This window comes from Stegodyphus dumicola, chromosome X1 (genome assembly GCF_044657685.1).
Source record: "Stegodyphus dumicola isolate Sdum_Otavi_A_Nest chromosome X1, ASM4465768v1".
In the NCBI taxonomy this organism is placed as follows: domain Eukaryota; kingdom Metazoa; phylum Arthropoda; class Arachnida; order Araneae; family Eresidae; genus Stegodyphus; species Stegodyphus dumicola.
This window is the reverse complement of record NC_140780.1, coordinates 228,991,115-229,135,293: the sequence shown is the minus strand read 5'-3', so window position 1 is coordinate 229,135,293 and position 144,179 is coordinate 228,991,115. Positions and strand designations below refer to the sequence as shown.

General features: G+C 34.9%; 1 protein-coding gene across 1 annotated transcript; it reads left to right on the top strand.

Annotated features, from left to right (window-relative positions):
- Positions 1-37,848: 37,848 nt before the first annotated feature.
- LOC118199079 (putative glutamate receptor) lies at positions 37,849-118,669 on the top strand. Its single transcript, XM_085808254.1, has 9 exons — positions 37,849-37,866; positions 38,240-38,551; positions 41,640-41,746; positions 44,557-44,644; positions 53,859-54,017; positions 68,812-68,956; positions 78,937-79,169; positions 83,749-84,005; positions 118,354-118,669. Exons 1-9 carry the CDS (start codon positions 37,849-37,851, stop codon positions 118,613-118,615), a joined length of 1,581 nt encoding a protein of 526 aa, XP_085664380.1. The 3' UTR covers positions 118,616-118,669.
- The last annotated feature ends 25,510 nt before the right edge of the window (positions 118,670-144,179 follow it).

The window sequence follows — 144,179 nt, the reverse complement described above, 5'->3', positions numbered from 1 at the left end:
CTTAAACAGAAATAGGTTTGAATTTATCTGTACAGATAAACAGAAAAATATGTATTAAGAAAATAAATCAAATTAACTCTTTAAACGTTTCGAAGATATCTTAAGTTTTTATAACTTTGAACTGAATAAGTTTTTTAAGGTTTCCTTTCTGTTCATTCTACACTTAATCATTCCAGAAATAGATAATTAGGGTATTAACTTTTGTAGTTCTTAACTTGGCGAAACATTAGAATTGATTCAACTACCTTCGAGAGCTGACTGACATTCTTCTAATGTGTGGTACAGAATTAAAACGATGAAGCCATTATGTCTTGCATATTTTAGAAAATATTTTATGTTTCTCTGGATTTTAAAAAAACACCTTTTGGTATTGTCTTACAAGTGTTTTTTATAATCCAGAGAAACATAAAATATTTTCTGAAATATGCGAGACATAATGGCTTTTAAGGGTGACCAAAAGAAACCCCTCTTTACGTACACCCGAAAAAACATGCTTTGCAAAATGGGCATCTGATTTTGCAGAGGGCAAGTTAGAAACCTATGGAATGCCAGCTGGAAGCTGAACTAATTAGTTCAGTTTCAACTTCATAAACTTTATAATTTATTTTATAACTTTACAATTCATTTTCCAAATAATGTTCATAAAAACCTCTTTCATTTGCCCTCACATCGAGAGAGGGCATTCCGCAAATATTGCTTCAAATTTGGTGGCTTCTATTAGAATGTGTTAGTGTCACTTTTGCATAATGAATCTCGGCAGCGTCAAAAACCAACGAGCGCCAAACATATTGGCGAGTATGTTACTTACACGCACAGATCTTTAAAAGTACGTTGTACTTTGAGCTTTATTTTTTACAGCCATGTTACTTTTTTTTTTTTTTTTTTTTTGGGAATAGGCTCCTGATATTGTTGCCTAATAGGTAAGCCTGAAGGTATTTAAAACTTATAAATGAGTCTCTTGTAAGTTCTTTTGCAACACTTCACTTTAAATGTTTGTGATAACTGTCAATTTTGATGTGTGTTTTACTTCAACAAACTCTCTTACTTGTTAAATAAAATTTCATAGTTATTCTAGCTTATGATTCTTAAATAAAACTTAGCTAAATAGAGGATAGTGTGCTTAAACGTCATAGCTGTGTTAAATGCACAACATATCAGTTTCAAAGAACAATTTGCCTCCATTTTTGTCTAAATAACACGTTGAGGTTGAGGTTTATCTTCGTCATTAATGATAACGGAGAGGAATTCATACGGAAAATCTGAAACATGATATTCTCTTTTCTAAGCATTCAGAATGGGTTTCAGCATATAAAATATACAAATATGATAAAAAAACGTACATTCATGTTTAAAAACAATCTTCAGAAAGAATCCACTGAAAGGAAACAAGAAAACTCACAAACTCACTAAAAGAGGAAAATTTGCAGACTGAATGATCAGTGCAAAATTTGAAACAAAACATAAAGAAACGTCATGAATACAAACGGAAGTAAATTTTGACTCACATCACCCTATTTTGAGAAAAGAGGTGGATAAAACCTGAAATTAATTTATCATCACAATTTTAAGAGACATTAGGTTATTTCGAAGCAGGAGAGATGAAAAACGAGCAACGCCCTCACCGAGAATCGAATCACGGACCTCTGGAATACGCGCCCAGTGTGCTGACCACTACACTACGAAGGCATGCTAAGAAGGCAGGAGAAATACTTTATATACTCCCCCTTTTAAAGGGCGACTGGTGTTTTAGGAGACATAAACGCCAAATCCTGGGGTGTGGAGAATCTTCATCCACGACCCTTTTAGTTCGGATGCCACTGTAGAGACATTAGGTAGTTTTTGAAAGCAAGAGATGTGAAAAATGAGCAACGCCCTCGCCGGGAAGCGAACCACGGACCTCTGGAATACGCGCCCAGTGTGCTGACTACTACACTACGAAGGCATGCTAAGAAGGCGGGAGAAATACCTTATAAAGTGATAGCCAAATACTTTTTATCGCTGTATGAAGCAAGTTCTTTACGTTCCTAACCTCAGTCTAAATACTTATAAAGAAGTTATTTTGTAACGTTGTGAATCTGCATATGAATCTTAAGGTATTATTCATCTGAATCTATTTATGGTTTTAGTTTGTAAATGTAGGTTGTCGTAATAAATTTTACTTTGTAAAGTTTTAAATTCTAGTGATGCAACTTAAAATTTTTAATTAAGAGATTTAGCCAGATGTCAGCAGAGATAACATCTGAAAGTCTTATAGTAAGGAATAAATGCCTTATGATAAGAACATAAGTAACAGTAAATTGTTTTGTTGAAAGCCTATATAGGTCTTTTCTATTTAAGTCTCACTCCTTACTATAGTAAGGATAGAAAAAAATCAATCAGACACAATTATTATAAAAGTAAAGATGCTTAATAAAATTGAGTTAAATACATATGAATGCTTGGTATTGTTGTACGCGCTGTAACTACTTTAAATATTAATATCTGGCTAAAAATGTTATTATAGGCAAAAATAATAATACAAATCATTAATAAACATAAAACCTTATAGTCGCTCTCAACAGAGTTTGAATAATTCTAAAACAAAAGTCTTAATGACGTTGGTAGAGTGTTTTACGATCCTAAAACTCAGATTGATCCAAAACTTTCACAAAGTTTACAGTTCACAACAGTTACTTTCACAACTATTTACTTGACACCTACAATTTAAAATTGGACTTTTCGTTTAAAGAAATAAAAATTAGAAATCTTAAGAGAACTTTGTAAGAACTTTGAACAGAATGTCATATTTAAGGGAAAAAACATCATTAATACGACTAACATTATGTTTTTGTGTACTTAAATAAACTCCGAGTTTATATTTTCTTCCTAACTGTTTATTTCAAAGGTATCGGGTATATCCATGAACGATAAAACGCAAATAGTGCATAAAACTGACTTTTGAAAGATGGCAAAAGCTATTTGTCAGTTTAACATTCTCTGTCAGTAAAACCATCAAATTTTGTGTAGACAAAATAAAGCTGCATATATCACTTGATGGTCGAGGTATTATTTATTTTTCTTTCCAAAATGCGACCAATAATATCAAAATATCATTGATACTTGACGGATACTGACATTTTATTTGATTGGTATTCTTTTGTTAATTACTTAGGAGGAAACCTTAATTATATCTACATTTCAATCAAAAGGCAGAAAAATGGTAGTGACATAAAACATATACTTTTTGTATAGATTAGCCGTCCTCTCTTGGGTTTAGTTTTACTAACTCAAAGAACTGTTTATTGCTTAAGAATCCATTTCCTTTCATTTATTTATCAGAGCTAAAATACCCTCACATGCAATAAATGGTATTCGGTGAAAACATATTTAATAAACTTTATTTTTTCTGCTAGTTTTTTTAATAATAATCGGGAACAAATAAAAAGGAATTTTTATATATCAGTAGAACATTTATTTATTGAAAATATCTTTGAACTTTAGAAAATAAAAACCTCACTCAAGCAAATGCAACCCTTGAATTCTAGCAACTGGAACTCATGCTAAATTCCTACTATATAAAGAGTTAGTAAGTATTTTGAGCAATTTCACTTACACGCAAACCGAAAGCAAGTGAGTCTCTTCCAATGATAACCGCTAAAAGAAATCCAAGCTACTAAGAAATAGCCCTAATGGGCTGCATATAATTCAAAATCCATTTATCTATGCAATCTAGTAATTAATTTTATAACCCGTTACTTTCCAGGTTCATTTTAATTTTATAACCCTTTACTTTACATGTTAACTCCCTTTATTATTAAGGCTCGTTTCATTCCCTAACTAGAGGCAAACTTCCAGCGGGTGTGATATGATTTGCGCGTTCCAGTGCGTAAAGAAGAAAGAAGGAAGTACTTAAAGGAAGGTTTAGGCAAAGAACGTCTATTCTTTGGCTTAGGAGAGTGAAATTAGAGCGCGCTCTGCCTGCTTGATGGCTACTTTGCTAACTTTGATTCTCTAGCGATTATAATTCCGTGGTGTTGAGTTATTCTTTCCATTAGGTTTGTTTACGCTGACATCGGTCAGAGCCAGCTTGCGCGCTAGTCAAACTGTGAAGCCCTTAGGCTATACTTAATTAATTTTACGTTTATCTATTATTTTTGATTCAAGCCAAAAGTGTTAGGTTCTCTAAGCACCAGTTGGTGCCGCATGGTAAACTGTCTGCCAAAGATATTGGTCACAGTTTACAGAAGTGAAAGACATAAATCTCTATAAAACATTCAGTTAGCTTTTGAATCATCAGATGAGAATTTTAGCTGTAGAAAATAGAAGATGCGTGCACTATAGGTAAAGTAATTTTTGCAAAAGTGCCATGCTATTATTGTACAATTTTAAAGAATATTGTTTACATTTTTAGATTACAATTTGTGATGCAGCATTACTTCCTGCAAAAGTCCTCTTGCTATAAAAAATATAATCGTACTTATTGAATTTAATTCCATATGTTAAGGAGAAACAAACTGGGCATAGTGAAAATATGTCAAGCATAAGGTCTTTAAAAATTTTCAGCTTCCTTCCAGATATAATCAATTATTATGTCAACTCAAATGAGACATTATACATTCCCAAAATCTGAAATTCTTTATAAATAGTTGCCAAAGAATCAGAAATTACGTAAACCAGTCGTTCTGCACCTTTTATATTTAAAAAATAAAACTTTTTATGCTAGAGTATATTTGAACTAATATATAGGTTTATCAAGACATAACTTTTTGTAACGTATATCCTGTGTATAGTTCTTTACCAAGGGATTCAGATGTCCTTAAAGTCAACGTGAACGCAAGAGAATTGATGCAGAAAATGTTCTTCTTCTCTGAAGAAATTATGAAGACAAATTACAAAACCTTGCTTCCTGCGTAAATTTAATCCATTAACTTTCTATTTGCAAATAATCGAGCTTCCACTGTGTTATCATCACCTTTGGCAATCTATTTTATTACTCACTTTCATAAAAACGATGCGTTCTCAGCTTAACTTTAACTACATTTATGTAAATAAAATCCATTCCCTCACTACAGTCGTGCTACAACAGATTACTTCAAGCATGAAATTGAGTAATATATTCTAGTGTGTGTATTATCTTTAGTAAACTTATTGCAAACGCAATCAAGTATAAACAAATTCATTTGAAAAAGAGTCAGAATACTTTAAAATCAAAAAAATACATTTAACACATAAATATTATAAAGATACTTTTTTGTTTGATCTTCTTTGATAAAGGTTACAAATTTTATATCATAAAATTGAAGCAATGAGCGTTACATGCATAAAACGCAGTTTAATATTATCTTTAATATTGTCTTTTTTAGATATAACTATTAGCTGCATTTGAATAAAATTATTGATGCAAATAGTATACTTGGAAAGAGCAATGATTTAATTAAGGATAGCAATGCAGATGAACATAATTTTCTTGTTGGAGTGATCAAGCGTATTACCTCTTATAAACTGCAACCGCATAGTCGATTCAGGAAATTTAATCAGAAATTAAACAAAATTAGTCATTGATTTCCAGGACATTGGGGAAGAGCCTTCGTAAAGAGTAATTCTTGCCGCCCAACCGGTATAGTGGTTCGTGACTCTGACTGCCGTACCAAAGTACTCGGGTTCGAATCTCGGTGAAGCCATGGATGTTTATAAATGTATAGTGTCTGCGCGGCAAGGGGAACTCAAAATATGCGGGGATTCAAACTCCTCTCGAGAGGCTGGTGGTTGGGAAAGAGGGGTGGGAGACCCTGGGATCCATCTCCCTCGGGGTGCTCACCTTCAAAACTGTGTCTGTGCGGCAAGGGGGCACTTAAAATGCATGGCGAACCAAAAGACTTCTCGAGAGGTTGTTTGTTAAAAAAAGGCGGCAGGAATGTATCAGTACAGCCAACTGCGAAATTCTGGTGTTCCACTCACTTCTATCTATACCTGTCTTCTCTATTTATTCTCGTTTTGGTCTGAAGTTTTTACAAGACTAGAAACGTCACGGCACAAATAGAATAGGATTTAAAGGTCCAAACTAATCCGAAAAAGTTTAAGTGGTAATTAGAAAAGAACTGCTACCTGTTTCGACAGACCCGAGAATGTTTCCCGCCTTTATACAGTGAGCGACCATAGGTTCATTCTCTTAGTGAAATAAGTTTTTACAAAAATGAAACAATAATAATAGTCGTCATTAACAAGCGTTATCGCATATTATTGGGATATGTAGAAAGATAATAAAGCGGAAATCTGGTAATTGGCAGTAATTAAAGAAAAGAATATTAATTAATTAACGTAATTCACGAAATGTACAGCTTAATTTTAACAAAAAATAACAAAAGATTTCATGATTAAGCTCTTAAACAGAATCAGATTGCTTTTTAATTCTGTAAGAGGACAAGGTACACCTGAGTATCACAGTTCCATACCTTGATATATATATATATATATATATATATATGACATAATAAAAGCAAGGAAAAGACGGAGCACTGTTGATGCGTAGTTATCCTACATTGAAGAAGAAGTATTCTGATTGCGTCGTAAGCTAATGTGTTGGCTTTGTAAATAAAACGTGGCAGTCGAGGCGATTTTAATTCGATTTTTATTTCCAATTGACATTATGTGGCCACAGATCACTAGCCACCCTAATCTTGCCTGTTCAAGAACATTTACATTATTGATATTTTTGCAATAGGAAGCAGCGTAGCGAAATTGCGTCGAAGTACAGCACAGACAGAAGCTGAAGTGCGTAGTTGTGAAAGATGGGAGCACGCGAAGAGCAAAGTTTTGGTTTACAACGGTAGTTTCAGTTCCCAATTATTACGTCATCAGAGCTGTGCAGGCCATAGAATGATCTAGAAATGACGCAATCCAGAGAAGTTATTGCGATTTTTAGAATAGAGAGGGAGAATTAATGTTTTACCGTTAGTTTAAATTATAATTTTGATTCACATATTTTTATCTTACTGTGCAAGATAAAAAATATGTAAGCAAACTTTTAAATTTAATTTACTATAACCTTTTTAATTTTTTATTTCATTTGGAAACTTCATTGCTCTCTCCTAAAAATAGCCCTTTAAGTCTAAACTGCGTCATTCAAATTAATCATGCGATCTTACGTAACTCTTAATGCAGATACCTCTTGACCAATCACCAAATTGTAAACCAAAACTAAAAAACTGAAACTTTTGACTCCCTCCCTTCTTTCTATGAACTAATGTGTCACTTTTGCTTGTGCTTTCCTCTTGGCCAGACGCCTTTCCGCAATCATGTGTGTGCTTCTATATTCACTTCTATGGCAATAATATCAAAATTTTAAATGTTCTTTAATAGGCACGAGTAGAGTGCCAAATGAATTGTGGCCACAAAATCAGAATTTTAGTTAAAAAAAAGGGGGAATTTAATCCGGCTCGACTGCTTCTTCTTCAAAAATGGATGGACGCTCTAAACATCAAGTCTCTACGCAATTAGTATTGCTACGCATCTACGTCTCAGTGTTCTTATTTCAGGGCCTCCAAAAGTGTTCTGTCATTACATTCGTCGAACAGTTCTAATTATGAAAAATTCTACACCGGTTCGTTAACACTCTGGGCGGCCAGGATTTTCGCTAAGAAAGCACAAATTTCCCAAAACTACTATGAGAAGAAATTAATTTTTTGATTTTAATGTAAAAACTCTCCTGGTATTTCATACCTGGGTTTGTTTTCTTTTGATATATTGCCTTAATTTCGTTGACATATTTTAATATGCGCGTGTATATACGTTCTTACAGATATCACAATAATTATTCTAGGCCGTATATATACGGCCTTGCCGCTTAGAGGGTTGGTATGTTCACAGTGAATCATGGGAAAAGTCCTGTTTCATCGAAAATTTAATGCAAGTTTGTGCCGCATTCTCAATCAAATCTTTCATGTCTTTTCATCCAACCACAGTTTCATTACATGTATATATATATATATATACAGAGAGAGAGAAAGAACTATTTACAAAGTTAGAATCTCTAATTAAACAACGTGGAGGGATCAATAAACGTGCACTAATTAAAGTACCCAGATTATTCTAGCAACATGAAACTACTTGAATGTTATCGATATCTCTTTCTGTCGCTTCTTGTGCTTTTCAAATTCTTGGGCAGTTTGATGTGCAAACTATAAAAATGAATACAACGCAAAAATAAAATTGTTTTCATATTCTCCAAGCTAGAGTTTTGATGTGAATATGTGTAATCATTTCGAGCTACTAGCTTTTGTGACTTAAATAATGGTTATCGCGAATAACTGGCAATAAAAGCCTAGCGTGCAAAGAAATTCAAATCGGAAATTAGGCAAGTCTGCGTATGATTGATTCCATCAAGCACGATGCGAGTTATATTATTTTTTCGACATGCATTATGGTTGATTGTTCCTTATGCTTCAACATAGGCTTTTTTGTGCGTGATATGGATTACCTGTCTTGCGTGTATCATTACTGGGTAGATTATTTATGCGAAATTAAGGTATAATTATACTGACGTTTTACACTGGTTGTGTGTGATACAAGATGCTAAAAAGAAATACAGTAAAATTTCAGATATTTCTCATTTACCAGTTACCTAGTATTTCGAGTTAACACAGACGTTTGACTGGAGAAGTACATTTGTTTTTATTGTTTTGAACCGCAGGGATAATTTGATTAAGTTAAGGTTTGTCTCTTTTATACTTAAAATACCGTAAAAGAAAGTTTCTTGCAAGAGTTAGCGAATTAACTTCACCAGTCTCATAGGATTACGATATAACACTTTAATTATGGTTAAAATTAGAAGCTTTTTAATGAAAGAAGTTTTGAGTAAAAACATTTGCTTTCGAACTACGCTACTTTATGTTAGGTGAAATCAGTCTTGTAAAAATTTAGAGTTGTTTTGCCTTTTCAAGCAAATTTTAAAATGCATAGATAATAGTAAAAAAATAGGTGCAATAAATAACATATAACAAATATCAATATAAAATCTAAAACTGTTGGAATATACTACCAAAAGATTTCTTCCTATAATTTGTGTTTCTTTCATTCTAACAATAAAACTTATGCATGTTATATTACTCTCATGATACCAAAACTGGATATGAGAGCTTCATAACTGGTCTGCAGTTCTTGGCTGTAGAGATAACGTTATCCTGGGTTTGTTTACAAACAACATGTTATATTAATCTGCTAAAAATCATATAGAAAAATCTGATATTTTTGTAAAAAGAACAAATTTTTTCTGAAAGAACTAATAAAAAAAAGTATTTTCTTAATCATATGTTTACTGAGTCATCAAAAATATTCAGCCATACTTGAGAAGTAGAATAACCTGTTATAAAAATAGGTAGTCATTTTCAGAAATATTTTATCAAATCTTAGAATACGAAATGGGCGGGAAACATGTGTTTAGTGTGTAGAGACATTAGGTATTTTGGAAGCAGGAAAGATGAAAAATTAACAACGCCCTCGCCGGGAATCGAACCGCGGACCTCTGGAATACCGGCCCAGCGTGCAGACCACCACACCACGAAGGCAGGAGAAATACCTTACATGCTCCCCCTTTTAAAGGGCGACTAGGGTTTTTAGGGCACCCAATCACCAAATCCTGGGTGTGGAGAATCATCATCCGACAACCTTTTAGTTCGGGCGCCACTGTAAAGGCATTAGGTTAATTGAAAGCAGCAAGATGAAAAATATGCAACGCCTCTCAATCACGCGCTGAGCGTGCAGACCACTACACCACGAAGGCTAAGAAAGTGGGAGAAATACATTATATACTCCCCCTTTTAAAGGGAGAATGGGGTTTTTAGGGGACCCAGTCGCCAAATCCTGGGTGAGGATAATCATCATCCAGCACCCTTTTTAGTTCGGGCGCCACTTGTAGAGACATTAGGTTTGTTGAAGCAGGAGACATGAAAAATGAGCAGTGCCCTCGCCGGGACTCGAACCATGAACCTCTCGAATACGCCTCGAGTGTGCTGACTACGAAGGCATTCTAAGAAGGCGGGAGAAATACCTTATAAGTGAGCCTGAGAAAGAAGAAATAATCAATTGTTTCCATTGAGGAAAATACGTCCGTGAAATTCTGCTTTGGTAAAATAGCAAATTCTATAATGAACTATGTTATTGTGGAAAGATCAGGAATTATATTTGCTTATTTAGGTTTAAGTCAACCACAAGCTGATGTATAGAAAGAAATACGGAATTCTTCGTTGACAATGAAATAAAATTGTCTGGAATTAACTAAAATCATTTCAAAAAAAAAAAAAAAAAAAAAAAAGTGTGACATACTTCTGGACGTAACGTCAGTACAATGACAATGTTCGAAAACTGGTGCGAAATTAGGCGCTCATAGAACTGGCCTTTACAGTTAAAACCAAATTAGAGCAGCTAACATCATGCGTTTCTTAGCATGGTTTAAAGTATGTTATGTGGAGCGACAAATCCTGCGTACTGTCTGTGGTTGTGAAAATGTTGTCAGGTGACAGGTGACAGGTGACGGAGGACGAGGGCGCCTGATGTTTAACATAGGTAAACAGGCATATGCCCCGCGTCCTCCAATTTCTTTTTATTCACAAATATTTATATTTTCTATTTTTCTAATAAGTGAAACATTTAATTAGATTCTGATATTTTGCTTTCATAAGATGAAGTACGAAACCTTTGTTAAAATTTTCATAGCTCACTGTAGTTCAGTGACCGTATTTTAATGTGCCATTTTTTTGCGAGTCAATTCATCCGATTTGAAACTTGGAAATGAATTAACAAATTTATCTTTCCATTCAATTGGTCCTATTGACTTGAATACAGGTGACAGGTGACGGAGGACGAGGGCGCCTGATGTTTAACATAGGTAAACAGGCATATGCCCCGCGTCCTCCACTATCTAGTGGCAACAACTCCCTGGAGCCTCATCAGGCTGCCTCGGGAGTATATTTGAATCTTAATGAGAAAGTTACATGGCCATACAAGGGCGGTTGACATAGTCTACATTACAAGTGATGTGTATGACATTTGAAAGTTTTAGGATTACAGTGGTTGTTACAGGAAATCTAAAAAAAAAAAAAAAAGGGGTGGAGGTGGCATAAAAATGTAAGACATAATACACATAACAACACACTTAAAATACACAGAACATACTCACAGACTGCTAAGTAGAGTACTAATAATGCATTCATGTGATGCTGTTAGAACATATAATGCTGGGCAGATGTAATACTATGTGACATATAAAAACGTGTAATAAAACTGGTAAGATCACAGGATGCAGAGCAGAGATAAAGCTGCGATACTAGTGAAAACACATGGTGCATGCCAGATATAAAGCACGCGTGTAACATTGCCAGATATAAAGCACGCGCGTATACTAATTAAAACACATGATGCAGGGCAGTTTTAAGACAGATAATAACATAAGTTGCAAATAATTATTAGCAATGAACTTTTGGTTTACATATGAAACAGATGGTGGTATATGAGTAATAATACTTATGGGGAGACAATTCATAGTGCATGAACCTAGGCTAACACATGATAGGAGTACATGATGCAGAGCAAATATGTTAATAGTATATACACATTATACAGAGCAAATATAGAGCTAAATAAAAGACATGATTCAGGACAACTATAATACTGTTAAAAACACATGACTTTGGGCAGAGATGATGCTATTTAAAAGCACATGATGCAGGACAGAGATAATAGTAATGAGAAACACATGATGCAAGCATAAATATGATACACATGGTACAGGGCATATGTTATACTAATAGAAACTCATGATGCAAAGCAGATATAATACAAATAGGAGCATATGATACAAATAAATATTAGGGTACTTTATGCAGAGCAGGTATGATGCTGGTATATACACATGATGCAGAGCAAATCTAGAGCTAATTAAAAACGTGACATAGGGCAGATATGATACTAATAGAAATACATGAAAATACATTACGCAGTGCAGTTTATGTTCTAATGAACACGTATGATGCAAATCAGATATGAGAAAAAAAAAAGGGCCACATGCCGCTGAGCAGGTATAGTACGATTAAAATCATTTGATGCAGGACAGATATGATACTAATGAATATACATGATGCAGAACAGATAAATAGCTTATAGGCTCATATGGTACAGAGCATATGTTGTACTAATAGGAACGCATGATGTAAAGTAGATGTAATACAAATGAAAATATTTAATGCAGATAAATATTTGGGGTAAACAGTTGGTGTTTCATATAATGCATATGATAGTATATGTGTAAAAAAAAAAAAAAAAAAAAAAAAAAAAAAAAAAAAAAAACTTATGATTAGACAACTCATAGTGCACGAACTTAGGCTGTCATACGATTGAAACACATAATGCAGTGCAAATATGATATTAATGTATATACATGATGCAGAACAAATATAGAGCTAATTAAATGACATGGTGCTGAGTAGATGCAGTACAGGTGAAGAACGAGTAAATACACTTGGTACAAAGTAAATACGATGCCAATAAATATACATGGTGCAGAGCTGATATCATACTAATAGCAAAGCAGATATAATACGAATAAAACACATTGTGCAAATAAATATTAAGGTAGACAAAGATACATATGATAGTATATGAGTAATAAGTGCTAATAGAAACATATGATACGGAGAGCTGATATGATGCTTATAGGAAGGCATGCTACAGAGTCGTTATAATACTGACAAAAGCACATAATACTGTGCTTGTATAGAACTAATAAGGACACATGACAGCGTTAAAGTTCATTAAATATTTGCTATTGTGCAAGAGTTCTCAAACCAGTTTAAGTTCTGTTTAGGTATAAGATATAAGGTATGCGTGTGCAAATTGTAGTTTCCTGGATAAATGCAGTGGAAAACCTTATGTTGATTAAATGGGCTGGCAGATATCCTGACCTAGTGCCGCGATAAATTTTATAATTTTACATATTGCATTAATGCTTCCCTTGTGCTTTATTATCAGTCGGTGGTAGGCAGTTATGTTGCTCGTGGGCATGAAAAGATGCATGGTATTTGTCAGAGGGCACCTGAATAGGTAGTGGTCTGGCGTTCCGTCTTCTCCACAGGCACAGATGTCTGTATTTGATATCCCATGTCGATGAAAATAAGACGGGAACGGCCCGTGACCTGTTATGTAGTTTACCAAAGGAGCAATGGCGATAAGGCGGTCAGTTGATACCTTTGAAATACGCTCATAGGTGCGCCTCCCTGTTTCCGCATTAGTCCATTCTTCTTGCCATTGTCGTATTGCTTGTCCCTGCAAATGACGCTTTAGATAGGATGGTGGGGCAGGAATATTTATTTCTTGTGCTTCGAGATTGCTTGCAGCATCCTTAGCCAAACGGTCAGCTGCTTCATTTCCCTGGTTGCCATCGTGGGCTTTGACCCAGACCATGGTAATTTTAGTGTGACGATTATGCTGCAGGATGTCTTGCAAGTTAATGATGCTCGGCGATACATGGTGTTGATTTTCTATTGCATTTATTGCTGAAAGGCTGTCCGTGTATATGGTAGATGCCTGTATATTGTTGCTGAGTATATGCTGTACCGCTGCTGTGAGAGCAGTAACTTCCGCCTGAAAGACGCTGTTTTCCGGTTTCAGATGTCCTTTCCATGTGTATTCGGTGTTGGAACCATCATAGTGTATAAAGGCACTACCTACTCCATGTTCATGCTTCGAGCCATCCGTGTATATCTTCGTGAGGGTGTCTCGATGAAGGCAGTTGGATTTAACTGTGCGTATGTCTGTCCCTTTTATTGAGGGATGTGTACGCAATACGTCGCCCCGATGCTCATATTGGACTGGGCTATAGGTAGTGTTTCCAAATGTCGCATCTCGGCGCAAGTGGATCAGTTGGGCATATGCAGATTCCATTAAGGCTTTGATATGCAGTGGTATGATACCAGCTAGTACCTGTGCTGCATTTGTGGCTGTAGTTCGATATGCTTTGCATAGGTTTATCGCAAAAGGTCTTTGCAAGGCTGATAGTTGACGGATTTTCCTGGCTCCCATTGGGTTTGCCCAGATTGGGGCTGCATATAATGCGATTTTCTCTGCAACTGTGAGATATAACAGTTTCTGAAAATGGGGGCTCTGACCCCAATTCTTGCCCTGAAATTGGCGCGCTGTTCTCGCTATTCGAGATGTTTTAACACGAAGGTCTTGTATATGAGGAATAAAGGTTAGACCGGAGTCCCATGTTACTCCTAGATATTTAAGATTTTTAACGAACTTAATATTTCTCCCGTTTAATTTAATACAGGGCCGTCGTGTTGGATTTGTTCCTGGCCTTGGAATGATCAACGCTGTTGACTTTTCTGTTGATATTTGAAGCTTAAGTCGAGTGCAGTAGTCAGCAAAAAGTGTGCAGACTTCTGTGCCGTTTTTCTCCAGTTCGTTGCGTGTGCGTCCTCGCACCAGGAGTGCAGCATCATCTGCGTAGGCGACAACTCGCGTGTGTGCGGGCCAGTCTGCAGCGAGCACTTCGTTAAATGTGATGTTCCATAGGAGGGGCCCCGCGCAAGAGCCTTGCGGGCAACCTCTCACTTGGGCTTTGGATGAAACACCTGCATCGTGGGACATTATTAACGTACGATCTTGTAAGTAGTTTGTGATTGTTAGATAAAGGTTGGTCGGGCATTTTGCATTGCGTAAAGCTTGTTTGATTGCTGGCCACCACAGAGTATCAAATGCGCTGGCCAGGTCAATCGAAATGAAAGCCGTATGCATATTATCATTTCTATTCTTCTGGATGCAATCCTTGATTGTTGAAAGGGCTTGAACGGTGGAAGATCCTATGCGGAAACCGAATTGTCCGACACTTAGATATTTGGTCTTGTGCAGATGATGACGAAGTCGATTGACAATCAGCTTTTCATACACTTTGCCCAGTGCAGACAACAAGCAGATTGGCCTGTAAGACCGCGGTTCAGCTGGATTTTTGAATTTTTTCAAGAACAAGACTACCTGTCCTTTCTTAAATACGGTTGGGAAGAGCTTTGCCTGAAGTAATTTATTGAAACATTTAGTGAAGAAATCTGGATTGGCTTTATATGCAACTTTAATTATTGAATAGTCCAGGCCATCCGGTCCTGGGGCTTTTTTCAGGGGTAGGTAGCGAAATACATGAGCGATTTCTTTCGCTGAGAAAGCATAATCATCTGGCGTATCTGGGATAGTTGTATTGTTTCGCACTGCACGTTGTTCCAGTGTATCTTCATGCGGATTGTCCTTTGCAAAAATTTCGTCAAGAAGGGTGGCAGCTGTAAACCCCGCTGGGTTTGTTGAAAGACTAGCTGTTGGAATCTGTGCATGAATTTGTGCTGGTTTGAATACCTTCTGTGTTGCAATCTTATGTAAGATCCCGTAGGGATTCGTATTGTTGTTACAGAAGGTACGCCAGCTTGTCACTTTTGCAGCGAGAATATTCTTCTTATATTTAGCCCGCTCTTGCCGGTATGTAGTCAGAATCTGTGCTTTGGTCTCTCCGTCCACGTTGCCTCTTAGTCTGCGGCGCAAAGCTCTGCATTTTTGTCTTTGTTGCCTTAGTTCGCCGGTCCACCAAGAGATTCCTTGTAATTTCTTGGTTGTACGGAGGGGTAAAATTTGTTGACATATTTCATTAAGTTCCTCTAGAAGTCCTTGTGCAAGGGAATCAAGGTGTTCTGAGTTGTTGCAAGATTCTAGCTGCAATTCTTTTGCTTGCAGGAGACGAGTAAAGGCCTGTGTCAATTGTCTAACCTTGTTACCTGGCAGCCTATAGCGTTTAATTATAGAAATGGTGGTATCTGTTTGTATAGTAAATTCTACGTATTTATGATCTGAACAACTTTCAGAGTCTGAGACATGCCATGAATGTATGTTGTTAGCAATATCATAAGTTGAGATCGTTAAGTCTGGCCATCCTTGATTGTACGAATTATCGAATGTAGGTGGTGCATTCGTTGTATTGTGCAATTGTAAATTGTTTGCCGCAATATAATCTTCAAGCTCCTGCCCTTTTGGATTTGTGGTACTATACCCCCATATAATATGATGGGCATTAAAGTCGCCTCCTATGACTTGAGCTGTGTTTGGAAATTTTCTACTTGTTTCGCTTATGTGGGCGACAGTGCTGCCAATTGCATCTGTTGGTGGTGAATACACCGAAGTAAGGATAAATTGCATATTTTCAAAAATGATTAGAATGGCGACATAATCCCTATGCAGCTTGATGACTTGTGGTGTCCATGCGGGGTTGCAGCAGGCAATTGCTACTCTAGGAGCAAGATCTGCCGTCGGGGACTCCTTTTGGTATATTTTCCATGCAATAGTAAGCTAGCGACGTGACCTTCTCTACAGTATGGTTCCTGCATGATTACGAGGTCTATGTCGTTGGAAATAACTTGCGTGAGGACATGAGATGTTGCTGCCTCAGCCCTTTGATGATTGATTTGCAGGCATTTGATGATACTTGTGCTTAGTGTACCTATGTTCCTGCTTGATGGAGGTATAGTATGTGGAGAGAGAATCTGCATATGATTATTGTTATTATTAGATTGGATTACAGGCGTGTTGTTGTTAGCATTAGTAGCAGATAGACTATTCATAGATAGTGCTGCGTTTGATCCGTTCGACGTATCTCGTGTATGTTGGACAGGCAACATCATATGCTGGATGGTCGCAAGCTTTATTGTCTCGGTTGCGGTAGTTACTGTCTGCACAGTTGATGCATGTGGCTCGTCTGGCTTGACAGTCTTTGATTGCATGATTCCCCGAGCAGTATGCACAATAGATTTTATTTTGGCATCCCTGCTGGGTATGGCCAAATGCTTGACAGCGGTAGCACCTCTTAGTGTTGAAGTACTCTGAGATTCGTTGTGCCCGCCAGCCGATGAGTAGTTTTCTGGAGCGCATGAGTTGTTGGAAGGCATCGGGATTACATTCGACAATCCACTTGACTGTGTTACTCCTTTCTTTGAGCCTGTACAGGATTTTGGCATTATTCTTGTTAATATGGAGTTCTAAACTGATGACTCGTCCAAGTTCCTCCTGTGTAACGCTTAATGGGATATTGTGTATAGCAACCCTGGGAAGCCTTGTGCTTGGGATCTTGGTTTGCAAGAATTCTTTAGCCTTTTCAGTCTGCAGTTTTTCCGAGAGTGCGTGAATGTCCTCCTTTGTATGGCAATCCACTGCAAGTCCTTCCTGCGGGATGTATCTTAATGCTGCTACTTGAACTCCCAATGTGGGTAACGGAAATTCAGCAGTCAATTTTTTTAACACTTTCCTGGATGTTGTGGACGGGTCTTTAGGGTAGATCAGCAAGGTGTGTTTAGGCTTTTGCGCCGTTACACTTGCGTAGGACTTTCGATTGTCTGTTGCCTTTTGCGCTAGATTAGGTGCAGCTGTGATGTGTTGCTGTTGACTTGCTAGTTCACACGCGAAAATACTGGATGTGTTGACTGCTTTATCGACGGTATCCGGAGGTGGGATATACTCAGATACTCCCAAAGCCAGAATTCGGAAGGCTTCAACCGTGTCTATCAGTTGCTTTCGCAAGCCTAGGGGTAGAATATTTTTGCCACCTCGAAAGGAAGTTGCGATCTTTTAAATTTCGTCAGTGAGTTTATCAATCTTCTCAGTATAGCTTATGTCCGAGGTAATGAATGTTTGCAAAGCAAATTCTCTCGAGTAAGTGGAGGAATCTATGTCACTCATCGTATGGGAAAGGATCTAAGTTTTTCTGTACAGTACTGCGTTTGGTGCTGAATTTTTATATTTCTATCTGGAATACAGGAAAAAGTCAAATTTTCTTACCTTGGCAGCAGTATTTCATCTGTCCTTCATCTGTATAAAGGTATTCCATAGTAATCCAAAGGCACATAGACACTGAAACACAACACTGCACTGTAATAGGAAGTCAAACCACGCAATTTTGCAGCTTGAAAATTCTAAGTTAATAAATGTCGAAAAAATTATATCTTTGGAACCAGTGGGCCGATCACGACCAAAATTTGAAACTTCTGCTTCTGAAGATAGATGATGAAGATTGCCGTTTATTCCAGCATGATACAGCAATTAGGAAATTAATTAGCAGGCAGCTAATAAAGTGTCCACTTCATAAAAGGAAAGCCGTTGCGAATGTCCTTGACGAAAACGCGCTACCCCGAGGGGGGGATGGTGGCACCTAACGGTCGAAAATGCAGCGTGAGCGAAAAAAGCGCTAAATTAAATGAGTAATTTCTGCATAATTATTCAACCAATTATCCAATCTTGATAAAACTTACATCAAAATACTGCTGAGATGATCCTCTATCCGGCTGTGTAAAAATCCGGCTGCTACGACGTCCGTCGGTGTATCCACGGACTGCGAAGTTGAGGAACAAGGCGAAAATGGCTCCAAGTCGTGAATGATAGTGTTAAAAACTTTGAAGTTCCATAAAAAAACGACTAAATGTCGTAATGACACAATTTTTATATAAGTGTACTCCTGATGATGTTAGCTACACGTAGCAACTACTTTTACAGCGGTACGTTGAGAACTTCCGCTGATATTAGGCAAAACGGCGGAGCAACAAATACACGTCCTGACTAACCAACCGCCCTCAGGATATTTCTTTTTTGAAAATGTTGTCAGGTGAACGACATTGTACGGGACTGTATTTGTTTCTCAAGTCAAGTTTCAGGGAAGGACTATTATGAAATGCTCTTATTTCTCGTAGCTTGGCCTTGGCCATTCGATTTCTGTGAAGAGAAATATGAATACAGAGGTCTACTTTTTAATATTTTAGATAATTCAGAGCTATCAACGGGGTGGAAACACTTTGGTATGGATGCAGTCGCGATTCCTTCCCGTTTCAATATGATCCGTTTCCAAACAACGCACATATTGTTGAACACATGCTCTTAATACATGTTTTTCTGATACGGGTCTTGAAGAAATGTTCTAAAGGGTTCACAGCCCCAGCCTTAAACCATAAAGGTTCCTTCCGCAAAGGCATGTTACTTATCATGTCTGCGCTTGACCCCAAGCGTGCGGATACATTTGATCACATACCATATTTCTGTTTAAAAAATACATTTCGACTTTTTAATGGCAAGAACTCTAAATTAAGCTGTAGAAAATTGTTAGGCCTTTTCGGAACAAAGCATGAAAAATCACAGATTTTTCAATTGCTAGCTGTATGTGTGCACCACTTCTACCTTAAGTGCAAGTGCAGAACAATACGATAATTCATTACAAAGTTGCATGTTTAATTGAGCTAATTAACCGGATGTTACGTATGTATCCATAAAGGAAAAAATATTATTCAAGATAAATGAAAATTAAAATAAAAAATGCAATTTTAAATTCTTATCAAATAAGCTTTTACCTAAAACACATCAAATAATTAATGATACAAAAGGAAAAAATAATTTATCATACAGTTTAATGGTAGCACCAGATTAAATTATTATCTTTACAAAATTCTTCTACAGTTTTCATGCTACGGGTAATAAAAGCGTGATGACCTTGATTAATTTGCAAAGATAATTGCTCATACATTTGGCAACACAGCTTGTTTATTAGATTTCTTGACTTATTCATCGACGCTTTTCGTGATATAAAATTACAGGGGAATTTTGCAAAAAGAATTATTTAATCTCTTATTCCCATTAAATTATACGCTTAATTACTTTCTTTATTTAGTTTATTAATTATTTTATGACATTTAAATAGAAGCTTATTTTATTAAAAACTTGTTTTATTTTTGTTAATTTTTTTTTTCTTCTTTTCATCTTACACGTTATCAGTTAAATTATTCGACTGGAAAGTCGCTTTTCAACTAGGAATGATCATTTCGCTCAGCTTCAGTAATTCTGTTATTATCGGGTTTTACCGAAAGTTTCCCGCCACCGCAAATATCGTCTCCGCAAACAGTTCGCGTTAGCGAGTTTAATCATATTTTCTCAAACGATTCATGGCATTTGAAAGAAAAAAGACTTTCTTTAGAACACTGTTGTGAAATATGTAAAAATATATCGTTATCATTAAGTACAAGGTGTTTGAAAATGAACTATCACCCTACCAGATTAGAACCATCATTTATTTCCAGTTCTGTTGCAAAATGTCAGCTACAGAATGTCACCAAATTGTGTGTAGAGCTTTAAGTACTAATATTGTATCATATGACACTGTGAAAGTCAGGTACCGAAAGTTCAAAAACAAGGACTATGACATTCAATAAGCATAACGCTCTGGTCGGCCGAGGTCCGTCTGTGAGCACTTATGACTCAATCAGATAAGGCCAGACGTGCTCGGGTCGACACTAATTTGCTTAAATATCAACGCAAGGCCAAAGTTCTGGACCAGATCGTCACTTGTAATGAAATGTGGATCTACTTCAACAATACAGACCGTAACGGGGGTTGGTCTGCGCCCGGTAACACCGTTGGCAGCGTCGCGAAGCGCAGTTTGACTAACAAAAAGATCATACTTTATATCTGGTGGTTGCATTCGCCAGCTGGACTCTGTACGGACACGAAAGGGATCTTTTGCCACACCCACTCTATAACCATAGCATTGCTCCTTCGGACTTCTACCTTTCTTCACACCTGCAGCTACATCTTGATGGTGCTAATTTCCATCCTGCACAGGACGCTGGAAATGAGGTTGATCTGTTTTTGGACTCGCGGTCACCGCATTTCTGGGCCGAAGGCTTTGAAAAACTACCAAAACGTTGACAGAAAATGATAGATTTGGGTGGTGATTACAACCCGCGCTAAAGGTACTGCTTTCATGTTTTTTAGTCCAAAGGGGCTTTGTCCCTGAAGGACTATTGTTTTCGTTTTGCGATTTTGCGTTAAATCACTATAAACGGCGAATCACTTTTCAAACTGTTGCCACCAAATGTTAGAGTCCTTTATTATATTTGAAGAAATTAAACAATGAAAAATCTGCATAAATGTATGTATATTTCTCGCATTGTGATAAAAAAACGGTAAATATAGCCATCGAATTTTGAATGACGTAATCCTCTTACGAATATGGGCATGTGGAAGTCCAAATTTGAAATTTGGAATTTATTTTATTATCGATTTCATATTCTCTAAAACTAACGAATTTTTGAGTAACAAACTCAACGATTTAAAAGCGAGCAATGGCAACACTCTAAGGGGGGGGGGACCTTTTTATCTCCAGCGCGTTGAACTGTGTATAGGAAATTCTAAAGATATGCTCATTTAAAAATTATTTTGGACATTACTACTGAACTGAATTTATGGTTTAAGTGCAAAGATCATGATGTTTGATAAATAAAGGTAACACACAAAACGTTAAAAAAACGCCCCTTTGGACGTAATTTAAAATCTAAAAACTTTCAGTTTTTTTTTTTTTTTTAATTTTATTTTATTAAGAACGTTTTTTGGCAGAAAACTTTCCTTACAACCAGATATTTACAATCTTACGATAAAATGTACTATTTCAAAATTTATACAGGGTGTATTAGTAACAAACTTTCAGGAGAGATAGAGTACACCTAAACGATGGGAAATCAAATAGCAATGCTTGGTCAGAAACGATTTCCTAGCTCGGTAATGACGACACTAAAATCAAGAACGAAAGGACGCGAACGGGGTGAGAAAACGTTTTTATTGTTCGAAATACAGCAAAAACAAACAAAAAAAAAAGCATAAGGAAACAACGAGCGTCGTCAAAGAAGGTGTTCGAAATTACGACCCGGACCGTGAAGCAGGAACTGTGCGTCATGCATCCTCTATGCGATCTTCCATTCGTGATGCAGATCTTCTATGCGCCGGAGAAGTGAGGCTTGCATCACGATCCAGGGTCGTAATTTCGAACGCCTTCTTTAATGACGATCGTTGTTTGTTTTTGTTCTTATTTGTTAGTTTCTGCTGTAATAAACATAATAAAACACGTTTAGTCTCACTGTTTGTGTCCTTCGTTTTTTGTGTTTCATGCGTTACTACCGCGCCAGGAAAGCGTTTCCGACCAGGCATTGCTATGCGATTTCCCATCGTATAGGTGTACTCTATCTCTTATGAAAGTTTGTCACCGCTGTACTGATACACACTGTATTAAAAATTTATGAATTTTATCTGCAATTAAGTACGCATGACAATTCGAAGACTGGCCGTGCAAGCCAGTCAAAAAAATTCTATTATTGCATTTAAGATTAACAAAAGAAAATTAATAGTAAATGCAAAATCTAGCTGTAAAGAAATAGAGAAAGAACTAGAATTTTAAAAATGCCAGTAAACATCTGTAATCGCTTAATTCTGTTTTGCAAGTAATTCTGTCTAGCAAAGGTTTTTTTTTTTTTTAAATGAAGAAAATTGCTGAAATAATAACTTTTTAATATTATCTTTTAAAAAATGGCAAAAGGTTGCTTTATATAATCTGTAAAAATTTGAAACCTTAACAGTAGATAACGTTTTAGATACTGATATTTAAATTAATGGTCGGAAAAATCGAACGGTTTTCAAAACCTCAGCAAAAAAACAGAAATTGTGTAAAACGTTTTATATAAATTTTCATTTAAAAGGTTGTTTCCGTTCTATCCCATGGAGTAAATAGTAAAATTCTGAGCTTTTTAGCTTTCGTAATGGAAGATACGTGTAAAAAAACGTTTCTACATTATATTTAAAAAATTCTAAATAGAACTTTGAAAACATCGCTTCACAGCATTTTGTAATCATCTATAAACACTATGGGTACAAATTTTAAGCTCAATAGCTTGTAGAGACATTAGTGTTTTTTGGGGGGAGAAGCAGGCAAGATGAAAAATTATCCCACGCCTTCGCCGGGAATCGAACCACGGACCTCTGGAACACCGGCCCAGCGCGCAGAATCGCTACACCACGACGGCACGCTAGGAATGCGGGAGAAATACCTTATAAGCTTATTATGAACAAACTGAAAAATTGACGAAAAAATTTGACCATAGCTTCAAACACCATGAGTGAGTTAAACAAAAGCCTATAATGTCTCCGTTTAACATTGCTTATTAAATAGTAAGGTACCTTCTGTTTACTATTTTTTAAAGTAGCTTAATAATTTTGGGTTCACTTTTCAATTTTCAGAACTGATGTTTTCTGAATTGATGTTTACTTAAAAAGTATTAAAATTCAAGTTTAATTAAAAAGGTTTCTTGAAAACATTCATTATAAGAATTTTAGCCTTATTTCTGTCTGCCATAAGTTTTGTTTTCTCACGTTTCAGTTTTAAAGACCTTTCCTGTTCCTGGAAAAGCAAAATGTCTTGAAATACTGACTGCTAAAATTCAAACCAACAAAATCGGCATACTTATCCTCCAGGACATAGGTGAATATTTTTTCCATTATTCACTATTTTTAAAACGACTAATATATCGCCTTATTCCTTTCCTACTCAGTCGATCATGTAAAATAGTATTTTATGTTGATTCTTTTCAGAAGAATATTATTTAAAACAAATAATAATAATAATTACCTTATAATTGAGTATATGTTTTGTTTCTATTTTATCTATATTATTTTGCCTCACTCTGAACTCTTCATTATGAAATTTTCTTTACGTATTATGATTCTCATAGTTTAATACCCCATCCCTTTTAAACAGAAGAATATCACTATCTTCTAAATTCTGAAAAGTAAACAGAATCAAAGAAAATGTAGAGTGTGAAGTGGACATTATGCCGCGAAATTTTGAATCATGTCGTGAATTTGTCGTGAAATCTTAGGTGCACCATTATACGGTGATCAGCCCTGAGAATATATAAATATTAAATTATTATAAATCGGAAACTGTAGCTTAGATTACCTACTAAAATGCAATTATGTGAAATACTACTAAGAGACAAGCTTTACAAATCTGGTGACCTTAGAAAAGTTATAAAGTTTCATACGAAATTTGATTCAGATTTTTTTTTTTTTTTCGGTACGAACAGTTGTTTTATTCTTTGAATAACTGAAGTTTGAAGCAAATACAAGGTGCTGAAATTATGATTAATTTTTTTTTAATGTTCCAAAAGGACATTCCATGTAACAGTTAGGATTTAAGGAGAATGGTTGACGATATACTGCCTTTCGTGTCAGTTTCTTGTTAGTATTATTGAGTTAAATATTCAGCTTATCTAAAATCAAAACTTAAGGCTGAAGCTATGCGTAGAGCAATGTAATGCTTTTAAGCGAAAATATTGTCATTCAAAGTACACTATACTGATGCAAAATGAAATCTTAACATCAAAGAAGAAAACACTTCAGAGGAATAACATGTAGGCAAAGCGTTTGTCTAGGTAATACATTTATTTGTTTAATGATTCAAGGTCACAGGCTAAAGATGCGTGAGAAAAGTCATTTCAAATGTGAAACGGTGCTGCATTGATAACCACTGTAGTCACCACGATATTGAATTCTAGCATGCATTGTGTCGTACATTTGCCACATATCATTTGTGGGATGGAGTTACATACTTGCTGTACTTGGTCAGTCAAACCAGTAATAGTCCATGCTGGTTGTGGATGACGCTGGATTAGTCGTTCTATCATGTAACATACATACCGATAAAGATTAAATGATCTCACAAGCCAATGTAACATGTCGACACTCTGTAAACAACGTTGGGTGATAGCAGCGGTTTGGGAAAGAGCGTTATCCTGTTGAAAAGTACCTCCTGGAATATTACTCAAGAATGGCAGTACAACCGGTGCAACCACCAGTCTGGCTTTCAAATTTGCTATCAAAGGTGCGTGGGGGTAACAACGAGAGTGTTCCTGATGTCACAAAAAATTGTTACCCAGACAATAACTCCTGGTGTAAGTACAATGTGTAAATGCCAAGGACAACTTAGTCTCAAGCATTCATATGGCCTACATAAAATCAACATTCAGCCATCACTGGCACCAAGCCAGAAACGGCTCTCATCTTAGAATGTAACAGATCTCTACTGCACTCTCCAATGAGCTCTAGCTTGACACCCCCAAGTTACAAATGGAGGAGATTAGGAGTTAATGGTAGGATCGCTACAAGTCGCCTGGCTCTTAGTTTTCAATCAGGTAATTGATTTGTTAGAGTTCGTGAACAAGAGCACTAATGTCTGCTGAAGATCCAGTGCGATTAGTTACAGGCATGCGGCGAACACGGCAGTCTCCCCTTTGAGTGGTGGCACGTGTGCAGCCGGATTCGGCCTTCTTGAAAGAGTACTCTCGTGACCCCTGTTGCCAGCACGCATGCACTGTGGGAACGTGCCTGTTAAGTCTTTCTGCATTATCGCGAAAAGAAAGTGCATCTTCTCATAGCTATATCACAGGGCCTCGTTAAAACTCAGCAAGCTGCTGCTATTGCCTTCTTCGTCTCTTGACTCAAATCGGACTCACAATGTCCAGTCCGGAAGCGAAGCTTATAGAGTCTCACTCTCTCTGGTAGCGTAAAATGTAGACTCTACGTAGAAGACGAAGTAGTGAATACGCGCTATGTCTTTGAAGAATAAATACTGCAAAAGAAGGTTTTAAATAAACTTTTTATGTAAACTAAATTAAAACAAATGCACGCAATTGGTGCTCACAATTCACCACCACTTGTGGCTAACTATATTAACAGAAAATAAAAATGTAAAATGCACATTAAATTAAGATGGCTAACGACTGGCTCCTTAGCTTAACGCTAAATCTGCTGCACACAGCAAAGCCGACCCTAGAAATGTCACTACAAACTGAAAGGTGTCTAACACCGACTAGAGAGCTAAATCCAAACACGCAGCATAAACTCGTAACTAACTCCGCTACTAGTCTTCTCGAACTCTTAAATACGGAGCTTAAGCACGGCTTCTGAAACACGTTTAGATTAGCATACTACGTCATTAAAAATTTACATTCCGGCAGGAAACTGAAATCGGAAGGGAAAGGAAAGTAAAACTAAAAATAATCGGCTAGAATAAAATAAAGTCTTTGCAAGTTTACTTCGCGTATTTAAAGCAAACGTGATGTCCATCCTCGTAGTGACACTACAAGTGCCACACTTATTCCTTCTAGAGCGAAATTTCAGTAGCCGTCGTCTTTCAGATGTGCAAATATACTTCCTAATTTTCGTTTATTTAGTACTACTCCTTTTTGGTGTTGGGATTTCATTTTCCATTAGTGTATGCATATGTGTTAGATCAGATATTTAATTACATCAGGGTCTGAGTAAAAGAAAAAAATTATGTATTTTTTTAAATTGCAGATATAAAAGACTTCAGAATTATATCATTGCATTGCAATTAAAATATTAAATACTCCTCAAGAACCATTTTCACACATACTTAGGTAAACGTAATCAGATCGATTGATTAATTACGAGTCAAAGAATAATATGATTATTTAGGTTTTTGGAATGTTGCAATGCAAGCAAGGGCTGTCTGCCTAAGAGAAGGGAAGGGAAGTTTTCGTAGAGAGTTTTCTAAGCGAAACTAGCTCGTGTTTACTTCAGACGTTACGAAAACGAACCTTGAAACCACCCATTTGGCTAGGATTGAACCCAGGTCAAACATTCAGTACTCAGCGGTCTTGAGCACTGGACCAGCAATGAGATAAAACAATACGGTTTGTTGCAAACGTAATACTGATAATGGATGAGTGCACATAATTCTGGTGCTATAATTTTATTTAATGATTGTTTTTGTTATAATATGTAACATAATGAAGTAATAATTATGAACTTCTTTTGTTTTCACTCATGATGTTATATTTTACAGATTATTCTACAAATGACATTTTGATGTCTATTTTCGATAAAGGAATATCCTCCATTATTCTTGAAATTTCTGAAGAGACTTCAGATAGCATACTAAATATCACTGAAAAATGGAAATTATTAGGTGTCAAACACATTTTATTCATGCACTATGAAAATTCAAAGTTATTAGCTCTGTGGTCTAAGGTAAGAAATGTATTTTTGTTTAGTTTTAAGAAATAGAAACGAAATAGCAAAGAATTCTGTCCATTCAAATGCACTGTTATATATGTGTAACGATTAACAAATTTCACAGATAGTTGACAGAAACATCTTTATTTTTAGCATGTATTTTTCAGATATTAAACAAATACGCACTTAAACAAAAGAAAGTAGCTTACGTTACGTAAATTAGTGTCAATGGCTATTATTGCTTTGCAACTGCAACTTTCTGTGTGAGCGACGCATTTTAGAGTGTATCAGTACGAAAATTACCTGCAATGGTTCATCAGTTTTAGTATCGGTACTTTTAATAGATTTTGAGAAAATAAATAAGCTGCACATACGTGATTCTAGTATTTGTCGGCACAATGCTTGAGAAGAGTTATCTTGTTTGTTACCTGCTTAAGATATTGAAATGAAAACCGGAGATTTATGCCTGTTGTGTGTATAGGAAATATGAAAGTATAGGAAAAAAAAAGAATTACACTTTTTTGGTACAACCAGGGAAGTTGCTTTAAAGAACTGGAGATGCGAGTTCTTTTAGATTACTATTCTGTTTAAAATTCTCCTCATTTAGAGATTCTGTTGAAAGCAGACAAACAGTGGAAACATAGAACAAGCTTTAAAGGAAACAAAACCCGTGTTAATCATAACAATACTTATTTTTCCCCTGTAAAATGCGGCACATTTGAAACTAAAGTTTTGATAAAGAACAACCTTGGCAGAGAATTGTTAATTCTAAATTTTCTAACCGCAAGCCAGATTTCACAGGAAGTACAAAATTGTTAAATCTGAGTTCAAATTTTTCTCATGCACAAAATGTTCCATGTTACTCCTCTTCTCTTCTTCCAGATTCCTAGAATTCAATAGTTTTTAGTAAAGTTCAACATACTCTGTTTCATACACTCACTCTGTTTACATTGCACAATTAAAATTCAGCATACACCACATTCACTCTATTTAGCAATTTCATTCCGTGAGATGAAACATATCAGTTTTTGTGTTCAGCAGATTTCTACCACCTTACTTGACTAAAATATGTTAGTATTCAAGACAAGCAATACCTCAAAGACACCCTAAAACAACTACTGGTACCTTCTGCCATTAAATTTAAAATGCAGGGGATGCCGAGTGTACCAAATTCTAATAAGTGCTTCATTAAACTTTCAATACATATAATCATTCTACATACAATTACAAGTAATTTTCGTGTTACAGTTTCTACAAATTAACGTTTCCTTCTCTAAATTTTGAAGAAAATGCACAGTCTTGAACTCCCACTCACTGATGTCCAAATGTAATTTTAATAACTTTTAGTGCTAAGAATGTTATTCAGATTTAATAGAGAACTTTACACTTTGGATGCTGCTGAGTGGTTTCGGTATCTTTGATTATGACAAAGCACTCGAAGCCTATCTGCCTAACGGGAGGGATTCTTTCTAAGGGAAACTGGCTCATATACACGTTACACATTTGCTGCTGCGCGAGTTCCTTCCTGTTAGCTTACATGCTTTCATGTAGAAAATTGTCCCAGGTAGACCACTGGCTGATCTGTTGAATACGGATCCTTCGATGTGATCTCTCTCATTTGCTGCTTGTCTGGGAATAGTCATTTTGTGCCCACTGCTGATCTTATCTTCTCATGGTTTGTCGCTGGTGTGCCGCTTACTCTTTATCTTTGACGTGCTTTTCGGAAATTGCTGCGTTGTGTGTTGGAAGCTGGGATCCGGCTTCTTTTGTCCTCTTCTCCACTCCTTCGGACCTCTTTCTGGAATTCGTGATGTCAGGCGGCATGCTCTTATGCTTTTTTTTTTTTTTTTTTTTTTTTTTGATGTTATTACCTGCTTGGCTTTTCGATTCCCATCTTTATCTAAACTCTTTTTTTCGGTTCCTCCGTATACAGCTATTTGCTTGACTTGTCGTTTATCCTTAGCATTTTTTATTGTTCCCAATGAAGGGACACGATTTCTCACACTATTTTCAGACTTTCCTTAGATTTATGTTGTTCTCAAATGTTTAACACTTATAAGAACACATGATCGTTATAACGCAAAGTTACAAATGCGTTCACTTTGACCGTGTATGCATTTTCAAGGTTTTTTCCTCGATATCACTATTTAAAAAATATCGTAAGGCAATAAAAAATTGAAGAACATTTAAATTAACAAACAAGGATTATTAAATGTGACTGATAATAATGTATTACAATTTTGAAGCTTTTACAAAAGTAGAAAACTTGTTGTTATCAAACAATGACATGTTATATACTGGTGTAATGCAAAGTTCACAAACTCCCTCAGTTCCTTTGCTCAACCAATGTTGCCAAAATCAGAATGCAAAAATATCCATCCGTCAAATTGACCGATGCGTACTTATAGGTTTCAACCGGATTTCTTCAAGGCTAGTACCTGTGATCTCTCTTAACAATGGCATACCACTCCTCTCATAAAACTGCTTAATGAAATATACCTTTTCAACACTTTCGCACCATTTCCTGCCCAGAAGTAGACCACTCAAGCTCGTATACTTTCAGTTACGCATGCAGCCTTCAACTTCGATAAAAGCTTAATTCAGCACGGGTTGCATTGCTAACCCTCACACATTTCCAACTGTCAACACCATTTTCCTCCATTTTTAAAGACCCATACATTTTTTAAACACAGAAAGAGAACAGGCGAAGACTAAGCACACGAAACACAAGGAGATTAACACATGCTGATACATATACTGTTCCCGGTGCCACTGAACCAGTGAAGATTCCTACAGGTCATTCAAACATGTGACATGTTTCAGTGTAGAGGCCACCTAGAATTTACAATAAGTTAGTAGTATGCCTCATGCGCTAGTTGTTTAGATAAGAAGCATTTCCATAAGTCCTCGGATCGTCGTGGAGCATCTGTGGGTTGGATAAGACAACATAGGTAGCTCTGTCACTGCCAACGGTTCACCGGCACCTCCACCTTTCTTCCGAGCTTCCAAATTATCGCAAGCACAGAACTGAACCTTTAATAAAGTTTAGATGGTTAAACAGTAATATGATTCTTTAGAGTAACAAATTAAATGCAATAGATATGACAGCTTCCTGGGAGTGTATCATATGCATAAAATCTTTTTGGCAAACAGTGCTAGAATCATATCTACTGTAGGTTGTGTTAAAGGATTACACAGTGTATATTTCATTGAAATCTTCTAACTTTTATCTGCTTCTTAAGGGCATTTCCAGCATAACTTAAGGGCTAAAGGTAATATTCAAGCATAACTAATGATAATTACAATGACTAATGCATTGTATTCATGAGCTATTCATGCGGATATGATGAGGCTCACGGAATGTTTAAACAGATATTCTTATCTCTTGAGTTGATAGCAATATCAGCAGTATAAGGTTGCTGCGGAGTTATTGCATTAGCAAATATATACATATTATAAGAGTAAATATATATATATATATATGTGTGTGTGTGTGTGTGTGTGTGTGTGTGTGTATCGCTAGATCTCAACAAAGGTTTAGTTTTTTATAACATATTTATTCTTAGTTTTTGGTATTAATTCATAAAATAGACCAATAGCTACGTTTTTATCTATCATGATTTTGTGTGTTTTTCTTATCAAAGGCTTCATGGTTTCTTTGACAGATTTTAAACTACCATCTATCTTCAACATCATTTCTAATGTATATATTGAAAAAATATTTTGTAAGAGTATCTATAAATCCTCATACAAAGCCAAGTTTTCATGTATCAGCTATAACGTTTCTTCTAGTATCCTTTAAATTTTTATGTCTGCTCATTAATTTTTGCAATAATCACAGCGTTTTGTATTGCGTTTACAGCGTTTACAAAACTTTTCTGATATACCCTAAGTAGAACGGCAATGTCGTAACGACGTTACAAACTCGTCGCGGATGTCGTTGCAAAAACGTTGCAATATGTCGTCTTCAAGACGTCCAGATGTTCGCGAAACTCCACTGTTTTGCAAGCGTTGCAAAGACGTCTTTATTTCGTCTTTGCAGAGGAGATTTTTGTCGCATAGACGTCGTTATTGCGTCTTTCTTAAGTTATGTTTCGGTTGTGAAAGCATCGTATCACGACGTCTTAAAGGCGCCTAAATGCTCGCAGAATTCGACCTTTTTGCAACAGTTGTGAAAACGTCGTTATTATGTCCTTGCGTTACATATTGATTTATGCAGAAAATTAAGCTTAATAATGAATGTATTTTTTTTCTTTTTTAAAATTTTGTATTGCTTGTATTTTTCTAAAGTTTAAATATTTTTTCAATTCCTGAAAACCAGAAGATAATACAATTTTTCCTCTTTATAATAAATATGCATAATTAATAATAGCCTTAATTATTTTCAGTATTTTAACTATATTTTTTAAATAACTTAAATTCTAAGTTACGATTATTTAAGATTTCATTATTTTTTCCTTAATCCTTTAGTATGTAAGTGAGAGTAATTATGAAAGTGGTTATTATAAATATATAACAATAATAATAGATTTTAAGTAAATAAAACTCAAGCAGACATAAATAAAAGTAAAGCTATATACAGTGGTGGCCAAAACTGTGGACACTTTTGGAAATTTTTATGTTTTTGAACTTTGTATGCTTACAGAAAACGTTACGTTTAACAAAATTCAAACTTGTACATATCATTTTAAAGAGAATTTATTACTGAATTCAATACAAAACACAAAATTCAATTATTTGCAATATAAAAAAAGTTAAACGATAATAGTTATCGATATACATTAGATAGTGATGATTGCAGTGAGTTATCAGTACTTAGTAGGGTACCCTTTATTTTTGATTACAGCTTCACATCGACGGTTCATTGAGCTGACAAGAGTTTTAAGATCTTCTTTCGTTATTACATGATGCCAGGAAACAATTATAGCCCCAATTAGTTCCCTTTTATTTGATGGGCACCTCATTCGGCCAAGAGTTTTCAAACGGAGCCACAAATTTTCGATAGAATTGAGGTCAGGACTGTTTCCTGGCCATGACAGCAATTTAATGCTCTTTGTACGAAACCACCCTTTCGATATTTTGGCCGTGTGGCAAGGAGCAGAATCCTGCTGAAAAATAAACGAAGCATTGTTGGGAAAGAGATCTCTGATGGAAGGTAGAAGTTTTGGTTCTAGAATAGTGTCAATGTATTTTCTGGCATTCAGTGTCCCATCGATGACATGAAGGCGACCAATACCATCTGCTGACATGCATGACCAAATAATAACACTAACTGGGTTCTTCACAGTTGCTTGAATGAAGTCAGGATGTAGCTCTTCTATTCTACGTCTTACATATTTTCGCCCCATCACTACCGCATAACGATATCTTAGTTTCATCGCTCCATATAACTTGTGACCACTGATCATCTGTCCAATTAATGTGTTCCTTTGCCCACTGTAGTCTTTGTTTTCGTTGCTGAAAATTAAGATAAGGCTTTTTTTGTGGAATTCTACCTCTCAGTCGAACATCTGTTAATCTTCTCCTGATTGTTCTTGAACTGACAGAAACATCAGGATCATTCAGATCACTTCTGATGGCCGCTGATGACATTTTTCTATCTTGGAGACATAGTCTTTTTATTCTTCTGTCATGAATAGATGTAGTGCCCCTTTCTCGGCCTTTTCCTTCTTTGTTTTTTATTGAATTTGTCTCCTGATATCGTAAACAAAACTTTCGGACTCGAGATGTAGTCACTGAACCACCCACCTGGCTTGCAATTTCAGCTTGGAAAAGACCACTTTCTCGTAACACAATAATATTACATCTCTTTCTATGTGTCCAATCCACTCTTTTATTTGATGTCATTGCTTCTTGACTAAATATTAAAAATTTTTACAAAAATTCCTACTTGTAATTGCAGTGTATAAGAAACAGTTCCTCCTTCTACAGAACGAAGCAAAATAATGAATTGTTTCAAGTGTAAACATGATGTCAGCTTCTACTGGCAGTTATTAACATTTCATTGGTTCTCAGAACAAGAACAGTGATTGGCCAGGAAAACTAGACATTACAAACCACTTCATAACTGTGTTTTTTATTTATATTAAAGTACATATATCTTTCTTTGTATTGCAAATAATTGGATTTTGTGTTTTGTATTGAATTCAGTAATAAATTCTCTTTAAAATGATATATACAAGTTTGCATTTTGCGAAACGTAACATTTTCTATAAGCGTACAAAGTTCAAAAAAATTTCCAAATGTGTCCACAATTTTGGCCACCACTTTATGTAGGTAAAAAAGAGCGTTTCTGATTATAACAGCTTTATCACATTTTATTTCTGTTAAGTCTCAGAGACAGGTGACAGGTGACGGAGGACGGGGACGCCTGGCGTATAACATAGGTAAACAGGCATATGTCCCACGTCCTCCACTATCTCGAAGAAACAACTCGCTGGAGCCCCGTGAGGCTGCACCGGGAGTTTACATGGCCATACAGGTGCTAGATGTCGGGTAGTTTTTACATAGGACGTTGTTAATAACACAAAGTAACTTAAAAAACTCATATAAGCTGAAAAAACTTTCGGACTATCACTAAAACACTCATATAAGCTGAAACACATAGATATACAAAATTAAACGTAAAAGCATAAAAACACACTCGTAATTACGTAACATAAAGACATAAAAACACACACGAGAATACATATCATGGCACATAGAATACATATGGAAACACGTAGAGCACATAAATGCAAATATTACACACAGAAGAAACATATGAGACATAGTAAGGTGTGCGTAAAGCAGTAGCGCTGTGCGGAAATATGCTCAGTTCACATAATACATAATGTACATACTTTCATTAGGGGCTTCTGTTGCATGAATTACATATTTCGTTGCATACACTACATTCGTGCATTGTACGGATATTATATATTTCGATTTACGATAACACATCATTGCATTCGGTGCCCAGTGCTTTACACTGATAAACATGTCAGTAACATTATTTCTGCAAGTTGGTGGCTATTGAAAGCAGATGTTAACACGAGGCTCGAAATTGAATGTGGAATGTGTATGAAAATTAACCCTGTCGTGATAAATTAGAAAGCGTAAGGTAACATAATCAGTAATTTACCTGAACTCAAGTACAAATTTATTCGCATTTCATAGTAAAAAAATATAACCATTAACTTCTACATCTCCAACATGTGCAAATGAAAAACTGTATAAAGTAATTAATGAATGTGATCAAAAATATTTTATACAAAAATATACCTAAATCTAATAACCCAAAAAAAACTTCCCATATTCATATCTAAAATGAAATTATAACCTAACAAACAACATACATGACAGCACTATTTAAGAAAAAACATGAACTAGCTGTGTTTGAAAGTATAAATAGCAGAAGGAAAGTAACAGAATTAAAATTTCCAATTAATAAAAAATTATTTGCGTTTTTTAAATAGTAAACTATTAAAAGGGCAATAATTATGGATTGCAGTACTTACTAGTAATGCTGATGTTTCTTAACACCTTTTCTTTTGATCATATGTAAATGTATTTACTTATATTTAGTTTCTACATTTTAGAATAGTGGTAGATTACAATGATCATTTCATGCACTTTTATAATCAATAACTTTCCTTTTGATACTGTACAGAAATAATTTAAATACTATAGTATACGATAGTAAGCTAAGTACGTTAAAGTAAGCTCTTCGTTAAGTAGCACACGATGAAACTTTTTGTTTTATTATGAATTTCTTTGTTATCATATTCACATAAAATGTAAGCGAAGAAAATAGAATATACTTAAATTTAATAAAGAATAAAACCTAATTTCCAACATTCATTTATTGAGATAATCTAATAGACATACATAACAGCAATATTTAAAAAAACGCGAATTACACAGTATTTGGGAGAAAGCTACCAAACGAAAAGTAATAAAACTGCAATATGCAATCAATAAAAATATATTTAGTGTTTTTTAATATTACACAATTAAGTATGACATAGTTATAGATTACAATATTTCATAGTAATGCTAATGTTTCCTTAACACTATTGTTTCATTCATATGTCTGAGCACTAACCTGTCATCATGAACACAATAATCGATTAATATGAATGATATACGATATAGCACTTAGGACATTATAACCGAATCCGTGTATCCAAATATTGCACCTCTGGAACCACTGAAGATTGGAGAAACCACCATGTAATTTTAATCACCGGAAACACATAAAATACCAAAACAGAACACTATTTCACTGTATGGACGATTTTAGCGCGTTGCAAACAAATATTCACAAACAAAATAAGCAGACATTCAGCATTACCACAATGATTTCTCCTCAATTCAAAATAAACTGCCATCATAATATTCTTATACGTCGTTCTCTTTATGTATTGAAGCTATCCAGGATTTAATTCCGACGGTGAATTACAAAAGCGTGAAGAAAATATTCTTGAAAATAAGATGAAGTCTGAAATTATTTTGCAATTACTAACTTGTTCGAATTTGGCAGCTAGTCAAAGCGCGCAAGCCTCGAGCTCAGATGTTCGTTTATATAATCATCCAGTAAATAATATACATGGAATGTCAATCGGTCGAACAATTATTACGATGATATCTCAGCTTGCTAGTCTAAAATATCGTATGCTTACTGCCGAAATTTTTTATGCAATTAATCGTTTCCTTTGATCCAGTGAAGGATTTGATCCCGCATCATGGATTCGAAAGCTGAGCAAAGACCAGGCGTAAAGTTTTCTGTAAAAATAATAATTGTTTTTGCAGTGAGACATTTGAAATGTTGTATAAAGCATACAGGAAAATCAAGCATTAACGCGAAACAATGTTTCTCGTCAGTATGATCGTGCGGAGCGGTTGTTGAATTTATGGCTCGCTGTTCCTGGGCTTTTTGTATTTTAAAGTATAACGACATCTCTGGTTTGAATCAGAAGGATAAGTCAGATAATCGCGTTGGACCTTTGAGGACAGAACCTGAGGTCAAGTCATGATGTAATATCTGTCTCTTTTATTCTATATAAACTAGAACTAGATCCTACAATGAACCTGGCGAATTCTCGCACAGGCGTGAATGAATTACCAGCACAGAAGAAGGGTGAAAAGTAACCCTTTATTAAATCAAATTCAGAGCAGAAAGGCACGGACTTCGTGCTTTAAAATAACACCGACCAGTTACGATGCAACTTGAATGTAGAATAAAATCAATTCAAATCTAAAATATAATAGTACTGAATTAGCACGTTAAGTTACGTTTACGTCTAACAGATTGACTCAACAAAACTCTAACAGGCGTGACCGATAATCAGAAATGGCCGAGAGGCATAGTAGCGTAACAGCGAGATAGTAACGAAACGTGAGCTGGCTAGCGGAAACATGCTCTGAATAAACTCAGAGATTCACCCATTTAAATATTAACTTAACTTTAAATTTACATTTTGGCGAGAAAATGCGCAATGAAGTTGAGGAGTTCAGGAAAGGTACCAAACTTAAAATAAATTTTTTATGCAAAATAAAGGAGACCCTACAAGGAGAGTGAAATACGTCACAAAAGGGCTCTTCGGTGATGCATACAGGCAATTGAACTCTTTCGAATTTGCGAGCGTTGGCTGGCTCAGCGGAAGTCATAAACGATTACATGATAGACGCGAAGATGATTATCCTAGAAGTGATCGCCTTTAGAAATCTCGAAAGTATCAAAATATGGAGAAAGTTCTTTAATTTTTGCTGTAAAACTGTCACCGATCTTTTTGGATGATAGCTGATGTCTTAACTAAGAATTAGTTATTAATTAGCATCATTGCTCACAAAATTGTCATGTAAGATCTTGAAAGCAGAAAAGTTATTCTCAGTTAGTCTGCCACGGCTTGACTTAATGAACAGAAAGAAAGTCGAATTTCTGCGTATCATTCAAAATAACAGATATTAATACTGATTTTTTCAAACAATCTGAAATTGCATATGAAACGTGTTGATCCTGAGACAATATAGCTATCAAATGCATTTTATGGAGAAGGTTCACCATACATACAGACAATTTAGTTTCAGAAATTAAGAGACCATGCTGGTTACTGTTTTCTGTTAGAAAGGAATATTTCATACGAAATTCGTTCCCAGGGGACATATTTTATAACGAAGACCAATTTTTATAAAGACGTAAGAAACAGATTTCTAAAGGGAATTCATCGCTTTAGATTTCAAAAGGCTCAATGACTAGTTTCTGTTGCACGTTAAAGTGCTATGACACAATTCCATTCTCGTCAAGAAACTTCTGAGAAAGATTTGTGTCACAGTTTTCAGCCTTTCCCTTGTTCACCAGATTCGACCCTCACAGACTACTTTCTCATCTTTCTCTTTACTAAAGTGAAATATCACCTCCTCAAATGTAATTTTTTAAGACTCAGGGTAACCTTAACTTACTTAAACGACATTCCAAGAGATGAATTCAACGGAGAACTCGAGCAGCTATATGGAAATTCCAAGCGTTGTGTAGACTCAAAAGGATTGTATATTGAAAGCTAGGAAGTTCGAATGTTGTTTTCTTCAACTTTCGATTTTATACCCTGCTACTGTGTATTTTCATTTTCATGAGATATTCATCCTTAAAATATTCGATTTTCTGACTTACGTTATTGGAAGAATACACGATACACTAGATACAGAATACAAAATATACTTCAATATGTCTATCTACCTTTGTGCTAGCAGGAAGAATTTTCTGATCAGCAGCAGAATATATATTGACAGTTAGATTTGGAGGATCTTGGAAAAAGAAGCTATACCCAAAAGGGTCGTTCAGACTGGGGTTGGTATGAACTATCGGAAGTTCCATGTATCAACTATCCCCGCTATACGTGAAGTTCGGACTTCTTAACGGCAGAAAAACAGGTTTTTTTCAACATCGCAGAGCTATGTCGGCTGCGCCAGATGTCTCCGCTAACTCAGGTAAACCCTAGTGGGAACGGCCCTTTAATTACCGTCTATTTCAGGGGTCAATGGTATGTGGTTTTAGGCACTCAAAGCATAGGCATATTAATCTGGCATTCATTCATTATTCATCTCCATCATCGTTTTCACATATAAGTATTTAAAACATCTGCATTTTAAATATGATATGTAAGACGCTTAAAAATGTTCGTTATTTTTATTTCTTTAGTTTTATTTATTTATTGACCTTTTTTGAATAATTAAAACATATCCGTTTAATAAATCGAATGACATTTCAACAGATGCTGGTTTGACTTATATATTCTAGCTAACATATTTTTATACCAGTTTATTATGTTTTTTGACTTACTAATTAAGTTTGAAATTACAGATTCTGCAAACAATCTGTGATGACATATGGTGGCTATTTTTTGACGAAAATGATGTTCATTATCAGTTACTGGAGATGTGGGGGCTTGAAAGCAGCTGCACTGCAATGGGTTGGATATTATTAAACAAAAGTTGCGTTCTCCAGAGTTATTCAACAGATGATGCTACAAATGTAGACAACACAAATAATCAGGAAATGGCTTTAAATTCATCTGTCATACGACGACAGAATCACTCACTCAAAACATCAATAAATGACGAAAGAAGAAGAAAGAAGTCTAAACCGAAATTAGTGAGATTAGCACTTGATGAAGTAAGAAATTTTCACATTTTTGCATTGCAAGATTATGTAATTATTATTTTTTATAGCTAGAAAACTGTCTTTAAATACGTAACAGTAAAGTACATTTACCTTTAAAATACTTCTGTTCAAAATTCTTAATAATTCCTATCGTTACTTAAAGCAAACATATATTCGGCCTAACACGTTAATTACTCTAATTAAAACCATATTCAGCATAGTATATTGCAAATCAAGTTGCTATTAATGAAGTCTAAATGATGAATTTACTGTTACTGTTTATAAATTAATGTGTATAGTTCCATACTACATTTAGATGTCAACTCCTACAACCATAAATATAGTCGATTTATCGTACTGTCATAACTTCTGCAAAGAGTACCACAAACTCAAGTTAAAAATAAACCATTTTTTATTTTCATATCAACATGAGAGTTACGAAGTATTCATTATCAAATTTTTTAATCAAATTTCTGCAGCTTTTGGGAAATTCAGAGCAATGCTAAGTAAAATTAAAATATTAAATACAAGGTAAGATGCATCTTTTAAGCTTTGGCTCAGGAATCCGTACATGAAATAACAACTAGCAAAGTTAACACAATTAAGCAATTCAAATCAGCGGCAGGAGGTTCTCACAAAGTAATCGGGCAGCAATAGTTGCCAAAGGCTGTTTCTCAAGAATCAAGAACCTTGTGGTTATACACATTTACTGATTTGCATCCTCGTGGGATAAGCTGAGGAATGTCGAAGTACGAGCAAAATAATAAGATAACTAGTTAATGGATATCAAACTCGACAAATGTAACTAAAAACAATATTTAAATATGTTTATGAATTGCATGCAATCTGATTACTTTAAAAAGTACATTTTAATTCCTTTGAATAAGCGTTTATTGATTTATAAATTTCTTGACTAAACTTCCCACCAGTATAGTGGAATAGTATGTAAAGTTTACTTGTCTCCTTTACCCTATATTCACTTTTTAAGTCATCTTTTTTTCGCTTATACAGCTTTGTTTAATTAAGATATGTTTCATAAAAAATCTGTATTCTAAGCAAAATTATGATTTAATTCTAAAACGTACTTATTGCAAATGATAGCGCCTGTCTTTGACACTGTTCTGCATTTTTGACCGTATCTACGATTTTAATATTTTCATAGGAGAAAATATTCTTATGCTATCATTATATGCATAGCATAATACACTGCTGGCCATTTAAATGGCAATACCATAAAGGAAAGCAAGTACCAAAACGATATTTATTGTACGTAAACAGTGTGGCATGAAGACAAAATGATTAAATTTTCAAACAGTTTGAGGGTTAACGGGGGTGCGAAATTAGTAGAAACATATGCCACCCCTGCAGCAAAAACGGAACTTACCCGCTTAGGCATTGAGTCGAAATGGACTTCGATGACAGAAACGAGCAATTCATTCCATGCTGCTTCAAATCTATGCCTCACTTCATCAACCGTATTAGCTAGAAGAGGGGTGGCGAGCCACATTCTCAGCAGCCCATGACCAGATGTTTCCAGTGGGTGACAGATCTGGAGATCGTGTAGTCCAGGGAAGCAATCGAATATCCTGTGTATCGAGGAAGATCAGAACAGGGCGTGCAACATGTGATCTTGCATTATCTTGTTGGAAGATGGCGTTTAGCGGGCCTCGAAGTTAGGGCACCGGACATCAGATATCAGAAATGTACCGATCTGATTTTAAATTACCATCGATCCGAACTAGAGATGGGTGTGTCGTGTACGCATTGGCTTCCCAAACCATCACACCAAGTGAAAGGCCTCCCTACGGATATCAAATGCAAGCAGGCGACGTGCGCTCTCCTCGGAGTCTCCAAACACGTGTACGGCCATCAGAATATTGCACACAGAACCGGGACTCGTCTGAAAAACGACATTATGCAACTCTTGCATCCAGCTATGTCGTTCGGCGCACCAGATTCGCCGTCTCTCTCTATGCTGCATTGTCAAGTGAAGCCGAGGCAATGGTCGTCGTGCTGGTAGTCCACGCAGCTGCAAAAGTCGATGCACCATACGAGCGAATACTGGGTTTTCTGGAAACATGCCCATTTCATGACTAATTGTCCGTTATGTGGTTGTAAGGTTTGGTAGGGCTGACCTCACAATATGTCTGTCCCCTTGGGCGTTAGTCATGGGAGGGCGTTGGGATCCTGCATGCCGTTACGTATGACCCTCAACAACCTATTGATTCCATATTCGCATACCAGTGGTTGGATGTCGACCAGGGCGACGGGCGTTATCACAGAACGATAATCCACACTCTCAATAGGCGATGATCCTGCCTCTATCGTATCACGACACTTGCTTGTAAGCATTTCCTCTTAACATACGAGGCGTTACACGATATTCTGAGCAAACTCTGACCTTACAAAGAGCTTTTCGAATGAGAAATCCACTGCACAACTTTTGTTTTATGCAGTTCTTCAGATAGCGTTTCTCTCTCCTGCGTCGTCTAAATGCGCTGAAATTCTATTCATTTGCATATCCCAACCTCTTCTTCCTTTCATGTGATTTTGACGTTCATCGGATCCTTCCTTCCTGGTGTTGCAATTTTAAAGGTCAGCAGTGTATTTCTGATATATTACTGATAGCTGGTAAATTCACGAAAAATAAGAATATTATTATTTTTTTTAATTAATGAAAAAAAAAATCAATAAACTGATTCCTAATTTTTTTTTTAATTTTATTTTAAATAATTTTACTTCAGTTTTTGCTGAAATATTCTGCTTTAAAATGAATTATTTCTAGGATCAGATCTGTTGGATCAACTTGACTTTTCTCTAGTTTCATTGAATTTCTCCCCCCTTCTTTCTCTTCCTAAATTTTCCCAATTTCATCGAAATACATAGCTATAACTTTTAAATAATGTGCATTTTCTAATACTCAGAGCCGCAGCTTTTTAATTTAATCGTTCATGAACTAATTATAAACTAGCATGTTTTAAAAAAAATCTAACTAAGCATCATTTTGTGGTTGTCATATGAACAGTCTTTCAATCTGAAATTGAATTTTTCACCTAAAATTTAAAATAATTTAAAAAATTAATTTTTTTCCATCTCGTAGAGTCCACCTTACTTGACGCTGAATATGTCTACAGATGGGGAAATTGGATTGTTAAGTGGCCCAGAAGCTGAACTTCTTCGAACTCTTCAGCAAAAATTCGGTTTTGAGTGAGTATATCATCTTTCAATTTTTGATGAGCGGCTAAATCAATGATAAAAAAAAGAACACTTTGATATGTTAGTGTTGTTTGATTGACTTATTTAGAAACAGACTGTTTACTCATACGCAGTGGTAGGAAGGATTTTGCCTGTGTTTTCAAAAACTAGCTCCGAAGATAAAAGAGGCATTTGCTTTCTATTACGTAAATAAATATGGTAGCATTTATTTGCTTTCCACATTATGTAATTTACCCTTTTTATCAAACAATATACAATTTAAATCGTAACAGCTGCACGATGCATAGAATAGTAGGGTTTAAATGTAAGAAAAACTGACTGTTGATTCTATAGAAAACAGTTACCAGAGTTTTTAAGGTATTTTCTCCCTTCTTTCCATATGCTTTCTTGATGTAAATGGAAGCACACTCGAAGCGTATTTCGAAGCTCGAGTCCCGGCGAAGATATTGCACATTTTTCACGTCTCCAGCATAACAAATCCCGATTACTCTGCAGGTTAATAAGCTGAATACTGAGTAGTGATTCTCAAAAGTGTTTCGACAAAAATTTTAAATATTTCGTTTCGTCATACTGTAAGGTTTAAGGTTACCATTATTTTGAATTAACGAATTACTTATAATTTTAGCCTTCACTGTAACTTCTCCTTTTCGTTTCCTCGACAGAAATGTAAATGTGTTAGAGAGTATTTAAGCTGAGATTTGTTAATTGTAAGACAGAGTGTGTTTCTGCCTGTTGAGGCCCCGTTACTTAGAGTTGCCAGCTGTGATAACTATGAAATTATTCGGCTTTGCGTTATTTGCTGCCGCGATTTAAACTGATACTCCGGTTAGAGTTTTGAGCCAGAATCGGTTTAAATTTAATTGCATAGTCTTTTATTACTAGCCTACGTTTTAATTTAAATTTGACTCTTATTTTAGTTACGTCGCCACAAGTAGTGGTTGATCTTGTTAGCACGAAAAGTGCATTTATGTTCAACTTAAGTTTTGATAAAAAGGTTGTTTTAACTTTTTTCTCTGTGGTTACTTCAGACACAACAACAATTCGATATACGTCTATTAAGAGTTTGGATCTAGTTTAAAGCCCGTCAAACTCTACAATACAATTATATGTACTGATTCAAATTTAATAATTAATCTGTAATTATTAATTAATTGTTAATATTACAGACATTTATTTATTATTAGTCCATTACTGTGCTGTATTTTCTTCCAGGTCTCCTCTTTATAAAGTGGCTGAACACTGATAGTTCGACCCGGGTTCGAATCACGGCGAAAGGATTGGCTGCATGAGCATTTCCCAGGTTTTTCCAATGTGTGACATTGGTACGAGCAAGTTCCCTCTGAAAGTCTTCCTCGAAGGCATCCTTCCCTTTAGGCTGATACCCCTCGATTGCTAAATAAATCAAACCAATTCTTCGTTCTGTGTTCTTTTCCAAGAGCTAAAATGTGAATGTGAGTAACCATAAACTGATACTAAATGCCTATGAGTTGCGATGCTAAAACCTTTGGAAAATACTAGCATACCTTTAAAATCACAAGACTACATGCAATAAACTGGTCTGTTTAAAATCATAGATTTTATACATCAGTATAATGGAAGGTTGATACTATCAACTGATCTCCATGTTGAACTGAAAGGCTTACGGTCAATGCATATGGTAGTTTTCCTTGGCTTTCCTATCCAATGCCTGTCTTCCAAATTAGTATTTGTTTCAAACTTATTAATGCATCTTACAGCACAGTCATTTTAGTTCTCTGAATTCTGGCAACATATTTCAAACAAATCAAAATAAAATCTTCAGAAGAATAGCGTAGACTCGTGTTGAGCTCTGAACTATGAAATGTTTATGCTGGTCGTTATGTGTATGTTATAGCACTAAAAGTTTTTTTTTTCCAGGCGTCAGGGCTGGCCCCTTATTTAAAAGCCATTAGCCTTCCGCCACTACAAGGGCTGGAACTGGTGACCACTTCATTAAGGAAGCACTTAACAAGTGGCCACCGTTACCTCCTATGAAGGAACGGACAGTTACAACCATGCCTTCTCCGAGATTCGAACCCGGGTCCATCGCTATGGTAGTCAGGGCCACTAACCATACCGGCTGGGTGCCTGTTGTGAACTGAGTTTAAGATATCACTGCTTATTGGCCACTTGTGTTTCTCAAGGGTTATTCTTTTTGTCCTCACTTTTAAAGCGATGCGGATATTTTCAACCTGTTCACACAAAAATTAAAATTTCTTGTGATATTGTCTTTTGTGTAGATTAAATAATATACTATAGCTTATTTCCCAAATACAGAATTCCAAACATTTATTTATGAGGTATACAGTAAGTAACTCGAGTCTAATTTGAAGTTTTATTACAACAGCATTTTCTTTCATTAAATTTTTTGCGCTTTCGTAATGCATATGTTAAGTATATTTGCAAATATATAGGAGGTTAATAGCTACATTTTAAGCAAATATGTGTATAGAAAAGTATACATGGAAAAACAACCATTTACATATCATTAATTTCACAAATAAAATAAAACATCTGATTATATTTCATTTCTTTGCAGAAATCAGTTGAGTTTTTCCCACTTCAGCATAAATTTCAAAAATATGTCAAGTTTATCTCGGTATACTGTGAGTCATTTACATGTTTTCCAAATGAATTTTATGTGGGTAGGAGCGAAAAAATGTATACTATTTTGTTCTATGCCAAATTAGCAAACTACGCACATGAAAAAATATCATATAAAAATAACATAAAACAAATGCAAAAAATAAAATAGTAAAATTGCTTTTTTTTTTTTTTTAAAGGTACAAACTAATGAAATCTCCAGATGGCGAATGGGGTAGAATTAAGAATGGCTCCTGGACCGGACTTATTGGAATGGTTACCAGAAAAGTGAGTACATATCCTTCCTCAACGTAACAGGGCATTTTATTCATAAATACGCGATTCTGAGAGTTTAACTGTAAAATATGAGTAATACTTTAATGGGAAATTTATATTTTTAGAGAGAGCATTTGTAATGAAATGTATAAAAGATGGAAATCTTAGAATTGTTCGAAAGTAAAGACATATCGATTAGATACAGATTTATTTTCGAAAATCATGGGAAAGTTATGAAACATTAGCGACTCTTTTCTCTGATTTAAAGTACAATGACTCTTTGCAGATAATCGCGGACAAATGACAGTTTCGAGTTTCTTTATTTTGACAATCTTAATTTCAAGTATATAAGTCAACTTGGAGAGACAAAAAGAAAACGGCTATCTACTGCCAGATATATATAAATTGATTCTCAGTGTTTGAAAATTTACTCTTGTGAACATTTGATAGCATATATATCCGAGGATCTTAGAAATTGTTAGAAAAAATATGTTAAAATGTTAGTTATTTTAACGAATAGATTAAGTGATGCGTTTTAATTACCCTTTGTACTCTGTCTTACTTCAGATTATACAGTATCTGTTCTCGGCTTGCACTTTCTGACTAATAACTACCCCTAGTACCTGAACACAGCTTTTTATGATGGATCTTATATTTTATTTATTAAGCTTTTCTTTACTGATTGCTTTTCTCGTGTATCTAATCTATTTTTAATGAAATTCAGGCATATCTGAGGTTTGTTTCTGAGTGACTAGTAGGAACAACTTCGATTTTTGGAGTCGACAAATATGAAAAATCAACAGCACGTTCTACGGAGTTTCGAATCGCGGATTTTGGGCTTGCTAACGACTTACATTACAAAAGCGCACACGAGCGAATGGCATAACACTGGTCAACAGCAAAAAAGTAACGGAGATGAAAGCAACTAATACCTGTTAATTTTGATCTGCTGATTTTGATCAAATTAATTTATTAAATTATTTTATTAGTTCAAATTAAATCTTTTCAATTCTTTATTAGTTACAATCTTCATGTTTCGAAGATTTATGGACTAGCACTTACGCGTAAACTAATGAAATATCTGATTTATAAACGCATCCTCTTCATGTTTACCCTTGAAGGATGACGCACTAGACACACAGTGTTGCCTAGTACTTCTTTAGTTAGTTGTAAGACTGTGTTCAAGCGAGATGCCTCGTAAATGTGTTATGAATGAGGAGTGTTTTTGTTATATTTGTGTTGAGGTGACTTTTGCGTCGCAGAGATGAAACCTGACTCCCATGGTTAAAAAAGCTTAAATTTCTATTTTAGCTGCAACGTGAGAGATAAGACAAGTCCTGGGTATCGCACAGCTACTGTAATTCGTATGTTTCTGGTCTGCGAAACTGGTGAAACTGGTTAAATCACAAAAAATATCGACGTCCTTTGCAATCCCAATGATGTGGAGACAACCGTCAGATGATGTAAGTGACTGATGTTTCTGCAAGGTGCCTTCTGTATGTGGTACTGGGAAGGGGTGTATCGAAGAAAAAGGAAGTCCATTATAATGCATCCAAATATACTATCCCCATACTCCATAGTGAAGATTTTTCAATTCCTAAACCGCCGGAAACCTACACCTCTAACTCGGCATTGGAAAAGTATAGAAGTTTGTCGTGTTATAAACATGCCGTCAACATATTTGGATCCCGTTTACCCACCCAGTGTTTCACCTGCACAGTTTACCATGATAAGTCAAGCCGAATGAAACGATCTAGTGAAAGACCTAGATTTGCCAAAAAACTCAGGCGGGACTGTTAGAGTCACGATTAAAGCAGTGGGATCTTTTAGGGAAACGGTAGGATGATAACTCATTTTCATACTAGTCAGAAAGATTTGACGCCATTCTTCGACACTGACAGAAACTTAAATTTTTTCAAGGATGTAAATAGTTTATTCGGAGCTTTTGATATGAATCATAAACCGGAAGAATGGAGATTATTCACAGATGGTTCAATATTAAGCTTAAAAGCTGTATAAGGTCTTTATTTTGTTCTAACCAATTATTTTTAGTTTTCCTTTCCCTAGTTCCGAGTTTATATTGCAGGTGTGATATTAGATCTATAATCGGTGTTAGACACCTTTCAGTTTATACTGATATTTCTAGGCTCGACTTTGCTATGTGCAGCAGATTTAGCGTTTAGTTAAGCTAAGTAGCCAGTCGTTAGATATCTCAATTAGTTAGTGATTTGTTACATTCTTATTTTCTGTTAAATTTACGTTAGCCATAAGTGGAGGTGATTTGTGAGCACCAAGTGCGTGCATCTGTTTTAATTTAGTTTAAGTAAAAGGTTATTTAAAACCTTCTTCTGCAGTATTTAATCTTCAAGACATTGCGAGAATTCTCTACTTCGCCCTCTACGTAGAGTCTACAGTATATGCTACCAGAGAGAACCCAGAGACTCTATAGCTGTTCTGATAAATATTGGAAACATTTACCGTCGATTCATCTTGCCCCCGCCGCATATATTGTAGGTTATTTTGATACTGGAGACTTAAAAAATGAACAATACCCTCACCGGGACTCGAACCTAGACCTCTCGATTATGCTCCGAGTGTATGCTCCTTACACCACGAAGGCAAGCAGAAAGGAGTGAGGGAAAAAACCTTATACTATGAAGGAATGATATGATAATATGAAACAATCTCCTAAAGTGAATCAAATACGAACACTATAAATGGCAAGTGCTGTAGAGCTATTAATATTTTTTTGAGGCCGGAGAGGTGAAAAATCAGCAACTGCATTCGCCGGGCATTGAACTACGGACCTCTGGAATACCGGCCTAGCGTACAGAACCACTACATCACGAAGGCACGCTAGGAAGGCGGGAGAAATACCTTACATACTTCCCCTTTTAAAGGGCGATTGGGGTTTTTAAGGAACCCATCGCCAAATCCTGGGTGTGGAGAGTCATCATCCACCACCCTTTTAGTTCGGGCGCCACTGTAGAGACATTAGGTAATTTGAAAGTAGGCAAGATGAAAGATGAGCAACGCCTTCGCCGGGAATCGAACCACGAACATCTGGAATACCGGCCCAGCGTGCAGAACCACTACACAACGAAGGCATGCTTGAAAGGCGGGAGAAATACCTTATAGTGTGTTCAGATTTAAAAGTAGTTGCTCTTTTAACAGGGTTGCAGCAAGTATACGCGAAATTCGGCTGTTTTTTTGGGGGGGGGAATGGGATAGTTGAGCAAGGACAAATCATTTTAATAAAATGGCCTACTAGACAGTCCTTGGAACCAAGAAAAACGAACGTGCAACATGTGGCATTGATTAATTCAACAAAGATATTACTATCACTAATAAAATTAATCTGCAGTTAAACGGGCCCACATTTATTCTACATTGTGTTTCGAATCCCGAATACTACGACACATTGATAAAGTGTTGGTTGTGCATTAGCACTGAAGGCGTAATGAGTACGTTTCCTCAAGCACAGAATTAAAGAATCATAAGTCAAAAAGATTAACTACGAAATCTTTATTTAATAGGATAATTTTGCTTAACTTAAGCATAACAAAAAGTAATAATCTTCACAGACATTAAAATTGAAGTATTCAAAAGAATAACTTACATAGAATCCTCATCAGTACTAAATATCATCAGGCTTACCTATATTAGGCAATAAAAAGGAGAATAAACAGGAACATACTTTGCCATCGTACCTGAAAGAGAAGAAAGTACTACTGGATTAGACCTTTGGCCAGGTACAAGTAGCTAGGGTGAAAATCAAATATACTGCATTGCACACGAGCTTTACTTTCTCTCGCCAATATATAACTTTGCGCACGTTCGTTTCGTATGCCTTTCGAGTTTCATTATGCAAAATACCTAAATTTATGCTAACATTGCCCCTGTTTTGCTAATGAAACTCATACCAATTGTAATTCATTCCTGCAAAACTGAAATTTAGCTTTAGGAATTGGTTTAGTCATAATATCAGCAATCATTTGCTCTGTTGAAAGATAAGCAAGTTTTACTATTCCTTTGTTATTCAAGTCGCGTATATAATGAACTTTTGTATCAATATGTTTAGTGCGTGAACTGAATTTTTCAGATTCTACAAGTCTTATAGTAGACTGATTATCTTCAAATACCTTTATCGGTAGAGTTTGGGGTAGATTGAAATCTTCTGTTAATTTTAATAGCCATAATAGTTCTTGCGTAGCTTGCGATAGTACAACATATTCAGCTTCTGCTGAGGATAAAGAAACACAAGTTTGTTTTCTTGAAAACCATGAAATACAGTTCCTTCCTAATAAAATAACACTTCCTGATGTAGATTTTCTATCTTCAATATCTTGTCCCCAATCAGCATCTGAATAAACTGTAATATTAGGTTCTTCACTCGACGAAATTTCTAAGGATAGGTTCTTTGTCGTGTTTAAGTATCTAATGATTCTTTTAACAGCATTCCAGTCCTTTTGACGTGGATTATTACACCTTCTACTGAGTAGGTGAGTTGAAGCTGTGATATCTGGTCTTGTGATAGACGATATATACAAAAGACTTCCAATAGCTTGGCGAAATTTATCATTTGAAGTTAGGAGATTTTCTTCCTTGTTTAGGTTATAATAGTTCGTTTCCATTGGTGTGCTGGCGGGTTTCGCTTCTTCAAGTTGAAATTGCTTGACAAGTTGATTTATTTTATTTTTCTGTGATAAGAGATAACTTCCATCTTCCTTGCGATTTATTTCCATGCCTAAGAAATATTTAGCTTCACCAAGATGCGTTATTTGGTAACGTTTCTTTAAATCATTAATTGTTTGAAGAATTAGTCCTTCTTCTGTAGAACTTATTAGGATGTCATCAACATACACTATTAAATTAATTCTTTTATCACGAACCACTTTTGTGAAAAGACACGGATCTGCTTTGCTTTGACTGAACCCCAGATTCTTCAGTGTATTTTCAATTTCTGCATTCCAGCACCTAGCTGCTTGTTTGAGACCATAAATCGACTTCTGTAATTTACAAACTTTATGTCTTTCTTCCGGAACCACGAATCCTTCTGGTTGTTCCATATATATTTCTTCATTTAAGTTGCCGTATAAAAAAGCTGTTTTAACATCTAGTTGATGTACCTTGGCATTATTATACGCTGCCCATGCTAAGAAAACTCTTATCGTAGTGTGTTTCACTACTGGTGAAAAAGTTTCATCATAATCACTGCCGTATTTTTGAGTAAATCCTTTGGCTACTAAGCGTGCTTTGTATTTTATATTTTTACCAGTTTCATCATATTTTGTCTTAAACACCCATTTGCTGCCTACTGCATGTCTTCCTGGTGGTAATTCTGTAAGTTTATAGGTTTCATTTTCTTTTAGAGAATGTATTTCTTCTTGCATAGCCTTGATCCAAGCTTCTTGTTCACGTTTTGGTAAGTTTAGAATTTCTTCAAAGCTTTCTGGATCTTTAATTTTAAGTAAGATTGATTCTTCGTCTTCTGCTTTATAAGAGAATCTTTCCGGTGGGACCCCTTTGGTTGATCTGCTAGAAACCCTTCTTTCTACATTTTCTTCACATTTAATTAACTCTTCGGAACTTTTTGAATCTTCTGTAAAATCATCGCCAAGAAATGTTTCTTCATTATTTTCTTCATCTTCTTGCGAGTTATTGAAGTGAATTAATTCTAAATCTTCAGCATTATTTTCTGCATGTTTGTCAGATAAAAATGCATTTTCTGAAAATTTAACAGTTCTACTTACTATTATTTTCCTTCCACCTACATAAATCCTGTATCCCTTACTTCGTAAATCGTATCCTACGAATATTCCTTCTTCAGCTCTGTTGTCGAATTTACGCCGTTTTTGTTTGTTCACATAATAAAATGCTTTACAGCCAAATACTCGTAAGTGACTTAAGTTTGGTTTTCTACCATTCCACAATTCATATGGTGTTCTATCTGTGGCTTTAGTTGGTAACCTATTTTGAAGATATGCAGCAGTAGCTGCTGCTTCAGCCCAGAATCCTTTCGGTAATTTAGAGTTTATTAGCATAGCTTTTGTCATTTCTATTAAAGAGCGATTTTTCCTTTCTGCGACGCCGTTCTGTGCCGGACAATAAGGAACCGAAGTTTGGTGAAAAATGCCGAGTTTCTTTAAATAATTTTCAGTAGTTTCGTTACAGTATTCTGTACCGTTGTCGGGTCTGAGAACCTTTATTTTCTTTTTAAATTTATTTGTTGTCGATGCAACATACTGTTTAAGTTTGTCGAATACTTCATCTTTTGAAGTAATAAAATAAATTTGAGTATAACGCGAATAGTCATCAATGAAAGTTACGAAATATCTTTTCCCTCCTAAGCTGTTGACTTCAATTGGCCCACACACATCTGTGTGCACTAAATCCAGTGGATTTTTAGATCTAAAACTAGTTTTGGGATAAGGTGTTTCAGTTAGTTTCGCTTTTACACAAGTAGAACATTCCACACTATAAGTGCATTTGCCAAATTTAAAGCCGTCTGCCAAATCATTTTTCTCAAGTGTTTTTATGGCATCTATATTTCTGTGGCCTAATCTTTGATGCCATTTTAGTATACAGTTCGTATTTGAACATGAAACATTATTAGCTAAGTATGCTTTCTCATCAATTGGGTTTACGATCAATTTATATAAACCTTGCTGAGCGTTGCCGTCGGCTACGAGTATATTGTTACGCTTTATGTAACACTTATTACTATCAAATGTAACAATGCAACCTTTATTGGTAACAGATTGAACAGAAAGTAAATTACTATCTAAACCTGGTACATACAATACATTTTCTAACTTTATTTGTGTAACCTGACCCTTTAAGTTTCGAACTTTAAAATAACCTTCACCAATACCATAAGAATTTAATTTAGCACCATTGGCTACAGTTACTATTTGTTTATTAGAGTCATTTAACTGAGAGAAAAAATTCTTATTACTCGTCATATGAGTTGAAGCTCCCGAGTCGATAACCCATTCTTGCGTTTGCGTGTTTTCATGTTTATTTTCCACTTTTAGAACTTGATTAAACTGAATTTGCGAATTTTCAGTTTCAATACTTTTAAGATACTTATTTTCTTTAAGTTTTGTTATGTTTTCTACACTTTGCGTATTTGCTATTTGGCATGCATTACTTTTATAATTTTGAGAATAATTTATTCCTTTACTATTATTTACATTTGTTTTCGGGGAAGTTCTAGCGTTGCGTTTTAAATGAAAACAGTCATTTATCGTATGGTTATTTCTCTTACATTAAGTACAAAATTGTGTAACATACTTTGGTTTATTTTCGCTTTTACGTTTTAAAGCAACTGAATCGTACTTTTGAACTTTCTTAGTTTCCACACGTCTACAATACTCATCTATTAGTTTGTTTTTAACATATTCTAGCGACAATTCAGCTTCCGATTTACTTTCTATTGCAGTTATTAAGGAGTTGTATGAATTTGGTAAAGAACATAGTAGTATTGCTATTAAGTTACTTTCTTTAATTTCTTCACCTATGCAGCTTTTCAGCCAACTCTAGTACTCCTTTGATATGTTCCTGCATTTTAGAATTTTCATTATATCTAATGGAATATAGTTTTCTAAGAAGAAATAACTTATTTGTTAAATTTACACGTTCATGGACACATTTTAACTTCTGCCAAACTTCTTTTGCAGATTTACTATGCAATACATGGATAATTTGCGAATCCGAAATGTTTAGACATATTAAAGCTTTAGCTTTACGATCATTCTTTAACCAAATATCAGTATCAGCTTCCGGTTTTTCTTCGAATACAACATCGTCTAAACCTTCTTTTATTAGAAGTTGTTTTATTTTAAATTTCCACACTGAATAATTTTCATCTGTTAATTTTTCTATACAAACTGATTCTTTTAGAATAGACATTATTACTTGTTACAATTATTCTTATAAACTTTGTAACTAGTTTTTTTTTTTTTTTTTTTTTTTTTCAACAAAGAGTTTAAATACTTTATGCCCCTGGAATCTTACAACATTACAAAATTTCAATTTCTCAGTCTCGTAATCTTTTTGTTGGTTGTGCATTAGCACTGAAGGCATAATGAGTACGTTTCCTCAAGCACAGAATTAAAGAATCATAAGTCAAAAAGATTAACTACGAAATCTTTATTTAATAGGATAATTTTGCTTAACTTAAGCATAACAAAAAGTAATAATCTTCACAGACATTAAAATTGAAGTATTCAAAAGAATAACTTACATAGAATCCTCATCAGTACTAAATATCATCAGGCTTACCTATATTAGGCAATAAAAAGGAGAATAAACAGGAACATACTTTGCCATCGTACCTGAAAGAGAAGAAAGTACTACTGGATTAGACCTTTGGCCAGGTACAAGTAGCTAGGGTGAAAAATCAAATATACTGCATTGCACACGAGCTTTACTTTCTCTCGCCAATATATACCTTTGCGCACGTTCGTTTCGTATGCCTTTCGAGTTTCATTATGCAAAATACTTAAATTTATGCTAACATAAAGGTATTTCGACTCGTCTCATGTATGATTTACTGCGGATATATCTTCAGAGCGAGGAAATATCTCGGCATGACGTGAGTAGTCTTGGACAGCCTGATCCAAGTGTTGATGGTTAACGTCCTGCTAGATTATCACACCGAAAATCCCACACAAGAATGGCGACATACGGGACAGTAGGATCTAATCCACGTACTGCTAGGCCCTCAATATTCCACATATCATTTCTACGGCGGATCGGCTATCCTTGTCTATGGCTCTCTAGATTATAAAGCCTGCAGTGGGAGGAAGATATTACTTGAATTAAGAGGCCGGAACTACTACATCGCTGAACATGCCGTTCCCCATCTGGACACGACAATCCTCTGGTTTCAAAATAACGGGTACTCAAGACTAGCTACCACTCATCGACATTAAAGGCAGCACATAGGATAGAAACAATATGAGAGTTTGTAAGGGACAGAAAAAATATGAGAAGAAAATTTTGTTCTCTGTTGTCACAACTTCATCCAGCTATTTCATAATTATTATCTTTGCATCATTATGAAGTAAATCACTTTGACGAAACTAATAGTTTTATTTTAAATAGCAGGAACGTAATTCAAAATGTTTTGTATCTTTACTGAAATCTTATTCTGATATTTATATAATGCACCAAGAGAACCATTTTTTTCATAAATAAATATGTCATTTCTCTTATGAAGGAAGCTGACATGGCATCAGGTTGTGTGTCCGTAACTTCACAAAGATTTGCAGCTTGTGGTTTCTCTTACCCTTTTGACATACAAAAAAGTGTAATCATCAGCAAGACTCCAGAGGAAAAGCCAAAGACATATGCTGTTCTTTTACCTTTTCCAGTTCAAGTAAGAACACTCTGAATTGTTTTTAAATAGTGTATGAGTATGGTTTTGAGGAAAGACTGAAATGAAACTTTTTCATGTGAGATGGCCAAGTGATCTCTAAGTTAGTCTCTACCTTGTATTTATAATCTACTAGACTATTCACCAATATTTGTATATCACCTAAAATAAAGATATAGATTCAGAATTCCAAGTATTAGTTAAGCTTTTAAAATATTACCACTGTAATTCATTTCAGATTTCTGCTTAAATATCATACTTGTGTACAAAGAGCAAATTATTTAGAGTGCACTTTTATTTTGGCAGTTGTTTCTTCAGTGATAAATGGAAGTGATAAAAAAGCATTTTCGGCCTATTTTGATTTATGATTGTTATTAAATAACTGTTAATAGGTACACTGCTCAAAAAAAAAATGGGACAGTGCTATATATCCCGTTCTACTGAGCCGATTGACAAAATTCAAACTACGTTTTTCATGTCTCGAAAGCGCGACTTAGGATATATATTAGCACTGTTCTAACATAGGTATTTTGACACAAAATCGGGCTTTTTCTGAAGTAACATACCAGTTGTTTTCCATATTTCGATTCTACTACTCAAATTATGCCAGATGCCAAGTTTGGTAAAAATCGTACGAGTAGTTTTTAAAATATTAGCTCTCAAAATTTTAGCTCCTCAGTGTTAATTGAATTTGGCAAACATTTATTAATATATCATTTTTTTATTGAACTTTTTTATTTTTCCTTTCACATTTCGAAATTTTTTTCATTCCAAAACAATTTACCCATTCTTTGTGTTTTATTTTTTAGATTTCTATTTTTAAATATTTTTTATAAATTTTTCGTAAACATTATTGAATTATAACCTATAAAATTTTTACCATCTTAAAGTAGGTGTATTTCTAAGCATACCTGCAAAAAATTAGACTTTTTTATTCAAAATTTTCTGATATATACACGAATTTATATATTTTCGCGTTTTGAAATTTGGCATCTTTTTTTTTTTTTTTTTTTTTTTTTTTTGTGAGCGATAATAACGCCAAATGTGGTTTATGGATTTTTGTTACAGTGAATTGCCACAGCTATTTTTAACCTTAAATTTCAAATAAAATTTTACGGAGAATTAATTATATGAAATTTTTTCCCTCAATGATGCGTAATAAATATTTATTAATACTATATGAAAAGCTATTTTTGGTACTTTTCCGTTTCGCCGGCGCAAATCTCGCCAAGCAGACTTTATTGGCGACAACATACGGTATACACATAAAAAATATCTAAAAAATGTTAGTTCTAAGAATTCTTTTTTTGAAGGCATAAACATTTTAATATCGCTTAAAATTTTATAAAAAGCCAATAAATGAAGACAATAAATTTGTAAAAAGACATTAATTTAAGAATTTACTATGCTTTCATGGTTCAACATCCCGATTCGCCGTTTCATATCACGTGAACCCAAGCGATCTCATCTCACGTAAACTACTCTACAAAAATCTAATGCTCTCAGTAATTATCTACATTAATTTCAAGTTAAATCTTAATTTGGAACACAAGTTTAAATGCAAGAAATATTTCAATTCGTACGAATAGCTTACACAGAAATTATGTAAAACTGCAGTGCTTTACTTCGTTAATGCATTCTCATTAGAATTGATGAATTTAACCCTTGATTTTTACCTTTTCTATATTTTCGGTTTCGGGTAAGCGCTGTGATTGCATCCTGATTGACTTAAGTACCGAAAATGGCCTTAGACATAAAACTGAATTATCTGATAAAAATAAACAATCAATCTGATAAGACAAAGCGGCGACTTGTTTTGAAAATGAGGCGTAAAAGATTACCAGCGAGAATATTCCGTTTGGCATCGGTTGTACCATTACTGGCGACTTCATCGCTTGCGCCGGCTAAACGGAAAAGTACCCTATTTTTTTAATTATAGATGATATTACACAAATATTTAACTATTTTTTTTAATTTCTCTTTTTCTTCCTTTTTTTTTTTAATATTTGTAAGAGTAAATTTTTATCTTCGGCGTTTTATCGTCTGCTACTTTACTTTAACTTCGTTTAAATCGAATTGTCTGAAACTGACAACTTTCATTTGATGTTTATTTGAATTTTATGAAAATATTTTAGGACATTACCTGCATAATTTATTTCTAAACAAGCTGTTGCTGATGAAGTGGCTGAAAGAACGGCTGATACTACCATCCATATTTTTAAAGCACAGCATATTTTTATAGAAACATAAGATTTAGAATCATCATTTTTATAAAAGTCAAATTATGATATAAACATACAACCCCCTAGAGGCCGAATTAATGGAAGTTCAATGGTTATGTAGAAATGATCTGCAGCTACTTACTGGCTGGATAAGTCAGCAGGTTCTGTGGACAAGTAAGAATAATTATATAAACGACACTCAACGTTCTGGATTCAATTAACAACCAGGGTACGACGTTTATTAAATGAATTTAAGAAGTTTTCAAAAATAAAAAAAATCAACTCATTTTTTTATTCTAAAATGTATTTTTATGCGTAGTGTATTTTCATTATATCCTTAAAATTCTAATTTAGAATGTAATTGTCCAGAACTGAATTCTAATCATCAGTAATATAATAAGTAATTATTACGGTTATTAATAAATCTTTCTTATAAAGAAATTGCAAATATTTCAAAAACTTTCTGTCTGAATGCTAATATTTTTCTATGCAAATATTTCTAATTTTATATTAATCAAGATTGCACACGATATTATTTATTTGCACTTCAATTCTTACCGTCAGCTCTAGTAGAAGTTACAAATCAATTACATTTAACTAAGGACTGACCATCTAAGTTTAGAAACAGCGTACCGTAACAGCAATTCAATTATTGGCGCCGTATCTTTCATGTTACTCCCGATTGACAAGCTACATGATGTTGAATGAGTATTCGGGTTTTGCTAGTAACTTCAGTTGGAAATCGAGCTTAAACTAGGTGAGTTGGTTATTTGAACATAGAAAGAATATGGGAGCTTTTTGGTTAAGATGCTTTCACAGAGAACCTAGAAAACTACGAAAACCAACACATGCAGCCTGGATTAGACTTCACAACAAACAATTAGTATTTAACAATCTTAAAATGCTAGGCAACTGGTGAGGCTCCAATTAAATCTCCAATTTAATATTTTATTTGTAAATACTTAAATTATTGTTGTATTCTTCGACACAAAAAGCAGAATTTAAGTTTTGTTAACTCATTAGTAAACTACCAAGCCGAAGTGCAAATGAATATTCAATTTCTTTTGCAATAATTGTATTCACTTAATATTCTTGGAATATGTCCTAAAGAAGGAATGTTCTCGGAAGATTCAAGAAGTGTTTAAATCCAGTGATATTAGGTTTGTCTTACAAGCTCAGGATCAAAACGATTCTGCAATTGCCCGAGTAGTTGACTTGTAAATGGCTGTGAATTAAGCAGATGACTTTTAAAATTACGTTATTCAGTCAGAAAACGTATTCCAAATATTTTGTAATGCATGACAATGCATCTTTTCATTATTCAATAACCAGTCGGAGAACCGCTTGTGTTCCGAAAATAAGTATGTGTACTCAATCGTCCTGCATGTTCTTCAAATTTTTCTTCTTGTGATTTTTTTTCTTTCCCGAAAACTAAAGTTGCCTCTCAAAGGAACGTGTTTTCACATTGAAGAGACAAAAGGAGTATAACATCTACTTTTAGAGGCATGTCAAAAACAGATCTCTACAAGCCTTCTCTTCCATTACATGTTGTGCATTCATACAAAAAGTTGCATCAGCGTAAAATCTATAATCTATTTTTATTACACTCTGATTACTTTATTAACACCTCTTCCCTCCAGACCTCAACCTCTCTGACTTTTGGCTATGGGATTATCTCAAAAGCACTGTTTATGGTGATAATCTAAACAATTTAGCAGAAGTGAAAAATGTGATACACCAACATGTCCGTAACATTCCTCCTGATATGCTAAGAGCTGCTGTTCAGAATGCAGTAACAGGATTTAACTTGCTTTCGGAAAATGTTGGACGCTACATTAAACATACCTTGTAACACGTTTCGGAAACGATTAAACACATTTTAAACCGATGTTTTCATGTCTTATTTCATTTAACAATATTGCATACAGCACCATTTTTCCCCTGGTGGTGAGTTTTTGAACTCTTTTTTTTTTTTTTTTCCCCGCGAAAAATAAATTCCCATAACCTCCTTTACACGATTCCCAAGTTTGATAACATTTGGTCCGGTAGTATTCCTTTTATGACCATTTCAAAGTGGAACTTTAATTATAACCACCATGTAAATTAAACTTTAAAAGTTTGACAGTTTGGTTCAGGTCCAAGCTTTAAAAATATATATAAAAATATAAATTTTTATATTAATCCTCTTAGAAAGAATGTTTAAAGAAGCTAATTTTTCTCTCGCGTTATAGATTATTTTAAAAAACAGGATCTTTAATATGATTTAGATTGTTTCAGCCGATATAAGAATCGGGTTACTCGGTGGTACAGAATAAACACTGCTGGACTGTTTTATTCCTCTGTCATTTAGAAAAAATTGTTTTAATTAAAATATTTATCCTTTGGGCTTCGCGTTAAACTTTATTTATAGTTAAAATGACTAGAAAATGAAAAGCTGTTTTCAGCTAAAACGCAGTTAATGTAATTAATGTTTTAAAAAAATTGACAAGAATGCAAAATTTATGTCAAAATTTAGTCTATCAATCGAAAAATCTTAATTTTCTTGTGTGAACACTAAAAATAACTGTAAAAGGAAAGAAGAAAATTAGGGAGAAAAGTAAGCAAAATTTTGCACGGAAATTTGGCTGTCAGACATACCAAGATGTTTCAAAAAGTTGGACGCTTTTGAATATACTTTCAGGATACTTCAAAGAATTTAGGTGTTCAAAGAGAAAACACTTGGACTGTACACCAGCAAATACCATCAATTGAGCTTGTGTTAACAGAAAAGACAAAAACGATATCATTGCAGATTAAAGTGAAGAGCGACTGGTTTTAGACTATATGGTTGTATAAATTTAAATTACGTTATAGAACATCGTATCGTATCATAAATGGAGAATCCCATGATTTATCAGTTGCATTGTTTGACGGCCGAGCGGTAAAGTCGCTGAACACTGGTAGTTCGGTCCGAGGTTCGAATCCCACGAACGGCCTGGCTGCAGGGGCGTTTTCGTGGTTTTCCCCATGTGTGATGTGTATACGAGCCAGTTTCTCTTACAAAGTCCTCCCTGAAGGCATCCCTCCCCTTAGGCAGATAGCCCTAGTGTGCTTTGCCATAATTAAATACACCACACCACACACGAATTATTTGAAGATTCAGGAGTTTATCCAGTGATGTATGTGGATGTCACTTAAAGACTTTTTTTTCCTCCTGATGAAACAGCGGCCGAGCGCTAAAGTCGCTGAACACTGGTAGTTAGGTCCGAGGTTCGAATCCCGCGAACGGGCCGACTGCATGGGCGTTTTCGTGGTTTTCCCCATGTGTAACGTATATACGAGCCAGTTTACCTTAGAAAGTCCTCCACGAAGGCATCCCTCGCTTTAAGCAGATAGCCCTCAAGGCTTTGCCGTAATCACATAAACCAAGACCTCTTGATGAAACCAGTCTTTCCTTTTATCGCATACCTTCAAAATGCTTAGCCTCTAAAGACTGATAAAGGTTATGACCAAATACTGATGGATTGAATTGGATTATTATGTTACGGCAAAGCAGAGCTATCTGCCTAAAAGGAAGGATGCAGTCGTGAAGAACTTTCTAAGGGAAACCAGCTGGCATACACGTTACACATGAGAAAATCCACGAAAACGCCCATGCAACCAGTCTGTTTACCGGGATTCGAACCCCGGAGTGGTTCAGTGTTCAGCGACTTTACCGCTGGGCCGTTTGTGGGCCTTTATGAAATGGAAGGCGATAACTTTATTTAAAATGATTGTCAGAAATACCAAGATGTTTCGAAAAGTTGGATGTTTTTTAATATACTTGCAGAATGCCTAAAGAAAACGAGCAAGAATGGAGCAGAATGCCTGAAGAAACAGAGAAGACAAAATAAATTTTTGCATAAAATTTAGTATTTGTATTATTTTTTTATTTAAAACTTTTTAATCTTACGATATTTGATTCTTGCGATTTCAAAAATAAAATATTTGACTAAAATATGAATAACATTTTAAGAAACCAAATGTAGGATAAAATTGTGTGAAGCAATGGGCATAATGATAAAACTGTTTAAAGCAGTGTATGTAAGTCATCCTAAGTTAAACTGTCGGTTATACATCTCTCTTATTTATATATATATCTTTTTTGAACGGAACATTGAAAGGCGTGTTAACTGTGCTTTACTGTACTTTCTCCTTTAATATATGCACAGACGCATCGTAGTCTGGGTTACAAAGTATTTCTTCCGAAAGAAACGCAATTCAAATAAATAAAATCAAATTCTGGAAATTTTATATTAATAAATATATTTAAAATGCTCAGTTCGAATGAATAAATAAAAAATTTTAAAATAATTATCTGAAGAGACAATGCAACACTAACAATTAAAATATAAGTCTAAAAATTTAAAAATTACCTAAAGTAGTAACTATGACTAAAAGTATAGTATAAAGAAAACTATTTGAAAAAAATAAATAAATAAACGATGCACCTTTGATTTAAACTACGCAGCTCGAATGAGTAAATAGAAATTTTTAAAACAGTTATTCGAAAGAAACCATGCAACTTAAACAATTAAAATGAAATTCGAAAAAGAAAAAATACTTAAAATAATAACAATTATAATTAAAAATATAATATACAGATCATTATCTGAAAAAAGAAACGAATGTGACTTTTCCCCCCTCACGCACGAGGTAGAAAGGGAAAGGAAAATAGGTTGTTATATGTGAAGAAGTTCGCCAAGTGAAAAAAAAAAACGCAACTGAAAAAAAAGCGCCAACATAAACTGTTGAATTTCTCCGTAAATTTCGCACCAAATTTTACAAAATTTAGTATCTAGGCATAATTTGAGTCGTAGAATCGAAATATGTAAAAAAAAATAAATAAATAAAATGGTATGTTATTTCAGAAAAAGTCCGATTTTGTGTCAAAATACCTATGTTAGAATAGTGTTATATATGAATCTAATATATATCCTAAGTCGCGCTTTTGAGACATAAAGAACGCAATTTGAATTTCGTGAATCGGCCCAGTAGAACGAGAGATATAGAACTGTCCCCCCTTTTTTTTCCAGTGTGTATTAACGCAATTTATGAGGCTCGGACCAGGGCCAGTTTAAGAAATTTTAGAGCCTCCTGCAAGTTGGGAGATGGAGCCCTCAAACAGGATCCCTTTTAATATTATAGTTTCCATGGCATGGTCAGACAGTTTTACATACATCACGAATTATTTTATTTCTTTGATTAATTAATACGTATGTAATATTTTTTATTGTTGAATAGTTTTCAAAACAATAGAATACATGTGGGATGAGGTTAGGATTAAAATAGAGGAAGGCAGTGGCATTTTAAAGGTATTTAATAATGAAAGAATAAACGTGATTATGGTATGTACAGAGTGAAAGGAAGTAAGATAAAAAGTTCTATTCATCATGAAACGGAATTATATCATCAAGTAACATCGTTGAGCAGCATAGTTCAGTTACATCCAACGCCAAGTCATAACCCCATCGGAATGCAAGTCTGTCCATTTCCTCACGCAGCTCGAAGAAGTATCTCGCTACTGTCGCTGTTGCCAGATTTAGGAAAAGGCGGTGTTGTAGGAGCGAATGTCCACACGGCCATTCTGCTTTGCCGGGCGTCCTCGCCTGGGGGTTGATCTGAAAAGAAAGAAAAAAAAAACAAAAAGCAGAGAAAGTGAAAAAAAATCAATGTCCAAGTGGCGAATGTTAGCTTTGTGCACCACCAGTTCATCTTATCAGTACAGGTTAATACAATGGTTCCTTCATGGCGTATCTTTCGTACTTCGTAATAATCAGAGGGATCAACTGTCTCATAAAGACCGAAGAATTTGGGACGAAGTTCAAGTCCAAGTTTCAGTTCAAGTCGAAGATTCAGTCCAAGTGGAAGTTTCAGTTCAGGCTGGATTGGCATTTGGTGTCCAAGTTTGTATTTGCAGGCAGGTTTGCGACGTTTATTATACTGTCGTATATGTGCTTGCTGTAAACGGAGGAGGTTTCGTTGAGCTTCAATGTATAATGCAGCCTTTTCATCATCATGCTGTGTCAGCAATTTCCATGTCTTTGAAGTTCGTTTAAATTTTCTTCGTTTATACTTCCAGGCTCTCTTCTTGCGTTTCTTTGGGCTTGAAGCAGATAAAATGTATGAAACAGTAATTTTTCGTCCAAGTATTTCTGCATTCTTTTTTGCCTCAAAAGCTTCAACTGGAATGTCAGAGACAAGTAGTTTCCTTGGATTATTTTTCTGTTCTTTGGGAATTTCTGCACTTTTAGCAGGTGTTTTCTCGTTTGCTTGATCAGCACATGCTTGTTCAAATTGATTCAGTTTATTTTTCAGTTTCTTCAGTATTCTGCACGTTTGGATCATTATCGACATCATCATCATTAGCTTCATGAGCGACATCATCATCATCATTGACATGATCATCATCAACAACAGCAAAGTCATCTTGATCAGCATCATTATCACCATCTTCATTAGCTTCATGAGTGCCATCATCATCATCAGCGTTATGATTGTCGTCTTCATCAATATCATGATCTTGATCCATGTCGTCGTCTGCGTCATCACCATCTTCATCAACATCATCGTTATGAGCTCCATGATTGGTATCAGCATCATTTTTGTCATCGAGATCATCCAAATGCAAATTGTCATCATCTAAATCCAATTCTGAAACGTCATGTGCATCATCATTATCATTTTCCTTAACTGTTTTTCAACTGAATTTCATTTTCTGTTATTTTCTGAAAATCTACCATAGCAGTATTAACTTCGTGTGGTTTGTGAGGAGTAATGATATGTTGAACTTCTTCGAGAATTTCCGATTTTGAGATGTGTGAAAGATCAGGTGGAAATGTGTGATCATGAGTAACATTAGCAACATTAACAAAAATTTGATCGTTATTATTGTTGCATAAATGAATACCATCTTTATCAAATGTAAATCGTGTTTGTTGCAAAAAGTCTGTTCCAATAATCGCATCAAGAGGAATCATACAGTTTTTTACTACATGGATTTTAGCAGGTAAAATAGTGTTTTGAATTTGAATGTAGTCCTGAAAGAAACCAATACTGTGAATTGTGTCTCGGCCAAGTCCTGAGAATGTAATTCTGGAAGGATGTAATGGTGGAGAACCAATTTTGCGGTATGCTTGCTCATTAATTAGCGTTGCTTGTGATCCAGTGTCATAGAGAGCAGTTAACTGAGTTCCTTTAAGTTGAATATCAACATGCATCGGATGTTTAGAAAAATTTTGAGCAGAAAGTGCATTTACAGTACTATCAGATGTAGAACAATTAGGACCAGATTCCGTGGTAGAACTACCAGAACGTATGGGACAATTGGAATGAACGTGACCATAATTTTGGCAGCCATAACAGAATTTGTCGTTAGGTTTATTTGTACAATTAATGCGTTTGTGTCCTTTTAGACCACAGGAATAACATACTGGTTGAGTGTCTGATGTACGTTTAGCATCAGTTTTAACATTGGGAAAGGAATTTGTAAATTTCTTTGGAGTATTTTGCTTCAAATGTTTTGAACTGTTAAAGAGTTTTTCATAAATCTTCAGTTTTTCTTTAAATTCTGGAATGGATTTACAACCGTATAAAATTATTTTATTGTTTGATGAATCAGGAATACCATTAATAACATAATCAATCAAAGAAGAATCATCCATAGAACCTTTGTATGCGAGGTCTCTCATAGCTAAAAATATTCTTGTAAGGTTTCAGATGTTTTCATGTGACGAGATTCCATTATTTTATGTTATTGAAGGCTATAAATGTTTTCCGAAAATTCATCTAATAAATGGTGTTTTAATTGTTTCCCAATTAGTAATTCCACGAATTGATCTTATTAATGTTAAAGCTGGACCTGTAAGACATTTTTTAACAAAAATTACTTGGTGTACAGGATTCGTGATTTCATAGAGATTAAAAATATCTTCTATGTCAGAAATAAAAGTTTCAACGCTGTAATTCCCGAGAGGAAAAGGTTTTGATCAAATCAACAATGTCTTTTAAGCCAAAACATTGGAACGGAACAGTCTATGTTTGCGGGTTAGTTGATACCAATAAATTTGCAGGCGTACTTTCAAGAGAGATTATTGCCTCCATTTGTTTACATAAAGATTCATCCGGAGTGTGATTAATGGCTGTTTGGGCGACGCTATGCGTCGAGGGTGAACTTTGCACCCAAGCTTCTTCTTCAAGGTCGCTGTGGTCGGCGGAATCTGATTTTAATAATGAGAGATCAGCTAGATTCGTAAGAATATTATTAGCACAGTTCTCAATATCGGTGGAAAATTCTAAATGCAGTACGCTACATATGGCAATTAAATCTGTGAGAGAAAATTCTTTGATAACTTTTTGTTTCGTACCTTCAAAGTTAAATGGTTTGGGAAAACCGGAAAAATTGCGTAACCTAGCACAATTCTGCCGATCACCATCTGAGCCAAAAACTAAACGATGTAAAAGCTTGATATGTTTGGTACTGGCAGTGTTTAATGACTGTGCAATGTTGGGATAATCGTTAAGTGTAGCCATTATTTATCAGTTTTGTTTTAACCAAATATGAAATTCCACAAAATATGTATGTTTCGATTTCATCAAATATTATTTATCTGGTTTCAGAAATTATCACAACAAAATATGTTAATTTTTCTTATTATTCACAATAATATTAATTCTTCTTAGTATATTACACTATAACTATGATGTTAAAACACTCAAAAATCATAAATGAAATTGTGAACATATGATTCAAAGAAATGGTAAAATATATCGTCAAACGAATCTTCATATAAGACTATGTTAAGAATGGAAAATAGAATTTCACGTTAAGATATGATATAAAAATTAATAACTTCAAATAATATTGTACAGTCCTTGGAAAATATAGGCATCACAAGAAATAAGAAATTATGCACCAAATTCGAAAACGAAAGTAATTCTTCAAAGTAACTTTTTTAATACATCACAATTCTTTAAATAGTCGGCAATGGATTTTCATCAAAGTCAAATACCTTTAGTTTATTCAATTAAACTTCATCAACACTGTTTAATTAATTATCATCAACATCAAATTCGAAAACGGAAGTGTTAATTCTTCAAAGTAATAATCATTTAAAAACAAAATGAATTTTCATCAAAATCAAATGCCATTCGCTTCTTCAAATCAACTTCATAAAGAGGCGTCATCAAATATTCATAATAACTTGAAAGAATATTACTTCCTCATTAGTATTACTTCATTAAATAAAATTAGCTCTACTTACGTGCTGACGAATCACAACAAATGGAATCTTGCGATATTATTCCACAGTAGTCCATCATTTGTAGTTATACTCGGTATATTATATGGTAGTCTAGGGGATTTAAAAGTTGAAGGGAAGAACAGATTTTAGTTCAAGGGGTCGAAAGAGTTCGCGTGGCCGAGCCCCCATGTGGGATGAGGTTAGGATTAAAATAGAGGAAGGCAGTGGCATTTTAAAGGTATTTAATAATAAAAGAATAAACATGATTATGGTATGTACAGAGTGAAAGGAAGTAAGATAAAAAGTTCTATTCATCATGAAACGGAATTATATCATCAAGTAACATCGTTGAGCAGCATAGTTCAGTTACATCCAATGCCAAGTCATAACCCCATCGGAATGCAAGTCTGTCCATTTTCTCACGCAGCTAGAAGAAGTATCTCGCTACTGTCGCTGTTGCCGGATTTAGGAAAAGGCGGTGTTGTAGGAGCGAATGTCCACATACAAATGTATTAAAAACTGTACTGTAACACTTTCATAATATTAAAATTATAACATTAAGCTTCCAAAATTTCCAAAATAGGAAATATTGGATAAAGATTCTAAAATTTTAATAGAAGGGAATGTTAGAATCACCATTTTTAATAAATAAAATAACTGGAAAAAAATTAGAAAAGATAACTGCATTCGAAAAATGCAACAGTGGCGTTCATAGCATGGAATTCTCTTCGTGTATCATTCGCCATTCATTTTTCTTGCATTCGTTTAAGTCGTGACAGTAAAAATGTAGTTCATGGAGCATATACACAATTTATATACAAACGCCTATGCTCTCTATACAACCAGCGGCTGTTATTCGGTGTGTTTCTTTTACTTCTACCAGTGGCTGACATGGCGCATTTCTATTCCAAGCAACACTGTATCGCGCTAAGAACTGTACAACTGACACACAAACTAGTAACGAAACTCTTAATCCATCATCTTTAATGCCTAAACGTTTTGCCAATGGATTATCATTTCTTTGGTACTTGGAAAATGTTTCCCGAAAGAACCAGTGAATTATCCTTCTATCAAGATACAATGTTTTATCTACCTGTCAGGTATCCACCTTCAGAAGTTCCATCATTTTCAGCGACACGGAAATTTTCAAACATATCATAAACAGCTAGGCACCTACTAATAGCAAAGTATTCATGCTGTAGGGTAATTACTTTGATTAAATAAGTCTTTTTGTTTCCTTTTCTGCAAGTATTCATTTTTTATTTAATTAATTATTTTACTTATCTATTTTTGACTGCATTTGTGAGCGTTTGTAAATTCTGCCATTTCATTTCCAGTGATCCGATAAATTAAAATTTTCAATGATGATTAGTAAAGAAATGGTATTATTAACGAAACTTTTAGTGAATAATTTTAGATCTCCATGAATATTAATTTGAAGAATAAATTCATGTCTAACTGTTAAACATTTATTAATGCCAAAAATTGCATTTTTGAAAATGTTAAACTTTTTGTGCATTTCATCACTGAATTTTTTTTAAATAAATGCGTTAATTTAAATTTCAGTGTGAAGAAACAGCTTCCTTAGAATACATTTTGAATGAACACAGACTTTTTGGATTATCTTTTGCTAAATTTTGATGCATTAAAATTTTGTGCCAATATTAAAGAACTTTGCTTCTGATGATATATAATTTTTGATTTGGTTTGGTTTGGTGTAATATAATTTTTGGTTTGGTTTGGTTTGGTTTATTGAGATTACGGCAAAGCACACTAGGGCTATCTGCCTAAGGGGAGGGATGCCTTCATGGAGGACTTTCTAAGGGAAACTAGCTCGTATACACGTTACACATGGGGAAAACCACGAAAACGCCCGTGCAGTCAGCCCGTTCGCGGGATTCGAACCTCGGACCGAGCTACCAGTGTTCAGCGACTTTACCGCTCGGCCGCTGGTGGGCTAATATAATTTTTGAGTTTTTTAATTATGAATTTTTATTACCAGTTTTGTCGTAATTTTATATTTTTCATTTTTAAATTATATTCTAAAGTACTATGATATGATATGATATGAGGGACTCAGTGCGAACCTCCTGGCAGACTTTACCTCGCCCTATGGTCTTTTTGCGGGCTGCGCCAGAGCAAGCTATAAAGTACTTGCATACCTTATAATGTACTATATACTTAGGCGGGGGAAATACCTTATAAAGTATTATATACTTTATAAGGTATTTCTCCCGCCTTCATAATACTTTATAAGGTATTTCTCCCGCCTTCTTAGCGAGCCTTCGTGGTGCAGTGGACTGCACGCTCAGCGCGTAATTGAGAAGTCCGCGGTTCGATTCCCGGCGAAGGCGTTGCATATTTTTCAATCTCTCTTGCTTTAAAAAATAACTTAATATCTCTACAGTGGCGCTCGAACTAAAAGGGTGTTGGATGATGGTTCTCCACAACCATTTAAAAGGGAGAGTATATAAAATATTTCTCCCATCTTCTCGGCATGCCTTCGTGTTGTGGTGGTGTGCACGCTGGGCACGTATTCCAGAGGTCCGCAGTTCGATTCCCGGCGAAGGCGTTGCTAATTTTTCGTCTCACCTGTTTCCAAAAATACCTAATGTCTCTACAACTTCAATCCTATATTTTCATTTTGTAATATAATTTTGTTATTTGTTATGCTCTGGGTTGTTAATGAATGTGGAAAAATAACCTAATGTCTCTACAGTGACTACAGTTACTTCTTTTGTAATTTATACAACTTTAAAAGAAGCAAGACGCGGAAATTAATCACCAAATTAGAAAGTCTGGCTTCGTTTATGAAGTCTACAGTCAATATCGAGCAGTATGCTGAAATAAAGTTACATGGACGATATCATTTTCCCAGCATCAAGAAAGGTGAAATCACTAGGTGTCAGTATAATGAGTTTCGAACAGCGGTGCTGTTTTCTTTCATTCATACTGAATTTTAACATAAACATGTTTAAGAATATAATTCTTTGGTGATAGATGCACATTCAAGAACAGAAAAGAAGTATCATGAACTTTAAAATCATTTACTAGTACTTAAATAATGTACCCATTCAACTCTGGATTTAATAGCCTCACATAAATTTTGATGCTGCTTTTATCCGTTCAGAACGCGTTATAGACTTTCATTTTGGTTACCTTGTGCTATTATTGTAATTCATAGATATGTAAATATGTATGCTCGTTTATATGTATTTAAACTGAACATTTTTAAGTATAGCACTTAGATACATGTATCCAAAACTGATTGAGTTTTCTTTATTTATTTTTCTTCCTACATTTTCATGCATATAGGTATGGCTACTCATGTTGTTGTCGTTACTGGTTTATCTGCTACTTTTCTACTTCACTGGAAGAGTCTACCAAACTATCTATTTAAGACAATCATATAGTATTGAGAGTTTATTTTGGTATCTGTATGGAACAATTTGTGCTGAAGGTAAGATATCTGCTCTGATTTAAAACTGAACACAGAATTTAATTGTATTTCTGGGTAACCAGAAAGGTTACATTATCATCGCATGCTGATTTCTCAGTGTTGAAATTTTTGATGGAATATTTTACATTATCAAAACCTATATTAAGGCATCTTATGCAATATATAATGGTTGTAACAGTTGGAAAGTTATTTTTTAAATTTGCTTATTTCATGTCTCATTAGGGTAAATATTCTAATACGATAACTATATAGCACTTCTCTAACGTAAGTATTACGACTCAATATAAGTATTTTCTTTTTAAATTACATGCCGATTTTTTCCATTATTTGGATTTTATTTGTAAAATAATGCCTGTGAAATTTTGGAAAAATTGCACGAACAGGTTTTTCGAAAGTTAACAATCAAAATTTAATTTCTTAGTTGACTCAGTTGCTTAATCTTTGATAATATCTCTTTGTAATTTCATTTTGTCCTTTTCTTCTTGTATAATCTGAAATTTAAACTTAATAAAACATACGCAATTTTCTTCGTTTATTTTTTGTCTCTACTTAAAAATTTTAATTTGAAATTCATTTTATATATTTTTCTGGAAGCATTTTGAACTTTAACCTATAAAAATTTGCAAAAAGTCTTAAAGTAAACATTTTAGGCATATTTTCCAAACATTAGAAATAATTAATGAAAAATTGGGAAGTTATATGTAAATTTAAACATTAAAAATTTAGTTATGATTTCAAAATTAGCGGAGATCTGAAAGTGGTAATGATGCCAAATTTGGAAACTGTTTTGATTTGCCCAATTCAGCTTTTTTACACTGCCTTTTATTTTTCGTTTTATTACATTTTAAAGGAGATTTCAGGGAGTGACTTTGATTAGCGTAGCATTTCTTATAATTTAACTTAAAATAATGATAACCTAACAGTGTTTTTTACAAAATTAAAAGCATAATAAAAAATATAAGAAAGACGATAATTGTTTAAAGCTGAAAAATTTAAATAAATGTTTGTTTACATATCCGACGACATTTACCTACTTCTTACGATCAGGTGGTTTAAATATTCCTATTAAAATGAACAAATGTTTTAATTTTGCTTTATTTCACTTATATGAATTTTGATTTTATATAGTTGATGATTATGTCTTATTATAAGGTGGTTAGCAGTTACGTTACGCATGGACTCCTATTACTTTACACATGAGGCCCACATATATGTGACACATGGATAGCGCATGAAAATGTCCATTCAGACAGCCTACTTGCTGTGATTCAGATAACACAAAATGTAATTATATTTTCACTGAAGTTGGAGACAGCATGGCGTACACTGTTCCACTCTCCAGTATATAAAAACAAACCATTAAGTTAATCCTGATGTTCCAATTTCTGAGGCTCATAAAACGGGAGATGCAGAACTATACTTTTTCTCTACTTTATCTCAGGTAAACTAAATAAAATATTCTTAATCGCAAATCATAGGTTACAAGTATACTACGCTATTAAAATCCGCCACATTTAAAAATCAGTATTGAATGTGTGTTGGCAATAAATAATAAGCTCATTCAAAACTGAGTTCATTCTATTAAGCAACAAATAATGCATTTAAAATATAACAGTAGTATTAACCGAACGATGTTACAAGCCGCCGAGTTCGGTACAGTGATTATCGATGCTAGCTGCCGTATCGTTGGGCCCAGGTTTGAACCTAGGAGAATGTTTTAAAACATTCTCCTAGGTTCAAACCTGGTTCTTTAGGTTTGAACCTAGGAGGTTTCTCCTAGGTTTAAAACATTATGGTTTTAAAACATTATGGTATTTTTAATTTTTTAAACCATAATGTTTTAAAACATTATGGTGCTTTTATAGCATGGGAACACTTAAAATACACAGCCAGATAAAAGCCCTGTGAAGTAGTTTAGTGGTAGAAGAAGAGGAAAGGGAGACCCTTGTATCCTTTGCTCAGAGGGCTCTCCTTTAAAATCGGGTCCAAGTCGTATTGTCATCAATGTGGGGCCCAAAGCCCATCCCAACTACAGACATCATCCTACGCGTTTAGCAGTGATAAAATGTGTGGGCTTGTTCTGATTTTCAGACAAGTGAGATCAGTCACAACATTTTTTGATTTACAATAGTTGTAGAGTTATCTTATAGATTCATTAGCTTATACTGCAGCAGGAGGTGATAAAATTGTGCAATGCTCCCTGTGTGACTCGAACCTGGACCTCTCGAATACGCGCCGAGTGTGCTACCGTTACACCACGAAGGCATGCTGGAAGGAGGAAGGAAGTACCTTATGTTGGAAAATATGTTGGGGAGTCATATAATTTACAGTTTCCACTATTTGGTAATTATAAAATAGACTATCATATATTATAATATCATATATTAGTTTTCAGCTGACACGAATGATTAGAAACAAAGCAACGTGCATAAAATATTTAATTTCATTATAAACTGTATGTACTTCAAGCATACAGTTTATAATGAAATTAAATACATACAGTTTATAATTTCACTATAAACTGTATGTACCTCAAGCTTGTTCAGTAAATGCTTGGAACAGAAGCCTTTGTTACATTAATTGCAATGATAGAATCATTTCAACACATAGTTTTGTACTGAGTCATTAAGTATGTACAGGAATGGGACAAAGAGACTCAAATATGTAATAAAAGGGACACGTAAGATGGAAAATAATTTGTGTTTGAAAATATAGATTTACACAATTGTTTATAATTCTTGAGAGATATTTCAATTGTTAAATCAATCCGAAATCAATACGAAGCCACAGTTGTATTCTACATATTATTCTGCGCCGCTGTAAATTAATTTTGTGCGAAGGAGAGGCTTATAGAGTTTCAAGGAGAGCACATTTTAGAGTACGTCGAGAAGATGCTCTGCAAACAGAAGTAGCAGCAAAAACAAAGTAGCAGATTTATATAGTGTATTGCGAAGGACATTATCCTCAAATCATCCTTTTGATGAATATCACCCAATAAACACCAGCGTACATAACATCGTTCCTTGAATTTAAAAAAAAAAAAAAAAAAAAAAAAAAAAAAAAAAAAAAACCGCCTTTTGAGAAGTTTTAGGGCCAAAAATAAGAAATCAGCAGCTGCAAAAGTAACTGTTCAGCTAAAATAACATGCTTTCAAAATCTGTCAGTACAGAAACAGGGAGCTGTACTGACTGAACTGAACTACACTGAAAAAACTATACACAAACAGAGTGTTAATGTTCAAGCAGCATTTGCCAAACGAAGGGTTAATAAAACGAGGAGTGATTGGAGGAATATTCACAAAACTTGAATTTGCTGATCAAAGGACAACTGTTATCTGGTCTGAATGATATGACCTTACTATTATTTCCCTAATTAAGACACAATAACACGCCGAATAAATACTAATTCAGAAGTCAAACAACAAAAATCAGCGTTATATTTTCAAAATTTTCACAGAACTAGTTTCGATGGCTTTACCGAACCACCATCCTCAGCTGCAAAACCGCAAATGAACAACATAAGGAATAATGATTAGATAAGAAAGCCTGGACAAGAATAAGCAAGTGGCGCCATCTGTTGGTGAAACCAGAACTAAAACATAATTACTTTAAAGGCCGAAGGCAAAGAGGGATTGGAATTAGGATCGTTAACTAGAGCAGAAAGATTTTTATGAATGTGAAATGCCTATAGAAAATCCAGTTCTCCAATGGAAGATGTTTTTTGAATAATTTTGGCATCAGAAAAATTGAAAGTGTGATTTTCGGACCAACAAAGTTGAACAACTGAAGACTTCTGTGTTTCCTTTTTTCTAACATATGCCTCATGTTCCTTGACGCGAAATTTTAAGGCTATCCTAGTTTGCCCAATGTAAATCAAACCACACTGGCAAGGAATCCTATAAATACCCCAAGAATTCATATCCGGAATGGGGTCCTTGAGTATGGAACTCGGAATTTTATTGATGGGAGAATAAACAACAAGTTAAATTTCTGCAAAATATGTGCAACTTTATAGCTAAATGATGGAAAGAAGGGAATGACAACAGAATTTTTAAAATCTTCTAAAACAAGAGTGTGCCTTTTAGTGTGTTGAGATGAGAATTTTTTAACTGCTTGATTAATAATGTTGTGTGAAAAGTCCCTGTCAATAGCTATTGCTTTTAAATAATTTAGTTCTTCATCAAGGGCCAGTTTGGAGGAGGAAACTTGAAGAGCACGGAAAACATAGGAATAAAATGAAGCTAACTTTTGTTTAGTCGGATGACATGATTTAAAGTGTGGTGGGAGGCAAACCGATGAAGGTTTACGGTAAACCGTAGTACTGAAGTTGGATGTGTTACGTGTGACCAGAATGTCGAGAAACGCAAGAGAATTGCAAGTCTCAAGTTCAAAAGTGAACTGAATAGCAGGATCAATAGAATTCGTTGTTGAAAGAACTTTATTTAAATCGTCTTTATTACCTTCAAACAGGGTAAAAGTATCGTCTACGTAGCGGAACCATGCCGGGAAGTTTAAAGTTTCAAACAATTTCGATTCATAATAATGCATGTATATATCAGCCAGAATGGGACTGAGGGGGCTTCCCTTGGCTAATCCCTCAGTTTGCTTGTAATATTTATTTTGGAAAACAAAATGTATTTGCTTCAAACAGAATTGAGTTAGAAAATTAGCTCATCAATTTCGATGTAAGAGAAATGAAATTCGCGAAGTCTGGTTTCTAGACATCTTAATGCACCCTCCACTGGAACATTGGTGAATAATAATTTTACATCAAAAGAAACCATGAGTAAATTTCTAGGAGAAATGTTTTTACCCTTTTTTTACAAACTCTATTGAATATTTTATGGTGTAAATTTTATTGTCTAATAGAGTTGAAAATCTAGAAACTAAATATTTAGCTAAGGCATACGAGGCAGTACCTAAATTTGATACAATAGGGCGGAAAGGAATACCACTTTTAATAATGTGAAATTCAATAATAAACCTTTGAAACCAAAGCTAACTGCGAGAGAAAGAGCTACAATGCGGGAAATTCATTCTAACCCGGATATTATCATTTCAAAAGCCGACAAAGGTGGCTAGATAGTCGTCATGGATAAGAACACGTACATCAATGGTGTCACTAAACTCTTAAACGAAGGACCATATAATCAGATCCCTAAGGATCCTTCACCTTCGCACTTGTCAAAAATAAAAACTGCGATCAAATCTTCGCAAATCATTTCAAGCAACTTAAAACATTCGTTTATCCCATCTGTTGCGAATTGTGCCAGATTATATGCTCTTCCCACAATTCATAAAAGTGGTATTCCTTTCCGCCCTATTGTATCAAATTTAGGTACTGCCTCGTATCCCTTAGCTAAATATTTAAACTAGCCCTTGATGAAGAACTAAATTATTTAAAAGCAATAGCTATTGACAGGGGCTTTTCACACAACATTATTAATCAAGCAGTTAAAAAATTCTCATCTCAACACACTAAAAGGCACACTCTTGTTTTAGGAGATTATAAAAATTCTGTTGTCATTCCCTTCTTTCCATCATTTAGCTATAAAGTTGCACATATTTTGCAGAAATTTAACTTGTTGTTTATTCTCCCATCAATAAAATTCCGAGTTCCATACTCAAGGACCCCATTCCGGATATGAATTCTTGGGGTATTTATAGGATTCCTTGCCAGTGTGGTTTGATTTACATTGGCCAAACTAGGAGAGCTTTAAAATTTCGTGTCAAGGAACATGAGGCATATGTTAGAAAAAAGGAAAGACAGAAGTCTTCTGTTGCTTAACATTGTTGGTCCGAAAATCACACTTTCAATTTTTCTGCTGCCAAAATTATTCAAAAAACATCTTCCATTGGAGAACTGGATTTTCTACAGGCATTTCACATTCAAAAAAATCTTTCTGTTCTAGTTAACGATCCTAATTCCAATCCCTCTTTTCCTTCGGCCTTTAAAGTAATTATGTTTTAGTTCTGGTTTCACCAACAGATGGCGCCACTTGCTTATCCGTGTCCAGGCTTTCTTATCTTATCTAATCATTATTCCCTATCTTGTTCATTTGCGGTTTTGCAGCTGAGGATGGTGGTTCGGTAAAACCATCGAAAAACTAGTCCTGTGAAAATTTTGAAAATATAACGCTGATTTTTGTTGTTTGAATTCTGAATTAGTATTATTTCTCTGTTTGGTCTACTTCATTTAGAAGAAATTAACCTAAGTTTCAGGTCCGAATTTCTTGCGAACATTCGGTCATGATAGCCATATCAAAGTAAACTGCCAGTCCCATTAATACCCTGAAGATCATATTGCTTGCAAAAATTATATAACCATTTTGAGCAATCAAGTCCATCCATTCTATAATGCAAATATTATTTCTTACAGGATATGCCACAGATCGAAAAGATGAAGTTCTTGTTCGTGCATCTCATATCATCTAGTTATGGGTTTTGAAGCATGCTAATACAGTCTTAAACAAAAAAAAAAAAAAAAAAAAAAAGACACACCAAGAAGGAGTTATCCGAATAGGACGAAAATAGGTATAAGTGATGTACATGTACAGAAAACAAAGATTACAGTTTAAGAAAAACTGCATGATTTAATTGAAGTGATATAGCTTCACAAAGTGAAAAAGTCAGTAACGCGTTTGTCTACCTCTGGCCCTTATGCAAGCAGTTATTCGGCTTGGCATCGATTGATTGATGTTGCGGATGTCCTCCTGAGGGATATCGTGCCAACTTCTGTCCAACTGGCACGTTAGGTCGTCAACATCCCGAGCTGGTTGGAGCCATAATGCTTCAAACGTGCTCAATAGCAGAGAGATCCGGCGATTTTGCTGGCCCAAGGCAATGTTCGGCAAGCACTAAGGGAAGCAGTAGAAACATGTGCAGTGTGGAGGCGGGCATTATCTTACTGAAATATAAGCCCAAGGTGACGTCACATGAGAGGCAACACAACGGGCCTTAGAACTTCGTCGACATACCGCTGTGCTGTAAGATTGCGACGGATGACAACCAAAGGGGCCCTATTATGAAATGAAATGGCACCTCAGACCATCACTCCTGGTTGTCGGCCTGTCTGCCGGAAGACAGTCAGGTTAGTATCACACTGCTGTCCGGGGCGTTTCTAGACTCGCCTACGCTGGTCATCGGGGCTCAGTTCAAAGCGGGACTCATCACTGAAGATTCTTCTACTCCAGTCAGTGACATTCCAGTGCGAATGAGCCCGACACTATTGCAAACGGGCTTGACGTTGTACAGAGGTCAATGGTAGTCGGCGCAAGGGGCGCCGTGACCTCAGCCCCCTTTCTGTGAGCCGTCTATGAATAGTTCTTGCGGTCACTGAAGCGCTAGTTGCACGTACAATCGATGATAATGATGCATCTGGGGCTGTGAGTGCCGCTCTGACGATTGCTCGTTCTTCCCGTTCTGTCGTTTCTCTAGTACTATCGCTTCCTTCTTGACGCTGTGTCCGGCCATGGTTCACCCATTCCTGCCAACATCGTCTAATAGTGGCATTACTCCTGCTCAAATGTCGAGCTATTCGCCGATAAGACCAACCGGCTTCTTTGGGTCCAACTACACGACCTCTCTCAAATTCTCACATCTGCGCATATCGTTCGAGCACCTGTATGCGAGGCATGGTTACTGTCTACCAGAGTACACGGAATGAAATTCGTGAAGAATTCATGACCTGGAATCGTAATTTCTCCTCTTAAATCGCCTACCAGTTGCACAGATCAGATGCGCTGTAGCGACAACCCTTCATTCATTGGCAGACAAAATGTAAAATTTTGCATTTTCCGTCGAAACCTGTATGCGTATCAATTTGTGTCCAATTTGCTTTATATCTTCTCGGTGCGTCGTGGTGCGTCTTTTTGTTGTTGTTGTTGTTGTTGTTGTTGTTGTTGTTGTTTTGTTGTTGTTGTTGTTGTTTTTGGTTGTTGTTGTTGTTTTTGGTTGTTGTTGTCTAAGAATGTAATTTTCAATGAGAAGGTAACTATTAATCAATAAGTTCATTCTCTTACCAAGTACTTCTAAAATAAGAGGGTTTTCGAAGTACCCAGGAAGTATGTTAGTATCTGAATATGTACTATACATATGATACATATGAATATTTCCTCATATTATTGTAGTATGGTTGAGGAAATTTGATTGTATATAATGAGCTAGAGTTAAAAAATATTGTATCACTGAAACAAATATATTTTATTATTCACTCATAAACAATTCGAAACTTATCTCTATAAAAGTTGAAGAAGAGAAGCAGTTTTGGAAGAACGCAAAAAACTAGCGAATCCCACTGCTGACACCGGTTTGTTGAGTTTTACGGGTTCGTGGATTTGGAGTGATTGATGGCAACATTTGATGAAGAATCAAAACACAATTTATTCGTCAGTATTAAACAGGTAAGTTCCAAAGTCGTCGAAAAACTACGACAATTACACTGAAACAATCAGTAACATAGCCTTCAGGCTATCAGGCTATAACGGTGAAGACAGCTTCACGGCAAAGCACTAAAGTACAGCTCTCGGCTCGGTCGATCACGATATACATAGCTACTCCACGGGGTATATATAGCTTTTGACCTGCCTTCGAGAACATTCTCACCTCTTCAATTCTACCTCGTATGGAGAGCTCTCATCTTCGGACTTCATCATATGTCAGGTCCAGTCGGGATTCTCTGAGGATAAGGATACTGGCAAGAGCAGAAACGAATTATCCTGCTGAATACCAGGGAAAACACCAAAGTATCAAAGTATCGTTAACATTCTCGGGAAAACCGGTAAGAATTCGTTCTAGAATGTTCTCGCTCTGTCTATGACATATCGCCAAACGTCGCCAGATGGGCAATTTCGTACCAAATCTGGCAACCCTGCCTTTCCTCGCTACTTTCTGGTAACCCAAAACCCGCTTTGCGGGGAAGCTAGCTGGGCATTTCGTCACAATATTTTGCATGCAATCTTATTACGTTTGTATGGATAATACAACAATGTATTATCCCTATGCCAGTGAAATAAAATCGATTTTAAAAATAAGTGCCTCCGTACACAAAATCTGCCCTTTTATTAACAAACAATTTATATTCATCTCAAATATTTTCTTAATTTTGTGTGAATAAATTCTAATAGTCATATTTGGAAGCATAAAAATAAAACAGTCGAGTAAAATTCCAGTCCTTAATATTGGTATGTAATAACAAAACGACGCACAACGCGTATAGTGTTTAGAGAAGCTGGCTGCTGTAAGAATGGGTCCGGGCTATGCTTTTATGCGAATGTAAAGTACCAGGCCTCATCGTGATGTACCCTAGTTAAAGTTAAATCGGCTACAACGATCGCCGCTCACCTCTTTCGCCTACTGACCAGAGGGTCAAAGGCTTGGCATTAATTTGCTTTGTTTTTATATAATAATAAAACGTTCTTGTCACATTTGATAGCATAAAATAAAAAAATTCGAGTAAAATTCCTATATAATAATAAAATATTCTTAACACAAACCAATATAGGTTTTTGGTATACAATGAAAATATTTATACGCATCAATGACCATTTCTTCGCAAACGTAAAAAAAAGTTCTTATGTTTATCTTAAATATGTAATTAAGTTGCTTGTATTTTACAGGCTAGACAGCTGTTATATCTTTTTAACCTGTAAATTAAATATAAGCAACTTAATTCCATTTTATTATTAACAAAGTTTTATTTAAAGATGATTGCATACGTTAATAAATTACTTCCCAGATTATACGAACAGTATTCAACTAGTTTTCTATTTCAAGTATAAATTATCTTAAAATGCTTTCCTTCCTGAGAATGTTTAGAAATGTAAAGGGAAGGTTACTCTTTTCCCTTACATTTTATATATGTAATATCCCCTTTAGAATGCGTTCCTTGTCAAAAGCATTATTCTTGATCCTTGCAGACTTCGACATGTACTCAGTTTTTAGTCAAAAGTATTTATCTCACAATTTATTCCATTGTTGCAGGAGGTAAGCTGACGAGCATTATTCAAGGTCCATCTGCGGTCTTGCTGCTTATTTTATGGTTACTCTTCGTATTAGTTATGCAAGCTAGTTACTGCGGAACCCTCATGTCTGTTCTAACCTTTCCTTGGTCCGAGCCCTCCATCAATACGCTGCATGATCTAGCTCAAGCTGTCGTTAAAAAGGGGTATAAATGTGGTTGCAGGAAAGGAACTATAAACTGTGATACTATGCTGGTAAGCTCCGCAGTTTATTTTATTTACTTTTGTTTTAAGTATAATAGTTTTAAATCTTACCTTATATTTTCCTCACAATTCTTTTCTATAAGCATTCCTTTCTATTTCGGAAATGATTATGCACAGATAGCATTCAAGTGATGTAAACTTATATTTCTTAATGATTTTCTAAAAATAGATAAACAATGAAGTATCTCATTTAGGCATTTGGATAGGAATTCTGATTTTTCTTCTAAGACACTAAACTATGTTAATGTGAATTACATCATAATAGAAAACAGTATAAATGCAGTTTCAAAATAAAATTGCAATAATACTTACATCCTCTATTAAATACTAGAAAAAACTAACATTTAAAAAAGTAGTTTATTTGTCACTTTATTTGATTAATGGAACTATTAGTTCTAAGCAAGGTAAAATAAAGTGATATTAATATATTTATGTTAGCATGCTATGCAAATAATTAACTATTTTAAAGGGATTTTAATATATTTATGTTAGGATGCTATGCAAATGATTACACATTTTAAATACATTTTTAAAATACATGTTTTGTCAGCATTTCTTTGCAAAATCTTTTATGAGTACATCAAGCATATAATCCGATCCTCAAAACTCGGCCTTTTCTTTTCTCTCTCAGATATTCGAGAATACGCATCTTGTACTATGGACGTCGACGTTAGATCCACCGCATTCCTTGATGGCCCTTCATAACTCAAGACAGGAGATTCCCGAAATACCTCTCGTAACAGTGGCATATCAACCCACTCGTAATACTATTTGATCTAATCCTGAGTTAGCTTTTAAGTATTCGTCATTCTATTCTTTCAGAAACACCATTGTTTCCCGGATTATCTCAATTACATAAGGTCCGCCTTTGAACTAATCACAATTTCCCTACATTTCCTTCTGGCGCACACGAAAGAGATTTCATATATTACAAGACTTAACTCATACCTTAAAATCAGTTTTCCGCCTTTTCTTACCCTAATAAAATTTTTGCTTTGCCCGGGCCACATCTGAATTCTATTTGCCTCATCCACTAATTTCTGAATGTCTCCCAACTTAAATTCTGCAGACATCTTTTCTGCAAAATAAGTTTATCGAGCGGCGTAATAAAATTTCGACCAAGATATAGTTCAGCCAGTGTCTTCCCAGTTGTTTCGTGTGTACCCATTATTAACGTAACTGCCAACATATCGGCACAGCTCCCCCAGCTTTGATAATAACTTCTTACATAGCTACAGATAATTTTAACTATATTTATAATTTTCTTCTCTAACTGCGATCCATAAAGGTCTATTTCAAAGTGTTTTATGCCAAGATCCGTATACATTTCCTCAAAAATTTGACTTACGAATTGTTTTCCGTTGACCGAGATTATTTTAGTTGGAGCTCCATACTTAAGTATAAATATATTGAAAGATGAAGCTCCACCCATTTTAGCCGAAGCTTTCTTGAGCAGAATTATTTCTACCCACTTCGAAAAATGATCAGCAATCACGAGTATATTACTATTTTTGTTTCCTTTTACTACGTGGGTAGGAACTTAATAGGTCATTTCGTATTATTCCATTAGTGAATGCAGCTTTTATGATGTTTAGGTACACTTTTGGTCTATAATTAATACCTTTAACTAACTGACAAATGTTACAGGACTTCAAATTTTTGTAGCTGCGTGAAATAAACTCTGGACTCTTTTACGTATTCCAAGGTGGCCTGATATTGACGTGTCATGTATTCCCTTGTAAAATACTAAAAATCACTTAATTCATTATTTTTAGTTGTCTTACTATATAAAAAAACCTTATAAATAATTTCGTAATCTGCAGCCCTGTTTCCAGTTCCCTTTGTAGCTTGGTGTTCAGACTAATTGGAATCCTTTAAATACGTGTAGATATTTTTTAATTACCGGTTTGCTGGCAGATCTGAAACTATTGTGCCTTGCGAATCTAAAATTTTAGAAATTAACATGGGAAATTTCACTTCTTACTCCTCGCTATTTAGTTTAATTCGCGACCGAACATCCACTACAAAATGTTTTTCCCGAGAGTGTGTTTAATTATTAAACTGTATTCTTGCAATTTCAGCCCATCTTATGAGTCTGGGTGACAAATTCTTCATGGATTATAAGCGTACAATGGCCACCTGGTCTGTATACACGATAACCAACTATTTCCCAAGTCTGGCTACTGCTACAGCGCTTGTCTCGCTAGCGGTATGATTTCTTTGAGTGGTGCTAAGTGTTTTGCTATAATATTGAACCGGCTGTCTGTATTCCATAACCTCGTCTCCTATCGCGAAATTCGATGCATCTGCTATTTTTTTAATTTACAACCCACTTCAGTAAATTGCAACATGGGAGCTTGGATTAATGCCGCTTTATGTCTTTCAGACGCCGTGTTTGCTTCTGCCGACCAAGTGAATCTAGTCCTTTTTTTCCCCTTTTTAAATTTCATAGGCGCTCTTCTATGCGAGCAAAATCTTTGACAGGTCTATAACAGTAGCACAAGTCCAAAAATTATGCCATCCTTTGCCGTGTTAAGTGGTGGACAATTCTTTATCGCTAAAATTTTGGAATTTTCTGTTTTATTTCCCCACTGAGATAACTTATACCCACGTAGTCGAAGTACTTCTGCTGTGAATTTATATTTTGCCGCCTTCACTTTTAAGCTTGCGTCTTTTAGAAGCGAAACAACAACGTTCAAATCCCAAATGTGTTCATCAACTGTATTGGTTTTGATTATAGTGTCATCTAAGTAAATAAAGGTTGGTTTTTCGAGAACAGGTTTTAGGATTATACACATAGCTCTTTGAAACTTTCCGGAGGCTCCGCATAGGACAAAGGCATTCTAAGGAAGGCGTAACCCCTGCTTTCGAGATAAATGCGAATTTTGGCATGTCCTTCTGTTTCACAACTATCTGGAAATATCCAGACCTCAGGCCTAGATTTGTCACGTATTCTGTGGATTTAATTTTTCTTATTATTTCCTGAGTTGAAAACAGTGGTGGTGAAACAGCGACCTCGATCCTTCGCTTATAATTCTGTTATTCTGTAAGCATCATTGGGTAATAAATTTGTTATTATAGCTGGTCCTCGATATTTCGGCTGTATTTTGCTAGGTTGACCTGTAGATTTAGGAGCACACCTCATCACAAACAATTTCTCCTTATTGAAATATTAGTGTAGGGCATCTCTTTCTATATATCTCTCTTTCATTTTCGTTTGTTGCTCTTCAATTCTTCCTCGCTGGTTATTCCATGCAGCTTCATCTTCTGTCTTTCTAAGGACACCATCATAAAATCTAAACGAATATCCATGTAACATTTCAAATAGTGTTTTATTCGAAGTTTTATTTACCGTGCTGTCCATATTTCTTTCTGTCTTTTTTATTTGGGAATCCATGTCTCTGTGTTGCTTATCGAACAGGCTTGTCGTTATCGTTCCTACAATTGTTCTTTTGACACGTTCTTCCGTACCTTTGGCTTAGGGGTGTTTGGTAGAATTAAAAGTATGATGAATTCCATTGTCTGTACAGTACTGCTTAAATTGAGATCATCTTGTTTACTTGATAAGAAGTAAAACAAGATGCTGTATCACTTATTATTCTTCCGGCAGGCCAAAATCATTTACAAAACCCTTTAAAGACTGTAAAACATTTTTCTTGTATTTTTAATTTATTGTATTTATTGCACTTGTATTTTTAATTGAATAAATTCTGACAAACTTTATCATATTATCAGTTATCACCAGCAGTTCTTGATTACCTCTTGAACTCTTTATGAAAGGACCCAAATGATCCATAGGAATAATAGCAAAAGGTGTTTCACCAGGCTTTACGGGATGTAACAATCTTTCTTGTTTATCACCTGCTACTTTATTCATGAGGCATTCAATGCAAGCTGATATGTTTCTTCTTCTATATCGTTTCATGCCTAGAAACCGATATAATTCCTTAATTTTGCTAACTCTTTTGTCCACAGAAAAGTCATATAATTTTCCTATCGAGCTTAAAACAGTGATCTTTATAAAAAGAATTAGGTCTAATTTGTCAACAATGATAGGTGTTCAGTAATGTTTAAAAACATGCCATGCATAATATTTCAACTTTCAAGTATTTAACTACATTATAAAATTTCCGTCTGGATACTGAGGATATCGATTACTGTACTTTTTGCCATTGCTAGAAACTCCTTTTCTGATTTGGACAATCCTCAAGAATTAGAATTTATAGAAAGAACTCAAGTTCTCATTTCCAAATCACCAATCAGAATGTTAATATTGCTAAATGACAAGATAAGCCCACTTAAAGAGGGGATTCTTGATTTCTGTATAAAACATTTGATCTTCCCCTCTAAGAGTACAAATATAATCTTAAGAATTTCCATTACCCAACATTTAGAAACATCAAAACTTTTACCTTATCTACCTTAAAGGAGCAGAAATTATTGAGTCTTGGCATTGCCAATTTTAATAACTGCATTTGAAATCATTTTTCTGTAAATACTGAACCTAATGTTATTATGGTAAGTAATGTATACGAAATATTAATATTTAATAAATACGTTATGTTTTTAGGAATTGCAGGGTGATTTGAAAGTAATTGCTGAATCTCTGAGTAGTGATCGGCGGAATTTTGTTCGATCTGTACGAGAGGGCTTGGACAGAGTCTTAGAGGGTAACTTTGCCTTTCTTGCTCAGCAGATTGGTTCCGTGTATGAAGCGCAGACAATGCCGTCGCCTTATTTTAGTATGAGTGGCGAAGGATTGGATATCGAACTGTTTTCTCTCGCAGTTAGGGATGATTTTCAGTTCTTGGAAGGTATCAATGAAGTGTAAGTGGCTAATATTTCTATAAATTATTTCTTAGTTCTCTATTATAATTCTAAGAAAGTATATATTAGTTAATTTATGTAACGTAGTGGCATAATTATTTTTAAATCTTCTTAAAATGTTAAATCTTCGACTTTTATAATAGAGCTTCTTAAATACAATAGGTTTAAGAAGCTCTATTATAAAGTCTTTAAAATATAGGTCTTTATAATAGAGCCCAATACGGGTCATGAAGAATGCTTTCATGACCCCTATTGATCATCAAGATTTTTCCGAGACCAAGATACTAAATATAAAATAAAAATATAAAATAAAAATATAAAATATTTTCCCATATATACTGCATTTCTTTCATAAGTAGTGTATACATGAAAAGAAGTAGTTTTAAGATTTTTTCACGTAACCAAAAATTAATGAAAGGAAATCCTTTTTTTTTTTTTTTTTTTTTTTTTTTTTTTTTTTTTTTTTTGCTGCATAACAAATTAATTATTATATTGGTGTAATATTTGATAATAATTAAATATTGGTGTAATATTTGACACTGCTGGACGTTAGCTGAAGCTTCATTGTTTTTCAACGTTGGATGCTGAACTAAGTGTTAATGGATTTAATAAGCGTTAAAACTGTAAAAGTCGTTTTACATTAAGTATGCAGCGCTGTATAGCAGCAGAACATTTAGAACCGTTTCAGAAACTGCGGGAAATTCAGTTCTAGCTCTGATCCAGAATTCAGACAAGGAATTTTCTGGAAACTCAAGTTTTAAGTTTCAGACACTCTACAGCACGTCAAATTCCTCTTGGACTTTATATACCAAGTGATTAATCTCATTAATGTCAATACGAAATAGTTTTTGACTCCAAGATAACTTTTCGAAATCAAAAATCGATATAAAGATTTGCAAAGCAGCTTTTTAAGTTATCTATACTAAATTTTGCAGTCGGAAATGTTTAATTTTTTTTTAATTTATAAAAATGTCGATAGTAGAAAATATTTCGTATTGATATATTTTTTTTACCTTATTTCACCTTGTAAAGACATTAGGTTAATTGGAAAAGTCGCAGAGATGAAAAATTAGCAAACGCCTTCGCCGGGAATCGAACCACGGACCTCTGGAATACCGGCGCAGCGTGCAGAACCACTACACCACAAAGACACGCTAAGAAGGCGGGAGAAATATCTTATATACTCCCGCTTTTAAAGGGCAACTAGGGTTTTTAGAGGACCCAATCGCCAAATCCTGGGTGAGGAGAATGATCATCCAACACCCTTTTAGTTCGGGCGCCACTGTAGAGACATTAGGTATTTTGTGGAAGCAGGCAAGATGAAAAATAAGCAGTCGCCTTTGCCAGGAATCGAACCACAGACCTCTGGAATACTGGCCTAGTGCAGAACCACTACACCATGAAGGCAAGCTAGGAAGGCGGGTGAAATACCTTATAACCTTATTCTTCAAATGTTTATGTTTTTAATAAAACCTACAGATTTATGATTTGAAGTAAAAAATATTGCTACTTCATTTCTTGAAAAGACAAGCTGAGATTCTTTAGTTTCTCAACAATATCTAACAGACGGCACAGGTTTGATAAACATAAGTCCCTTTGAAAAAGAGGAGCAAGATCAAACAGTGTACTGGTTAAAAACATAATATTTTTGTGTTTCAATAATACTTTTAAATTTCGCTTTGTTGATACCCATCGTATTTCTGTGGGTTATTATGATTTTGTATTCGGATTTGGAGAATGGCTGTTAAGGACATGGTTTTTAATAGAGTTCATAATTTTGAGAGCATCCCGAAATAGATTGTTCAATTTTGCTAATGTTTTTGCTCCAAGGGCCTTTCGACGGATCACGTGTTGTGTAAAAGTTACATGTTCTTTACCAAGTGATTTAAAACCAACGATTAAAACCAGTATCTTCTCCCGGCATCGCATTTGCATCATCTCTGTATACTTCAGAGCAATGTTCCCATGTTAAATCTTCGACTTTAAAATCGTCAACTTTATCACACATCTTTCCTTCCTTATGTTTTTCCAAAGGACAATAAAATAACAATTGATCTTCGATGTTATGTCTATAAACGTTATAAGATATTTCTCCTGCCTTCTGAGCATGCCTTCGTGGTGTAATGGCCAGTACACTCAGCGCGTATTCGAGAGGTCCGTGGTTCGAGTCCTGGCGAGGGCATTGCTCATTTTTCATGTCTCCTGCTTCCAAAAAAAAAAAAAAAAGCTAATGACTCTACAACACATCTGTCATATTCGTCCAAATGAATTATAAAATCGGGTTTTCCTTAAGTCTGGTAATACGTTGGTCTAATTGGTCTTTGCTACGTTTAGAAATTCTACTGGCAATAATGTCGTTTGAGAAAGGAATTTTCGGAATTTCAGTGCCATATTTATCATTTTAATAGCAGTAGGAAATGTGAGATCTTCTCCAATTGTTTATGGCTTTTTATGTTTAGCAGTCGAATGTAAAACTTCGTATGACGCAAGTAAATATTTTTAGCTAACAATTATAAATTTCTCAAAATATTATGTTTCCTAATTTGAAGATTTTAACAGTCATTCAAAGTGTTATTTCGATTTAGTGACGTACAAATGATGCTCGGATTCAAGACGCCTTTTACAATTCTGCTGGCTTCATACAATTCATAGCTGAAACATTTTTGCAAATTAAGCAAAGAGGTTGTCCATTGCCGCCAAATTTGTTTAAATTAAACCGCATTTCAGAAAATGTCTCATTAGATTTTCTTTTTCCGATATTAGATGCCTTTTTCTGGTTACTTGCTTAAAGAAACTTTTCCGCATTGCCATCCGCGTCATTACTTTTGTAACTAAGTTCAACCATTTATCAATGGATAAAAATATTTTTTCCTAAAATATAAATAAAATAATACCTCTCATAACAATGACTGAAATAAATACCAACTTCATTTCAGAAAAACAATGAAATACAGTAATGTATTTTTTCCCTCGATGAAACAAAAACTGATATACTGATACTTTATACTGAAAAACATTATCACTCCACTAGTGGTAGTGGCGCCGAGCTTACTCTCGGCACGCCTGCGTATCGTATTTATAACGCATTTTGATTCTCATATAATTTATATGCTGAAACTCCAATGCGACACCGGTATTATGATGCGTTTGATGGTATTTTTCTATATGTACACTGCTCAAAAAAAAAAAAAAAAAAAAAAATGTGACAGTGCTATATCTCCCGTTCTATCCTATCTCTCCCAATTAAAACAATTTTTTCTAAATGACAAAGGAATAAAACAGTCCAGCTGTGTTTATTCTGTACCACTGAGTAACCCGATTCTTATATCGGCTGAAACTTATATCCACTTTGAAATGGTCATAAAAGGAATACTACCGGACCAAATGTTATCAAACTTGGGAATCGTGTGAAGGAGGTTATGGGAATTTATTTTACGCGGGAAAAAAAAAAAAAAAGAGTTCAAAAACTCACCACCAGGTAAATTATGATGCTGTGTGCAATATTGTTAAATGAAATAAGACATGAAAACATCGGTTTAAAATGTGTTTAATCGTTTCCGAAACGTGTTACAAGGTATGTTTAATGTAGCGTCCAACATTTTCCGAAAGCAAGTTAAATCCTGTTACTGCATTCTCAAAAGCAGCTCTTAGCATATCAGGAGGAATGTTACGGACATGTTGGTGTATCACATTTTTCATTTCTGCTAAATTGTTTAGATTATCACCATAAACAGTGCTTTTGAGATAATCCCATAGCCAAAAGTCAGAGAGATTGAGGTCTGGAGGGAAGAGGTGTTAATAAAGTAATCAAAGTGTAATAAAAATAGATTATAGATTTTACGCTGATGCAACTTTTTGTATGAATGCACAACATGTAATGGAAGAGAAGGCTTGTAGAGATCTGTTTTTGACATGCCTCTAAAAGTAGATGTCATATTCCTTTTGTCTCTTCAATATCAAAAAACTTTCCTTTGAGAGGCAACTTTAGTTTTTGGGAAAGAAAAAAATCACAAGAAGACAAATTTGAAGAACATGCAGGACGATTGAGTACACATACTTATTTTCCGAACACAAGCGGTTCTCCGACTGGTTATTGAATAATGAAAAGATACATTGTCATGCAATACAAAACATTCGGAATAGGTTTTCTGACTGAAAACGTAAGATTAAAAGTCATCTGCTTAATTCACAGTCATTTACAAGTCAACTACTCGGGCAATTGCAGAATCGTTTTGATCCTGAGCTTGTAAGACAAACCTAATATCACTGGATTTAAACACTTCTTGAATCTTCCGAGAACATTCCTTCTTTAGGACATATTCCAAGAATATTAAGTGAATACAATTATTGCAAAAGAAATTGAATATTCATTTGCACTACGGCTTGGTAGTTTACTAATGAGTTAACAAAACTTAAATTCTGCTTTTTGTGTCGAAGAATACAACAATAATTTAAGTATTTACAAATAAAATATTAAATTGGAGATTTAATTGGAGCCTCACCAGTTGCCTAGCATTTTAAGATTGTTAAATACTAATTGTTTGTTGTGAAGTCTAATCCAGGCTGCATGTGTTGGTTTTCGTAGTTTTCTAGGTTCTCTGTGAAAGCATCTTAACCAAAAAGCTCCCATATTCTTTCTATGTTCAAATAACCAACTCACCTAGTTTAAGCTCGATTTCCAACTGAAGTTACTAGCAAAACCCGAATACTCATTCAACATCATGTAGCTTGTCAATCGGGAATAACATGAAAGATACGGCGCCAATAATTGAATTGCTGTTACGGTACGCTGTTTCTAAACTTAGATGGTCAGTCCTTAGTTAAATGTAATTGATTTGTAACTTCTACTAGAGCTGACGGTAAGAATTGAAGTGCAAATAAATAATATCGTGTGCAATCTTGATTAATATAAAATTAGAAATATTTGCATAGAAAAATATTAGCATTCAGACAGAAAGTTTTTGAAATATTTGCAATTTCTTTATAAGAAAGATTTATTAATAACCGTAATAATTACTTATTATATTACTGATGATTAGAATTCAGTTCTGGACAATTACATTCTAAATTAGAATTTTAAGGATATAATGAAAATACACTACGCATAAAAATACATTTTAGAATAAAAAAATGAGTTGATTTTTTTTATTTTTGAAAACTTCTTAAATTCATTTAATAAACGTCGTACCCTCGTTGTTAATTGAATCCAGAACGTTGAGTGTCGTTTATATAATTATTCTTACTTGTCCACAGAACCTGCTGACTTATCCAGCCATTAAGTAGCTGCAGATCATTTCTACATAACCATTGAACTTCCACTAATTCGGCCTCTAGGGGGTTGTATGTTTATATCATAATTTGACTTTTATAAAAATGATGATTCTAAATCTTATGTTTCTATAAAAATATGCTGTGCTTTAAAAATATGGATGGTAGTATCAGCCGTTCTTTCAGCCACTTCATCAGCAACAGCTTGTTTAGAAATAAATTATGCAGGTAATGTCCTAAAATATATACCTCATCCCACATGTATTCTATTGTTTTGAAAACTATTCAACAATACAAAATATTACATACGTATTAATTAATCAAAGAAATAAAATAATTTGTGATGTATGTAAAACTGTCTGACCATGCCATGGAAACTATAATATTAAAAGGGATCCTGTTTGAGGGCTCCATCTCCCAACTTGCAGGAGGCTCTAAAATTTCTTAAACTGGCCCTGGTCCGAGCCTCATAAATTGCGTTAATACACACTGGAAAAAAAAGGGGGGGACAGTTCTATATCTCTCGTTCTACTGGGCCGATTCACGAAATTCAAATTGCGTTCTTTATGTCTCAAAAGCGCGACTTAGGATATATATTAGATTCATATATAACACTATTCTAACATAGGTATTTTGACACAAAATCGGACTTTTTCTGAAATAACATACCATTTTATTTATTTATTTATTTTTTTTTTTTTACATATTTCGATTCTACGACTCAAATTATGTCTAGATACTAAATTTTGTAAAATTTGGTGCGAAATTTACGGAGAAATTCAACAGTTTATGTTGGCGCTTTTTTTTCAGTTGCGTTTTTTTTTTTTTTTTTCACTTGGCGAACTTCTTCACATATAACAACCTATTTTCCTTTCCCTTTCTACCTCGTGCGTGAGGGGGGAAAAGTCACATTCGTTTCTTTTTTCAGATAATGATCTGTATATTATATTTTTAATTATAATTGTTATTATTTTAAGTATTTTTTCTTTTTCGAATTTCATTTTAATTGTTTAAGTTGCATGGTTTCTTTCGAATAACTGTTTTAAAAATTTCTATTTACTCATTCGAGCTGCGTAGTTTAAATCAAAGGTGCATCGTTTATTTATTTATTTTTTTCAAATAGTTTTCTTTATACTATATTTTTAGTCATAGTTACTACTTTAGGTAATTTTTAAATTTTTAGACTTATATTTTAATTGTTAGTGTTGCATTGTCTCTTCAGATAATTATTTTAAAATTTTTTATTTATTCATTCGAACTGAGCATTTTAAATATATTTATTAATATAAAATTTCCAGAATTTGATTTTATTTATTTGAATTGCGTTTCTTTCGGAAGAAATACTTTGTAACCCAGACTACGATGCGTCTGTGCATATATTAAAGGACAAAGTACAGTAAAGCACAGTTAACACGCCTTTCAATGTTCCGTTCAAAAAAGATATATATATAAATAAGAGAGATGTATAACCGACAGTTTAACTTAGGATGACTTGCATACACTGCTTTAAACAGTTTTATCATTATGCCCATTGCTTCACACAATTTTATCCTACATTTGGTTTCTTAAAATGTTATTCATATTTTAGTCAAATATTTTATTTTTGAAATCGCAAGAATCAAATATCGTAAGATTAAAAAGTTTTAAATAAAAAAATAATACAAATACTAAATTTTATGCAAAAATTTATTTTGTCTTCTCTGTTTCTTCAGGCATTCTGCTCCATTCTTGCTCGTTTTCTTTAGGCATTCTGCAAGTATATTAAAAAACATCCAACTTTTCGAAACATCTTGGTATTTCTGACAATCATTTTAAATAAAGTTATCGCCTTCCATTTCATAAAGGCCCACAAACGGCCCAGCGGTAAAGTCGCTGAACACTGAACCACTCCGGGGTTCGAATCCCGGTAAACAGACTGGTTGCATGGGCGTTTTCGTGGATTTTCTCATGTGTACCGTGTATGCTAGCTGGTTTCTCTTAGAAAGTTCATCACGAAGTATTTGGTCAGAGCCTTTATCAGTCTGTAGAGGCTAAACATTTTGAAGGTATGACATGAAAGGAAAGTCTGGTTTCATCAAGAGGTTTTGGTTTATTTAATTATGCCTAAGGGAAGGGATGCCTTCGTGGAGGACTTTCTAAGGGAAACTGGCTCGCATACACGTTACATATGGGGAAAACCACGAAAACGCCCATGCAGACAGCCCGTTCGCGGGATTCGAACCTCGGACCGAACTACCAGTGTTCAGCGATTTACCGCTCAGCCGCTTCTTTAGGTGACATCCACATACATCACTAGATAAACTCCTGAATCTTCAAATAATTCGACTGAGAAAATCATGGGATTCTCCATTTATGATACGATATGATGTTCTATAACGTAATTTAAATTTATACAACCATTTAGTCTACAACCAGTCGCTCTTCACTTTAATCTGCAATGATATCGTTTTTGTCTTTTCTGTTAACACAAGCTCAATTGATGGTATTTGCTGGTGTACACGTCCAAGTGTTTTCTCTTTGAACACCTAAATTCTTTGAAGTATCCTGAAAGTATATTCAAAAGCGTCCAACTTTTTGAAACATCTTGGTATGTCTGACAGCCAAATTTCCCTGCAAAATTTTGCTTACTTTTCTCCCTAATTTTCTTCTTTCCTTTTACAGTTATTTTCAGTGCTCACACAAAAAAAATTAAAATTTTTCGATTCCTAGACTTCCATAAATTTTGCATTCTTGTCAATTTTTTTAAAATATCAATTGCATCAACTGCGTTTCAGCTGAAGACAGCTTTTCATTTTCTAGACATTTTAACTATAAACAAAGTATAGAGCAAAGTCCAAAGCATAAATATTTTAATTAAAAGATTTTTGCTAAATGACAAAGAAATAAAAGAGTCCAGCAGGGCTTATTCTGTGCCACCGAGTAATCCGATTCTTATATCGGCTGAAACAATCTAAATCATATTAAAGATCATGTTTTTTTATACAATCTATTACGCGAGAGAAAAATTAGCTTCTTAAAACATTCTTTCTAAGAGGATTAATACAAAATATTATATTTAAATATATATATTTTTAAAGCTGGGACTTGAACCAAACTGTCAGACTTTTAAAGTTTAATTTACATGGTGGTTATAATTAAAGTTCCAATTTGAAATGGTCATAAAAGGAAAACTACTGGACCAAATGTTATCAAACTTGGGAATCGTGTAAAGGAGGTTATGGGAATTTATTTTCCGCGGGAAAAAAAAAGAGTTCAAAAACTCACCACCAGTGGAAAAATGGCGCTGTATACAATATTGGTAAATGAAATAAGACATGAAAACATCTGTTTAAAATGTGTTTAATAGTTTCCGAAATGTGTTACAAAGCATGTTCAATGTAGCGTCCAGCATTTTCCGAGAGCAAGTTAAATCCTGTTACTGCATTCTTAACAGCAGTTCTTAGTATATCATGAGGAATGTTACGGACATTTTTCATTTCTGCCAAATTGTTTAGAATATCACCATAAACAGTGCTTTTGAGATAACCCCATAGCCAAAAGTCACAGAGATTGAGGTCTGGTGGGAAGAGGGGAATTGTCGGCCTATAAGACGTTCATTCGTGAAATGTTTCCTAAGTAACTGTGCGACACACGTGAGGTGAGGCCCAGCCCTGCATAAAAATCGTAGTATCTAAAATGCCATGTTACTGCAGTTCTATGCATTTCATGTATCACGAAACATTTTAACATTGACTCTAAGTGAGCTGCAATCACAGTGGTCCAGCTGTCGCCTGCTCTTCAGAGAAAAATGGTTCAGTTATAAAACTAGCTGTCATTCAACACTAAACGGTGTGGAATGACTGCTATGCAGTCGAATGCAGTAGGAGAATGCAGTGGAACTAGATAGATAACATGAGAGATTTCTTTGGCCCAAATCGATTAAAAGCGTTTTGAATCAGTATCTTCATGTTTTAGTGCCGAATTCAGGCTTCAAAAATTACAAATTAGCGATAGATTATACGCACTTGTGCGAGTGATTTGCGATCTCACATTTTCTAATCGCTAATTCGTGGTTTTCACGGACGAATTTCTCACTTACACGGATGGCGCACTCGACATTTATCGAATTCAACGCTTTTAAATGGTAATTTGCCTACTTCAAAGTTTCTTAAGGGTATGCAACATGTTAAACCCGTGTAACAGAAGGTTAAGTTAGATTCCGACCCATATTTCGTTTAACAATATTGCATACAGCGCCATTTTCCCCCTGGTGGTGAGGTTTCCAACTTCCTTTTTTTCGCGGAAAATAAATTCCCGTGACCTCCTTTACACGGTTACCATTTGATCCAGTAGTTTTCCTTTTATGACCGCTTCAAAGTGGAACTTTAATTATAACCACCCTGTATATTATTAAATTTTAATTTGAAGCTATGCGTTATATGTATACCAAGCGTAAATTTTTCGCTTTTATGGAAAAAATAAAGAATCAAAGCAAATATACTTAGGATAATGGACCAAAACTGAAAAAATTTCCTCTCCCTCCGAAAATAAAATATTGAAACTTCGACCTTGAATTTATTGGATTATCGAAATATTTAATTTGACTTATCTTCTAAGTCCTAGTTCCGACAACAATTCCGTCAAAACTTTCGAATTGCTTAAGCTAAAGTAAAAGATTTAGTATATATTCACTGTATGTTAATAAAGTAATCAGAGTGGAATAAAAATAGATTATAAAATTTACGCTGATGCAACTTTTCGTCTGACTGCACAACATGTAATGGAAGAGAAGGCTTGTAGAGATCTGTTTTTGACATGCCTCTAAAAGTAGATGTCATACTCCTTTTGTCTCTTCAATATCAAAAAACTTTCCTTTGAGAGGCAACTTTAGTTTTTGGGAAAGAAAAAAATCACAAGAAGACAAATTTGAAGAACATGCAGGACGATTGAGTACACATACTTATTTTCCGAACACAAGCGGTTCTCCGACTGGTTATTGAATAATGAAAAGATGCATTGTCATGCAATACAAAACATTCGGAATAGGTTTTCTGACTGAAAACGTAAGATTAAAAGTCATCTGCTTAATACACAGTCATTTACAAGTCAACTACTCGGGCAATTGCAGAATCGTTTTGATCCTGAGCTTGTAAGACAAACCTAATATAACTGGATTTAAACACTTCTTTAATCTTCCGAGAACGTTCCTTCTTTAGCTCATATTCCAAGAATATTAAGTGAATACAATTATTGCAAAAGCAATTGAATATTCATTTGCACTACGGCTTGGTAGTTTACTAACGAGTTAATAAAACTTAAATTCTGCTTTTTGTGTCTAACAATACTACAATATTTTAAATATTTAGAAATAAAATATTAAATTGGAGCCTCACCAGTTGCCTACCATTTGAAGATTGTTAAATACTAATTGTTTGTTGCGAAGTCTAACCCAGGCTGCATGGTTGGTTTTAGTAGTTTTCTAGGTTCTCTTTACAAAGGTTCTCTATGAAAGCATCTTAATCAAATAGCTCCCATGTTCTTTCTATGTTCAAATAACCAACTAACCTAGTTTAAGCGCTATTTCTAAGTGAAGTTACTAGCAAAACCCGAATACTCATTAAAAATCATGTAGCTTGCCAATCGGGAGTAACATGAAAGATGCGGCGCCAATAATTGAATTCCTGCTACGGTACGCTGTTTTTAAACTTAGATGGTCGTTCCTTAATTAAATAGCTCACCAGCGGCCGAGCGGTAAAGACGCTGAACACTGGTAGTTCGGTCCGAGGTTCGAATCCCGCGAACGGGCTGGCTGCATGGGCGTTTTCGTGGTTTTCCCCATGTGTAACGTGTATACGAGCCAGTTTCCCTTAGAAAGTCCTCCACGAAAGAATCCCTCCCTTTAGGCAGATATCCCTCGTGTGCTTTGCGATAATTAAATAGTCCAATCCAATCCAATCCAATCCTTAATTAAATGTAATTGATTTGTAACTTCTACTAGAGCTGACGGTTAGAATTGAAGTGTAAATAAATAATATCGTGTGCAATATTTGCAATTTATAAGAAGGATTTATTAATAACCGTAATAATTACTTATTATATTACTAATGATTAGGATTCAGTTCTTGACAATTACATTTTAAATTAGAATTTTAAAAATATAATGAAAATACGCTACGTACAAAAATACATTTTAAGATAAAAAAATGAGTTGATTTTTTATGTTTTAAAACTTCTTTAATTCATTTAATAAACATTGTATCCTCGTTGTTAATTGAATCCAGAATGTTGGGTGTCGTTTATATAATTATTCTTACTTGTCCACAGAATCTGCTGACTTATCCAGCCATTAAGTAGCTGCAGATCATTTCTACACAACCACCGAACTTCCATTAATTCAGTCTCTAGAGGGTTGTATGTTTATATCATAATTTGACTTTTATAAAAATGATTATTCTGAATCTTATGTTTCTATAAAAATATACTATGTTTTAAAAATATGTATCAGCCGCTCTTTCAGCCACTTCAAAAGCAACAGTTTGTTTTTAGAAATAAATTATGCAGTTACTGTCATAAAATTCAAATAAACATCAAACAAAAATTCTCAGTTTTAGACAATTCGATTTAAACGAAGTAAAGCAGCAGACGATAAAACGCCGAAGGTAAAAATTTACTCATACAAAAATTTACTTTTTTTTTTTTTTTTTTTTTTTTTTTTTAAGATATAGAGAAATTAAAAAAAATAGTTAAAAATTTGAATAATATCATATAGAATTTAAAAAAATAGCTTTAAATATAGTATTAATAAATATTCATTACGCATCATTGAGGGGAAAAAATGTCATATAATTAATTCTCCGTAAAATTTTACTTGAAATTCAAGGTTAAAAATAGCTGTGGCAATTCAGTGTAACAAAAATCCATAGACCACATTTGGCGTTATTATCGCTCAAAAAAAGCTGCCAAATTTCAAAAAGCGAAAATATGTAAATTCGTGTATATCTTAGAAAATTTTGAATAAAAAAGCCTAATTTTTTGCAGATATGCTTAAAAATACACCTACTTTAAGATGATGGTAAAAATTTTATAGGTTATAATTCAAAATTTTTTTCGAAAAATTTATAAAAATTATTTTAAAATAGAAATTTTAAAAATAAAACACAAAAAATGGGTAAATTTTATTTGGAATGAACCTAAATTTGGAAATGTGAGAGAAAAAATCAAAAAAGTTTAATAAAAAAAGAGATATTAATAAATATTTGCCAAATTCAATTAACATTGAGGAGCTAAAATTTTGAGAGCTAATATTTTAAAAACTACTCGTACGATTTTTACAAAACTTGGTATTCTGGCATAATTTGAGTCGTAGAATCGAAATATGGAAAAAAATTGGTATGTTATTTCAGAAAAAGTCCGATTTTGTGTCAAAATACCTATGTTAGAATAGTGCTATATATAAATCTAATATACATCCTAAGTCGCGCTTTCGAGACATGAAAAACGCAGGTTGAATTTTGTCAATCGGCCCAGTAGAACGGGAGATATAGCACTGTCCTTTATTTTTTTTTTTATTTTTTTTTTTTTTTCTTTTTCTTTTTTTTTTTTTTTTTTTTTTTTGAGCAGTGTACGTGTAATTTGCAGCTCATTATAGCCAGTATTACGATTTTATAGTTGCACTGGACAGAAAATATAAAAATGAAAGCTAATGAAGGAATTGCAATTAATATGTCTTAAACTTCATGAATATGAAGTAAATTTTCATGATTCTAGCAATTAGATTTGTGGCGCCATTTAGAGTTGCGATCCACAGTTTAAAAATCCCTGTATCATAGGATTTAAGGCTCTTAAATGAAAATAATAAATAAATAATATATTTTGTATTCTAATGTTCGTTGGATTGGATTGAAATAATTAACCAAGACAAACCAGTCTAACGCCTGTTCAGTTTATCAGTCTAACGTCTATTCAGTTCTTTTTTAAACGTTGACGAACTGAAAAAAAGGAAAAAACATTGTATATGAGGATCCATAAGCTAAATTCTAGGAATCCCATTTGAAAGTGGCGAACCAGATTTAATGAGACAGAAATTTAGTTTCAAACTTGTCTTACCAACAATTACTTTGTAGGGTTTATATTTATTTTAACTAACATTTATTAAGTTTAAGCTATCTTTCCTGTCAAGCCTTTACTTTCCCCTAGAATTGCCAATGCCAGAGTATGTAAATCGTAGTAGAACGCGCAGAGTATTCAAATTTTAGCAGAAGTAAATTGAGTTTAAATAGAAGGGAAACGAAATTGTAAGTGTGCTTCTTGAATCGCGAGCGTGAAGGTTGCTAGGTAGAAATTTAAGAACCGCGCGTTCCGGCCTGTGTGCCTATTTCGGCAGTTCGTTGAATCTTTCAACTTCTTAAACAGTAAGTTTGCTGAATCTCAGCTGTATCTTAGAACGCGGTTAAGTTAGTTACGATTATAGAGCCTCGTAGGTAGTGATTTCGTTATTTATTCATCCTGTCATTTAGTTTTAGTTGTACTTTTCTATTTTGTTAAACCGCCGGGTCGGCGTAGTTTGTGAGCGTCAAGTGAACGCAGCTGTATTTCTAAAGTGGAATAAAAAGGGATTTAAACCCTTCTTACGAGTTTGTGTAATTTACAGTTCAAAGCAGTCACTACCACTGTTGCTGACAAGTTGGGGCCTCGCAACATTATAACTTTATTGCATTAATTAAAAATCCAGCAATGTTAAATCAAATTTAAAGCTTAAAAAAAATTTTTAATGGAGTTCCAAATGATAGTGATAAAAATTTCAAATGATAGTGATATATTATATCTTTATACAAAACAAAAGACTTTAATTAAATGAGCAAAAAATTATATTCAATTCATTTTCAAATTTTTGTCAGCACATCTTTGTTGTTACGGTGGTTACAGTCAACACATCCATTTAGCAAATGAAGGATTCTAGCAATCCCATTTGAGAGTGGCGGATTAGATTTAATGAAATAGAAATTTAGTTTCAAACTTGTCTTACCAACAATTACTTTATTGCATTAATTAAAAATTCAGCAATGTTAAATCAAATTTAAAGCTTCAAATTTTTATTTTTAAAACGAAATTCCAAATGATAGTGACATCGTACACGGATGGCAATGCGACAAAGTTTCTTTAAGCACGATATAGTAACCAGAAAAAGGCATCTAATATGGAAAAAGAAAATCTAATGAGACATTTTCTGAAATGCGGTTTAATTTAAACAAATTTGGTGGAAATGGACATTCCAGATAAGGAAGTAGGCAAATTTTCAAGACTCTTGCCGAAATTAAAATTGCCCCGTACAGTAATTCGTTTTAAACGAACTAACCCCGAATCTAGTTTTTCTTATATATAATCATTAATATAATCTAGATCAGGAGTCGGCAACCTTTTGGTCATCGAGAGCACAAAATAAAACTTAAAATTCTTAGCGGGCGTAAGTTCAAGTTTGATTATCAAACATCAAACTTCATATTTCAAACTGCTTTTGTTTGAAAGACATAACTTTATTGAACTAAATAACAAATATTTATAACTTACACTCTTTCAATAACTTTTCGTGACATATCAATGTGAAATTTCAGTTTGTAATTCGTGTGCTAACTTATAATCGACAATATAATTTGAGTTGTATGCTCTTAAACAATTATCTAAGTGTGAATCAGTAAGTTTTGAACGATACTTTGACTTCAAACAAGGCATATTCGAAAACAACGTCTCACAGTTATAGGTCTATGAGCAGTAAGAATTAACCTTCACCGCACATGGCTTTAAAATAGGATACTGATTTTTGCTTACCAAGCTCCAAAATATCATATTAGTTTCAGAAGATTTTAAAATAACATCATTTTGAAAGCTTGCCATCTAAGTTTTCAATATTGTTAAGATGAATATAGTGAAAAATTGCTGCAGCCGTGTTTTTCCCATCAGTAATATTAATGGGTTTTAGAGAAAATTTTAAAATAGACTCTAAATTCACGAATTCAACAAATCTAAAATTAAATTCAATTTGTAGTGCAAATGCAATTTGAAGATGCGAATCTGTTTTAATATTATTCCCTTTCAAATTTTCTGCCTTTTTTTTTTTTTTTTTTTTTTTTTTTTAATTGAGAAAATGCGTTAATGATTTTCTTATGAGACGAGACCTATACTATTCTAATATTGACTTGAAGCGGTTGATAGCTCTGATCGGTTACAAGTGAAAACATAGCGATAAAAACATCGCAGACGAAAACAACGCAAGGCGAAAATGTCGTTGTACAAAACATCGTAGGAGAAAACAAAGCAAGGAAAAAACATCGCAGTTCTAAAACTTCGTGGTAGAAAACATCCTCGTCGAAAATAAAGCTATTAGAAAACATCGCAGTATAAAAACGTCGTCGTCGATGGTGGTAAAAAATAAAGCACCTACAAATCATTCGCATGATGATAACAACGCATACATGCGTTTTACAGGCTTTTAAAGTTGTAAAGATATATTTGCATAATGATTTGTGAGCGCAAGAAGGAATGAGGAATATTTTTGAATTAATTAATAAATTTTTGCTGCAACATTAAGAAAAAACTTAAGCATTCAGAAACTGAAACTGAGTAAGAAACTAATGTTACTTATAACAGTTGATAAAATTTTATAATTTGACAATTAATTAAGCAATTTTAATAGAAGATTTATTATAGAATATTCTTAAATGAGTAACCACATGCAGTTACTCATCTTCCTTTTTCTAATCTTTTGTAGATTACATTTTGCATGAAAAATTACCAGTAAAACTTTACAAAAGAGATAAATTAATTAATGGCCTTTATTTGTTAAATATATAAGTTAAACATTTTATTAATTTCTAGACCTAGCACTAATTTTCAATTCCTTTTTAGTTTTTGAACTTGTTTCTTATTTTTTCAGCAAATATGCATTTACAACTTTTAAAGCCTAAAAACCGCATATTTGCAATGTTATCGTCATGTGAAGATTTGTAGGTGCTTTATTTTTAACACGATATTTTGGATTACGATGTTTTTAAACTGCAAAATTTTTAAACCGCTTTATTTCCGATGACGATATTTTGCCTCGCGATGTTTTAGAAGTGCGATGTTTTTTCTTTGCTTTGTTTTTTCCCGCGATGTTTTGTATGATGACATTTCGATGTTTTCGTCCGCGATGAATTTGCCGCAATGCTTTCGACGGGCACCCGCTGATCATATCAGCAACACGATTATTTCCACCCTGCAATTTCAAATTTAGCTCTTAAGTTTCAATGTTAAATCTGCCAAAAAAGCTGAAATTTGTTAATTAAGATTTTGTCTTCCAGCTTTTCGTAGTTTTTTCCTTGGGATGTTAGAAACTTTTTTATTTGCGGTAACAAATTGATAACTCTCTCAAGCATGTTTATCTTGCTCAGCCAACGAGCCTCAAGGGCGAAAGAAGATCGGTAAATCGTGTATCTTCGTCATTTTCAAAAGTAGTTTAAATAGTCCATGTTGCACTCCAATTGTATTCATTATTGAATTGCTTATTTTTGTAATAACAGCTATTACCTCTTGGAATTCAGTGAGTTTTGCGCACAATGATTGCTGATGTATAATGCAGTGATATGCAACAAATTTTGAAAAAAAAAAAAGGATCCTGTTGGCATAAAGCAAATGAATCCATTGTTTTTCCCTGACATGGCTTGCGCACCGTCAAATGTTATGGCAATTTCTTATTCAGTATTTTAGCGTCAATAAAAAGCGTTTTTATTGCACAAAATAAATCATTTTCTCGTGTGCGTTAAAAATAGGTAGGATTTTTAGAAACTCTTCTTTTATGTAAAATCGCCAAAGGCCATCTTGACACTTATTGCCAATTATGCTGCATCCGTTATATCTTTCGATTTGTCCAACTGTAAGGGAAAAATGCACGTTTGTACATATCAGTTGGGTTTCTAAGTGACCTGCGATTATTTAGATCCTCCCTTTAACAGTTCTAGATAATAATTGCATGGTATTTATTGCCGAAACTATTTCTTTTTTATTTTGAAAATCTGCAAAGCATATGTCTGCAGATTCCAACATTACTTGTTTTATCGTTGCTTCACCCGTATATGGCTGTTTTTTTTCTTAGCCAAGTATATGACTGGTCGAACTTCCCGTACCGCCATTAGAGGCTTAACAGGGCTTAGTGGAGCTATTTAATTAAAGAAACACTAAGATCTAAAACAAGGCCTAAATCAGGCCCATTAAGCAGTAGAACTACCACCATACGACCTGAAATAACGTTAAATAGAATAAACAACTAAAATATGAACTTAAAGTCTAGGAGCCAGTGAGATTTACCAGCTACACCAACAAAAGCACATTATTACATACTTTGTAAAATATAACACGTTACTTACATGCATAAAAATATGTTATTTACGTATACAAAGAAATAAAATAACAGAATATTATAAACATCCTAGTTTTCCTTAAAACAGAGAGGGAAATTTTAAACACAATCAATATATAAATTCATTTCATTTACAGATATATATTTTATGAAATTTGACAATTTCAATTTAGTCACTGTATTCTTACTTAGATCCTTTAGAGTATTAAATTTAGCAATATCTGGAATAAATCTTAGAGCAATATTTTTCATAGAAGAGTATCTAAACCAGTGCTCCGCAACCTTTTCTCACCTGCGACGCACAAAAAATCTTTCTGGAATTTCGTGGCACACCAAAGAGTTCCGAGTTATCAAGGAAGTGCCGCAAAAAATTCAAATGCTGACACACTTACAATCACACACACAACCACACAACAGTGAAATATATAATAACATTTAAAATAGACATTATTAAGGACAAAAAAATTGTCATTGTGTATTAAATACATGATAAAAAATTGCAAAATGTCAAATACATGTATTTGATTGCGGCACACCTATATCCTACTCATGGCACACCAGTGTGCCGCGGCACACCGGTTGCGGAGCACTGATCTAAACAACAGCTGCTCAATATCGACATTATTCATGCCACATGGACAAGTACAATTTTTTATCGAAAACCTATTATAATAAAAAGGAAAGTGTCCATGATTAGTTAAGGCTTGGTTTAGGTACTTGTCACTTAGGCACCTTCTCTCACTTACATTATATGTGAATCTTCCTTTAGAATCTGGGTCGTTTCACTTTGCTTGCCATAGAGTCAAACTTTTTCTTTTCAACAAGGATTTCGAACTGTCAAAGGAAGTCTTTACTTCAAAATCAATAATTTGATTTTCAGTGGCAGCTTTTGCCAATGTTTAGTATTTTTTGTTACCAAACGAATTACTAGTGTGTCTTTGCAACAATAGATGGCGTTGTTGCCTGATGATTCAATTCTGGTTGCTATGGTTTCAACTCATAATTTATGTGATTTGTTTTCTATTCTTTTTTGTTTTTTATTAATTGCTAGAGTGCTTGGAGTGATGTGAGCTGTGTCGTCACGTGGACGGCATTCCTTCTATTTCAAAGTCTTATGTAAAATAAACAAGTGATATATTACAGTCCGCTTACCTTTGTTTTTGTGAAATTATTCATAACATTCCTGGTCCGTCGAGCTGGAGAGAAGAGTTAGCGATCTTTGGATATGATGTGATTTATTCAAATATTAGCAAGTTAAATCACTTTCGATTTGTGGATTAACAGGAATGTTATGAATAATTTCACAAAAACAAAGGTAAGCGAACTGTAATATATCACTTGTTTATTTTACATAACACTTTGAAATAGAAGGAATGCCGTCCACGTGACGACACAGCTCACATCACTCCAAGCACTCTAGCAATTAATAAAAAACAAAAAAGAAAAGAATACAAATCACATAAATTATGAGTTGAAAGTTCGTTACCATAGCAACCAGAATTGAATCATCAGGCAGCAACGCCATCTATTGTTGCAAAGACACACTAGTAATTCGTTTGGTAACAAAAAATACTAAACATAGCCCCCGGCCTTCAAGCCTTCTAAGGGTTCAAAAAAGACAAATAGTTAAAGCATACATAATAACATTAACAAAAAAATTAATTGAAAATATAACTAAAATTAAAGTTCAATAATATGAAAAAAGTCAATAGTTCATAGTTCATATTAGTCATGATTGGGGATAAGACACAATTTAGTAACAGCTCGTTTGAAATCACCAGCGGCTGTATGGATTGTAGCCACTCGAACTTTTTAATCACTACCTGGATGAATTAAGGCAATTCTTCCAATTTTCCATTGGTTTGGAGGCAGTTGTTCGTTTTTGATCAGAACTAAATCACCACATTTTAGATTTGGAGACGCACGAAACCACTTAGCACGTTGTTGAAGTGTTGTTAAATATTCTGCACACCATCGTTTCCAAAAATGTTGTACAGTCTGTTGAACTAGAGACCAACGTTTAAGTCGTGAAGATTTCACATCACTCAAGTCAGATTCCGGAATGGCAAGCAAAGGGGCTCCAATCAGAAAATGACCTGGAGTCAATGCACTAAAGTCGTTTGGATCACTAGACATCGCACAAAGAGGACGGGAATTCATACACGCTTCCACTTGTGTAAGCACTGTTAAAAATTCCTCGTAAGTTAGAAGTGTGGATCCTAATACTCGTTTAAGATGAAATTTCATGGATTTCATATTAGATTCCCACAAGCCACCGTAGTGAGGAGATGTCGGAGGATTAAATAACCAAGTTATACCTTCTGAGGTAATGTAGTCACATAATTCACTGCTTTTCTCAATGGGTGCTGCATTTTATAAATCTCCTTCAGTTCCTTACTAGCACCTTTGAAGTTAGTAGCACAGTCACTCGAAATTTTAGATGGTTTGCCTCGTCAGGCGATAAATCTTTTTAGAGCTGCTTAAAACGTTGAAGTTGATAGATCACTGACTAACTCCAAGTGTACAGCTTTTGTTGAGAAACACACAAAAATGGATACGTAACACTTGAAAGCTTTTGCTCTTCTCCCAACCTGGGACTTAATAGAATATGGACCAGCATAATCAACACCGGTGACTGCAAAAGGTCTTTATGGTTGAACTCTGGGCGAGGGTAAATCACCCATTATCTGGGTCACAGTCTTGCCTCGATTTCTAATACAAGGAATACATCTGTGAATAATCCTTCTCACTACGCTTCTCACTGAAAGAATCCAAAACTGCATTCGTAAAGTGCTTATTAATAACTCTTGACTAGCATGCAAATAATTGACATGGTAATGAGTTACGATGAGATTCATCAAGGAAGGGAGTTAATTGTATTATTCGGCTGCTCACACCTTTTAATTCTCTCGAAGTTTTTAAATAAGAGAGCTCTTGAGGAAAATATGATTCTTGGACATTTTTTATCACTGTTTTTGTAGCTAATCGAAGCTCATCGGTTGTCAGAAAACCTCTCAAACGATTTTCGGAGCAGTTTCGACAGTTGTAAATAAATCTTAGGCATAATGCAACTATACGACGTAATTTTGTCCAAGATGAATACCGTTTAAAAATGTCATTTTCCTTTACCGCACAAGATACTGAAATGCAAGTTTTTCTTTCTTCTCTACGAACTCCTTCATAATCTACATCAGCAAGATGTTCACTGTCAGGACATGGTTCGTAATCTTGTGAATATAACCAAGTAGGTCCAATGAACCATCGCTCACACTTCAGAAATTCTGCTGGAAACATTCCTCTTGTACCTGAATCAGCTGGGTTCCGCTTTCCATTGATATGGTTTCACCTTACATTAGGAATTGTATTCTGTATTTTAGCAACGCGGTTTGCAACAAAGGGAACCCAACGGTATGGTTCTGCAGAAATCCAAGACAGTACAACAGCTGAATCTGTCCAGGCCAAAACTTTACGTATAGGAAACTCTAAATGTTCTAACACTGATTTAAGCAAATTCACTAACAAAACTGCAGCGCATAACTCTAATCGAGGTAATGATTGCACTTTCAGAGGGGCAACTCTTGTTTTTGATGTTAAGAGTGTTACTTTGATATCCAAATTACGTGACGCTGAACGTAAATAAATTGCTGCGCAGTAGCCTTTCTCGGAGGCATCACAAAAAGCACAGATATCAATATAGTTCACGTCAGGAATCAAAACAAATCTCGGGACCTTTTAATTGTTGAATAAGATGTAAATCATTTCGGAAAGTCTTCCATTTGTTAGCAATCTCATCACTAACAGGTGATAAACGATAAATGGAGTTTCCACATGTCTTGTATCAAGATTTTGACATAAATAATACAAGGAACAAGCCAACCCAATGGGTCAAATATTTTCGCTAAATCAGAAAGGATATCTCTTTTTGAGTATTTAAGCTTTTCACCAGAAATGGATACGAAAAAGTTAAAGTAGTCTTCACGGGGGTTCCAATTCATTCCTAAAACTTTGATTGAGCTATTGCCTTGAATTTTCATAGCCTCAGAATCATTTCTCAACTCCTGTGGTATATTTTCTAACACTGACAAGTCATTGAATGACCATTTACGCAGAAGAAATCCTCCACATTCTAACATTTGCAAGAGTTGATTTATTAGATTTTTGCACTCTTCAGTTTTTTGAGCACCTATCATCTACAAAAAAGTTTTGAAGTACAGCCTTCGAAGCTAAAGGATAGTTATTCTGCTCATCATAGGCAAGTTGGTATAAAGCACGAGTAGCCAAATATGGAGCCGAGGCAGTGCCGTATGTGACAGTATTAAGTCGAAATTCTTGAATAGGATCACTTGGACTGTCCCGCCAAAATATCCTTTGAAAGTTTCTATCCTCTTCATTAACTAGAATTTGTCTAAACATTTTCATGATATCAGCTGTGACAACTACTGGGTAACATCTGAATTTGATCAAAACTGGAAACAGCTCTTGTTGCATTCTGCGACCTGTCATCAATATGTCGTTAAGAGATAGACCTGATGAAGACTTACTAGTAGCATTAAATACCACACGTATTTTACTCGTAGAGCTAGATTCCTTAATTACTGCATGATGTGGCATGTAGTATGCCCGACTTGGGGACTCTGAACTACGGACTGGTTCCATGTGCCCGGTGTGTGTGGTGTATTTAATTATGGCAAAGCACACTAGGGCTATCTGCCTAAGGGGAGGGATGCCTTCGTGGAGGACTTTCTAAGGGAAACTGACTCGTATACACGTTACACATGGGGAAAACCACGAAAACGCCCATGCAGCCAGCCCGTTCGCGGGATTCGAACCTCGGACCGAACTACCAGTGTTCAGCGACTTTACCGCTCGGCCGCTGGTGGGCCCTCCATGTGCCCGAGATCCAAGTATTCCTTCATGAAATGTTTATACATATCATATGTATCAGGAGATCTTAAGAGATTTCTCTCTAAAGATTTAAATCTTTGTAATGTTTGTTTTGTCTTTTGTAGCAAGATCTTTAGAATTACCCAACCTTGAAGGGTTATCCTTAAATGGAAGTTTCACTACATAACGACCATTTTGATCACGGAAGTGTGTTGTTTTACAGAACTCTTCACATTTTTTATCTTCACTTGAAATACGTTTGACTTCCGGAATGGAGTCTAAAGACCAAAATCTTTCAACTAATTCGTTTGTATTCAACTGAAGATTATTCACTGTAAAAGTGTTAGATTCGAATCATCAGTAATAGTGTTCCCGGAAATGATCCAACCCAATTGAGAACAAATTGCAAAGAGTAATGATTCTCCTCTCTTTATGATGTCTCCCTTAAGCATAGTAAAAAATACATTTACACCTAACAAAATATCTATAGGTTTTCTTTCATAGAACTTAGGATGAGCTAAGACTAGATCGTCAAAATGATTCGCAATTTTAGAAGGAAGCGACACGTTAGGCACATCTGAAGTTATCCTTGGAATCACGAATGCATATGTTCGAAATTTGGAATTTGACTCAAAGTGCAGAGTAAAAATTAATTCCACTTCTCCACTTGTTACAGTGTTGAACGAACCAAGGCACGATACTTCAATTTTTTTGTTAAATCTACATAACTTTAGTTTACTGACACACTCTTCACTTATAAGGCTGGTTTCACTGCCACAGTCTAGTAAAGCCCTGCAAGAGATGGCTTTACCATTGGGATCATTAACTTTAATGAGAGCAGTACACAGTAATACACGTTTTGATTCACCTTTAGAATAACTAAATTGTCCTGTACATGTTGTGGCATTTGTAACGACTTCATTCTTTGGTACGAACACTTCGGCTCTGGGGAAGAGTGAGGAAGTTTGTTTTGGTTTCTCATTTTCACTAGTTTTGATATTTCGATCAAAATGAAGAACAGTATGATGAGGTAACTTACACGTCATACATTTATGTAAACTACGACAGTTTTTCACTATAAATGAGGCTGAGAAGATAAACAATTAAAACAAAGTTTGTGTTTCTTAACAAATTCGATTCTTTTTTGGACACTTAAGTTTAAAAATTTACCACATTTGTGAAGAGAATGATCTTCCTTGCACATTATACAACTGTTTTTACTCGACACTAAAGAAGTTAATTTAGAATTAGAAAATTTCCTAAAATCTTTAGATTTGTTTCTACTATTCTGAAGAGTTCTAGCGTGGTCTTTTAGAAACTCGAGTAAATTATCTAAAGTACCTAATTCATCTTTTTTCAAAGTTCTTTCCCACCAAAATTTTATGTTTTTATCTAATTTCTCAGTTATCAGATAAACAAAAAGAACATCAGAAAGATCAGAAACTTCTAGCTTAAGAGATCTCAAGGAGCGTACACATTCATTCACTACATCAACACAATGTAAAATAGCTTGAGCTAAATCAAAAACATTTGGCAAATTAAACATTTTACGGATTAATGCATTAGTTAATTCTCTTTTATTAGAATAACGTTCCTGTAAAAGTTGCAACGTTATATCATAATTAGCATCAGAAATAGGAATTGACTCAATAATAGACAGGGCCTTTTTTTTACAAGAAGCCTTTAAATATTGAAACTTCTGACATTTAGAAATATTCGGATTGTTATCTACACTAGCCTTAAAAAGATCATAGAAACTAATCCACTCTTCTATATTTTTCCCTGTAAAGGTAGAAAGTTCTAATTTTGGTAATCGAACGTCAGACGAATTTACTTTTGCTACACTACTTGTTTCGATAACAGCGTCACTGGAAAGTTTCCGTAACTTTTTATTTATAGTTATCCATAATGCATCTAAAGTTTCTTGTATTGTTTGTTGTTCCGTAATGAATGTATCACAATCCTTTTCAGGACACAACAAAAATATTTCCTCATAAATAGAACGAAGCTCACTGTTAAAAGCATTCAGTTTCGTTTCGAACAACTTTACCTCTAAAATTTCTGCTTGTTCTAAATTCGAATTTACCTTGCCTTTAAATTTTGTTATATTGCTTTTTAGAACCTTCTTTTTAGTTAAAACTGGTTTCAAATCAGCCATTATGAATAACAATAAATATTATACTAACAACTCTAGCAAAAGAAGATGAAATATTGGAACGTACTCACCCCAATGTTGAGGTTTCTACGCTACACCATGCTACGGGAATATTCCACAAATCGAATCGAAAGTACACTGATTATTAATCCACAAATCGAAAGTGATTTAACTTGCTAATATTTGAATAAATCACATCATATCCAAAGATCGCTAACTCTTCTCTCCGGTCGCTAGGACCAGGAATGTTATGAATAATTTCACAAAAACAAAGGTAAGCGGACTGTAATATATCATTTGTTTATTTTACATAACACTTTGAAATAGAAGGAATGCCGTCCACGTGACGTCTATCTGCTAACTCGTTACCAATGGTACCAATATGAGTCTTTGTCCAAAAGAATTTAATAGCTCTGAAAGCGCTAAGAAAAATGAGCATGTCTTTTATCTGTTTAATTAGATCGTTACTTGGACAAACATACGTAAATGAAACAATTGCGCTTTCGCAGTCACTATAGATTTCTACAGGATCTATCGCAGAATTAGAAATAAGCCAATATAAGGCTTCTCGGAGCCACTAACTCTGCCAAATAGACATTGTCAGAAAGGTCTATATTTCCTTTGTAAACTTAGTTTCTCATCTGAGAACACACAAAAGGCTGCCCCCGCATGATTATTTAATTTAGGTCCATCTGTAAAAACCATGTAGCCTGTCATATTGGGAAGGCCTTTATGCCACTTCAACCGTTTCAACAAAGCTGGATGAATGTCTAAACCTCTCTCAAAGTCAAAATCTCTAGCTGAGAATATCTTACTGAAACAATCGACAGTTTTATTACCAGCTTTTAATTTAAAGATAGCATATTCTTTTTCCGCTAAAATATCGATCGGAGGACATCCAGCCAAAATCTGAAGAGCTATTGTGGAAACAGTTCTAAAACACTTAGTAATTCCCAATAAAGCGATTCTTTGAATTTGCAAAATTTTGTTACGCATTCTGACCGTTCCAGTCCACCATGAGCCACATGCATACAAGATCTTTCTCTCAATAGCTCTTTTATATAGGGTGGCCCAGAAGTCACTTTACATTTTGAAAATTAAATAACTTTTTTTCTATTAATATATTTCTTTTTCTCTTTTCAGAATTAAAAAATATAATCCCTGGAAATTTTTGGCATGGATAAGTTTACAACAGAACAACGAGTGAAGATAATTGAATTTTACTTTTAATAATTGAATTTTACTGCTGAGAAATATCGAGACATGCTAGCGAATTTTGTTCAACCTCAGTTAGTAAACATGGCAGGGTATTGGTGGCAAGAAGATGGAGCAACTGCACATACTGCTAGAGCCACAATGCAGTTGTTAACTGCAATGTTTCAGGATCGGATAATCTCTCTTAAATCCGATTTTGAATGGCCTCCATGTTCTCCTGATTTGACAGCTCCGGACTTTTGGCTTTAGGGATATCTTAAAGACAAAGTGTATGCAAATAAGCCCCGAACTATTCAAGAACTTAAGGCAAACATTTTCCCTACAACCTCAGATGTTAAGAAGTGTCATGGAGAATAGCTTAGAAAGAGCTCGACTTTGTGAAGACGAGAATGGAGGCTATTTAAGAGACATTATCTTTCGTCACTAAGTCAGAACTAACTTACACACTCTAAGCTTTGTAATAAAAAAGAATTCATTAAATACAGTCATTTAAGAAAACGTTATTTAATTTTCAACATGTAAAGTGACTTCTGGGCCACCCGATATAAACTCTTAAGAACTTTACCTTGGAGATTCATTTTACTAAGTCTATTGAGAATATAGGTGCATGCGATCTTTATTTGATCTATGTGAGATATAAAAGTGAGCTTTTCATCGATTGTAATGCCCAAATATTTGATTGTCTTACATACTCTAATTGGTTGTCCATACAGTTTGCACCTAGGATGTATTGATCTAGTGTTAGTTTTGGCAATACCCAAAAGAAAGCTCTTCTTTGGATCAAATTTGAGTTTAACATAGAAAGACCACTTTTCCAATTCTTGAGTGGCGAAATTTAAAGCTTTATCAATAGTATGGCGACCACTTCTCATGGCCAATAAAACAAAATCGTCAGCATAAGCTTAACATTTTGTGGTAAGGTTATGTTTAAAGCTATATTAGCAATAATATTCCACAAAAGTGGGCCAGATATTGAGCCTTGGGGACAAATCCTTTGGTAATTTCTGTGATGCCACTTATTACCATCATATAAGGAAACTTTTCTTTCATTCAGAAAATCCCATATTAATAAGAAGATGTTTCTTGAACATTCCATATTTTTTATTCCTTTAATAAAATTGGCCACCAAACATTGTTGAAAGCGCTCTTTACATCTAAGGATAAAATTGCAGTATTTTACCATTCCTTATATTCCGAAGGATGTCAGAAATTAAATTATCTATGCCTGGGTAGTACTTTTACCGGGCATAAAACTAAACTGGTTTTTTATTTAAAAGATTATTTGATAATAAATAATATTGTAACCGTTGTGTCATGAGTTTATCCAGCACCTTGCCCCTGGAAGGCAGTAAGCAAATGGGACGAAAAGAGGAAGGATCTTCTTTATCCTTTCTTTCTTTATTGAATAAAACCAAACCAGCCTCTTTCCAACATTCAGGAAAAATCCCCCTCCGAAGACATTCATTCAGAATAACTACAAAGAACTTCTTATTACATTCAAAGATTTCTAAAATAATATCCATTGTCAGGCCATCTTTAGCAGGAGCTTTAACTTATCTAACTTTTTAAAAGTAAATTCCACTTCATCCAAAGTAAAATCATAATCATTTATGGTCTCTGGAGGTATCCTACAATCTGATTAGCCAAGTATATGCGAAACTTTAACTGATGCGATTGTTGCTGCTTTCGATGTTTCCAACGGTTTGATAAAAAAAGATTGTTGCTTCGATTTCGATGCCTTTAATGATAAAATTTTATTTTTTGGAAATTCAGAAAGTTCTGGATACTCTGAGTCAAACTTCGGATGCATCGTTTTAAAATGTCTCTCAAGGCTAATTTTCTTTGGAATTCCTACACTTCTGTTGCATAATAAGCATATATACTTATCTTAAAGATTATAAAGCAAAACTGGTGCTTCCATTCTTCATTAAAATTATAAGTGAGTGCTTGATTAGCTTTGTTCACCATGGGTTATTACAGTCATCATGTTGTAAGCAAATCTCTGTAAGAAACATCCTGGATGATTAGAGAGTACGTAAACGAATCTAACAAGAAAACAACGACAAAGTGCATGCAACACTACATATCATATAAATATCAATTTCACTGCCTTCCAAAATTCAGAAATTAGGAGCATGTTACGAATTAATCAAAATTTTCATAGACAGACAGAAAACGTATACAGATGTCTTGTTTTGCACCCGCTGAGTCCTTCTGCCCGCACGTACCGACGATTGTGTCAGAGAGATTAAGGTTAAATGCATCAACCGCACCACGCTGTCGGGTCGGTCCGACTTTAGTCGGCTCCGCTCGGCAGTGAAACGTTTCGAGCAGCAGCAACGCAGTAAAGTGGCTGTTTTACACATAGAAGTAAAAATATATAATTTTAATATATATTATATAAGCAAAAATCAAAAACTGCAAAATTAAACACAAAGCAGAATAATTTAGCTCGGGCGCAGTATTGCCGATCCCTCATCTAGATAATGGTGACAACACATATGACGAAGTATGTTTATGGATTTCGGATACTTGTCATCACATCTAAAAAGCATAGATTTTTCCATTTTTATTTGTACTTTGCTTTACTTCAACTATAGCAGATTAAACCTATTGTCCTGTTGGGAAAGGAGAGCGGGGGCTGTAATTTTCCTGGATTTAATTTGAGGTGATTAATTCATATTAATTAAAATTCAATTTTCAAACAAAGCTCCAGTTTCAGATCAGTATGCAAAAGCAAATATTTAAAAGGAAAGTCCAAGAAACATTAATATAGCATAACCGCGCAAAAACAAACTGTAAAATTTGAAATATTATTGCATATTTTAATTTTATTTATACTGTCTTCTTTTTAAAGTGCTTTTAAGTTATCCTCTTTTTTATATAACTTTTGAAAGAGTTTAAGACGTATTCGAACTAAATCACAATACACCAGTAATTTTTAAAAGCATTACTTAAAATTCTGGATAAATACAACTATTAGTGATTTTGTTTATAGATCTGAACATTTGAGATTCTTCTACCATGGTAAATTTTATGTTAATTAACCAGTTATTATGATTTGAATGTTTACTTTAATTTTTTTCGTTGTCCTCACCACACTGCAATTAGTTTTTGGGTAATTTTAAGCCGAAGTATTCAATGTTTTAAAGTTAGAGCTTCTGTCAGTCTCGCCTTGGGATTAGGTACTTTTACCAGCTGTACCAAAGTTTCATTCTGGCGTCGGCCATCCTGCTAGAGAACTTTTAAATACAAGCCACTAATTACTTGAGCCAGCTTATGAGTCTATTTGTGTAGTCTCAAGCCATGTTACCTAAATCTGAATTTAACATGACCTTAAATACCAGCAAGTAGCGAAGGTTCATTTAGTACATCAAAAGTAGTTCCTTCTGTTAAATAAAAGAATTTAATAAAATAGTTATTTTATCCTTTCTGGGACTTGGACAGTTGAATTCAGGTTGAAGCGATAATGCACTTATCAGTCTAGTGTAGGATAAGTGACATCGAGCTAAGCTTCTACACTAGCGGTACCCTACGTGTTAATAAAATGAAACTATTGATCCTGATAAAGCCTATTCCAATCAGCTACACGTTTGGTGTCATGAAACTGATCTAATTCAATAAAAATTTTGGAATAAAGTCAATTCTAAAACTAAAAAAGAAAACTCTATCGACGTCTGATTTTTAGTACTTCAGGCTGTTTACTACTTTGTTACAAGTTACTTTGTAGTTACTTGAGGCAAAGTATTTATATCTGTGAATCAAGAAAATCAATTAAAATGAGAGTAACATATGTCTTGGCTAAAATATTACTGTTGTTGCAACATACTGTAGTTAAATTAATTCGTGGTAAAATCTTTACGAAAAAATTAAAAATTTTCTCATTTTAAAATTGTAATTCGTTAAAATTAGAAGGCAAATGTTCAAGCTTCCAACATCTAATATGTTGTTTCTTATCTTTATTTAAACAGAATAGGTTCGTATTAGTTTCACGCGTAGTAACATCTAATACATTTTATGCAATCAATTCGGTTCTTCCTAGAATAATTATCCATAAAAACTACTTGATCGTAAATCTATGTTTTTCTCGAACAGTGGGTTTTCAAAACTGGACTGAAAATAGAGTATCTTTAGTAGAATTTGGTGAATGAGTTTCCGCCCAGCTGTACAGAAACCAGAAAGCTTCCATTCCTTCGTCTAAAAGCCTAAACATTTCTGTAACGTTTCAAGAAAATTAGTGTCATTTCATAAAGAACCTGAATGTAACAGAATTTACAGTTTCCGTGCATTTATAATCTCCCTTCGCACTGAATAATTGATCAAACGTTTGCCAGATTTTTATGGTAATTTCTAGTTCTGCTTTTATTGTTACCATATCGTGGTCCAGAATCAGAAGATCTGGCATTACACTGAGGTAACCTTATAATAAATTTAGCTTCAGTTCCCATGTCCTTCTACATGCATAAGTCCAAAGGTCAAGGGCGAGCTACATTTTTTACGTGCATTAAAAAACCTGTGTGAGAATAGAGACATAGATGTTAAGCTATTTGTTTTCAGATCTTACGTTAAAAAGATAATAATCAACCATCTATTAGAAATAACAAATCAAAACAATGGTAGCAACACCTTTGGCAAAGCACATAGGACTTAGGCACTGCAGAAGAGTCAATCAAAAGTACTTAGTAAGGTCCAGACCTTTTGACTTATACTGAGAAGTCAAAATGTCTGGACCATACTAAGAACTTTTCATTAGACGTCAACAGGTCTGGACTTACGTCAAAGATAATGCAGTAATCAATACGCCTTGGACACTTAGAACTATAATATATTTCGAACTGTCATTCAGCAATTAACACGCCTGGGGCGCTTCATTACCAAGCTATTCAGGAATTTTTAGAGCAGATTATTCTATTCCGTCTTTACAGCAAGGTTTAGGCGTCTTCTTACTTCTTTTAAAGGGAAAGATTGCAATAGTAACTTCGCACTTCGTAATTGCAATTGTACTTTGCCTCTCCGTTAATGTCTCATTCGGGCTCGTTGGAGTTGAGGTCTGTGGAGAAAACGAGTCAGTCTATTCGATAGATACACTTAACTTCCAGAGCATTCTTTACCGTTCCACCTTTACAAGGCGGGGGTTATCATGCATAAAGGGAAATGCTTCTTTCTGTAAAAGCATCACAGAGCAAACGAACATAGTGTTAAATAATCTGCTTATAATAGCGAGCAACCCTCACTCCGCCATTGTTTTGTCACCTGTAGCTCAATACACTCATCAGTTTCAGGGCTTCCCACACCATCATCCAAATAATACCATAAGAATATCATTATTGTATAATGTCCTGCAGATATATTTTACTCCTTTTATGCTAGATGCACTGATATGTGAATTCGATTGCAGACTAAAGCAGCACTTTTCGTGAAATAAGATATTGGTTCATTGCTGCATCATTTAGTTTTGGTGAAGCTGTTACTATTGCAAAACGACTTTTATGATGTTCTTTGGTGACACATAGACGATCGGTCTTCGAGCGTACAGCCTTACGTAACTCAGGCTTCGAACAAGAGTCTGGTGCAATATTCTTGTTTATGTGCTGCAACGGTTATGATGTGCAGGTTGGTTGGTCTCGTTGTAGAGACATTAGGTATTTTTGGAAGCAGGCAAGATAAAAAATGAGCAAACGCCTTCGCCGGGTATCGAACCACGGACCTCTGGAATACGTGCCCAGCATGCAGACCATTACACCACGAAGGCAAGCTAAGAAGGCAGGAGCAATACCTTATATCGTAGCATCGATTATGCATAACTATTACCGCAAAATGTATGCCTGCATTACTAGTCATAGAGAGAGAACCAAAACTTCCATTAACTTGAAACCCTACTCAGTACCTAAAAGCAATCCAAACTCCACTGTAAGTCTGGTGTTGTAATGCCTTCTTCCAGTTTTCCTACAATTATTCCTCTTGTAATATCATCGAGATAGCTTAGATGAAAATTTTATGTTTTGCAGATTTATTATTTTTCTTTCAGGGTATCTGAGAAACACATTTATAACAGATAAAAAGATGTACCATTCAAAAGGCATTTTATGTACGCATGATTACCTACTGCAGGGTTGTCCCAAATCCACTTTGTGATATTGAACTGAAAATGAACCTAATATCGGCCATGGTCCCCTCTCACTGCCAGACAGGTCGAGCACCACACTGGACAAAAGGCAGTTCAGGAGGCTCTATGAAAGTCGATTCCAGTCCTGCGTCAAAACAGTTTTTAACTACAGGATGGTTCTCGGAGAGGGATAGCGAGATGAATTTTCCATCCCAAGAGCGTCCCTCATATACTCTATAGGATTAACGTCAGAAAATCTGGTTAGTCAATCCATGCGGCGAATACCCTCACTTTCCATGTAATCGTTGACCAGCTGAGCCTTATGTAGACGAGCGTTGTCGTCCATTAACAGGAACCCAAGACCAACTGCGCCATTGAAACAGAATACCGGTCCAAATCATTACACCTACATCACCATAATGAGCCTTTTCACTGATCAGGGAGGGGTGGTATCGTGTGCCAGGCTCTCTCTAGGTACAGATACACCGACAGTCAGTGTCCAGGCTGAATCTCGACTCATCTGTAAAATGCACGGTGCTCCATTGAAGTTTAATCCAATACGCATGTCATCTGCACCATGCTAAACACCTTCTTTTATGTGATGCACTGAGCAGAACGCAAACAGCGGGTTTTCTGGCATATAGGCTCATCTCAAGAAACCTTCGGTCATCTGTATACCGTGAAACTCGCGTTCTAATGGCAGCATACAGTTCACGAGAGAGTTGTGAAGTTGTAACAGTCTTATGTCGCCGTGCTTAAAATGCATGCAATGCAATGCGTCTCATTCGTTGTTGTGGATTTTCATCAACCATGTTCAGGTCTTCTCGATATAGATAAAGTGTCGTGAAACTGGTTATTCAAATTGTGTGCTAACGTGTATACGAGTAATATGTGAATACAGACAATAAGACGGAAGTTGTCTGTTTGCGGCGAAAATTATTCTGCCCTAGGAGACAGACAGGACAATTCTTCATCTCATTCCGTCATCTATATGTTTATGGATGCTCATTTTACTTGATACCTCATAAAGTGTATCCAACTCCTGCGAGAAACACGGCGAATGTTGTGAAGGAGTACTAGCACCAATCGCCGACAACCCATCGTGCACTTATATCTCCTCAAGAATAACAGCTCCGCTGGCACGCACGTGTACGCTTACCTATTCGATTCTGAATGCCTGCATAATTAGTACCTTCAGCTCAATAATCTTCGTAACAGAAGACATAATTTGCAAATTTTCTTAATTTTGCACACGTTATTTAATTAACTGGCAACGGATGATCACTAAATTAATTAGAGATTTGTGAGTCTATTCTTCAGATTTTCAAAACCCAGTAAAGACTTGATCTACGTAATTTGCTAACATATGGGCTTTCGTTAACATAAAAGCCCATTTGGATCACATATACGTTTCTTTAACAACTGCGGTTTGGCAATCCGTTCCTCTTCTTTTATGTATTTGTTCGCCAGTTTACGTGCTTACTCTTTTTTTATTTTTTTGTTTTTGGCCTTATTCTTTTTTCTTTCGCTTAATGAAGAATTAGCACTTCCATTTTCCAGTATAAGGAAAAACATGAAAGATACATTCATGTAAGTATCCAGCTCTGCATGACTACATCAAGATAGATTGCCATAGTAGCAACTAATACATACAGAACAGATAAATTCATTTTTTATGTAAAATGAAATTTTGGGGTGAATTTCTCTTCTTTAGAGTTAGTTATTTTTTTCTCTTCTAAAACTATCCTGAAGTTTTATTCTATTTTGAAATTCATTTGTATTAAAACTCAGTACGTTGGTTTTCTCCAATAATGTGGTTGTTTGGAACTTAATTTTCTCCACATGTAACTGTAAATACATATTTACTTGTACAGTGCCCTTTCTTACAAATTATAGAGGACTAATCCTTATAGATTGCACTTATCTGTACTTCAAAGATGTCATTTACAACTTTTACATTTCTATAGTATTTGTTTTATTTACGCGGTGTACTTTTCTTTCTGTCTGTATACGTTGTTACCGTAAAAGTTTTAACTCTAATATGGGAAAAATTTGCGACGAAGTATGCGGAGCGGCGAAACATGAAAGTACACAGTAAATTGACGAGGCTAAATTTAAACATAATATATGGAATATTTTTAAACATATTAATTATAAATATAACTATGAAGCTATCAAATCTAGTTTGACAATGACCAATGAATATTAAGCTGCAAAATGAAATTTTTTTATAATGTCAGTGCCTATTTTCAAAACAATGAACAATTTTTTACCTATTATTTAAAAGTGAAAGAGAATTTTAATAATTGTACCTTTTCCCAAATTTTCATGTCATTCATTTTTCTTCTAGCATTCTCAGATTATCTGAAGCTGGACTCATAGCAAAGTGGAGAAATGATCTGACTTCGAAAAACAATATGCAGTTCAATACAAGGAAGTATGAAATTCCCAAAATAAATCCTCTGTCTCTGACTGAACTGACCGGTGCCCTTCTGATGTTTTCTTATGGTCTTTGTTTAGCTCTGACCACTTTTTTTGTCGAAAAGGGAATTTTCCGATGGAAGAAAGTTGCCGCATGTAATGTGTCCTCAAAACATGTTTCAAAACGTTAAGCCATTTTAGTGTATGTAATTCGCTGATCAATAAATTTTAACGTAAACCCTTTGTTCAAATCGTGTTTTTTGCATTCCTTCACAGTCAAAAAGAATTTAGTGAATCGTATGGTAATTTGAAGTTAACTTGATCATTGACGGACTGCTAGCGTGTATACGAGTAATATGTGAATACAGACAAGAAGACGGAAGTTGTCTGCGGCGAAAATTATTCTGCCCTAGGAGAAAGTATATATATACTCTTTTTTAAAGTGAAAAGTTCGCAAGTTGCGCTGAAATGAACATAGCACGTTCAAAGAGCGTGTCATTTGTTCTGTAACGGCATCACTTGCATTTGAAATGCGGTACATGACGCGCTAAAGTGGTGCGTGCTTTAACTGTGTTCTCATGACGGACCTCTCAAAGTACAATGCTGATGCTTTTCGAAATGCTTTCAGTGTGTAATGTAGAGTACATGTTACTTACGTTACATTTATAACAGTTACCTAATCTTTAAAGCAACACTCAAATTAGTCATTTTTGAACAGATATTTTAGCTTAAAACTTTCCTAGGCATTGGTTAAAGCAAGCACATTTATTATAAACTGGCCTCTAAAACTTAAGTATGCGACGATGAAATCAACAAAAGTGGAAAAGTAATTAACGCCAAATTGCATGTGAAGGTATCAAATGAATTTATGTATGGAAGAACACAAGTATTATGTAAGAGATAAAAACAATATTTGATTTTTGAAAATTATATGATGAAGTCACATTTAGGTGATTAACAAATTAACGTTGAAAGCTAAAACAACAAAAAAAAACTAACATTAACAAGGTATGTGATCATCCCAGGCAGCTCCATACAAATTTTACAGCAAGTGCCCATGCTTTCAGTGAGATAATCAGCCATCGCAGATGCTAACAATAGCTATTTCTCCCTTAGAGTATTGAAGGATTTGAACTTACAGTGACAGCACGTCCGAGGGGTGTCCGCCGATAACATCGCGGCAAAAACATCGCGGACGAAAACGTCGCGGAGAAAACAACGCAAGGCGAAAACGTCGTACTACAAAACATCGTGGGAGAAAACATCGCAAAGAGAAAACATCACAGTTCTAAAACATCGTCGTCGAAAATAAAGCGGTTCAAAAACTTCGCAGTTTAAAAACATCGTCATCGAAAATATCGTGGTAAACAATAAAGTATCTACAAATCATCGCATGACGATAACTTCGCAGACATGCTTTTTTTCAGGTTTTAATTATTGTAAATGGATATTCCCATAATGATTTGTGAGCGCAGTATGTAAAGAAGGATAATTTTTATTTTCACATATTTTATTAACTAATAAATGTTTGCTGAAAAAGTGAGAAGGAAACTTAAGCATAAAAAATTAAATGCAAATTATAGATTATACTTTTCATGAAAAATTACCAGTAAAAACTTTATAAAAATGATTTATTAATGGCCTTTGTAAGTTAACTATGTTGGTTTAAAATTCTATTAAGTGCTATAAGTTGCATTAATTTTCTATGCTTAAGTTTCATTCTTATTTTCTCAGCAAAAATTTATTAGTTAATAAAAAGTATGAAAGTAAAAATTATCCTTCTTTCCATCTTGCGATCACAAATCAATGTGGGAATATCCATTTACAGTTATTAAAGCCTGAAAGAAGCATGTCTGCGATGTTATCGTCATGCTATGATTTGTAGATACTTTATTTTTTACCACGATATTTTCGACGACGATGTTTTTAAATTGCGAAGTTTTTGAACCGCTTTATTTTCGACGACGATGTTTTGTACCACGATGTTTTAGAACTGCGATGTTTTCTCGTTGCGATGTTTTCTCCCACGATGTTTTGTAGCACGACGTTTTTGTCTTGCGTTGTTTTCTCCGCGACGTTTTCGTCCGCGATGTTTTCGGCTGTAACCCGTCCGAGGACATCTCAATTTTCAAAGGGATTATGGTCTGGCGAATACGGCAGTCACTTCATACGAGGAATGCCCGGTCCCTCTCTATCTAGATACTCGCTGGCGATGTTTGTTCAGTAGGGACTGGCGTTGTCATCAATAAGGTGGAAATTATCATCAACTTCTGTAGCGTACAGTTATAGAATGGGGGTGTTGTACTTGATACCACGCATCTGTCATAGGAAAATCTTTAAAGGTGTACAGCCGGCTTCAATAACCCATTGAAATTCCAATCGGTGCCCAAGTACTGGCAAATATTGTCTTACCAAGTGACGCTACAACCTTAGATATTACAGTTCTGGAGATTTCTTATCGATTTCGCTTGGCTACTATAGTAATATTCCAGTTTTCAGAACAGGTAGTAACCCTTGGTGGGCCGGACATTGTTTGACTTGTCTGGAATTGTGTCCACATTCGAGAAATTACAGAATGATCAATGCCAAATAAAAGAGCGACATGCTTGATTGGCTGTCCTGCTTCAATGCGTCCGACAATACGTCAGCACTCACTAACTACCATTCGTCTTCTTTCAGCCATAGAAACACAAACAGCATAAGGAATTGCCATATGAAAGTTATTAAACAATTCGTGTCCGCATTTAAATGACGCTTCAGAATGCTGGCGTCTTCAACGACTGCCTAATTAGCATATGTTCGGATAGTCAATCGTGACTGGCTGTAACATATGATATTTACAGACTGCGATTTGCATTCGCAGCAATTTTCAGCCTCTCAAACTAAATTACACTTTCGAAAATTGCTAATTTGTATTCTGTGCTTAACTTTCGGAAGCTAGTGCAGATACATTTTTATTCATATAACATGTTATAAAGACACAATAACACGCCGAATAAATACTAAATCAGAAGTCAAACAACAAAAATCAGCGTTATATTTACCAAATTTTCACAGGACTAGTTTCGATGGTTTTACCGAACCACCATCTTCAGCTGCAAAACCGCAAATGAACCAGATAGGAAATAATGATAAGATAAGATAAGAAAGCCTGGACAAGAATAAGCAAGTGGCGCCATCTGTTGGTGAAACCAGAACTAAAACGTAATTTCTTTAAAGGCCGAAGGCAAATTTGGATTGGAATTAGGATCGTTAACTAGAACAGAAAGATTTTTATGAATGTGAAATGCCTCTAGAAAATCCAGTTCTCCAATGGAAGATGTTTTTTGAATAATTTTGGCAGCAGAAAAACTGAAAGTGTGGTTTTCGGACCAACAATGTTGAGCAACAGAAGACTTCTGTGTTTCCTTTTTTCTAACATATGCCTCGTGTTCCTTGACGCGAAATTTTAAGGCTCTCTTAGTTTGGCCAATGTAAATTAAACCACACTGGCAAGGAATCCCATAAATACCCCAGGAATTCATATCCGGAATGGGGTCCTTGAGTATGGAACTCGGAATTTTATTGATGGGGGGATAAACAACCCGAAAGTTAAATTTCTGCAAAATATGTGCAACTTTATAGCTAATTGATGGAAAGAAGGGAATGACAACAGAAATTTTATAATCTCCTAAAACAAGAGTGTGCCTTTTAGTGTGTTGAGATGAGAATTTTTTAACTGCTTGATTAATAATGTTGGGTGGAAAGCCCCTGTCAATAGCTATTGCTTTTAAATAACTTAGTTCTTCATCAAGGGCTAGTTTGGAGGAGCAAACTTGAAGAGCACGGAAAACATAGGAATAAAATGAAGCTAACTTTTGTTTAGTCGGATGACATGATTTAAAGTGTGGTGGAAGGCAAACCGATGAAGGTTTACGGTAAACCGTAGTACTGAAGTTGGATGTGTTACGTGTGACCAGAATGTCGAGAAACGGAAGAGAATTGCAAGTCTCAAGTTCAAAAGTGAACTGAATAGCAGGATCAATAGAATTCATTGTTGAAAGAACTTTATTTAAATCATCTTAATTAGATGAATTAAATAAAGTTCTTTCAACAATCAATGAATGATGAATTAAATAAAGTTTTCTTCATTTAATTAGATGATTTAAATAAAGTTCTTTCAACAATGAATTCTATTGATCCTGCTATTCAGTTCACTTTTGAACTTGAGACTTGCAATTCTCTTGCGTTTCTCGACATTCTGGTCACACGTAACACATCCAACTTCAGTACTACGGTTTACCGTAAACCTTCATCGGTTTGCCTCCCACCACACTTTAAATCATGTCATCCGACTAAACAAAAGTTAGCTTCATTTTATTCCTATGTTTTCCGTGCTCTTCAAGTTTGCTCCTCCAAACTAGCCCTTGATGAAGAACTAAGTTATTTAAAAGCAATAGCTATTGACAAGGGCTTTCCACCCAACATTATTAATCAAGCAGTTAAAAAATTCTCATCTCAACACACTAAAAGGCACACTCTTGTTTTAGGAGATTATAAAAATTCTGTTGTCATTCCCTTTTTTCCATCAATTAGCTATAAAGTTGCACATATTTTGCAGAAATTTAACTTTCGGGTTGTTTATTCTCCCATCAATAAAATTCCGAGTTCCATACTCAAGGACCCCATTCCGGATATGAATTCCTGGGGTATTTATAGGATTCCTTGCCAGTGTGGTTTAATTTACATTGGCCAAACTTAGAGAGCCTTAAAATTTCGCTTCAAAGAACACGAGGCATATGTTAGAAAAAAGGAAACACAGAAGTCTTCTGTTGCTCAACATTGTTGGTCCGAAAACCACACTTTCAGTTTTTCTGCTGCCAAAATTATTCAAAAAACATCTTCCATTGGGGAACTGGATTTTCTAGAGGCATTTCACATTCATAAAAATCTTTCTGTTCTAGTTAACGATCCTAATTCCAATCCAAATTTGCCTTGGGCCTTTAAAGAAATTACGTTTTAGTTCTGGTTTCACCAACAGATGGCGCCACTTGCTTATTCTTGTCCAGGCTTTCTTATCTTATCTAATCATTATTTCCTATCTGGTTCATTTGCGGTTTTGCAGCTGAAGATGGTGGTTCGGTAAAACCATCGAAACTAGTCCTGTGAAAATTTGGTAAGTATAACGCTGATTTTTGTTGTTTGACTTCTGATTTAGTATGTTATAAAGGATAAAAAAAGTTATTACTGCGATGCTATAGAGTAACATTACTTTAACTTTACTTAGCGCATATTTAATATAATCTGCTGAGAATCTGCAAAAAATATTCAAAATTTCATGCATTTTCCCCAAAAATGAAATAGTTCCAATATGACTTTTAATTAATGACATTCTAATTAATCATATAAATAATTAAATTTTTAAGAATGAAATTTGTTCATCACGTCACTTTATTTTTCTACCTTTTTGGGATAAAATAAATGTTACAGCATTCCTGCATAAATGTTAATATCAATTCTTAAAATGGAAGCTATTTCAAATGCAATTTTCAATTAGTCTAATAAGATACTTAGCATCTAAACGTAACATTTGTTTGAGATGAACCGATGTACTACAAGTCAGAATGACTAAACAGCAAATTGTTACAATAGTTTGGGGCAACACTAAGCTCATTTCCTTCATTTTTAACCGGGTATGCAGCATTTTGACAAATATTTTGAATACACAGCCCCAATATTTATTTTCAAGCTTAGCTGAGAATCACATATACGTAATGGTGCTAGTTCTCTCAATTTTATAAGAGGTGAATGTTAATAGGTATAGTTATGTCTCTTAGTATGTCTATGTGTGAATAAATGCGTTGCATATATTTATCGCTGGAGCAAACTAAAAAGCTAGTGATTTCTCTTAAAATTTTATCACAGACATGTTATTATTTGAAAATAATATTAATTATTAATCACCGTTTTAATAATTTCATTATTATTTTAGTCAATAGTCCTAGAAACAAATATATTCCATACAGTTCATTCCTTGATAAAAATCATAATTTGTTCTGGAAACAGTTAGAGCTGCCAATGCCTAATTTATCTAAATGAAGAAATATTTTAAATAAAAAGTGCAAATTTAAGAGTACCAAGAAGTTTTTTTGTATAATATGAAGCAAAATTTTAATTCAACTTTGCATCATATGCGGAACTGTCATTTAGCAGACTTTTAAATGAAGAATTTTCTTCGGATATCTCTGCTACAAGAAGCAGATTCCTCAAAGTTCAGCAGAATCATAACCTACATTGAAAACAAATAAATAAAGAAAATTATTCCATAACTTGGACTTTTATATTTTTTCTCAAACAATAGGTTTTTATGTGAAAAACAAAGTAGGACAGCATACAGTAATAAAATAAAACTATGATTTCAAGGTATTTGATAGTATGTATGTTTCCAGTGCCATATATGTTGCATATAAACAATTTGTTGAGACATAAGAGTAAAACGTAGTTCCAAATTAAGTATATAAATTAGCGACAATATTATGTGTGGCGGTGTATTTAATTATGGCAAAGCACACTAGGGCTATCTGCCTAAGGGGAGGGATGCCTTCGTGGAGGACTTTCTAAGGGAAACTGGCTCGTATACACGTTACACATGGAGAAATCCACGAAAACACCCATGCAGCCAGCCCGTTCGCGGGATTCGAACCTCGGATCAAACTACCAGTGTTCAGCGACTTTACCGCTCGGCCGCTGGTGGGCCTCTACAATATTAGGAAACACACATTTATTACATTTATTTGAATACAAAATGCAGCAGAATTGAGAACTTCTATAATTATAGCCACAGCATATTTTTAGCAGCAAGAATGCTACTGGAAAAACTTACTTTAATTTACAATATTAAAACGTAATTCTTACGTGTTCATACTCATATATGTTTGTGAAATAATGCACGTACATTAAGAGAAATTTTCAGTCGATGAAAGACTTAAGTATTGAATTGCAAATTTAACAGCAGTTAACATTATCTTAACATACAATAATTTTTCTCCCATCTATAATAGATTAAATATTTAGGCTTAATAAATCTGTACAGACATTAGGTAATTTGGAAGCAAGCAAGATGAAAAATAAGCAAACGCCTTCGCCGGGAATCGAATACCGACCCAGCGTGCAGAACCACTACACCACGAAGGAAGGCGGGAGAAATACCTTATATACTCCCCCTTTGAAAGGGCGACTGGGGTTTTTAGGGGACCCAATAACCAAATCCTGGGTGAGGAGAATCATCATCCAACACTCTTTTAGTTCGGGCGCCACTGTAGAGACATTAGGTATTATTTGGAGGCCGGCAAGATAAAAATTGTGCAAACTCCTTCGCCGGGAATCGAACGACGGACCTCTGGAATACCACCCCAGCGTGCAGAACCACTATACCACGAAGGCACGCTAGGAAGGCGGGAGAAACTTTATAAATCTTTTTCATTCATTTAAATCTGTTGTTCCTTGAAGTTTGTATATTTGTTCTAATCTTTGTATTACTTATTTTTGCACTGTTATTCTAGTAAATATGTATTAATGATTCAAATGAACAAAAAGAAAATTTTAATTGAGAAATTAAGAGGACAAACTGCGATGTTACCAAAAATATTGATCTGAAACAAAAACATATTGCTAAACTGCTAAAGGTTTCACTTCTTGCTATATTATCAAAGCAAGACAGCAAAAAAATAAATAAAATAGGTCGCCGAAACGTTTGGACAATTGTGGGAATTAAAAGATATTCTTTAAAAGAGAAGACAGCCCTGCTAAAAATGCCCCATAGAAACCAGTAAAACTTTTTATGGGTTTCTACTGACTTTTACTGGTTTCTGTTGGTCTCTGTGGTGTTTTCTTTCTGGCTTCAAAATGACCCATAGAAACGAGTAAAACTTTCTACTGGTACCTATAGAATTTTTGATAGTCTCTACTGACTTTTACTAGTTTCTATTGATCTCTGTTGGTTTTTCTTACTGGTATCAATTGACACCCATACAACCAACATCAATGTCAGAACTTTCTACTGGTTTGTATTGGTTTATATTGACTTTTACTGGTTTTCTTACTGGTATCAATATAATAATAAATCTTCTGTTGGTTTATATGGGTTTATGCGATTTTTCTATCTGACGTTAATAGACTTCTTGTAAACAATAAAATTAACAGAATGAAAATATGATCTCTTTAAGACCATCAGAGTAACCTGGAAACGCAGGTGGTCGTTTTAGAGAGGGTTTTTACTAAATATGCTTATTTATTTGATTTAATTTTTTTTTCGGAAACAATAACAGTAATCGTATACACCAAACACAACGAGGTATCTCTAAGGCGAACAGCCGCAAAAAAAATTTCTTTGCAAGTGGTCGCCTTAGAGAGGTGATACTCAATACCAATACATACTCACGTTCTCAGAAATACGTTTATCTTTTAGAGGCGGTCGTCTTAGGGAGATGGCATATACGAAATAAATCTCTCTAAGGCGACCAGCCACACTTGCACAATTTTCTTTGTGAATGGTCGCCTTACAGAGGGAATGTTCAATACAAAAATATACTTATGTTTTCAAAAATACTGGTTTCTTTCAGAGGCGGTCGTCTTAGGTGGTTTTTGCTACGAGTTGGTTCTCTGATTACACACACATAAGCACTTACATTTCTGATATTACAAATAAACACCGGTATCAACCAACATCTATTTAACGCGACCAAATTCATTCTCAATCGCAAAACTTTTCTCCGTGTTAACGCTGTCGTGAGGAAAAAAATTCCCCCTCCCTCCCATGCTCCCTCTTCCACTCTCAGAAGTTTCCCAAAACAAGCAATATGGCGCCGTGCTAGTTATTGTTGTGCGATGGTGGTGTGATTTTCTTCGTGGATGTAGTAATGTAATATATAATTTACCATGATTTACTGTATTAGAAATTTTACTGTTTAGAAATTAGTGATAAATAATAAAATGCCAGCACTGACTATGAATATGAAAGCAAATACCACTAAAGCCGTGCACGTGTAATCGTGTCTAATGTTTGAAAGAACTTTGCTGATAGCTGACTAGTTGTGAAATGGAGTTTCTGTGCGTGAAATTGATTTTCCATCTTTACTTTTATCCTAAAAAGTAATGTGCTTAAAGACTGAAAAGTGATAATTTCAGATTTGATAATTTGGTTCAGTGTCTTTGGATCAGATGCAGAAATGTAGTTTTTGCATTCTACTGAAACTGTATTTTGGAGATTTTGTTTTGGTTAATCTTTGGATTATGGTAACTTGGCGATTTTTTGGCGAAAATTTGGCGACCAACTCTGCTACAGCAACCCTCTATTTTTTTTCGCCGCCATGATGTCTTCACGAAGTAAAGACATGTTTCTTTTCTTTTTATTTACTGAACACTTTTTCCAACAATTTGCTATCCCAATTACACTTATGCTAGAAATTTTATGGAACAAAACTGCTTAATCATGACAAATATTAACTGCAAAATTGGGAAAAAGCGCAAAATCGCAAACTCCTTGCAGCGTTTTTCAGAATCGCACATACACATAAACCATGTACATGTCGACTTATTTTTACTTAAAAACACATCCCAGAATTGCACAAAAATGGAATTGCACACACTCTTAACTTTATCCATCTACACTGCTATTTTCTCATAAATTACAAAAATTTGCACGAAAATGCAGGAAAATTTTGTGAATCTTTAAACTCGGTAAAAAGCACATATATGAAATTACCTGATCGCGAAAAAGTATATACCCTTTCCAAGGATGAACATTTCTACGTATAAAATAAATAAAATATCCAAAAACTTAAATAAATAAAATATCCAAAACCTATCTATTATATTATAAACGTCACCAACGAATTTATACCGCAAACATTAAAAATGGTTACAAATACTTAGCATCAAATATTTAAATTATTTCCATGCACGTTTACTTCAACTGAAACGTATACCAAATTACTACAAACATAAAATTCACAAAATAACTATCATTTAATTAAAATATAACTAAACCATGTACACGTCGACTTATTTTTACTTAAAAAAACATCTCAGAATTGCACAAAAATGGCATTGCGCACACTCTTCACTCTATCCATATACACTGCTTTTTTCTCATAAATTAGAAAAATTTCTCGAAAATGCATGAAAATTTTGTGAATCTTTAAATCCGGTAAAAAGGACATATATGAAATTACCTGATCGCGAAAAAGTATATACCCTTTCCAAGGATGAACATTTGCACGTTGCAAATAAATAAAATATCCAAAAACTTTTACCTCTAAATTATCTGTTATAAACGTCACCAACAAATTCATAACGCAAACATTAAAAATGGTTGCAAATACTTAGTGTGAAATACTTAAATTATTGCCATGCACGTTTACTTCCATTGAAACGTATACCAAATTCCTACAAACATATAATTCACAAAATAACTATCATTTAATTAAAATATAATTAAATTAAAAAACACTACTTAAAATATAAATAAGCACATACATTAAATTAATAAAAATTAGCTTACAATTCTAATTACTTTAAACTAAATCATTGCTAATAACAATTTTCCAATAATACCATATTACTTTATTTACTCCTTACATTTAGAACAATGCATAAAAATAATATCCTCAAATAATTAAAAATACTAACTTACCTAATCTTCTTCAGAATCTTGATTACGTGGCGGATAAACTTTTATTATTTCCTCCGCTAAATAAAAAGCAATCGTATGTTTGCCTGTTTCAGGATCTTTAAAATCATACTTATGGTGGTTCACAGCAAGATGTTGAAAACCTTCATCCTCCAAACAGACATATAACTTCCAGCAATCAGATATTATTGTACCAGGTAGAATATACTGCTTAATAAAACTTAATAAGCAATCTTTACTTCTATCTCGCACAACCTTAAAAAAACACTTATTACTACCCCTTTCAATCCCACTAAATACCCATTTCGAATTCACTTTAGATAGAGCCATGGGATCCAAAAATTAACCAACACTGTTTCACACAACACAGAATGAAGCTAAATACAAAATTTCCAGATTTTTTCCAGATTTCCCCCCTTTTCCGATTAAAGAACTGTAATTCGTCCATTAATGTCACATGACATATCTCATGATCTCTCATTTCCCTCACACAAAATAATGCGTAATCGGAACTGAGTACTTCTAACATTATTCCCAAAGTCCTAGGTAGTAACCTTTATCGCCTACCAAAATGTCGCCAAACTACCTGTTACCATATTCCAAAGATTAGCCTTTGTTTTTTTTTACTACAGTTTAGAAATACTTTTAAAGCTTGTTCATATACATGCTTTATCATTTGAATATTATGTATTAATAAATATGAGCATACCTTACTTAAAAATGATCTTGCATGATTCAATTTTCAATTTTTCGACTAATGTGATGTGGCCGAGCAAAAAGAATATTTTTTATGTCTTAAAAAATGTACTAATTTTATTTCGAGAGTAAAAAAGGTAAGTTTTATTAATGGAGTAAACATTGAACTATTTAATGTGTTTATTACTTATTGACTGGGGTAGACAAGACATACAAGCATAAGGAATCTTTTTTCCACTACTAAAATTATGTGAAAATTTACATGATCATAATAGCCTACATTGTTTTTTTCTTTTGGGTCTATTTTTCTTTACAAGTAAGAGACTAGAACCACATTTTTACATTAAATATTTTGTGCTATTTTGTTAAAACACATCATTTTTATGCATACTTTAATTTTCATTATTATTAGTTTGATGAAGAAAATTTCAAATGCGTTTTTCATAAATTGCTTTCGAAATAGAAATAAATTTGTGAATAAGATTTATGTAATATTAAATGTACTAGTCTTGGGAGTATAAAAAGTGAATTATTTATTTGAAAAAACTTACATAAGTGAAACTCATCACTTCTCCCTCCTAGAAAGAGCTTCTATGAAGGTATGAGAACATTTTCTCGCAGCTCTTAGAAATGTTTTTTTTTTTTTCAGCTGACTCGACCGACGAGACATCACTCTATTTTTTCTCTCGTAGCGAATACGATGATCCTGAAAGGTTTCAAGAAGATTTTTCGACAGGATTCGCGTGACAGCTTCAAAATATAGAGAGGGCTATTCTTTTTTTACAACTCTGGGTAGTGTTAACGTTCGCGGGGGGAAAGCCTCCAACCTGGATCTACCGAACGGAAATAACTTAGTCAAAAAAACCAACCCATTTCTGTTTAGCCTGAGAGAATACTTTTTTCTCTGATCAACCTATTTCAGGGGGAAAAAACTCTAACCCTTTTCGCTTGAGCGATCACGAGATTTTTCAGCGACCACGAGAGGGTAGAGCAGATATCCAAAATACATCCCGTGGAGAAGATCAGGATTATTTCGTAAGAGAGAAAGCTAACCGTCACACACATACACAAACACACAAAAGATGAAGCACTTGAGGGCTATTTGCCTTAAGAAATGCCTTCGTGGAGGATTTTGATGGGAAACTGGCTCATATTCACGTTACACATGGAGAAAAAACCACCCATGTAGCCAGCTTGAAAGTTATTCTTCAAGTTTTACAAAATATGAAATTGATTTTATAAAACATATTGGTATATAGACACATATTCGTATTCAAATTGGATCATTCTGTTGTTTTTTTATCAGAATATACCAGTATATACGACTGAACAATTATTCTGAATCACATGATCTTGCCTTCTTTAAAGGGCTTTGTTAAAGTTTCACAAAATATATCAGTATACGATGGAACAATCGTGATCCATTTATTTTTAAATGGTCTAGCCAGCTGTGGATCACGAGATCTTGCCTTCTTGAAAGGGCTTTGTTAAAGTTTCACAAAATATATCAGTATACGATTGAATAAAAAAAAAATCATGATCCGTTTATCCTGACTGATCTAGCCAGCTGTGGATCATGAGATCTTGCCTTCTTAAAAGGGCTTTGTTAAAGTTTCACAAAATATATCAGTATACGATGAAACAATCGTGATCCATTGATCCTGACTGATCTCTAACCAGCTGTGGATCACAAGTTCTTGCCTTCTTGAAACGGCTTTGTTAAAGTTTCACACATTTGTTAAAGTTCACAGTATACGATGGCACAATCGTGATCCATTGATCGTCACTGATCTAGCCAGCTGTGGACCACATGATGTTGCTTTCTTGAAAGTCATTTGATAAAGTTTCACAAAATATGAACAACCATACGAAATAACAAATCTTTAAATACTTTAAAGCGAAATATCAAAGTATTGAAAAGAAATAATAATATATTTTCTATAAAAAAAAGGCTATTGAGTAAAACATTTATAGCCTTGAAAAGCAAAAAACAGTAGAAGGGAAAGAATGTTAAAATACGTCAAAGTATTGAAGTAAAGTATTGAAGTAAAGTCAAAGTATTTCTAGTCTAATGAAATACAAAAGAGTAGGAAAACAAAGTTCACATACCTTCACAGAAGCTCTTTCATGGAGAGAGAAGCGTGTATCCACGTTGAGTGCACAGAACAGACTGATCTGAAAGCTGAAACGCGAGTGGTTTAAACCACTCGAGTTTCGACTTTAAATCAGTCTGTACTGTGGATTCGACCTGGATACACACTGCTCTTTCCTGGAAAGATCCATTATGAAGGTATGCGAACATTTTTCTCAGCTGTTAGAATTTTTTTTCCCAGCCGACTCGATCGATGAGACATCCCTCTATTTTTTAAGAATGGACTCTCTGTTATCTATAGAAGTCTTTCCCCTTTCCCTTTCGTGCAGTTCTTGCTGTGGACTCACCTGGATATCTATTTTCTGCTCCTCCCCTTCTGGAATTTCCTATAGCTCTTTTGGATTCTCGTAGCTTTTGAAAGCAAATCTGATCCAGATCCAGATCGATCCAGCATCCTGGATCCAAATCGAGTAGAGAGACAGATGTGTTGCCTCTTCAACAGCCAGCACGGATCTGCACTGAAACAACGCGGAATGTTTTTATAGATAAGTGAGGAAGTGAAAGTCAAAAAACGAAATCGGATCGGCTGGGAAAAAATTTTCAGAGCTCAGAAAAAAATTCTAAGTGGCTAAGTTTGAAGGAAAAAAAAAAAAAAAAAAAAACCTTTTTGTTAATTTTTATTATGTTTTTAGACATAATAAAAAGACGGGGCGTAGCGACCGTTTGTGTTTTTTATTTTTCCTCTGCACGCAAACCTCGATCACTTGAGCAGCCATTTTGTTTCCCAGCTCACTCAGATAGGTCGTGTTGTATTTTTTCCGACACCTAGCCGAATTTGACATGAACCATCCTTTTGTTTTTCCCATTCAACTGAGATAGACTCTTGAGACCCTTTTGCTTCTTCGCTCTTCGCCAACCAAGTCGGGCCGCAGTGACCGTTTGCGTTTTCCTCTGCTCGCAAACCTGGATCGCTTGAGCAGTTATGTTGTTTTTCCCAGCTCACCCAGATATCTCGTGGTTTTTTCTCTCGACACCTAGCCAGGATGGACGTCAGCCATCCTTTTGGTGTTCTGATCGAACCAAGATTGACACGAGCCACCAGTTTGTTTGTCAACGGAAAAGTAAATTTTCTGAATGGGTACCGGTGTTCAAATTCTTTTGTGACCGACTGTCTGATTATACTGCTACAACCACGAAATCTCGAAATGAATTGGTTTTACAGTTGGCTACGGTAAGGCGCATCGATACCTGCCACACTCGAGCTCATCCTAGGAATTTTGATGGTACTATTACAACCCCAAAATCTCAAAAATGCTAGGATACCCTTTTGACATTGAGTCCCGCAACCTATCGAATTAGCCTTAGAGAGATTTGAAAGGAAGACAGATTCGATGGGAGAGATTACTCTTCTTTCTGGTTGGAAAAAGTATTCGCACTGCTTTTTCTTCCAACAGGGAAAAAACGGTATCCAGTCACACAACCTATCCAGCTGACGCTAGAGAAGTTGAAAAGGTAGAGAGATTCGACTGCGGTGGGTTTTACTGGTTAAACGAATACTCGTTCCGCTTTTCTTCCAACATGGAAAAGGGTGGGTTCCACTCTCTGTTCAGCGACAAGATGTTTTCTTCTTCTTCTTCAACGACTCGCACTCCACTGAAGCAAAACTCGGAATTCGAAATGTTTAAATAGATCATAGAGTCCATTCTAGAAAAAAAATGGCGCTGTCTTGCCAATCGAAAATCGAGTCGGCTGAGGAAAAAATTCTGAGAGCTGGAAAAAAAATTATCTGGCTCAGCTTAAAAAAAAAAAAAAAAAAAAAAAAAAAAAAAAAAAAAAAAAACTTTTTGTTAATTTTTATGATGTCTTTAGACATCATAAAAATTAACGACAAACCCCCGTTTCTCTTGGAATCCTGCCTCATCCTTTCTAAATATAGATTTCTAAAAACAGAATGAGTCATCTTTCTTAGAAATCTGCTTTAAAAGCATATTGAAACACGTTGAGACATGATTCGAACCAAAATAGGGGAGGTCAAATTAATTTTTATGATGTCTAAAGACATCATAAAAATTAACAAAAATTTTTTTTCCAGCTCTCAGAATTTTTTTCCCAGCCGACTCGATTTTTGATTGGCAAGACATCTCAAAATTCTTTCTAGAATGAACTCTATGCTCTTATTGATTTATGTAAACATTTCGAGTTTCATTTCAGATGGGAGATTACTCTTCTTTCTGGTTGGAAAAAGTATCGCACTGCTTTTTCTTCTAACAGGGAAAAACGGCATCCAGTCCCACAACCTATCGAGCTGACGCTAGAGAAGTTGAAAAGGTAGAGAGATTCGACTGGGGTGGGTTTTACTGGTTAAAAAAGAATACTCGTTCCGCTTTTCTTCCAACATCGAGAAGGTCATCCAGTCCCACAGCCTGTCGAGCTGGCCCTAGAGAGATTGAAAAATTGAAAAAGGAAGATTTGATTCAGCCCTCAGAAATTTTTTCCCATCCGACTCGATTTTCGATTGGCAAGACATACAAAATTATTTCTAGAAAGAATTTACACTTATCTATTTAAACCTCTCGAGTTTCGACTTCAAATCAGTCTGTGCTGTGGATTCGACCTAGATACACACTTCTCCCTCCTAGAAAGAGCTTCTATGAAGGTATGGGAACATTTTCTCGCAGCTCTTAGAAATCTTTTTTTTTCCAGCTGACTCGATCGACGAGACATCACCCTATTTTTTCCCTCGTAGCGAATACGATGATCCTGAAGGGTTTCAAGAAGATTTTTCGACAGGATTCGCGTGACAGCTTCAAAATATAGAGAGGGCTATTCTTTTTTTACAACTCTGTGTAGTGTTAACGTTCACGGGGGAAAGCCTCCAACCTGGATCTACCGAACGGAAATAACTTAGTCAAAAAAACCAACCCATATCTGTTTAGCCTGAGAGAATAATTTTTCTCTGATCAACCTATTTCAGGGGGCAAAAAATCTCTAACCCTTTCCGCTTGAGCGATCACAAGATTTTTCAGCGACCACGAGAGGGTGGAGAAGATATCCAAAATACATCCCGTGGAGAAGATCAGGATTATTTCGTAAGAGAGAAAGCTAACCGTCACACACATACACAAACACACAAAAGATGAAGCACTTGAGGGCTATTTGCCTTAAGAAATGCCTTCGTGGAGGATTTTGATGGGAAACTGGCTCATATTCACGTTACACATGGGGAAAAAACCACCCATGTAGCCAGCTTGAAAGTCATTCTACAAGTTTTACAAAATATGAAATTGATTTTATAAAACATATTGGTATATAGACACATATTCGTATTCAAATTGGATCATTCAGTTGTTTTTTTATCAGAATATACCAGTATATACGACTGAACAATTATTCTGAATCACATGATCTGTCCTTCTTTAAAGGGCTTTGTTAAAGTTTCACAAAATATATCAGTATACGATGGAACAATCGTGATCCATTTATTTTTAAATGGTCTAGCCAGCTGTGGATCACGAGATCTTGCCTTCTTGAAAGGGCTTTGTTAAAGTTTCACAAAATATATCAATATACGATTGAATAAAAAAAAATCATGATCCGTTTATCCTGACTGATCTAGCCAGCTGTGGATCATGAGATCTTGCCTTCTTAAAAGGGCTTTGTTAAAGTTTCACAAAATATATCAGTATACGATGGAACAATCGTGATCCATTGATCCTGACTGATCTCTAACCAGCTGTGGATCACAAGTTCTTGCCTTCTTGAAACGGCTTTGTTAGTTTCACACATTTGTTAAAGTTCACAGTATACGATGGCACAATCGTGATCCATTGATCGTCACTGATCTAGCCAGCTGTGGACCACATGATGTTGCTTTCTTGAAAGTCATTTGATAAAGTTTCACAAAATATGAACAAACATACGAAATAACAAATCTTTAAATACTTTAAAGCGAAATATCAAAGTATTGAAAAGAAATAATAACATATTTTCTATAAAAAAAGGCTATTGAGTAAAACATTTATAGCCTTGAAAAGCAAAAAACAGTAGAAGGGAAAGAATGTTAAAATACGTCAAAGTATTGAAGTAAAGTATTGAAGTAAAGTCAAAGTATTTCTAGTCTAATGAAATACAAAAGAGTAGGAAAACAAAGTTCACATACCTTCACAGAAGCTCTTTCATGGAGAGAGAAGCGTGTATCCACGTTGAGTGCACAGAACAGACTGATCTGAAAGCTGAAACGCGAGTGGTTTAAACCACTCGAGTTTCGACTTTAAATCAGTCTGTGCTGTGGATTCGACCTGGATACACACTGCTCTTTCCTGGAAAGATCCATTATGAAGGTATGCGAACATTTTTCTCAGCTGTTAGAATTTTTTTTCCCAGCCGACTCGATCGATGAGACATCCCTCTATTTTTTAAGAATGGACTCTCTGTTATCTATAGAAGTCTTTCCCCTTTCCCTTTCGTGCAGTTCTTGCTGTGAACTCACCTGGATATCTATTTTCTGCTCCTCCCCTTCTGGAAATTCCTATAGCTCTTTTGGATTCTCGTAGCTTTTGAAAGCAAATCTGATCCAGATCCAGATCGATCCAGCATCCTGGATCCAAATCGAGTAGAGAGACAGATGTGTTGCCTCTTCAACAGCCAGCACGGATCTGCACTGAAACAACGCGGAATGTTTTTATAGATAAGTGAGGAAGTGAAAGTCAAAAAACGAAATCGGATCGGCTGGGAAAAAATTTTCAGAGCTCAGAAAAAAATTCTAAGTGGCTAAGTTTGAAGGGAAAAAAAAAAAAAAAAACTTTTTGTTAATTTTTATTATGTTTTTAGACATAATAAAAAGACGGGGCGTAGCGACCGTTTGTGTTTTTTATTTTTCCTCTGCACGCAAACCTCGATCACTTGAGCAGCCATTTTGTTTCCCAGCTCACTCAGATAGGTCGTGTTGTATTTTTTCCGACACCTAGCCGAATTTGACATGAACCATCCTTTTGTTTTTCCCATTCAACTGAGATAGACTCTTGAGACCCTTTTGCTTCTTCGCTCTTCGCCAACCAAGTCGGGCCGCAGTGACCGTTTGCGTTTTCCTCTGCTCGCAAACCTGGATCGCTTGAGCAGTTATGTTGTTTTTCCCAGCTCACCCAGATATCTCGTGGTTTTTTCTCTCGACACCTAGCCAGGATGGACGTCAGCCATCCTTTTGGTGTTCTGATCGAACCAAGATTGACACGAGCCACCAGTTTGTTTGTCAACGGAAAAGTAAATTTTCTGAATGGGTACCGGTGTTCAAATTCTTTTGTGACCGACTGTCTGATTATACTGCTACAACCACGAAATCTCGAAATGAATTGGTTTTACAGTTGGCTACGGTAAGGCGCATCGATACCTGCCACACTCGAGCTCATCCTAGGAATTTTGATGGTACTATTACAACCCCAAAATCTCAAAAATGCTAGGATACCCTTTTGACATTGAGTCCCGCAACCTATCGAATTAGCCTTAGAGAGATTTGAAAGGAAGACAGATTCGATGGGAGAGATTACTCTTCTTTCTGGTTGGAAAAAGTATTCGCACTGCTTTTTCTTCCAACAGGGAAAAAACGGCATCCAGTCACACAACCTATCCAGCTGACGCTAGAGAAGTTGAAAAGGTAGAGAGATTCGACTGGGGTGGGTTTTACTGGTTAAACCAATACTCGTTCCGCTTTTCTTCCAACATGGAAAAGGGTGGGTTCCACTCTCTGTTCAGCGACAAGATGTTTTCTTCTTCTTCTTCAACGACTCGCACTCCACTGAAGCAAAACTCGGAATTCGAAATGTTTAAATAGATCATAGAGTCCATTCTAGAAAAAAAATGGCGCTGTCTTGCCAATCGAAAATCGAGTCGGCTGAGGAAAAAATTCTGAGAGCTGGAAAAAAAATTCTCTGGCTCAGCTTTAAAAAAAAAAAAAAAAAAAAAAAAAAAAAAAAAAAAAAAAAAAAACCTTTTTGTTAATTTTTATGATGTCTTTAGACATCATAAAAATTAACGACAAACCCCCGTTTCTCTTGGAATCCTGCCTCATCCTTTCTAAATATAGATTTCTAAAAACAGAATGAGTCATCTTTCTTAGAAATCTGCTTTAAAAGCATATTGAAACATGTTGAGACATGATTCGAACCAAAATAGGGGAGGTCAAATTAATTTTTATGATGTCTAAAGACATCATAAAAATTAACAAAAATTTTTTTCCAGCTCTCAGAATTTTTTTCCCAGCCGACTCGATTTTTGATTGGCAAGACATCTCAAAATTCTTTCTAGAATGAACTCTATGCTCTTATTGATTTATGTAAACATTTCGAGTTTCATTTCAGATGGGAGATTACTCTTCTTTCTGGTTGGAAAAAGTATTCGCACTGCTTTTTCTTCTAACAGGGAAAAACGGCATCCAGTCCCACAACCTATCGAGCTGACGCTAGAGAAGTTGAAAAGGTAGAGAGATTCGACTGGGGTGGGTTTTACTGGTTAAAAAAGAATACTCGTTCCGCTTTTCTTCCAACATCGAGAAGGTCATCCAGTCCCACAGCCTGTCGAGCTGGCCCTAGAGAGATTGAAAAATTGAAAAAGGAAGATTTGATTCAGCCCTCAGAAATTTTTTCCCATCCGACTCGATTTTCGATTGGCAAGACATACAAAATTATTTCTAGAAAGAATTTACACTTATCTATTTAAACCTCTCGAGTTTCGACTTCAAATCAGTCTGTGCTGTGGATTCGACCTAGATACACACTTCTCCCTCCTAGAAAGAGCTTCTATGAAGGTATGGGAACATTTTCTCGCAGCTCTTAGAAATCTTTTTTTTTTCCAGCTGACTCGACCGACGAGACATCACCCTATTTTTTCCCTCGTAGCGAATACGATGATCCTGAAGGGTTTCAAGAAGATTTTTCGACAGGATTCGCGTGACAGCTTCAAAATATAGAGAGGGCTATTCTTTTTTTACAACTCTGTGTAGTGTTAACGTTCACGGGGGAAAGCCTCCAACCTGGATCTACCGAACGGAAATAACTTAGTCAAAAAAACCAACCCATATCTGTTTAGCCTGAGAGAATAATTTTTCTCTGATCAACCTATTTCAGGGGGCAAAAAATCTCTAACCCTTTCCGCTTGAGCGATCACAAGATTTTTCAGCGACCACGAGAGGGTGGAGAAGATATCCAAAATACATCCCGTGGAGAAGATCAGGATTATTTCGTAAGAGAGAAAGCTAACCGTCACACACATACACAAACACACAAAAGATGAAGCACTTGAGGGCTATTTGCCTTAAGAAATGCCTTCGTGGAGGATTTTGATGGGGAACTGGCTCATATTCACGTTACACATGGGGAAAAAACCACCCATGTAGCCAGCTTGAAAGTCATTCTACAAGTTTTACAAAATATGAAATTGATTTTATAAAACATATTGGTATATAGACACATATTCGTATTCAAATTGGATCATTCAGTTGTTTTTTTATCAGAATATACCAGTATATACGACTGAACAATTATTCTGAATCACATGATCTTGCCTTCTTTAAAGGGCTTTGTTAAAGTTTCACAAAATATATCAGTATACGATGGAACAATCGTGATCCATTTATTTTTAAATGGTCTAGCCAGCTGTGGATCACGAGATCTTGCCTTCTTGAAAGGGCTTTGTTAAAGTTTCACAAAATATATCAGTATACGATTGAATAAAAAAAAATCATGATCCGTTTATCCTGACTGATCTAGCCAGCTGTGGATCATGAGATCTTGCCTTCTTAAAAGGGCTTTGTTAAAGTTTCACAAAATATATCAGTATACGATGGAACAATCGTGATCCATTGATCCTGACTGATCTCTAACCAGCTGTGGATCACAAGTTCTTGCCTTCTTGAAACGGCTTTGTTAAAGTTTCACACATTTGTTAAAGTTCACAGTATACGATGGCACAATCGTGATCCATTGATCGTCACTGATCTAGCCAGCTGTGGACCACATGATGTTGCTTTCTTGAAAGTCATTTGATAAAGTTTCACAAAATATGAACAAACATACGAAATAACAAATCTTTAAATACTTTAAAGCGAAATATCAAAGTATTGAAAAGAAATAATAACATATTTTCTATAAAAAAAGGCTATTGAGTAAAACATTTATAGCCTTGAAAAGCAAAAAACAGTAGAAGGGAAAGAATGTTAAAATACGTCAAAGTATTGAAGTAAAGTATTGAAGTGAAGTCAAAGTATTTCTAGTCTAATGAAATACAAAAGAGTAGGAAAACAAAGTTCACATACCTTCACAGAAGCTCTTTCATGGAGAGAGAAGCGTGTATCCACGTTGAGTGCACAGAACAGACTGATCTGAAAGCTGAAACGCGACTGGTTTAAACCACTCGAGTTTCGACTTTAAATCAGTCTGTGCTGTGGATTCGACCTGGATACACACTGCTCTTTCCTGGAAAGTTCCATTATGAAGGTATGCGAACATTTTTCTCAGCTGTTAGAATTTTTTTTCCCAGCCGACTCGATCGATGAGACATCCCTCTATTTTTTAAGAATGGACTCTCTGTTATCTATAGAAGTCTTTCCCCTTTCCCTTTCGTGCAGTTCTTGCTGTGGACTCACCTGGATATCTATTTTCTGCTCCTCCCCTTCTGGAAATTCCTATAGCTCTTTTGGATTCTCGTAGCTTTTGAAAGCAAATCTGATCCAGATCCAGATCGATCCAGCATCCTGGATCCAAATCGAGTAGAGAGACAGATGTGTTGCCTCTTCAACAGCCAGCACGGATCTGCACTGAAACAACGCGGAATGTTTTTATAGATAAGTGAGGAAGTGAAAGTCAAAAAACGAAATCGGATCGGCTGGGAAAAAATTTTCAGAGCTCAGAAAAAAATTCTAAGTGGCTAAGTTTGAAGGAAAAAAAAAAAAAAAAAACCTTTTTGTTAATTTTTATTATGTTTTTAGACATAATAAAAAGACGGGGCGTAGCGACCGTTTGTGTTTTTTATTTTTCCTCTGCACGCAAACCTCGATCACTTGAGCAGCCATTTTGTTTCCCAGCTCACTCAGATAGGTCGTGTTGTATTTTTTCCGACACCTAGCCGAATTTGACATGAACCATCCTTTTGTTTTTCCCATTCAACTGAGATAGACTCTTGAGACCCTTTTGCTTCTTCGCTCTTCGCCAACCAAGTCGGGCCGCAGTGACCGTTTGCGTTTTCCTCTGCTCGCAAACCTGGATCGCTTGAGCAGTTATGTTGTTTTTCCCAGCTCACCCAGATATCTCGTGGTTTTTTCTCTCGACACCTAGCCAGGATGGACGTCAGCCATCCTTTTGGTGTTCTGATCGAACCAAGATTGACACGAGCCACCAGTTTGTTTGTCAACGGAAAAGTAAATTTTCTGAATGGGTACCGGTGTTCAAATTCTTTTGTGACCGACTGTCTGATTATACTGCTACAACCACGAAATCTCGAAATGAATTGGTTTTACAGTTGGCTACGGTAAGGCGCATCGATACCTGCCACACTCGAGCTCATCCTAGGAATTTTGATGGTACTATTACAACCCCAAAATCTCAAAAATGCTAGGATACCCTTTTGACATTGAGTCCCGCAACCTATCGAATTAGCCTTAGAGAGATTTGAAAGGAAGACAGATTCGATGGGAGAGATTACTCTTCTTTCTGGTTGGAAAAAGTATTCGCACTGCTTTTTCTTCCAACAGGGAAAAAACGGCATCCAGTCACACAACCTATCCAGCTGACGCTAGAGAAGTTGAAAAGGTAGAGAGATTCGACTGCGGTGGGTTTTACTGGTTAAACCAATACTCGTTCCGCTTTTCTTCCAACATGGAAAAGGGTGGGTTCCACTCTCTGTTCAGCGACAAGATGTTTTCTTCTTCTTCTTCAACGACTCGCACTCCACTGAAGCAAAACTCGGAATTCGAAATGTTTAAATAGATCATAGAGTCCATTCTAGAAAAAAAATGGCGCTGTCTTGCCAATCGAAAATCGAGTCGGCTGAGAAAAAAATTCTGAGAGCTGGAAAAAAAATTCTCTGGCTCAGCTTAAAAAAAAAAAAAAAAAAAAAAAAAAAACTTTTTGTTAATTTTTATGATGTTTTTAGACATCATAAAAATTAACGACAAACCCCGTTTCTCTTGGAATCCTGCCTCATCCTTTCTAAATATAGATTTCTAAAAACAGAATGAGTCATCTTTCTTAGAAATCTGCTTTAAAAGCATATTGAAACATGTTGAGACATGATTCGAACCAAAATAGGGGAGGTCAAATTAATTTTTATGATGTCTAAAGACATCATAAAAATTAACAAAAATTTTTTTTCCAGCTCTCAGAATTTTTTTCCCAGCCGACTCGATTTTTGATTGGCAAGACATCTCAAAATTCTTTCTAGAATGAACTCTATGCTCTTATTGATTTATGTAAACATTTCGAGTTTCATTTCAGATGGGAGATTACTCTTCTTTCTGGTTGGAAAAAGTATTCGCACTGCTTTTTCTTCTAACAGGGAAAAACGGCATCCAGTCCCACAACCTATCGAGCTGACGCTAGAGAAGTTGAAAAGGTAGAGAGATTCGACTGGGGTGGGTTTTACTGGTTAAAAAAGAATACTCGTTCCGCTTTTCTTCCAACATCGAGAAGGTCATCCAGTCCCACAGCCTGTCGAGCTGGCCCTAGAGAGATTGAAAAATTGAAAAAGGAAGATTTGATTCAGCCCTCAGAAATTTTTTCCCATCCGACTCGATTTTCGATTGGCAAGACATACAAAATTATTTCTAGAAAGAATTTACACTTATCTATTTAAACCTCTCGAGTTTCGACTTCAAATCAGTCTGTGCTGTGGATTCGACCTAGATACACACTTCTCCCTCCTAGAAAGAGCTTCTATGAAGGTATGGGAACATTTTCTCGCAGCTCTTAGAAATCTTTTTTTTTTCCAGCTGACTCGACCGACGAGACATCACCCTATTTTTTCCCTCGTAGCGAATACGATGATCCTGAAGGGTTTCAAGAAGATTTTTCGACAGGATTCGCGTGACAGCTTCAAAATATAGAGAGGGCTATTCTTTTTTTACAACTCTGTGTAGTGTTAACGTTCACGGGGGAAAGCCTCCAACCTGGATCTACCGAACGGAAATAACTTAGTCAAAAAAACCAACCCATATCTGTTTAGCCTGAGAGAATAATTTTTCTCTGATCAACCTATTTCAGGGGGCAAAAAATCTCTAACCCTTTCCGCTTGAGCGATCACAAGATTTTTCAGCGACCACGAGAGGGTGGAGAAGATATCCAAAATACATCCCGTGGAGAAGATCAGGATTATTTCGTAAGAGAGAAAGCTAACCGTCACACACATACACAAACACACAAACGATGAAGCACTTGAGGGCTATTTGCCTTAAGAAATGCCTTCGTGGAGGATTTTGATGGGGAACTGGCTCATATTCACGTTACACATGGGGAAAAAACCACCCATGTAGCCAGCTTGAAAGTCATTCTACAAGTTTTACAAAATATGAAATTGATTTTATAAAACATATTGGTATATAGACACATATTCGTATTCAAATTGGATCATTCAGTTGTTTTTTTATCAGAATATACCAGTATATACGACTGAACAATTATTCTGAATCACATGATCTTGCCTTCTTTAAAGGGCTTTGTTAAAGTTTCACAAAATATATCAGTATACGATGGAACAATCGTGATCCATTTATTTTTAAATGGTCTAGCCAGCTGTGGATCACGAGATCTTGCCTTCTTGAAAGGGCTTTGTTAAAGTTTCACAAAATATATCAGTATACGATTGAATAAAAAAAAAATCATGATCCGTTTATCCTGACTGATCTAGCCAGCTGTGGATCATGAGATCTTGCCTTCTTAAAAGGGCTTTGTTAAAGTTTCACAAAATATATCAGTATACGATGGAACAATCGTGATCCATTGATCCTGACTGATCTCTAACCAGTTGTGGATCACAAGTTCTTGCCTTCTTGAAACGGCTTTGTTAGTTTCACACATTTGTTAAAGTTCACAGTATACGATGGCACAATCGTGATCCATTGATCGTCACTGATCTAGCCAGCTGTGGACCACATGATGTTGCTTTCTTGAAAGTCATTTGATAAAGTTTCACAAAATATGAACAAACATACGAAATAACAAATCTTTAAATACTTTAAAGCGAAATATCAAAGTATTGAAAAGAAATAATAACATATTTTCTATAAAAAAAGGCTATTGAGTAAAACATTTATAGC

Bases quoted from the DNA above. Each gene is read 5' to 3' on its own strand.
- LOC118199079 (XM_085808254.1), top strand. The intron at 41,747-44,556 runs GTGAGTATATCA...TTTTTTTTAAAG, and splicing joins CAGCAAAAATTCGGTTTTGA to GTACAAACTAATGAAATCTC. The intron at 84,006-118,353 runs GTAAGTGGCTAA...TTTTTCTTCTAG, and splicing joins TTGGAAGGTATCAATGAAGT to CATTCTCAGATTATCTGAAG.